The sequence below is a fragment of the Cyprinus carpio genome, chromosome A3, assembly GCF_018340385.1.
Source record: "Cyprinus carpio isolate SPL01 chromosome A3, ASM1834038v1, whole genome shotgun sequence".
Taxonomy (NCBI): Eukaryota; Metazoa; Chordata; class Actinopteri; order Cypriniformes; family Cyprinidae; genus Cyprinus; species Cyprinus carpio.
The window spans coordinates 32367294-32491198 of NC_056574.1; the positions used below are offsets into that span (position 1 = coordinate 32367294).

At 38.3% G+C, this 123905-nt stretch overlaps 5 protein-coding genes across 14 annotated transcripts; 4 read left to right on the top strand and 1 right to left on the bottom strand.

The window, feature by feature from the left end:
• Positions 1-71: 71 nt before the first annotated feature.
• LOC109065565 (UNC93-like protein MFSD11) lies at positions 72-6691 on the bottom strand. The gene is made up of 14 exons (XM_019082529.2): positions 6434-6691; positions 6035-6167; positions 5866-5921; positions 4474-4581; positions 4274-4353; positions 4090-4186; positions 3935-3993; positions 3515-3671; positions 3357-3397; positions 3179-3244; positions 2118-2243; positions 1860-2034; positions 1609-1744; positions 72-1314 (listed from the first exon to the last, which is right to left on the bottom strand). The coding sequence occupies exons 2-14, from the start codon at positions 6128-6130 to the stop codon at positions 1153-1155; spliced, it is 1359 nt and encodes a 452-aa protein (XP_018938074.1). The 5' UTR covers positions 6131-6167; positions 6434-6691; the 3' UTR covers positions 72-1152.
• Positions 6692-14916: 8225 nt separating this feature from the next.
• Positions 14917-22386, top strand: LOC109065568 (bifunctional arginine demethylase and lysyl-hydroxylase JMJD6). Its single transcript, XM_019082533.2, has 6 exons — positions 14917-15744; positions 18502-18890; positions 19140-19426; positions 19609-19744; positions 20115-20253; positions 20497-22386. The coding sequence occupies exons 1-6, from the start codon at positions 15616-15618 to the stop codon at positions 20626-20628; spliced, it is 1212 nt and encodes a 403-aa protein (XP_018938078.2). The 5' UTR covers positions 14917-15615; the 3' UTR covers positions 20629-22386.
• Positions 22387-23734: 1348 nt separating this feature from the next.
• Positions 23735-44968, top strand: LOC109064098 (magnetosome-associated protein MamJ-like). 5 transcript variants are annotated; one of them, XM_042730561.1, is made up of 7 exons: positions 23735-24190; positions 25986-26135; positions 37693-37833; positions 37954-38269; positions 39792-39909; positions 41908-41976; positions 44035-44968. In XM_042730561.1, the coding sequence occupies exons 1-6, from the start codon at positions 23903-23905 to the stop codon at positions 41939-41941; spliced, it is 1047 nt and encodes a 348-aa protein (XP_042586495.1). In that variant the 5' UTR covers positions 23735-23902; the 3' UTR covers positions 41942-41976; positions 44035-44968. The 5 variants fall into 5 exon arrangements, with proteins under 5 accessions (XP_042586495.1, XP_042586477.1, XP_042586487.1 ...); XM_042730543.1 differs by having other exon boundaries at positions 23736-24190; positions 37906-38269; XM_042730553.1 differs by having other exon boundaries at positions 23736-24190; positions 37930-38269.
• A 1688-nt stretch (positions 44969-46656) lies between these two features.
• LOC109064097 lies at positions 46657-51314 on the top strand. 2 transcript variants are annotated; one of them, XM_019081108.2, is made up of 4 exons: positions 46657-46793; positions 46909-46947; positions 50436-50711; positions 50788-51314. In XM_019081108.2, exons 1-4 carry the CDS (start codon positions 46775-46777, stop codon positions 51231-51233), a joined length of 780 nt encoding a protein of 259 aa, XP_018936653.1. In that variant the 5' UTR covers positions 46657-46774; the 3' UTR covers positions 51234-51314. The 2 variants fall into 2 exon arrangements, with proteins under 2 accessions (XP_018936653.1, XP_042586502.1); XM_042730568.1 differs by having other exon boundaries at positions 46660-46793; positions 50367-50711.
• Positions 51315-57397: 6083 nt separating this feature from the next.
• Positions 57398-113399, top strand: LOC109103391 (caskin-2-like). 5 transcript variants are annotated; one of them, XM_042730588.1, is made up of 22 exons: positions 57398-57697; positions 60505-60973; positions 77846-77897; positions 84073-84170; positions 84350-84495; positions 85596-85691; positions 97694-97824; positions 99833-99941; positions 100112-100220; positions 101606-101724; positions 103410-103527; positions 103802-103987; positions 105329-105406; positions 105845-105978; positions 106611-106674; positions 106879-106973; positions 107188-107298; positions 107403-107504; positions 107588-107726; positions 110813-112456; positions 112614-112863; positions 113016-113399. In XM_042730588.1, the coding sequence occupies exons 2-22, from the start codon at positions 60880-60882 to the stop codon at positions 113110-113112; spliced, it is 3972 nt and encodes a 1323-aa protein (XP_042586522.1). In that variant the 5' UTR covers positions 57398-57697; positions 60505-60879; the 3' UTR covers positions 113113-113399. The 5 variants fall into 5 exon arrangements, with proteins under 5 accessions (XP_042586522.1, XP_042586527.1, XP_042586544.1 ...); XM_042730593.1 differs by having other exon boundaries at positions 107591-107726; XM_042730597.1 differs by having other exon boundaries at positions 57399-57697; positions 101630-101724; positions 113016-113398.
• The last annotated feature ends 10506 nt before the right edge of the window (positions 113400-123905 follow it).

Consider the following 123905-nt stretch of genomic DNA (forward strand, 5'->3'; position numbering starts at 1 on the left):
ATTGTCTCAGAACAAAACACTTGTTACTGTAAAACAATTGTATCATAGCTGACAAGACAGACAGACAAGGGTCAAAGGCTCAAAAAGGACTTTAATCCCATATATACACATTTATAAAAGAAAACAGAATATCCAGGTGCCATTACTATTTTTACAGTACGATACATTCAAGTATATGACCAGAAATTCATATCACATTGTCCCTCAACATCCTGTAGATTGCACTGAACCAAATGAAGCTGAACCGTTTAAGCCGTAATAACGTACATGTAGCTCCCACTCCCATGCAAATGAGCTCGTAACATGTGTATTGTGAATGTATTAGGAGTCTTTGTCAATGCATTATTATTTTCAGTGACATGCTACCTTAAGCCCAGCTTGATATTATTATAGTTGCTTGCAACTGTGAAAAATGATTCCCAAATTATGCCTCCTCTCTTTATCATTGATTATATCAGCGATTGGTTTCATTGTAATATGTGCTCACTTCACACAAATAAACAAAAAAAATACAGCAAATTTCTACAAAGAGTGCTTCAATCTTTGGCAAATTTGTTTTTTTTTTTAAAAAATGAAAGGCAACTGGCAAAAATAATTAAAATAAACAAGACATCCTAATTTAACTACAGACTGTGCATTGAGTGTTTCACATTGATACTGATTTTGTAGCTGTGAAAGATTCAAATTGTCTTTAACCATATTTCTCATCTACAGTCTCACAGCGTAGTGTACCTTTAATAAATGATGTTGCATTGCTCAGTGATTTACTGCATTTGCATTTAAAGGATTAGTTCACCTTAACAAACAGTCTTCAATTAAATAACCTCAAGAAAATAAGCATTGTTGGAAAGATACTGAGACCATAGTTACAGGTTTCTGGAATTGCACAGTATAATGCTATGTGAAAAGTAAAAAATGTGAACAAACCTTTTATTGCATTATAGCACTCGATCCTTGATCCCATCGGAGGAGTAAACGTATCGTAAGTGCATGTGAAGAAAAGAGTCTATACAGCCGATTCACTTGAAAAGGAGAATGGATACATGGACTAGATGGACTCAAGGGCTACACCAAAGAGGAAAATGACTTCTGAAGATGGTTTGTAGATCGGCACACTGATGCTGATGGCTGGAGATGAGACGGTAGTTTCTATCAGATACTGTCATAATCAGAGTCCCGTCGACTGCTGATAACGCCCCACTCCACCACAAAGAAAGTAATGGTGCCCAGGAAGCCCATCAGCACCATGATGAGCAGCTGCCAGTGGAGGAGAAGATAGTTGCTGTAGAAGAAGGCCACCGCAGCTGTTATGGACTGCAGAGAAAGGAGGAATAATTGTAATGTCTGAATTCATTCTGATTTAAAAAAAAAAAAAATACTGTTAAAAACCTAATTAAGACAAATGGAAATGGGGGAAAAAACGAAAGTACCATGCAAAAAAATGTTTAACCTCATAATGCAAAAAGAATTATAAAAATAGACTTGTTTTTTATTATATATTTGGGTGAAATATGACCCAGCCATGTTTCCATAGGATTTTTATATCAAGCAATTTAATGACTTCTGATGCTGACAATTAAAACACTTTAACAAAAGGAAGTTTCAAACCTGTACAAATTTAAAGACAGCAAATGCTGAGGCACTGTCGTCCCGGAACAAGAAGCCCACAATGCTGATGAGCTGAGTGTTGAAACAACTATCACCCAGACCCAGCAGGAAACTGCATATCAGCGCCACAGTCACACTGAAAGAACAAGCCAGAAAAGGGTTCATAAACAGCTAGAGCATCTTTATGTCTGACACTAATCTCAATGCTCATCCTTGTTGGAAAGTCCGGAACTTAAACTGTTGTCTCTTACCTGGGTTGGATAAAAGCTTGCATTTGTGTGCCTTCCTCTGGGGCCACGGGAGCATCACTGGCTATGTTGAGGAAGATGAGGTAAAATGCCACAATATGGGTAACCAGCCCCAAAAACACCACCGGGTTTCTGCCGAAACGATTACACTTATCCAGGATCCCAAATACTCCTCCTCCTAGTTAAGCAGAGAGAACAGTTTATTACATTTGCCATGTTCACAGAGAACTTAAGCACGACGGTTGTAATGCACTGACTTACCAAGTATTTCACCAACACCAATCAAAATTCCAGAGAGGCCGATAAGACCCTTGGCGTCATGTCCAAATTGAGTCATGGCCCCTAAACATGTCCCATACACCCCACTGTAAAAGGTGAGCTCGAGACCTGGACAGACATGCAACAACATTGTCTCACCATTACAGTTCAGACTGATTATAATGTTCATGTTCATAATATGTTCATGTCACTATAATAATATATATTACAATATAGATTTTTCATCCATGTAGTAATGTCTATGTTTGGATAATCCAGTGAATTACGTTGCTTTGCAAAAGATACTTTTTTATTATTATTATTATTTATCTGGAACTTGATGGACACAAACCAAAAGAAAAGACACTTAACAATTCTTGTAAAAAAAACAAAACAAAAATGCTTAAAAAAATGACTTTAAAATCTATATTACATTTATATAGCATAATATTATTATTAGTAATAGTAGTAGTATTTTAAATACATTATTAGCATCTAAAAGAACAGATCCCCAGCCCTAAAAGGGGTCCCCCAGGGTTCTGTTTTGGGCCCTCTTCTTTTCATAATCTGCTACCACAGAAATTCTATACTATATTATTATTAGTGTTATTATTATTATAATAAATACAATACAATCAAAAAGAACAAATCCCACTGCTACTAAAGGGGTCCCCCAGGGTTCTGTTTTGGGCCCTCTTCTTTTCATAATCTGCTACCACACAAATTCTATACTATATTATTATTATTGTTATTATTATTATTATAATAAATACATTATTAGTATCTAAAAGAACAAATCCCACTGCTACTAAAGGGGTCCCCCAGGGTTCTGTTTTGGGCCCTCTTCTTTTCATAATCTGCTACCACACAAATTCTATACTATATTATTATTATTGTTATTATTATTATTATAATAAATACATTATTAGTATCTAAAAGAACAAATCCCACTGCTACTAAAGGGGTCCCCCAGGGTTCTGTTTTGGGCCCTCTTCTTTTTAAGAAGTGAGTTTTTAAGTGTGAAGTGCTACTACACAGATTTTCCTTTGAGGGACTGAACTTACCAGAGTACGCAAAGGGTATGCTCAGTAAAAGCATCTCTTTGGTCACAGCTAGCTGTATGGATCTCTCTGTTAAAATGAGGTAAGAGATCTTAGTAAATGAACCAAGAAGTTAATAATATGCTTTAAAACCCAATTTTAAATCTTTGAATATATTTTTATATATTTTGGTGCCACTTACTGAATGCCTCAAATGCCTGAGAGCACAGACTCTGGGATGGACTTAAAGAGTAACAAGAATAGGAAACAAGGCAAAGGAAAAAAGACACAATAAAATATGATTAAACCAGTCCAGAAAAATGTCTTGACTTGCAGAAGTGTGTAAAAATATGCACTTACACCACAGAGACACTATCAGAGATGTCTGCTGGTAGCAGTGACTCAGAGGCATCAGTAGGTGCAGGTTCTGGATCTGGCCGCTGGATCAGGAAAAAAAGGAAGTTGCCCACCAGGCTGATGACCGTTAGTGTGATGAAAACCGTCTGGCGGTCCTTATCTGACACCAAGAAACAACATTTTTTTCCAGCTTTATTTGACTTGAGACCCAAGTTATAATTCTGTCTAACCATTCAGAAATTATTTTGTATTGATGCTTCTTTTACAGAATCTTTATGTTGATGCAAACAATTAATTTATGTCAACCAATAATTACTGTTACAATAAAAAAATCTATTTTCACACACATTATGACTTTCCTACAGTTGTGGGGGGATTTTCACCAAAGTGGCCACCAAAGTTTATTATATAAAATATACTCACCAGTTATGTGACTCTTGCCACGCCAGGCAACAAATATGTAGAGATTACCAAAGAATAAGCTGTGAATAAAAGAGAATCAATGAAACATCATTCCTCATGTTCTCTTTTTTTCTTCTACACATACTTGCCATACAATGACAACAAGCACGACGAACCTAAACTGCATCAATGCCCAAAATATTCCACTGTTTCTTCCAATGGTGGAATCTTTGGAGTTAATAGTGAGCAGATTCCCTTGAGCCGTCCAGAGCACTGCAAGACACAAAGTTAGCAGACAGGTTTTAAGAATGTGTGGCTTCATAATATGATTTCATAACTGAGCCGATAATGATATCCTACCTGCAGCGGCGATTCCGAGCAACACAGATAAAGTGTAGAATGACGAGGTGTACGGATGAATGAAAACAGCAATATAACCACTAAAAGAGAGCACAGATTAAGTCTTTTTAATAGAAACTTTATCATAAATACTAAGAAAATTATTCATTTGTTACTAAAATTATACTACTATTACTAAATTAAGTCCTTTAGGCACTTACCTATAAACAAGGCCACTAAAAAACAAAGACAACTGAGGTCCGATGACAGCTATCACTGAGGGCGCTATAAGGTTAGAGGCAGAGAATACGGCGTAGATAATCGCCATGCTACAAGAGAAGTATGAGACGCATGTGTTAAGGGTGGTATTTGAATTAATAATGATCACCAAAGTGTAAACAACATAACTATTTCATTTTGTTTTAAAGTAAATGAAATAGGTTATTACTTTTTTTTAATTTACAGAATGGGAAGCAAGGGGCAATTGTAACCATTTTTCACATAAACAAATACAAATCTAACTGTCGTACTTTGGTATAAAATAAACATGTCAACAGTAATAATTTCACTCAAATATGTACATTGAGAAATACTAGATCAAAGAGTTTCATCTAATCCAAGAAGAGAGAAGGTTGCAATCTGCTCTCTTACAATGGTTAGAGGCAACTTACATTAAATAACATTAAATAATAATAATAATCATATTAACCCAATACATCTTACATACATATACACCTCAAAAGAACCTAATATATCTAATCTAATCTAGTCTATCTAATAATATATTGTTCATTAAACTATTTAAATATTTAAAATTATTTCATAACCATTGTTACTATTGCCCTAACATCATAGTCACGATAATTTCCTTATAATATCTCTTTTTCCACCAATATTTCACTTCCATCACTAAATAAATAGATAAAATGGTAAAATGATAACATTTCTCATGGAAAGCAAGCTCTATAGAGTCCGTGCTGAATAAGTGTCACATGCTGACCGCTTACACTTCTGTTTCAAAGTTCTGCTTTTTTTATTTATTTTTTTTAAAGGCAGTGCATCTTTGTTACATAACCACGGTCAATGTGATTACTGAGGTCAAAGAGAGATTCATTAGATTACAGCACAACATCAGATGACCCCATCTTTAAATCAGCCATCATAAATCTCATTCAAAAAGAGTATAAAACATGTCACATGACTTGAGCAGAAATAGAGCACGGCTGTGGGATTCTGAAAGTAAAAACCCCATTCATCATTTTTATGTGTATGTGGATATTTTACAACACACTTCTATTACAATTTTTGTATCATTTTTAATGAATGCACTTTTTACTGCCAATTTTTTGTGTCATTTGCAATGCTTATGCAATTAACTATGCATAACAGACATCAAGTACACACTTTTATATCCTTTTCAAATCAGCATTTCTAATGTGATAGTACTTCATACGGGAGCTGACTGGCTTTTTATTTAAGTTTTTTAATACCCACTGAAAAAAAGCGAATGAGAAAGTCATTTCCGGCACCGATGCCACTGGAGAAAGTGTGTGGCCACCTCTATAAAGAATGTGGCTCTGATGACAGAAGAGAGAAATGAAGAAAACGAGTACCTTGTGTAGCCACTTCCATGAAACTCTGTACTGTTGAAACTCTTTATCACGGTTTGCTGAAAAAGTGAAAATGATGGTTTGAATACACTCTTATAAGCCTAGCCAAAGCTGATGTGATAACATTCATCAGATCATGCATTTCTAGTGTGTGAAAAAGCTTAAAACCTACCTCAATATTCCCACAGGTGCCAAAGGCAGTAAACATAACCATGAACCCCAAGCCCAGGATAATGATGTTCAGCAGGGTCTTTCCTTCTGGACTCATGTTGGCGTACAGTCTTTAGCTCGATGACAACCTGAGACTAGTGAACACACAGAAGCACCTCAGTCACGTGACACCTGACACAACTGCTTCATAACCTGACGATGCTATTTTATATTTCATATGATGCATATGATCACACAGCTCTGAAGGATGTTCGTTTATACCGAAAGAGTTATTGTACTGCGTGCGTGATGGGAATAAATCATCGGTTTCATTAAATAGATAATAATCAGTAAATGATTACTCATATCATTTAGACTGAATGCAGCCCACTGCAGTGTTACTTGTGCTCGGTGAACTTACCGATATCTTGGGCGCGCTGATGTGAACAGCTAATTCATAACGGGAACACCTGTTTCGATATGGGCGAAAAAAACATTTTGTAAAGCCGGTTAACGTAAAGATATATTCGTTTGCGACTTCTCGGGAAACGCTGTCTGTTTCTGAAATCAAAAATGTCGGTCATGTGACACCCATCAGCTGACGGTGACGTCATAACCATCCTCCACTCACTGAATTGTGGGTAGTGTTGTTTTTCCGCAAGTCAGCGCTTGAGGCGCTGGGATAATTAGCTGTTGATAGATATTCGTTAAAATATTTATTAAAAACACATAGTTAGTAGTTTTTATTAACTGTTTAAGTTTGATATAATTTAGAGTTGTATCTACAGTCGTGGCCAAAAGTTTTGAGAATTAAATAAATATTGGATATTGGAAAAGTAGCTGCTTAAGTTTTTATAATAGCAATTTGCATATACTCCAGAATGTTATGAAGAGTGATCAGATGAATTGCATAGTCCTTCTTTGCCATGAAAATTAATTTAATCCCAAAAAAAACCTTTCCACTGCATTTCATTGCTGTCATTAAAGGACCTGCTGAGATCATTTCAGTAATCATCTTGTTAACTCAGGTGAGAATGTTGACGAGCACAAGGCTGGAGATCATTATGTCAGGCTGATTGGGTTAGAATGGCAGACTTGACATGTTTAAAAGGAGGGTGATGCTTGAAATCATTGTTCTTCCATTGTTAACCATGGTGACCTGCAAAGAAACGCGTGCAGCCATCATTGCGTTGCATAAAAATGGCTTCACAGGCAAGGATATTGTGGCTACTAAGATTGCACCTAAATCAACAATTTATAGGTTCATCAAGAACTTCAAGGAAAGAGGTTCAATTCTTGTAAAGAAGGCTTCAGGGCGTCCAAGAAAGTCCAGCAAGCGCCAGGATCGTCTCCTAAAGAGGATTCAGCTGCGGGATCGGAGTGCCACCAGTGCAGAGCTTGCTCAGGAATGGCAGCAGGCAGGTGTGAGCGCATCTGCACGCACAGTGAGGCAAAGACTTTTGGAAGATGGCCTGGTGTCAAGAAGGGCAGCAAAGAAGCCACTTCTCTCCAAAAAAAACATCAGGGACAGATTGATCTTCTGCAGAAAGTATAGTGAATGGACTGCTGAGGACTGGGGCAAAGTCATATTCTCCGATGAAGCCCCTTTCCGATTGTTTGGGGCATCTGGAAAAAGGCTTGTCCGGAGAAAAGGTGAGCGCTACCATCAGTCCTGTGTCATGCCAACAGTAAAGCATCCTGACACCATTCATGTGTGGGGTTGCTCACTAACTAACAATTCTGCCCAACAACACAGCCATGAATAAAGTACCAAAACACAACCTCCAACAGCAACTTCTTCCAACAACCCAACAACAGTTTGGTGAAGAACAATGCATTTTCCAGCCTTAAAAGCCTTTGAAACGTATGCAGTGCTTGTAATTATATTTCAGTACATCACAGAAACAACTGAAACAAAGCTCTAAAAGGAGTTTAGCAGCAAACTTTTTTAAAACTAATATTTATGTAATTCTCAAAACTTTTGGCCACGACTGCGTTCACATGTGATACTAAAAACAGGAACGTCTTTCTTTTGTGTTTTGGAAAAGTACTAAAAACAGAAAACTACAACATTTTCAAAACAAAAAAGTTCACATTATAATAAAGATTCTATAATCGGATAATTATAATTAATTTTTTTGTGGTAATAAAAATAGACCTAAGCCAACATTAGCCTTTAAAATGACAAAAAACACAAAAAACAAATAAAATAGCAAATAAATAATAAAAATAAAAAATAAAAAACAAAAAACAATTAATCTATTGGTATCAACTATCAACATTTTGTCAAATTAATGTATTGTAAACAATAGAGCTAATGTACATTACGCATTATAACACATGCCTGCAGAGGGAGCCAACGGACTGGCGATTGTTTTTACACTTTACAGCACACTTTAATCCTTGTTTAATATTGACTATATTAACAATATTTAATTCAAATGTCCACTAAATCTTTAATAATAGGCCTAAAAACAGAAACATTTTTCTTTTGTGTTTTTGAAACGTTTCGCTTACAGTCGACAACATTGTCAAAATGGTCCAGTTCACACTGATCTGTGAAAATGGCTAAAATGCAGTGATATTCATGTCAACTGGTTGAAGGTCCAAATTGCAGTTTCAAAGCAACTCTACACAATCCCAGCCAAGAAACAAGGGTCTTATCTAACAAAACAATCAGTCATTTTCTAGTTCATGACTTCACGCATTACTTAGTCACATTGGAAAGGTTACGCATGATGTCAGCGGAAATACCAAACAAGTTTTTACAAAGCGAACGTGCAAAGAAAGTCAAATGCCCTTTACAAAAAAGGTAAAACAGCGATGTCAGACGATTTTAAAGTTGGAGGAGAAATTGAGTTTTTCGCCTTGCCCTACCTTTTTGAACCAGAGTACACAGACGAAGACACCAAACGCAGAGCTAGTGCAAGACGAGTATTTGTGGTTACAATTTATATAAATCAAAAACCTAAATTTATTTTCGACTGAAGAAAGACATGGGGGTGAGTAAATTATCAGGAAATTTTAAATCAGGAGTGAACTAATCCTTTAAAGGAGCTGTATGTAGGATTGACACTGAGTGGTTGAACTAGGTATTGCAGTCCAAATTAAAAATATTGGAGAGGGTTCTTTTCACCTGGCGCCGCCTCCTCAGACTTGACTCACACACAGGTTGCCAGATTGATGACACCAACAAGAACGAGCATCTCCAATATTTATTCTGCTTTTATTATACCATTGTTGATCATAAAGTGTTTTGGATGGATGTCCAGGATGGGCAGAAAGGTCTATTTCCCGCTCTGACCCCTTTCGTTTGCCAGCTTCCATGACTGAAATGAAATATACTGTGTTTCCCGCCAACTGGCAACCCGGGGTGCCGAGATACAATTGGGTAAACTGGTAGTGGGTGGGTTTCACAAACCAAAACAAACACGGACATTCTGGCCCAGAACACACATTTTCAAAATAGAATAACTGACTGTAGCACTGTTTTTCAGATAAACAAGTATGTTAACTTAGCATGTTTCTTAAATATTTGCAAACATATTATGGTATTTTTATTCTTTATTAGAATCAAAATCTTACATACAGCACCTTTAAAGCTGAAAATGTGAATAAACATAATAATTGCGTTATGGTATGAGTAATTTTAGTATGAAATTACCCTACTATGTATTTTATTTAAAGCTGCATTTTTTTTTTACTATGTATTTGAGGTCAATACACTATATATATAATAATAAAAAAAAAAAAAAAAAAATATATATATATATATATATATATAAAATGAATGTAAATTTCTATATATTTTATCTTATATTTTATAAAAACATGAAAGTTCAACATTATGTAACACTAGTGAAAAACAAAAGTAGTAAAAACAAATGATAAAACATTGTAAGACCAATATGATAATTCTGATTGGAGGAGACACACATGAAGCCATTGTAAAAATGACCATCATGATCATGTGCGCGGACGTCATACTGCCCAGCCATAGACGATACTGTCCCAAATCTCAGGAAATTGGCTTGCATAGTCATTTTAATGTGATGCTGTTAATATATCACATGCATCACCAATTTTTTTATTTTCTTAATGGTTAACTGTCTTTATCACCTTGATCCAACAGAGACTGTGTGCTTTGTGTAATCGTTCCCTTCTTTCCCCATCTTTCATTTCCATGTTTTCATATGTCTCACCACATGTCTGACCACAGTTTTGTGTTCTCAGGTCTGTCTCATCGTGGGTCTTCTTTATTATTCTGCTTTACTTTGAAATAATACTGTATATTACAGTCCTAATGGTAAACCATTTTATTTTGGCCTTTGGTGTGTGATAACCATATAAATATATACCCCATTTTTTATAAATTTGGATTCTAACCCAATGTCTTGAGTATATTTTGTGCTGCTGAGTTTTGCTGGTTATCTGTTAAGATCCTGTGTTGCAGTGCTGAGTGCTTGGCTGTTTCCGGTTTTCTCCAGATTGCAGCTGTGGCCGAAGTCAAGCAGCATCTGCAAATACATTTTTGCTGGCATAAACGCTGTCATCTGACAAAGATCTTTTATTTTGTTCCGCAGTTTGGAAAATTGGAGTATCTTAAACTATACGATGAACTTTGTTCTCTCCTTTGATTTTTTAATCTTCAATAAATGAATTATTAAACCCTTTCAATCTAGCATTTTGAGGTGGAGGAGGAAAATGTAGGGAAGAACTTTATGTCATGATGTTATGTACTAGATAGAGTTGGAAAGAGTTAGAAAAAGATTTTCATATAATATACAAGTTTATAAAATTCAAACACGTTATAACACTTGTCTTGTTATAATCATCATCTGTACGAGATGGTTTTTGTTTGCATCAAACGTTTCTAATGGAACATGTCTGCACTTGAGATCCCACTTGTGTAATAAGGCATCTATGGATCAGTCTGCACTGCAAGAAAAGAAATGGAAAGAGTGCACTGGTCTTTAAAAGGCATCTTGGGTTGTGAACAGTTATGAATGGAGAACCCTTTTAATATTACCCTTACCAGTTCCAAACTCTAGGTATTTTACAAGATTGCTTCAGGGTTTCTGCAGGCCTTAAAAAGTATTAATTTGTCTTTCCACAAATTAAAGCCTTACAAAGGTCTTAAATCGGAGCAGAAAGTAAAATTCGTACAGTCATGGCATGGGATTAAATGTTGCTTGCACTGTAAAAAATGTATATCTTCCTCAGTATTTCTGTCTTGTTTTCCAATACAATTACCTAAACATCCTTCAAACAAGATACATTTACTTACTACAAAATGAAGACTGGGAAACTAAAAATGAAATGAAGCAAGTTTATGCTTTTAAGCAAGAACACATCCGTCAATTGGGTACAAATAAAAACGTGTTTTCCCTTTGAATTAAGTTGCTTTTCTGAGCCCATTGGCAGATTTTTGTTCCTGTTTTAATCCTAAACTCATTTAATTTTTTATTTTATTTTTTTCAGAGAAAACAAGATTTATGTCATATTGCTTATCAAGTGAATGTATATTGATTACATTGAAATTTGAGACATTTGCACTGGAAAACAAGACAAAAATACTGATGAAGAACATCATTTTTTTTTTCTTTTACCAGTAAAAGTTATTTTCATATTCCAGTCGTTAGGAGGAGTGATATTCTTCAGACTGATTGATTGTTTAATTGACTGATTAAAAATAAAATTAAAAAGTAATTTTTTAAAAAAAAATAAAAATAAAAAAAGTCTTATTTACCTTCAGAAAATGTGCAGAAACCCTGTTTCCCACAGTTATGGAAAAAACAGATTAAAATATTTGGAAATCACAAATTAAATTTAAGTAATGGAACGTAATCAAATTTTAAGGTTATGAGAATTTATATACAGGTCCCTCTCAAAAAATTATCATATTGTGATAAAAGTTCATTATTTTCCATAATGTAATGATAAAAATTAAACTTTCATATATTTTAGATTCATTGCACACCAACTGAAATATTTCAGGTCTTTTATTGTTTTAATACCGATGATTTTGGCATGCAGCTCATGAAAACCCAAAATTCCTATCTCAAAAAATTAGCATATCATGAAAAGGTTCACTCTAAACGAGCTATTAACCTAATCATCTGAATCAACTAATTAACTCTAAACACCTGCAAAAGATTCCTGAGGCTTTTAAAAAACTCCCAGCCTGGTTCATTACTCAAAACCGCAATCATGGGTAAGACTGCCGACCTGACTGCTGTCCAGAAGGCCATCATTGACACCCTCAAGCGAGAGGGTAAGACACAGAAAGAAATTTCTGAACGAATTGGCTGTTCCCAGAGTGCTGTATCAAGGCACCTCAGTGGGAAGTCTGTGGGAAGGAAAAAGTGTGGCAAAAAACACTGAACAACAAGAAGAGGTGACCGGACCCTGAGGAAGATTGTGGAGAAGGACCGATTCCAGACCTTGGGGGACCTGCGGAAGCAGTGGACTGAGTCTGGAGTAGAAACATCCAGAGCCACCGTGCACAGGCGTGTGCTTTTGAACCAGAAACAGCGGCAGAAGCGCCTGACCTGGGCTACAGAGAAGCAGCACTGGACTGTTGCTCAGTGGTCCAAAGTACTTTTTTCGGATGAAAGCAAATTTTGCATGACATTCAGAAATCAAGGTGCCAGAGTCTGGAGGAAGACTGGGGAGAAGGAAATGCCAAAATGCCTGAAGTCCAGTGTCAAGTACCCACAGTCAGTGATGGTATGGGGTGCCATGTCAGCTGCTGGTGTTGGTCCACTGTGTTTTATCAAGGGCAGGGTCAATGCAGCTAGCCATCAGGAGATTTTGGAGCACTTCATGCTTCCATCTGCTGAAAAGCTTTATGGAGATGAAGATTTCGTTTTTCAGCACGACCTGGCACCTGCTCACAGTGCCAAAACCACTGGTAAATGGTTTACTGACCATGGTATTACTGTGCTCAATTGGCCTGCCAACTCTCCTGACCTGAACCCCATAGAGAATCTGTGGGATATTGTGAAGAGAAAGTTGAGAGACGCAAGACCCAACACTCTGGATGAGCTTAAGGCCGCTATCGAAGCATCCTGGGCCTCCATAACACCTCAGCAGTGCCACAGGCTGATTGCCTCCATGCCACGCCGCATTGAAGCAGTCATTTCTGCAAAAGGATTCCCGACCAAGTATTGAGTGCATAACTGAACATAATTATTTGAAGGTTGACTTTTTTGTATTAAAAACACTTTTCTTTTATTGGTCGGATGAAATATTCTAATTTTTTGAGATAGGAATATTTTGGGTTTTCATGAGCTGTATGCCAAAATCAGTATTAAAACAATAAAAAACCTGAAATATTTCAGTTGGTGTGCAATGAATCTAAAATATATGAAAGTTTAATTTTTATCATTACATTATGGAAAATAATGACCTTTTATCACAATATGCTAATTTTTTGAGAAGGACCTGTGTGTATATATATATATATATACCTTACATTAATATTTCAGAAGCTACAAACTGCTCTTGTGAGTGTAAGCTCTATCAAATTATCAAACTAGATTTTACGATCCTTATTCAAGAATCACAACCGTATGGAAAAGTCTTGGAGAACTGATTGGTCAGAAAGTGTGGGAATTCCAGTGTTTGTGGAAGTTAAGTGATAGTCAGTAATGCATGTTTGTTAGATCACCTTCTCTCCTGGTAGCTAGTCCAGAATTGAGCATGACAGTTCCTCTTCATAATGAAGGAGACTGTCACAAGCACATCTTCAAAATCTGTCCAAAGCAATGTTTAGAAACCAGTGTGAGATAGAGAAGATAAGATGTGAAAAAAAAAACCCACTCATCTTCAGGTTCATAGAATACATCCGATCCCAGAATAATATCCACAGGTGGCAGTGAGAAGAGCTCTGGTGATACCCGTCCCCAGGTGAGTCCGATCGCAGGTTGGTTGGGGAGGTTACTGATGTCACAGGAGCGTCTGCAGTTCCTCAGGCAGAGGGGAAGTTCAGCACTGTCTGACAAAATCACATGAACTCCACACTTGGCAGCCACCAACACCAGGCAAACTCAGCCCAGAAACTAAAACTAAACTCTTTCTTCTTGAACTTGACCCTTTCCTCATTTACGGTCATGAATGCGCACGGGAAGTTTCGACACACAGATGTGTTTTGGAAAGGCTGTACAAATTGTGGTGACTATGATGTTAAGGTTCGTTCACATTTGAAAGCCGAAAGGGAAAGTTCCTAAACAGCTACCACTGATCAAATTAAGCCCCACTGGTTTCCATGCAATTTGCCAAAAATCTATACTTTAAAAAGAGTCAGGAAAAAAAAAAAAAAAAAAAAAAAAACAGAAAACTTTAACTGTAGCTTGTCGAAAACTAAAATATTAATGAAATTTATGAGATTTTATTTTAAAATTTAAAACTCGAAATTGAAAACTCGTCTTCTGAATAAATGTTTCTGGTTGTTTTTTATTATTTTTTATAGCCACTACAAGTAGATATAACAAAAAAAACTGTTTTGATTGTGTATCTGTGCAGCTAACTTTGAACTTTATTTTGACTCCTAACAAAAATTAGTTAGTGTATTGTTTGGCGATTACTGAAGTCACAATAAAACTTAAGTAGTGACAAATTCTTCTCCGTACATCCGAATGTAATGCATTATGAAAAACAAAAAATGTAGGGCGGGTACTTGGTTCAGTGCATCAGTCGATGATTGGACGTTGAGATGTGGGTGTGGCACTCGATGTGAGCTTGCAGTCAATTGTAAGAAAGGGGCGGGGTTTAAGAAGACTAAATGATTGGAGGAGTCCTGCATACCTTGCCAGAGAGAACACCTTTTAGGTCCAGTTATGAAATTTGAAGTAAACATTATAATAGGGGTCTACAGACCTGGTCGTGGAGGGCCGATGTCCTGCAGGGTTCAGCTCTAACCCTAATTAAACACACCAGCTAATCAAGGTGTTACCAGGCATACTAGAAGCTTCCAGACAGGTGTGTTGAGGCAAGCTGGACCTAAACTCTGCAGGACACCAGCCCAGACAACCCTGCATTACAAAGTAAAATAAATAGCATGTAACACAGAAGGATGTAATAGTTGTTATATTAGAGAATGTGTCAGGGTTGGCTCTCTTCAAAGTCATGAACGTGAGCTTGAGTTGTAAAGAGTTTAGGTGAGGTGAAGGCAGTCCCCTCCTGGAGGGCATCGTTTAGGCGGTCTCTTTCTCTGGTGACGCTCTATTGATTCTCAAGTTTGCTGGACAGCCGACAGCCAATCCGCTTCCAAACTGACAGTACGCTGTGAAACAGCCAGCCAATCAGATTCTTAGAATCTCCCGGACGGGGCGGGATGTGCGCTATACGCACTAGCAGTTAGATTGCGCCATAAGGCATGAGAGAAGCTTGCTGCCAGCAGCCAGGTTATCTAACTTTAGTTTCATTATCGAGCCCTTCAGTATACCAACCGCCTCTCTCTCTGAAATAAATATACCTTCATTTCTTTCTAGCGTACACCGCTGTCGGCAGCAACAGAACCGCACACACATCTAGCCTCCTCAGTCTCTCGTTACATCGCAGTTAGCAGTAGCACGCGAGCTGCAAGCGTCCAGCTGAAGAATGAACCATAAGAGTAAGAAACGGATCAAAGAGGCGAAGCGGAGCGCCAGACCCGAGCTGAAGGACTCGAGCGACTGGACCAAACACAACTACTGCGAGAGCTTTGATCTGTCGCACCGCACAGTGAAGGTAACGATGTTCACGGCGCGTAACGCGTAGCACAGGCGTCACCGGCGGCGGACACCGGGCGAGCTGGACGCCACACGTTAGCAGCAGCTGTGCCAGGTGTTGTGTCAGGTGTGCTAGGTGTTGAGGGGACGCTCTGCTCGTGTGGCGGGCGCCAGCGGCTACGTTCACCCGCGCACGTACGCACTTCCTCCTCCTCGTGAAAAAACACCAGCTCTCCTCGAGCTCGCGCCTCGTTGCTAGAGCAGTCGAATACTAATGAATACTAAGTCTATCTTACAATTATTTAAAATAAGACAAAATGAGCTGAGCTTATACTGTCATGGGCTACCACATATATCCAAGGTTTCCAAGTTTAAAAGTGTGATTTTTTTTTTTTTCAATAAATTAATATAATTTTAAAATGCCGGGGTCTTTTTTTTTGTAAATAAAGAAATGAGAATATATTTTTTCTAGTTAAACTGAGCTTTAAAATCTCTTACTGAGTGCAAATTGGTAGAGAGAGAGAGACTGAGAGTGGGAACCTTGAAGAACTTTTGCATCTTTAGACTTCTGGAATCCTGAAATGAGGTTATTTTAATCATAATTATAATTTTTAGTTAAATATTATTATCCGTTATTAACCATAGACACTTGTAGTTTCTGTAAATTGGTCATTCTACAGAAACGTCAATTTTTCTGTCCCTAGCCTTTACAGAAATATTACAATTGAAAAACACATTAGGGTTACAATTTTTTTTTGATATTTTAAAATAAAACAATGTGTTATTTGAACAATTAGACCTTCTTGCACCATCAATGTGGCAATATTTGTTTTTAATCATTTATAAAAAATTCCAAGCACCACAAAACTGCTCGTCCCCACAGCCATGTACACAAAAAAACTTCATTATACAACAAAAAAAAACAGGGTTTTCTACCATTTAAAATACAATAATGTATTCATAACTATCAAATATATGATATAAATAGCGTAATAAAATGAAATGCTGAATAAATATTATAACATATATAATGAAAACAGTACAAAAAACATTACCATTCAAAAGTGTTACCGTTTGAAATAAAAAAATCACACTGATGACATCACTTGACTTCCTCCTTCCTATTTCCTGAAGATCTATGAAGAAAGGCCCATGTTAATCCACTGTGTCTTTTCAGTTATCAGAAATGTTCTCATTCATCTCATGATTTCATACGAAGTTTTTAGTTGGTCACTGGTGTGACCTATTTATTGTTAGGGAATTGTAAAAATAACTATAATACAAATGGATAAACTACTTAATTTAGTGGGTATACTATGATTGACAACATGTGGTTTGATACCTTACAACAGATATTTTGTAAAATGAATTTTTCATGTAAATTGTCACAGGTGTTACCTTCCTTATGTGTAACCCCAGTGAAGATCAGTATATCAGGTCTTATGTGTGTCACTGGGTTTACTGAACTGTTTTTTCTTTCACATTAAATAAAACATAATCTCCTTATTTCTTGCATTTTCATTATTTTTCTGGAACTCTGACTACGTGCTGAAAAAAGAATTTCATAATATCTTTTAATATTGATAAAGAAGGTAACACCAGTGACAAAAAATGGTGCATGTGGTCTTGACATAATTGCAAAAAAACAGCTAAAAAGAAAAATAATTAAGCTGTCATTTACATGTATTCATAAAGTCAAAAGGTAATCTAATAACGTGGTCTAAGTTTAAATGTTAGAAAAATAAATACATTTTAAGACATTTAGCCATACCGAAAGTGGACGTTTCTGTAGAATGACCCAACGTTTGTAAACAAGACCAGTGTGCTTTAATTGAAGCTCGTATCCGTCTGAATCATTGCGCATGAGGTTCCTGTGAGTGCTTGCTTGTGAAGAGCTCCACTGCAGGAAAATCTTCTTGAAATGGCTAAAAATAATCTGAGAAGTGTGACCAGAGCTATCTTAGAGAGCCTGTCTACGGCGAACAGCGCACTGTTGCTCTCTTAGTGTCAAGGGATCCTTCGCTTTATTTAGTTTTTATTAAATTCCTAAACCAAAAGGGATGTATGTGTTCCTGTGGCTCAGTGGTAGAGCATTGCGTTAGCAGCGCAAAAGGTTGTGGGTTCGATTCCCAGGGAACTCATGTTAGTTAAAAAATGTTAGCCTGAATGCACTGTAAGTCGCTTTGGATAAAAGCGTCTGTTAAATGCATTAATGTAAAAGGATGTAGATCTGTCTTGGAGACCTGGGGATTTATTGTACTGTCTTTTCATTTTGGCTCAGAGACCCAAAAGAGAGACTTCACGCAGACTTGGTTGTTCATGTGACTGTCTAACTCTAAAATGGACAAAAACACCATAAATTAAGTACCGCTTATGAATTATGTTCTCAAGTCATACAATAGCTTTGAGAAGATGACCAAATAGTAATAAATAGCATGATGATATTGTTGTTGGGGTTTCAATGTCAAGCCTGGCAGTTGACTTTTTATCATCATCAGTGTTGACTTTTTTTGGTGCTTGTGATCATCTCCTGATGTTTTTGGCTTGATCTACTGTTAAAAAAACAAAACCAGGCTTTTCTTTTAATCTGAAGGTTAAATTCAGTCACATTCAGGAACATGCCGGTTCCTTTTCCTGCTAACCATCATCATCCTGACCTTCAGCTTCAGTTTAAAGTGCTTTGAGGTTAACGTATGACTTTCTTTAAAGCTGCTGTGAAATGCCTATTGTAAAAAGCTCCAGCAAAATTAAAAACCAGTTGCCTGTCTTTGTCCAGGACAATGTGGAGCGAGTGGACGCCGGGCGTCTCAGTCCAGAGGAGTTCATTCAGCGTTTTGAGAAGCCCTATAAGCCCGTTGTTCTGCTGAACTGCCAGGACACGTGGCCTGCTCGGGAAAAATGGACCTTGGAGCGCCTCAAGCGCAAGTACCGCAACCAGAAGTTCAAATGCGGCGAGGACAACGATGGCTACTCTGTCAAGATGAAAATGAAGTACTACGTGGAGTATTTGGAGTCAACCCATGACGACAGCCCCCTCTACATCTTTGATAGCAGTTTCGGTGAACACGCGAAGCGGGGCAAGCTTCTGGAGGACTACCAGGTGCCCGTTTTCTTTAGGGACGACCTCTTTCAGTTTGCGGGGGAGAAGCGCCGCCCTCCGTACAGGTAACCAGATGTTTTAGAAACGGAGCTATAAAAGAATGAACATGATACATTTATAGTATGATATAATTAGTTGTAACTTGTGTTGAAAAATGGAAAAAAATATCATTTTATTTGTTGCCATCACATTTGTTGAATCTTAATTTGTAGTTTTATAATGATTTATATTAATATATGTGTTATAATGATTTTGTGATCATTATGTTTGTAGGAGAGTTTAGTCCATTCAGGCTGTTTGTCGTGTTGATGTAGGTGGTTTGTGATGGGTCCTGCCCGCTCTGGGACAGGCATCCACATTGACCCGCTCGGCACGAGCGCGTGGAACGCTCTGGTGCAGGGCCACAAACGCTGGTGCCTGTTCCCCACCCACACGCCCCGTGAGCTCATCAAGGTGACCCGAGAGGACGGGGGTAACCAGCAGGACGAGGCCATCACCTGGTTCGGCGTCATCTATCCCCGCACACAGCAGCCCACCTGGCCAGCCGAATTCAGACCGCTGGAGATCCTTCAGCATCCCGGAGAGACCGTGTTTGTGCCCGGTCAGTCACTGAGCTTCTACGTAGTTTACCAAGAGCTCCTACTAGGGAGCAGGGCCTTTTGTCATTTAGGTGTTTGTTTGTTTCAATGTTTTATTGTCGTTTTAGTCATGTTCCATCATTGTGTGCTGACATGGATTATCAGTTGAATTGGGGTTGAAACCCATGTTTTGTGTTTTCTGTAGGTGGATGGTGGCATGTTGTTCTCAATCTGGACACGACTATTGCTGTGACCCAGAATTTTGCAAGCACCGCCAACTTCCCCATTGTGTGGCACAAGACTGTGCGAGGTCGCCCCAAACTCTCCAGAAAGTGGTACCGGTAAGACCCTGCTCTGTCTGATGATTTTACGCTGTTTTTTAACACTTAAGTTACTTTTTTTTTTTATTAAAGATGTTTATGTTTTTTTCTGCTTTCCAAATGGGCCTTGTTCATTTGCTCAACAACAGTCCATTTTAAGACTAATAAAAGTTTAAGTCGCCCAACCAGCTACAATGCGAGTAGATCATGATAATAAAGATAAGCTGATTTGGTGGAATCAATATATACATGCATATTTGTGTCAGTGAAAATGAGACATGAAAAAAAAAGAGGGAAAAACTATAGTATTGCGCGTCATGTTCATCAAGCTTTGAAAATATCTTCAAATGTAGTACAAAATTAGTATTTCGATTATTTAAATGTGTCTCAGGATCCTGAAACAGGAGAGGCCTGATATTGCTGCTCTGGCAGATAAAGTCGATCTGCAGGAATCTACGGGCATCGCCTCGGACAGCTCCAGTGACTCGTCCTCCTCTTCCTCCTCCAGCTCCTCCGACTCTGATTCAGAGGTACATCTTGTTCGTCCAGAACCCCAAACACAAGCTCCGGACATGAGCTGCTCGGATTGATGGTGTGATACACCTGCTCACTGACTGACGAATTCTACATGTAAATAGGCCTAGGCAATAAAGCTAAAAAAATCATCTCTATTTTATTTATTTTTGTACAAACATTGCACTCCAAATCAGAGGAACCAAAAAAAACAGAGATGTTTAGGTTCTTTGTAACCGCATTTGTCCTCTTTCCTGAAGGCTGACTCGGGCTCTGAGGGCGACGCCATGACCCATCGCAGAAAGAAGAGGAAAACCTGTGGCATGATGGGGAACGGTGACATCACAAGCCAGGACGACTGCGTGAGCAAAGAGCGCAGTTCGTCTCGGTGACATCGCGCTCGACGACCGAGGGGCTGTGGCCATAACCGTCTCCCAGACCATGAGACGTCGCACTCTCTCTGTCTGTCACCCTCAGGAGACTCCTGTCCATCAGACAAGAGATTGCCACTGTGTCACGTCTGGGCACATGATAAGAAACTCAGCCCCAGTGCAATTTTAGAGAAAAACATGAACAAATATCCAAATGTGTGCTTGCCGGAGGAGCGTTGCATGAATGAGTTTGTGGGAAGAGAAGGGAAATCCCTGCTTCCTGTGTTGCCTTTGCTGATGTCAGGCTCTGGACAGGAAGCTTGACGTCTCCTCCTGTCCCAGTGCCAACGTTATTAATCTGCTTTTGAGTCAGAACAGATGCCGTTTTCATGTTTCACACAGAGGTTATGCACAGATATACGTGTGAAATGTTTGTCATACGGTTTGACCTCTTGAGTAAAGTTGCCTTTAGCTCTTTGATCCTAGAAAACAGAGCATTTAATTACTGATTCTACATTATTCTTGACCTGCACTTAAACAAGCCTTTCTTGTCTCTCAGTTAGCAGAAAATTACTTAAAACTGTGTGATTTGTGGTCTTTTTTTCCTCACAAAATCATTAAGTTGCAGTATTTTAGATAGGAATTTTGATTTAGAATGTCTCTAAATGACTAAACTTTCAATTAGAAGCCCTGTACGAAGTCCTACACATGACACACGCACGAATAACCAATTCCTTCTGATACCTTATTAATTAGTTCCCTCATTTTAGTGAATCTTGGCTATGTTGTACTAATTCGTAACCTCGTTATAGTACAACGTATGCCATAGTTTACTAAAATGAGGGACCTAAATAAGTTGTAGGAGAGCGAGTTCTTAATTCATGGCCATGATAAATTAATTTTGTCCACATGGCATGTGCTGGGCTCCATATTACCTAAATAACATTGTAGTTCAGCCAAAAGTTTGAACGCACCCTTCCTCAGCTTGAACAACTGTGAATGCACAAAATGTCCGGAACGTTTAAACTGATTAATCACTTGCCCAGAGAATTCAGTTAGCTCAGTCGACTGAAATACGAAGTGTTTTTCTTTATAACCCTTTCTAGATAAGTGAAACACTAGGAGGCGCTACTGTTTATTTATTATACAATGCACAATGAGCCATGCAAAAGAGGGGGTAAAGCTTGCAGTCATAGTTCATGAAGATCCACGTTTCCTGTTCAGAATGGGAAAAGTGACTAGCCTATAATGTCTTAAAATGGTTTTGTATGTTTTGAATTATTTTTTTAACGGAAGGAAAAAGCTTAACTCCAAAAATGGTAATCTGTCATGACGTAAATGTTTCAGGGCTGTAATAATACACATGTTGTGATGGGTGTTTAATGATCCAAGTGAGCGTTGTTGAGGTGTTAGTGTCGTGCTGTTTTCGTTTACGACCGTAACCTCCTATAACGAGTCAAGGAGAAAGATGTGGTTAAAAGTGCCTATTTTTTACCTGATGTTGCTCGTTCAAGTTGCTTTGAGTGCTCATATTTCACATTGTCATATCATTTCTCAGAGCTGTGGTTTTGAATTGCAAATGCTAATGTTTTAATGAATGGCCTGTACTCTTAGATGAAGCTTCCCATTCCCGTTGCTCCAGATCTTCAGTGCTTTCTCTAGGGTTTGTTCTTACTTAAGCTCCTCATGTTGCATATTCAGCACTGGCTCGGTCATGTGACACCTTGCTCAGATCAAAACAAAATGAATAATTGTTTAATAAAGGTTTCTATGTATTTATCATGGTATCTCTGTGTCTTTGTCAAACATTTGCATGTTGTCCACTGGGCATATTTAACTGTTCAGAGTGTGACGTTACATTCAAACCACCATGACTGATAGTTATTGCCCATTGCACGCCATAATTCCTCTTTAAACGTCATTGTGGTTATTTATGACAAGATCAATTTAAAAGGGGTGATGCATGAAATACCAGTGAAATGTCACTTATTCCAAATCGTTTGTAGAGGTAGAATATTTTTCAATACAATAGGATTGAAGATTCATCTCTAAATTAACATGCATTTGTGGTAACTTCCATTAAACTCAACTTATATTAAATGATGCAGCTTATACAATGATATTTTATACTATTTCATGCGTAATTTTAAAACTCGTATAACCAAACTTCATTAAAAGAGAGCAGTGGCATTCATTGCAGAATAACATTCTTGTTTGTAAGAAAATATAGAGTTGTTCATGCATCAGAAGGTCAGTGTAAAGTTGAGGTTTAAATGCAGTTGCTAATCTAAATGTCAGCACCGGTATCTATTAAAAATCTAACCATACTGCATAAAAAACAAGGGTTATGTACCGCATAGTCAGATAAAATTCTATATATTTCTAAAAGATGCAGTGGTGTAAGTTTAGTAGTGACTTATTGTGAATTTCATCATGTTTGGAAAAAATGACCATCTTTTGCGCCTGTTTGGTCAGTGCTCCTTTAATAAGGTGGGCTGTTCTGAAGGGAGTGACTGCTTGAGAGTCTTGGTTGTGTCTCAAATCCTAATAACCTGCCTAAATAGCATTTATGGGTAATAACAAAAACCAGCATTTGTAGAATCCTTAGTAGTTGCGTTTGGAACGTAAATTTGATGCCTGTTTTTTTTATTATTTGTTGAAAAGACATCAAATTGACAAAAATTGACGTAAAAAACAAACAAACAAAAAAACAGGGTCAAATATGCAAATCAAACTGACGTCAAAAACTTGACATGTCTTTGGATGTAAATTGAACGTCAAACATATATATAGGCTATACATTAAACCAATTTCAGTGTGAGGTTGACTTCCTATTTTCACCCAATTACCACTGGAAGAAATTTAAAATGATGTTAAGCATATCAAGTCTAGTTGATGTCCAGGTGCCCTCTGGGTTATTATTCATACACTTGAGCTATTCATTATTTAGATGTCTTGTTTATTAAACAACAGAAATTTGTTGAAATGTTACAAATACATAGACTATTATTTAATTTATTCGTTATTTTTTATTAATTATTATCATTATATATATGGTTCGTCTTTTGGAACTTAGAGGAGCGTCATAGTGCGCCCGTGAAGTGCTGTCTTTGTAGGCAGCCTGCTAGGTTTTAACACACAGCCGTATCGGACAGCGTCTCTGGCACGTGGGCTTTATGAGCTCTCTAACGGGACGAGCTGAGGCGCTCACTAATCCGCGTCTTACAACATCGACAACCACCAGCCCTTCAAACTTAAATTTCCATCCAAACCCCAACGACAACAGCAGGCAGTCATGACCATAGACGCGCCAGTTATTCTGTCCGCACTTTTCTTTACGATTATTGCCATCATAGTTGCATCGGCGTTCCTGGCGAAGAAACCTGCGCAAAAGAAAGACCAGAAACAGAAACAGCACGAGGAGAGACCGGAGCGGGCTGCTGAATATCACCAGCCCAGAGTAGAGCAACCAGCTCCTGCTCCTGCTCCTGCACAGAAGGAGGTGATTATTGAAAAGAAAAGAGAAGAAGCCGTTCCTGTCGTAGAAGCTGAAGTCACCCCGGTGCAACAAACACCTGGACAGGTAAGATGCGCGCTGGCTGTTCACACACACCTTGCGTTTCTGCTACGCTTTAAGTTTATGTGCACATCGCGAGTGGAGTACTAAGAGTTGCATGCATGCATGCATATCTATCTATCTATCTATCTATCTATCTATCTATCTATCTATCTATCTATCTATCTATCTATCTATCTATCTATCTATCTATCTATCTCATGTCTCTAAGCACAGTTTATCTCTTTGTAGTTGTCATTGATGATGACTGTAATGCAATGTGTTTTTCCCCCATTTGTATTAACAACAACACACTTCTAGTCGGTTGTATGCTGTGTTGGGGAAAGTTACTTTTAAAAGTAATGCATTACAGTGTGGCGTTAATCCCTAAATAAGGAACTATTTGTGATAGTTACTTTTTATGGAAAGTAATGAGTTACGTTACTTTTTCTCATCTGGGCTGGGCTTGCTTGATTGTTTTTAATGTTAAAAAAAAAAAAATCTATTTTTGGCACATGTAAAAGTCTTTTCACAGCAAAAGTGAAATGAATTAGCCATTCTGGCTGTAAACTCTCTAGAATAGAGTTCAGGAACAGCGCTGATTGATAAAGTTAAAGTAATCTCTTTACTTTAACATTGATTTAATGTAGAAAAACTGTTGCTTCAGTGAAGAAGATCCAAACATGACATTTTGCTTGTGTAATGTGAATCCTTGTTTGGAACAAAAGCAACTGAAGATCTTTTTAAAACACTAAGGAGACTTGCGTCTTGGCCCGGGGTACAGAATGTGTCTTTGCTCAGCCTCATCACACTGGCAGACATGATAGAGTTGAGCAGGGTTTTTGGCCTTTCATGTGAGCACACGTTTGGTCTCGTCTCAGAATGTGCTCACCACAGCAGAACTCAGAGATCTGGACATGGCACACTCCAGGGCCCTTCTATATGTGGCTTCAAACATATATCCACTATATTTAAAAGTGTATATTGTATGACATGTTGCTGTTGAGAGCTCAAGGAGTCTTGAGCACAGGTGTGTGTGACACTCGTTCACTTCAGTGAATACACTCGTGGAACTGACATTTACAAGAACGGAGGTGCTAGAAATGAGCCTCAGAGCTCTTAATAAACTGATTGTGATGTTTCTCACACATCATCACATTCTTACTTTAATACAATAACCAATTTTACAAGAATATCACTTCCTGGTTAAAGTCCATATTCTGGCTTTATTTTGGAAAACAAACGTTTACATACTCCACAGCTATTGTATTCCAGCAATAGCCTGACTTTTCACTACTTTTCTGTATCTAAAATCACACGCAATTATTTTGATTGGCGATTCGTATATCTAAATGAATGTTTGTTTATGGATATTGTGAAGGCAGTGTTTATTTGACCCAAAATTCTGGCATATGCCACATTTTTTAAAAATCTTAATATTATCTGGTTGTGGCCAGTTTATACATTTAGATAACATAACCAGAATATGACCAAAATCTGATTAATATTGGAATATTCTGGTTTTGATTTTGGTTTGGTTTCGTTACTTTTTGGAACCAGTCATTTTCTTTTATAATAATAATAATAATAATAATAATAATAATAATAATTATTATTATTATTATTATTATTATTATTATTATTATTATTATTTATTCTTATTTTTTGAACTTGGAACTTGTTATATTTCTCAATTCTCAAGTCGTGATTTTTCAAACTCCGATAACACATTAATATAAAGTTAGGTTTTCATATGCAACCACACTGAATACATCGTGTATCCTTGCTTTTTTTCTGAGCTTCATTCTCTTTGCTCAAAGAGGCAGAGGTGAAGGCTGAAGAGGAGATAGCTGTTGAGCCGAAAAAGGAAGAGCCTGCTGCAGTCGCGCCTGTAATTGAGGAAGTTGGTGTTGTAGAGGAACAGCCCGCAGTTGAACCTGAGGCCATCCCTGTGCAAGACACACCTGTCCAGGTAAGATGAGTGATATGATGTACTTGTTCACAGTGTGTAGATGTGTACTACAGCTAGACAGAACAGCTATCAGTTATTTTATTCATTTAGTGTTTATTGCATGACTTTAGTGGCATGATGGTGTTTTGTCTTTGTGAGAAACACATGAGAAACATTTTTCTGCCTCTCCTACAGCCAGACTAAATAACCATGAGAGTGTCAAAATTAAAGGCAGAGCCAGGCCTAATTTTGTCTAGTCTCACACTGCCAGACCTCAGACTAACTGCATGAAATCTGGTCCGCATTGCAGCTCATTCTGGCTGAGAATCACCCACCAAAGACAACAAGGGACCGTTTGTTTACAAGCGAACAATCACAATTCTTTTTTTACATTTAGGGGCAGAATAGTAGACCAGCATGGGGGAAAAAAATAATAATTCAAACAATGTTAACTCAGTCACAGTGAATGGTTGTTACACTTCCATTGCAGTTGGTGTATTTATCAGTGAATGTCTTCCATGCAAAAGCTTTGGATATATTTGTGATATATTACTCATTTATTGAGGCTATAATGCGTATTTACATTATCTGGTTCCCAGCTCCTGCTGAGTTTTATTTTCTGCTCTAATCAAACACACCGGGCCATACATTTTGAATTTTGAATGAACCCCAAGAGCTTGGCGGACACCCAATTTGCATACTTTTACTGTACATTATAAGTATATACTTGATGTAAAATATGTACTTTGAAAGGGAGTACCTTTGACACTAATCTTTAAAATACTATATATTATGCACATATAGGATATGAGCCCTTGATAATTAGCTGGTTCAGGTGTGTTTGGTTAGAGTTGAAACTGAGCTCTGCAGAAAGGACGTACTCCAGGGACAAGATTGAGACTTATGTGTTGATTGGTTTCCAGGGAAGAAATAAACTCTTTAACTGTGTTTGTTACCCATGGGGCAGTTCTCCAAATAGATGTGTGACATTGGAAGAGAGATGGATCATCTCCAGCAGAACTTGCCCTGCCTCTTGCCTAGATGTTGTAGTGTTTCAACACGAAATACAAATGGATTTCACTCAGAAATGAAAAATCAAAATAAAAATTTTCCACTAATAAAAAACCCCAACATCTAACAAAAACAATAAAACTTAAAGGGATACTCCACCCCAAAATGAAAATTTTGTCATTAATCACTTACCCCAATGTCGTTCCAAACCTGTAAAAGCTCCGTTCGTCTTCAGAACACAATTTTAGATATTTTGGATGAAAACCGGGAGGCCTGTGACTGTCCAATAGACTGCCAAATAAATAACAGTGTCAAGGTCCAGAAAAGGTATGAAAGTCATCGTCAGAATAGTTCATCTGCCATCAGACGTGCAATCTGGGCTATATGAATGATGATACAGAAGAGCATACACAGCATACGGAATTATTGAATAAAGTTGTTATTTTTGTTTTTTTCGCTTACAAAACGTGTTCCCGTCGCTTCATATAACCCAGATTGCACGTCTGATGGCAGATGGAGTATTCTGACCACGACTTTCATACCTTTTCTGGATCTTGACACTGTTATTTACTTGGCAGTCTATGGGACAGTCACAGGCCTCCCGGTTTTCATCCAAAATATCTAAAATTGTGTTCTGAAGACGAACGGAGCTTTTACGGGTTTGGAACGACATGGAAGTAAGTGATTAATGACAAAATTTTCATTTTGGGTTGGAGTATCCCTTTAAGTGCATTGAATGTGCACTTGTAGTGTATTTCATATCTTAAAAGTATATGTACTTGCAGACAATATTAATGAAATAAGACCCATAAATATACCTAAATTAACATAAAGAGAGAAAATCTGATGACTGTTTTTTTTAACACACTTAAGTACAATTTTAAAAAGTGACAATATGTTTTAAATTACATGTTTAAATTTAATTAAATGCAATTTAATGTATAATGCATTTTCATTTCATTCCCATAATAAGTACTATTTTAAAGGCACCATATTTTATACAATATATATGCAGTATATAATCAATTTCAGATAAACATAAATTTCAGAACATAAAACAGCATGTAAAAACACATCAAACTGTGTTTGGTAACTTTTATTGTCGGCCAGACAGTGTCTTCCTGTCTAAATAGTCAATAACCTGGAAACTGTACTTGGACTTTGTTGATAGTCAAACATCTGTTCTACTTTGTTTCTCATTTAATTGTTTCTCTTGTTTTACTTGGACATTTGTTGCATTTGGAAATAAAATGGGTTGAGAATGCCGTTCCAAGTTGACTATAAACCGTAACCTCTGAGGTCCCCCATGATCTTTGGCTCTGTGACATTTAGACATGCTGACGTGGCACGACTCCTTCTGTAGCACTTTCAGACCTCACTCTCTCCCTAAAGACATGAGTTAATATCTAGAAACAAGGGCTTGAATTTCACCATGCTTTGCACTGAGCCTCATGGATTGACTGCAGGTTTACTGGTCCTTCATGACATATTTTTGCATGACATGCCTCATAATCAGATTTTTGTTCTACTGTTGGATAGAAAACCATTGCCACAGTGTGTCCAAGCCTCATTTTGAAGCATCTGGACCAGTTAAAGGAATTAAAAACAGGGTTCCCATGGGTCCTTAAAGTCCTTGAAAGTTTGTGAATCTGAAAACAAATTTCAAGGTCTTGGAAAGTTTTTGAAAATAAACACACATTGACACAGGTCCTTGAAAGTGCTTGAATTTATTTTGTGCAAGAAGTTTACTGGAAAAAATTCCATATTATTTCCTCTGGTCCGCTAATGTGTTATTTCGCCAACACTTCGTGGCCTATGCGTACTAGCTTGCTTGATTTACATTAGTTCCACGCATTTACGCATTACGTTAAGTGTTTCCCACGTGAGGTATTTGTGTTGCTGGTTGGCCATGACGTTAGAGTGACCATATTTCCTTTCTTTCCCAGACATGTCCTCTTTTTGGATCTAAAAAAATGCCTATGATAAAACTGTGCTAGATGTTAAGTTTTGTGAAGGAGGGCCATTGGTAAGAAGCTTTTTAGCTGTGTTTATGATCAATATGCATAACAGTAACTGTAAAATATGTATTTTAGGTATGGAAATGACACATTTTCAGTTTTGATAATTGGGATATGGTCATTGCACTACTTTAACCACCAACCAACCAACCACACCCCAGCCCCCGCCCCGCCTGCACCCGCTGTCCTCTTTTTGGAAAACTAAAATATGGTCACCCTACATGACATTCGTGCACGCACAAAACTACTATGATGGTACCTCAACGTTTCACAGACACACCGTGAAATTAATGTCGGATTGCTTTGCTTGTTAAGATAATGTAAACCCATGAGGTAAGAAAAAATTAAAAGCATATTCATACATTTTAAAACTTCTGGTTACATGAGCCTAAGCTCTTTCCAATAAAATCCATGCAAAAGTTAATATCAGATCATTTTAGAATGCACTATTGGATGTACCGAATATTCTTCAGTTTTATGCAAAACATAAATCCAACAAATAGAATATCAGATCTCTGTTATGGCCAAAAATAAATGCAAAAAAAAAAGCTTTTTTGCATAGTTGTGTTTGAGACATGAAAACTGTAACAATGTATCTTACAAGATAACATGATGTAACCTCGCTCTCACTTGAAATCTGTCCCAACATCAAGTCCTTGAATTTGAGGGTATTGGACCTGGAAAGGTGTGGGAACCCTGTAAAAAGAAATCATTTGTCCAAATGACAATCACTTCAAATATAACAGAACAGTATCCAAAGTGAAGCGGATGACCTAAATCACACTTGCTTCAGGGGCTGATTCATTGTGTCAATTTTAGCTTTATCTTTCTTCTCAGTTCCTGTTCGGTCTCTTTCTCCCACAATTCCTTCTCTCAGCTCCTCAAGTTTCCTGTGTTCGGAGTGTTTTACCTTCCTTACATGGCAATGTGTATTCAGAGAGAAAGCCTCAAAGAGGAAAGCTGTACCAATTTGCTCTGAGGGGCCGCCAACAAGAATTCAACACCGGAAGTAGTCTGCAAAAAAATGTCCTCCAACGCAAAGCTTGTTTCTGTTATTTCGGCTGGAACATAACATGTGAATGAGTGGCTGAACTGCAAAGATGTCAGTGTTGAATATGCGGACCATGAGCTTCTGAAACGGGCCGAGCACTCAAGAACATTCCTCAGCACTTTGGTTCTGTCTCCACGCCAGTCAGTCTCTTAACAGCAGTCTGCTGTGGAATCTGTCCGTTTGCCTGCTGATTGGTCAGCCTTTTTTCTGACTTTGCTGGTTTGGAATTCTGGCCTGTTGCTGTTAACTTTCTTTTTCAGTGATCTGTGCAAACACCAGCTTGATTGATTTCCTAGGCGTGAGTTTAACTGATATTGGTATCCCACGACTGTCAACAGTTGTATTGGGATGTTAATGTTTTTCTGTCCACGAATGAAATATGCAGCCAAGTTTCCACATAGCCTTCCAATTGAGAGGAAACCAAATCTAAATGTTCAATTCCAATACAAAATTCTGTCCCAAATAAGCTGCCTACTTAGACTGCATTGTAAGGCATCATATTTGTGTTTCTATTGTGTTCTGGAAGATAATAATGCTGGTAAGGACGTTATGGATTATGATGTAATCCCATGATGCATTACGATGCGCTCAGCTGAAGGAAAAAAAAGGAATCCAAGTAGAAATAGTGATTGAAAATATTATTTTATTTCATTGTAATTCCAAAGAGTATAGTTAAGTGATGGGACATACAACTTTTGGAAACTCTGAATCAACTGCTTTGCATAACTATTCACTGTTTTGAGCACCCGGCATATTAGTTAGAATGACACACCAAGACGATGTGTCGGCCAGCTGTCGATCAATGTTGGGCCATCGTTGACCATTTGTTAGCATTAGACGGACCTCGTTGACAGCTTTTTGGCTGATTAACCCTGCTGAAAAAAACAGCATATGCTGGTTAGGTATGTTTTGATGCTGGTTTATGCTGGTCCTTTGCCAGCACATGATCAGCATAAACCAGCAAAAGGACCAGAATAATCCAGCAAAAGGACCAGAATAATCCAGCAAAAGGACCAGAATAAACCAGCAAAAGGACCATCATAAACCAGCAAAAGGACCAGCATAAACCAGCAAAAGGACCATCGTAAACCAGCAAAAGGACCAGCATAAACCAGCAAAAGGACCATCATAAACCAGCAAAAGGACCAGCATAAACCAGCAAAAGGACCAGCATAAACCAGCAAAAGGACCAGCATAAACCAACAAACGGACCAGCATAAACCAGCATCCCAGCGTCAAAACATACCTAACCAGCATATGCTGGTTTTTTCAACAGGGAAGCCATGTTGAACCGGCAAAAGAAAGCCCATCGGTGAGAGAACACTCAGATTGGCTGTTTATCTTAGCAAACCAAAGAAAAACGAAAGTGACAAAAGCAAGCAAACTACAAAGTCAAGAGGGCATATACAGCAGACTGTTGAATTTTACAGTTTTAAATCTCACACAGACACAATGTATGTGTTTTGTTGGCCGTAGACTTTGTGGTGTGTTCGAGTGCAACTTTTTGGCCCAGATGCAGGCAATGTGAGGCGACAACACAGTCGGCTTTCATAGCCGCTAGTTCTCTGATGTTGGTTTCGTGTCACAGTCTTTCAAAGGCAGTAGTCAGTAAAGTCCTTTGGTTCTTCGACATACACAAATGTACACATACATTACATTTGTGTTTACAAAGAGAACAAAGACATTTTGATCTGTAACTTCTGGAGAAAAATAGAGCAGACACTAAGATGAAGCTCACTAGCGCGTTTGTTGACCACCAATGTTCGCTTACACCTCAAATGGACTTTACTTCAAAAGGCTAATCGTACAACTGTGCGCATACGCTAGCGCACACACATTTAAAAAAAAAAATAATAAAAAATATATATTTAATATATAATATATATATACTTGGGCCTTAAGGAAGCTCACTAGGTTTTGGAACACATCTAACAATCCCTGTCTTGCCCTTTCAGTCACAAGTGGGGATGTCTCTTAACTAAACAATGACGCAGTATAGTATGCTAGTTATGCTAGTAGGCTGTCTATACATGATGACTATGGCCTTATGAGACAATGGCCTTTTTGTGAGAATTCAAAGCAGAGATAAGGGATTTCTGGAGATTTCATTCAGTGCAAATGCTTTCCATGAATGAAACAATGAGAGCTTATTCCAGTCGAGATGCTTTGGCCCACTGCCTCAAATAAGATGTTAAACCATTCAAAATGATTAAAGTGGATCTTTATTATTTTCTTGCTGGAAATATGGAAATTAGGACGTGAAGAACATGTAAATAAGGTCTTTACACAAATAACTGACATTTGAGGGAGAAAAGATTATTGATTTTTTTTTAAAGAATATCCTCGGAATCTTGCACATCAAATCAAATAAGGTATCTTTTATATTGCTGTGTCAGTCTGGACTATTAGTTTTAATGTTTTTGACAGTTTATTATATACAAGTCACTCTAGGGACAAGTAAAATCCTCTGCAAATCCTCCCAGGATCTGTTTGTCTTAGGTGATCTGCAAACTTGGCATCACATGTTTTTACCCTGACTTCCGTATGTGGTGACACCAAATATAGATTTGCCATCATCCACTGAGAGGATCTGAGATGACAGCTAAGCCTGAGATGGCATTGTATATCCTCACAGGTTGTTCACGCTTTCTAAGAGCATCAGGGGCTAATGGACTGTTGGCAGTCATCACCGCGAGGAGGAATCCGTCTCAAGCTGCCCTAATTCCCTCAGCGCCTTTGAGTTTATGTCTTGAGACGGAGTGCTGCTGGACATTGACTTTTTTTGGAATAAAAAAACACTGAGATGTTGATATAATATTGTAAAATGAATACTTTAAGCTCTAAATATGTTGTAAAACAGCACACTTGTGACCTCACGTCAATTAGAATTCTGTACTAAGAATTTTTGCTGTGAACTAATAAATTACAACAAAAATAAAAATGTCCTCCATTTGTAAAAGAAAAAAAAATGCAAAAGTTAAAAATTGTGCGTTACAGTATACACTATATGAACAAAAGTATTGGGACACACTTCTTAATTACTGAATTCAGGTGTTTCAGGTGTGTCAGCTGTAAGTGGTATTATTGCAAAGTGGAAGCGTTTCAGGCAGCAGCAACATGATGCATAAAAGTCTTTGCAGATTCCATAACTGAAGAGTTCCAAACATCCACTGGCATTAACATCAGCACAAAAACTGTACGGTGGGAGCTTTATTAAATGGGTTTCTGTAGCCGTGCAGATGCATGTAAGCCTCATATCACAAGTACAATGCCAAGCGTCAGATGGAGTGGTGTAAAGCACTGGACTCTGGAGCAGTGGAAACCTATGACAAATCACACCTCTATGTTTGGCAGTCCGATGGGTGAATCTGGTTCGGTGGATGCCAGGAGAACATTACCTGTCTGACTGCATTGTGCCAGTGGAGTAGGGATAATGGTATGGGGCTTTTTTCATGATTAAGGCTAGGCCCTTTACTTCCAGTGAAAGAAAAACCTTAATACTTCAGCATACAGTACCTAGACATTTTGAACAATTCTATGTTCTATGTTCTTCCAACTTTGTGAGAACAGTTTGAGGGAGGCCATTTTCTATTCCAGCATGACTGTGACTCAGTGCACAAAGCAAGGCCCATAAAGACATGGTTGGATGAGTTTGGTGTGGAAGAACTCGACTGGAGCCCTGACCTCAACTCTATCAAACACATTTCAGATGAACTGTAACGTAGATTGTGAACCAGGCGTTCTGTTCCAACATCAGTGTCTGACCTCACAAATGCTCTTCTGGATGAATGGGCAAAAATTCCCACAGAAATTGTTGAATCTGAAGTCTGAGTTAAACTTGTTTTCTGTGGTAAACAACAGCATGTCTTTAATGCTGACGCTAGAGCTTAACTTGAACCTGGAATGTTCCTTTTAATGTGCCAAGTTTCTACATTGCTTGTCAACCATAAACAGTGTACTGTTAGTCTAATGAACAATTTAATATGGAGTAAGACTTTTTTTATTGGTATTATTATTAATATTATTAAGTGTGTCTTGCCATGGTGCCTAAAAACCTTTAGCTTTTTGGGGGAAAACTAATAATTTAATGGTTTATTATTTTAGTGTCTCACCATTTGAAAGCAACTAAAAATCTGAGTTTAAGTTTCACTGATGAAGTTTAATTATTGGCCTTTTTGCATTTGATTCTGCTGTACTTGGCTCATTTCTCAACTCTGGAATCCGGTAGCAGATTCTATTTCAGCAGTTTTGTCAGTGGGATTTGAGGGTTACTTCTCACTCATCAGAAATAAATTGGTGCGGTTGTGTGAGATGGAATGCACCATCTGCTGGTGGTCAGCGGATGCCAACATTCTTGAAGCGATAAAGTTTGGTTTCAGAGGGTTGCTATTCTGGTAGCAGCTGTCTTGTCATGTTTAGCCATGCATTGTTTTATTCCACAAATGCACAAAAACAATCTCTAGAGGGACCCGAGCCATTTCTACAGACATACGGACCCGAGCCATATCTATCAGAGTCTTAGAAACTGCATAGCAGTGTTCTTGTAACCACTCAGAAAACTTGTGGTTTTCTGTTAGTATCACTGTCATTGTTATTGTCATTCTCTTACACACACTTGTTGTTGACATTCTGTGTCACCCAATCTAATAATGGCACAAATCTACAGTTAATCCTAAATTTAACCTCTCTGGATAACCGTAATCTGTGCAGACTCCAATTCAATCCAGTCTCCACTTTGCTCTTGTATGGTGTAAGTTGGAGCTGCAGTACAATTGAGACCAGGTCACAGAGTATGATAGTATTAGGCATTAGTATTGGTTGCAAATTAAAATCTAAAAAAAAAAAAACTATTCTTCCTACCCCCCCCCCAAAAAAAAATGCTGAGGCTGCAGTCACTTGGTGGTTGGAAGGCTTGCACACCTGTTTCTCACAGGCTTCTGGGAGTGTATGTAAGTGATTGAGTTAAGTGCTTTCATGGCCGGCAGAAGCAGTGAAGTGGGTTTGGACGAGGGTTAGTCAGAAGAAGTAGGAGCTTTGTCCCCTTGTCATGGACGTGTGTGTGTGTTAAGGCATGAAAGGAAGGACGACAGACTGCAGATGACAGCTGTCATGCAGACACTCTATACCAGCCAAATGTGGAATGAAGCTCTGTAGAATGTGCTGTTAACTACTGAGATAAATATTTAAATTTAGTGGCTCCCAAGTTGAAATGTGTTCTGTATACAATGTTTGAGTACTATTTTGAGTTTGGCTTCTTTGCCTATATGGCGCATTTGTGGGGGTGGTTGGGGGTTCGTTTGAGTTTTGTTTGGTGTGGTTGTTTTGGGGGCTTGGTTGGTTTTAATCTTTTTTTTTTTTTTTTTAGTTTTATGTTTGGTTTTGTTCGGGTTTTGTTCTCGGCCTTGGTTTGTTTTGGCGTTTTGTTTTGTTTTGTTGTATGTTATGTCCTGGGTTTTGTTTTGGGTTGTTGGTTTTGTTCTGGGCTTTGTTCTAGGTTTTGTTTTGTTAGTTGTCATATTTTTTAAAAATGTATTTCTAATGTCCCACATGATAAACATAAGTTTTTCTACATAAAGAAATCTAAGCATTACCTTGTCAGGAAAAAACAATACTTAATTTGACTGCAATAAAGTAATAAATAAACATTGGATTAATTCAAGATTATTTTTTTTTCGCCAAGCCACCTCAAATATCCCTATTAACCTGAATTAATATTACTTGTCTGCTTGATCCTATTCCATCTCATTTCCTTCAAGCCATTTCTCCTGTAGTTGTACCTGCACTCACTCACATCATTAACATATCCCTTCACACTGGTGTTTTCCCCTCAGCATTTAGACAGTCTCGTTTTACCCCTCTACTTAAGAAACCCACGCTTAACTCATATCTTTTAGAGAACTACAGATTGGTTTCCCATCTTCATTTCATTGCAAAAACACTTGAACGAGTTGTGTTCAACCAAGTCTCTGCCTTTCTCACACAGAACAACCTCCTCAACAGCAACCGATCTGGCTTCAGAAGTGGACATTCTACTGAGACTGCCTTGCTCTCAGTTGTTAAAGCCCTAAGATCGGCAAGAGCGGATTCCAAATCTTCAATACTTATCTTGCTGGATCTGTCTGCTGCTTTTGACACGGTTAACCACCAGAAGGGCATCTCAGGAACCGCACTCCAGTAGTTTGAGTCTTATGTCTCAGATAGGTCCTCAAGGTATCTTGGAGAGGTGAGCTGTCCAAGTCATAACATCTAACTACTGGGGTGCCTCAGGGTTCAATTCTTGGACCACTTCTCTTCTCTGTCTACAAGGCATCATTAGGTTCTGTCATTCAGAAACATGGCTTTTCATATCACTGCTATGCTGATGACACTCAACTCTACCTTTCATTCCATCCTGATGATCCGACGATAGCTGCTTGCATCTCAGCTTGTCTAACAGACATTTCTTGTTGGATGAAGGACCATCCCCTTCAACTCAACCTTGCCAAGTCAGAACTGCTTGAGGTTCCATCAAAACCCATCGTTTCATCACAATTTCACCATCCAATTAGGAACCAAAATTTCTTCAAAAACAGCTAGAAACCTTGGAGTTATGATTGATGATCAGCTGAATTTCTCAGACCACATTGCTAAAACTGTCTGGTCCTGCAGATTTGCTTCATTCAACATCAAGAAGATCAAACCCTTTCTTTCGTAACATGCTGCACAACTCCTTGTTCAAGCTCTTGTTCTGTCCAGGCTGGACTATTGCAATGCTCTCTTGGCAGGTCTTCCAGCCAGTTCTATCAAACCAATACAATTAATCCAGAATGCAAAAGCAAGATTAATTTTAATGAGCCGAAAAGAATGCATGTCACACCTCTGTTTATCAATTACGCTGGCTACCAAGTGCTGCTCGCATAAAATTCAAGGCATTGATGTTTGCCTACAAAACCACCACTGGCTCTGCACCCCTTTACCTAAATTCATTACTTCAGAGTTATGTGCCCTCTAGAAGCTTGCATTCTGCATGTGACGACGTATTATTGTGCAATCCCTAAGAGGCACAAAATCACTTTCACAGACTTTTTCATTAACTGTTCCCTACTGGTGGAATGACCTGCCCAACTCAATCTGAGTCCTTATCCATCTTAAAGAATCAGCTAAAAAGCTCTGGCATGCTCTATTCTAATGTAAAAAAAAAACCACTAGCTTCTTTAATCTTTTTGTATTCTATTTTCTTTTTATTTATTATGAAATTTAAAAACAACAACAAAAAACTTTGCTACGTGCACTGCGTTAATCTAACTGAGACTGGTTATAGCACTTGCATATCATTGCTCTCTTGATTATTTTGATTGCTTCCACTGTCCTCATTTGTAAGTCACTTTGGATAAAAGCGTCTGCTAAATGACTAAATGTAAATTTGAACTTATCACACCTTATATTTACACTATTATCAGCTGCATCTAAATGAGCTAAAATGACTGTTATTCTTTCCCTCTATCTCTGATCTCTACAGGCAACCCCAGAGCCTGAGCCCGAGCCTGTACCTGAAGAAGTCATACCATCAGCACCTGTAGAAGAGCCCAATCCTGTGCAGGAGCCAGTGCCTGAGCAAGTACCCAACTCGTCACCAGAACCAGTGGCTGAACCAGTGAAGGAGTCTGTCTCAGAACCAGTGAAGGAGTCTGTCTCAGAACCAGTGAAGGAGTCTGTCTCAGAACCAGTGAAGGAGTCTGTCTCAGAACCAGTGAAGGAGTCTGTCTCAGAACCAGTGAAGGAGTCTGTCTCAGAACCAGTGAAGGAGTCTGTCCCAGAACCAGTGAAGGAGTCTGTCCCAGAACCAGTGAAGGAGTCTGTCCCAGAACCAGTGCCTGAACTAGTCCCAGAGGTGCCCATCCATGAACCAGCATCTGAACCCACCCCAGAACCAGCATCTGAACCCACCCCAGAACCACTTTCTGTACCAACCCCTGAAACAGAGCCTGCACCCATCGCAGAGCAACTATCCGCACCAGCCCCCGAAGCAGTGCCTGTGCCCATCCCCGAGACCTCACCAGTAGCTGAATCCCTTCCAGAAGTCCTACAGAATACTGGTATGGATGCATCAGCGCTACACAGTGTGTAGTTTTTGTACACTTTTTGGGTACAATCCTGCCATTGCAGGTACAAGTGACCCTGTGAAGAATGCTGGGTAACACTTTGTTTTACAGTGTCCTTGTTACACATGTTAAATGTACTTATTATAGTAGTAAAAGTAAATTACTAAACCAGTAATTAGTAATAGTAAACCAAGCTCTAATCCTAAAACTACATGACAGCAAGTGTGTGCTGCTAATGTATATTGCTTAGCACATTATGCTTAATTACAGCAAGGACACTTTAGATTTCTGGAGAGTAAATCATTTATATTTTCACTTCTCTCTTATGCATTTAGGTAGTTTCTCCAGATCCTGGCTTCTTTCTCCAGTCTTTCTTGTCTTATCTGCCTGTGGCTTTCTGAGCGAGTGTTTTGAGAGCAGGGCTGTGAGTGTCGCGGAGATAAAGACTCATAGGTCGACCCACTCAAACACACTGGAGCTTTGTGCTCTGCGGTTGTAAACTGATGCCAGTGTGTAACTGGGTCCCGGTCACACACTTCCTTTGTTCTCCCAGCAGTACATTGGGCTCCAAGTTACAGATTTTTCTGCGTTTACATGCAGACATCAGTCGTTGTGCTCAGATATAACCCTTGTTTGCAAAAGACCAGTGTTTCTTGGGCAAAAACTTTACTGAATTACAACATCAACGGAGCTAGTTTCAGCAGCACATACCGCAGATGTGAGGTGTGTGAAACAGGCTTCAGCCGCCAACCGCATGTGCAGAGCAGCTTTTATCCTCAAATGAATATAAAGACTTCCTAGCTGCCCGTGCCAATGACTTGACAGGCCTGCAAGTGGATTAGACCTAGTAGGATGATAATCTGGGTTAGGAACAGGGCACAGTGTCACAGAAGATTTTCTGCCCTTCCTTTCTTGTTGTCTGATCCATCACAACAATACAGACACTTGCATACTGATCGAACACCTGCTTATTTGTATCCAGATCAAGTGTGGTCCTAGACAGGAGACCGTTTTTAGTTTTTCCAGGCTGTTCAGAGGCGAGTTTATTTAAACTTTTAGCAGTTAGCCTCTGCTGATAGATGATATAACTACACCATTATGGGGACAAAAGCCCTATTCTGACATTAACTTATTTCTGCTAATCTCTACATTTTTAATGCAACCTCTTATTTATACAAGTTAAACACACAAATCTGCTTAGTTTATATATATATATATATATATATATATATATATATATATATATATATATATATATATATATATATATATATATATATATATATATATATATATATATATATATATGTATGTGTGTTACTTATACTTAATGTGTATATATATGTATGTGTGTGTATATATATGTATGTGTGTGTATATATATGTATGTGCGTGTATATATATGTATATATATATATATATATATATATATATATATATATATATATATATATATATATATATGTATATATATAGGTAGGTAGGTAAATGTTAAATCCGATATCGTCTCTTTCAGATGTTGCAGCTGCTTTAGTAACAGATGAGGTCGAGCCCTCTGCAGCCCTCCCAGATAATAAGAGGACCACCAAGTTTGAGAAGAGAATGACCGAGGAGGAGATGGACGAGGAACAAAGGTCAGTATTTTGCTTTCTCCTTCAGTCCATCCACTGAAGCAACAGCTTCTCCTAATAACACAACAGTGACATCAACATTTCACTATTTTGCATTTCATATATATCTAAAATCAAATGTAATAAATAACCAAATGAGGTGTGTTTTAGAGCTTTTTATGGTTAGATTATATTTCTAATGGTGAATTGTTGAGTTACATGAAAGCCTGTGCTGTATGTTGTAGTTTGGGGCATGTCCAGTCGATCTGTTGTGAGGAAGGTTTTTGTTGTTGCTCCTTGTATTTCTGGGTCATTTGTAGCGGTGTAGCACTGTGGGTGTTTGGATAAGGAGGGTGAGATGTTCAGGGGCACTCGCGGGGGCTCAAGGTTTGTCTGGAGGTTCAGGCACACTCTGCCTCAGGGTGGGTGTGGTTTGTTTGCTTGATAAAACATAGATTGAGCGGTGGGGGATCTGAAATAAAAATAACACTTAGGCTACACTTTATTTTGATAGTCCAATTTAGACATTCGACTTACTATGGGGGTGTTAACATGACACCATTTTCAACTAAGACATGAAAAACTTGTGTTTTGGCCATTCATTTACATGGAAACAGCATTTTAAGAGTTTAAAATTGTGAATTTTTGAAAAGTTTTAGAGCGCACGTTTTTGAAAGTTGCATTATCATCTCCTTGTAAACTTGTACATGTGTGTTGTGTGTTTAGTCTGTATGTGCACAGGCACATAGTGTTTCTTTACAAAGCGACATCGCCATCTATTGGTCTGGCATGCATAAAACAATGCAGTTTTTTTTTGTTGTTTTTTTTGTGTGAACGGTGATCAGTTTGACAACATTACACAAAACTTTTTGAAAACACAAAGGAAAATCTTTTTGGTTTTTAGTACATCGCTGTTGTGTAAACGTATTTTATACATAATTTTGCAACTACACTGCCATTCAAAAGTTTAGGATCAGTAAGATTTATGTTTTTTATTTTAATCTATTTTGCTCACAAAGATGCATGTATTTGATCAAAAATACAGAAAAAAAACTGGAATAATGATTAAACAAATATTAAATATTATTTCATAACTGGTTAATGTTATTACAATTTAAAATAAGTGTTTTCTACTTTGAAATGTAATTTATTCCTGTGATGCAAAGCTGAATTTTCCGCATCATTACTCCAGTCTTCAGTGTCACATGATCTTTCAGAAATCATTCTGATATGCTGATTTATTATCAATATTGGAAACTGTTGTGCTGCTTAATATTTGTTTTGGAACTTTTTCAGGATTCTTTGATGAATAAAAAGTTAAGAAAGAACAGCATTTATTTTAAATAGAAACATTTTCTAAGAATGAGTCTTTTACTATAAATCTTTTCAATTTAATATATATGTTAAGCAGCAAAAACTGTTTCCAACATTTAATAATAATTTAGCATATTAGAATGATTTCTGAAAGATCATGTGACACTGAAGACTGGAGTTATGATGCTGAAAATACAGCTTTGATATCACATGAATAAATTACATTCTAAAATACATTACAATAGAAAATAGCTATTTTAAATTGCAATAGTATTTCACAACATTTCTGTTTTTACTGCATTTTTGATTAAATTAATGCAACCTTGATAAACATAAAACTCTTCTTTCAAAGATATTAAAACAAACTTACTGACCCGGTGTTGTACATTTCCTGCATATTTGTCATTCCCTTGTGGAGTGTTGTAATGAGTTTACATGTGCAACAAATAATTATATATATATATATATATATAAAGTGGAATTTAAGGGCACCATAGGTGGATTCTCAACAAGAACCAAGCCACTGTCTGCTTTATCACAACTGTGCATGTAAATTCAGTCAGTGATTTGAGATGATTTCTACAGTTCCCACTGGCAGAAGTCACTGTGTGTGTGTGTAGCTGTAGATTATCAGGATGACTCAGAGTCAGAAGCCTACAGTAATGGTCTGTACATAATGTCCTCTGCTCCTGCCCTTTATCTTTGCAGGATAGAGTTCACAAATGACTTTACAGCTCTTTAAACAACACCAGGCAGTATGCCTGTGTCAGGCCACTGGTAAGGTATCATTTACTTCAGTTTGACCCCTGACACCCCCCACAGTCTCACCCTTCGGCCTCCCCCATCACCACCATGTGCTGACACACCGAGTGTACATGAATATCTTCCCTTCCCTCACTTTCCTTATTCAGTGACCGTTCATGCCCTCACATGTTCAGTCACAGTAACAGTTCACCCAGAAATAAAATACTGTCCTGTGCTAGCCATGTCGTCTCAAACCTGTTTGAATTCATTTGTTTGTTTGTAGATTCACTGTTTATGTTTCAAGTCTTAATTTGTTTGTTTGCGTGCTTGTTAGTAAAATCAATATTTATTTATTTGTAAAGTCACAATTTAGAAATGTTTTCATTCATTCCTTTCTTTCATTCATTCATTGTTTATGTAAAGTCACTATGTATTTTATTTATAACGTGACTGTTTATTTAGTTGAAAAGTCACAATGTAGTTATTTATTTATAAAAACAGAATGTATTTAGTTGAAAAGTCACAGTTTATTTATTTATATATTTATTAAGTCAGAATGTATTTGTTTGAAAAGCCACAATTGTATTTATTTGTTTGTAAAGTCACTTTTTATATATTTTATTTATTTGTAAAGTCGCAAACCATTAATTAATTGTATTTTTGGAGCTTGGAGCTGTATAAATGACTATCCACATGTATTATGTGGAAAAGAGAAGTTCAGACAAATATAAATCACTGAACAGATGAAGGTATATATGTATTATTATTATTTATATATATATATATGAGTAGAGTATTATTAATAGCTAGTCAGAAGACTTTAGATGGAGAATGATGCTACTTTCAATGTTAAGCAAAATAATAATAAAAGCAAACAAAATATAGCTTTTATTGTATATAACTATATGAAAGGAGTGTGTTAATAAAGCCCTGCACACTTAAAAGTGCCTGAATGTCATTATTGCATTATTAGTGCAAGTATTGTGACATGTTATGGTTGTGAAACATTAGTGGACCATGTTGAGAAAAGTGAAGTTAGTGAAAGGAAAGCTCCTGTGGCATTTGAGTGTATGTTTTGGTATTTGATGCAAGATGCAGTGTCTTTCAGACACATGTAGATGTGGCTCAGGTGTCCAAAAAATTGTTGCACTTTTTCTTTTCTTTTTTTTTTGTTTGGTTTGTTACTGAAGTGAAATCCTACTGAAGTAGCATTAAATGTCATTAGGAGGATAAATCCTGTCTTGTTTTCTGACTGGAGACTTCCTGACTGCGTGTCTTGCTCACCAGTGGATCCTCTGCAGTGAATGGGTGCCGTCAGAATGAGAGTCTAAACAGCTGATAAAAACATCACAATAATCCACAAGTAAACCTCCAGTGAAAAAGTTGTCTTGTCTGAATGAGGAGAGAAATATGCACAAATCGAGTAGCATTTACAAGCAAAAACATGGACTCATATTTTGGCCAGAACTGATGGTTTAAAGGTAAAAACTTCTTAATAATATATTCGTTTCTTACAAACATGCAGCTTTTCGCTTCATATGACATTAACTGACGGACTGGAGCCGTGTGGGTTACTTGTGGATTATTGTGATGTTTATATCAGCTGTCCGGACTCTCATTCTGACGGCACCCATTCACTGCAGAGGATTTATTTGTGAGCAAATGATGTAATGCTACATTTCTCCAAATTTTTTTTTTTTTTTTACTTGGTTTCTGTAGATTTAAATTCTGATACATATCTTTAAAGGCTGTTTTCTTAGTTTTTCTCTCCTGCACTGATCCAGAAATCTCCACTTAAGTAGCACTTAAACCAGACTTTACAGTTTTAGTCCTGTCTATATTCTGAAAAACAGTTGTCTTATGTAGTGTGAATAATTTTATTATATATTATTTACCTGTAGTGTCTTGCCTTAAAAACAGAGTTGCTAATCGTTTCGGTGTACGGTCCATGTTTCTCTGGTGTTGTGCTAGTGGGAACTGATGCGTATGTGTTTGTATGTGGATGGACTGTGTGTTCCTGGAGAACGAGGACTTCATGTGAATTGTTTGAGGCTCTGGCTGATAATGAATATTCTTGTTTTTATTTTCCAGAGATGCTGAGTAAGCAGAAGTCGACGCATGTGGGGGGAAAATGTGCTCCCTCCAATGAACCTTGAGGACCTTCAGGGACGGAAAATTACCATTGTGCTTTTAGTCTTTTTTCCCCCTTTGTCTTCTGTCTGTGAATAACTTCTTAACGCAAAATGCCAAAGAACATAAGATTATTTTATTTTATATATATATATATATGAATATATTCTATAACATGGCTATTAAAACAGTAAGTACATATTTAATCCACTCTGAGCTAGATTTAATTATCACTGTGATGTTACAGTTTACATTAAGTTTGTGTTTTGGAAACTCTCTTGTAAAGGAAAGGAGGGATAATGGTGAACCAGTGATTCTGATTTCTTTTATTTGATTTGTGATTATTTTTTTTATATGACATGAAATAATCTTGTGCCTTTGAGCATAATGTGTTCTTTAGTCAGCCAATCAGCATTCAGGCTCATTTTCTGTCTATCCTGCTCTTCTGAAATACCATCGCGCCCCCTTGTGGTCACACATGTACATGATGAAATTTAGACACCATGTGGATTTTGTTGTTGTTTTTGGATGTTATGTAAAAAAATAAATAAAATAGGTGGTTCTCATCAAACATTTTATGAGTGACATTTCATGCCAGAATCAGAAGAGAATGGAAAATTCTACTATTTGCATAAAGAAAAATAAAGCTTATTTTTAGAACTTTTATGATTTTTTTTTTTTTTTTTTTTTTGGCATTCTGAAAAAATCTATATTTTACTGATATATGATAAATGTTATTATTGGTAATACGACAAATGCCACCATGTGTGAATGCTTTTTTTCTGCATTATTTTAAAGAGAATATCATTTAGATTTTTCAGTGAAATGTGACTCGTGAGGTTTCGTGAGATTCACCCTAATGGCTTTTGTGATATCAATAAAGAGCCAAATTTGATGAATGTCTGTTGTGGCATTATTTCCTATGATGCACAGTACTTACCATAAAGATACGGCAAACAGAAATAGAATTTTAAAAGGAATTTCCTTCAATTAAAGGCATAGTTCAACCAACAACTAACATTATTTTGATAATTTACTCACCCTCGTGTGAGTGTCTTTCGTGTATTGAAGACAAAAGAAGATATTTTGAAGAATATTGGCACCTAAACTGTTGCTGGTAGCCACTGGTTTCCATAGTATTTTTTTATTTCATACTATGGAAGTCAATGGCTACCAGCAACTCTTCGGTTACTGATATTCTTCAAAATATCTTTTGTTTAAAGAAAGTTATACAGATTTGGAACAAATCGATAAAGTGGATGATGACAAAATGTTCATTAACTATCCCTTTAAGACCTTTTTGAACTGAACTGAAGTCTTTGTAAATGGTGAAGCCTCCAAACAGCTGAGTGTGTGCGCTTTTCTTTTTTTTTCTGTATGCCGCTGTGTTTGTGTTGTAGGGTACAGCAGGAGCAGCTGTCTGCCATCTCCAAACTGCTCCGAGAACAGATGACGGAGGGGGACGTGGACGAACCGCTCAAACTTGACTCGCTCTAGTCTGACCACACTCTCAGTTTCATACAGGACAGAACCCGGGCTATTCACACTACGCTGTTCACCTCTGTAGCACTGTTTACAATACTGCACTGTATCTACGTGTATGCTTGGAGTCACAGACACTCCTGCTCTTTAGAAAAGTAACTGAAGGATGCTTGTAATTTGAAAAGAGGTTCTCGTTCAACCCTAAAATGTAACTGTGTGAAAAGCCCAGCTTGGTCTCCACATGATTCTTTTGGAGTTTATATTAATAAATGCTTCATAACTAATCCCAATGCAGATTGCATATTCATCATATTTTGCTGTTGCATTTTCTTTGTAGATTGTTAACTCTTCTTGTTTGTTTCTGTTTACTCAAAGAACAAATACATTCAAAAAGAATTTGTATTTGCTGTAACATTTCTCTCAGATTTTGAAACTGTTTTGTTGTATTGTACTCATAAACACTCGATACCACAAACATAACCAAACTTTTTTCACGAATCGAGAGAGAGAGTGTGTGTGTCTGGCTTTGATCGAAACAGACCTGGTTCAAGGTGAGATGTGAAATAGTTGGGACATTTCCGGTGGCGATTAATGTCAGCCTTTTGTTGTGAAATTGCTCAGAAACGACGTGTTAAACTGTGAAAAAAGGGAGTGGGGGAAAACTGGAGGCTAAATGCAACCGATGTATTTTTTTTTTTTTATGTGTTTGTTAAAAAGAAGAGAAAACAAGTTTCACATTCAAACGAGGCAGTGAAAACTAAAAACTTTAAACTTTAAAAGTTATAGTGGTTCCACAATGTTATGCACAAAAAATCCAAGACGCCTATTTGAACAAAGAAATGGAGAGTGTGTGTTTTTGAGGTGATGTATTGTTTCACACACGTGCACTCAGACAGCTACAGTTTAAAGACGCCGAACAAACAAGCATGCTTGAGTCTCGAGATGCATGTCATATTAAAACAGCAACAGTATTTTCTCGACAGAATATAAATAGAGCGTGACGATAAAGTTAGGTTGATTAATTTCAAATAGCCTAATGATTTTGATGTAAAAGAGGTCTTCGTGTGTTTGTTCGGAACACGCCCACCTCTCGCGACACTATGATCCGCCCAAACAGTTGTCGGGTGATTTAAAGATTTGTTGCGGGAACACTGGACTCATTGTTACCGTCCCCTCACCACTGTCTCGCGCGCCGCTGCCTGAAACCACCTGCGCTCAAATGGCTCTCAATCTTAACGGTATGTAACCTATCTTTTGTTCATGCATAAGTGTGGCTTACATCGGTCTGCGAACAGAGATCGCAAGAACTGTTCTTTTGTGCTAAACGAGCGCTTTTCTGTTTTCTGTTTGCAGTCGACGAGGCTCGAAGCGGCGAAGATAACACAACACCTGGTAAGTTATGCACACATCTTCCTCATGGCTTTTATGAAAAGTAGGCACAGCTCTCTTACTGTACGCGATTTATTTATTTATTTATTTTTGCTTTTTCCCCCCACGTGCTTTTAAGTTGGAAAGTATGCGCACGCTAAAAAGTAATATAAGTGATAAAAAAATATATATATTTCAAAACGTATACAAGGTTTTTAAACATTTCTGCTTCAAACTGTAGTCCTGTTTATTGTGTTTATATACGTGCACACGGTTTAACAGATTATTGTGCTGATACTAACTATAGACATTAGTGACCCTGGACCACAAAACCAGTCACAAGAGTCACTTTTTCGAAATTGAGATTTATACATCATCTGAAAGCTGAATAACTAAGCTTTCCATCGATGCATGGTTTGTTAGGATTGGACAATTTGGCCGAGATACAACTATCTGAAAATAAAAAAATTAAAATTCCAATTATTGTCCAAATTAAGTAGCAACGCATATTACTGTTGAAAATACACTTTTGATATATTTATTGTAGGAAATTTACAAATTATCTTCATGAAACATGATGTTTACTTAATATCCTAATGATTTTTGGCATAAAAGAAAAATTGATAATTTTGACCTATACAATGTATTGTTGGCTGTTGCTTCAAATATACCAGCAGCTTATTTGACTGGTTTTGTGCTCCAGGGTCACATTTACTGAGTATATCTCTTTTATCTATCTATATAGAGAATATTTTTGTGTTAATGTTGTTAGACTTTCCGTCCTGTGCAGGGGCAGCCCAGACAGTAACCACAAAAGTTTACGTTGAATTAAATGCCAGAGAAACTTTGTGTAACCAAAATACCAACATCAATCTAGAATAAAGAACTTTATGAATATTGCAGGACTTTTAGTTATCAGGTCTAAAATACATAAAGACTCTCATTTTGAAATGTCTATGCTTTACTCTTTCTGGCTGGTCATTGAAACGGATAAAATATAAATTTTAACAACAATCTACAACATTTTCAGTGATTGTGGACTGCTCTGAAACGGCAAGCCTGTAGAATGCACAACAGCACTGTGTCTTGACTTGTGCAGCACTCATATATATATTTTTTTTAACGAAATCAGTGCCTTTTGAAGTTTAATAATAACATAGTAATAATAACATTTGATAGTTAAAGGAACCCAAAGCGATGTCTGACCGACCAGTCCCCCTTTCAGCTGATCTACTCAAATGTTCTCATTACATATTACAGTGATCCTGTTGTGAAACAGTGGTTTTGTGGAAAGGATATATGTAAACTGAAATGAAAACTTGAGATCTGGGTTTGAAAAAATGACTAGCTGTGTGGATTTTTGTACAAAGAGTTGAAAAAAAGTGCCAAAGCGAATAAAATACGTAAGAGTCTTCAATACTGTAACGGATACAATAACAATACAATACAATAACGGATTTGAGTTTGAGAGCTAATGCACTGCAGAGTTTAGCTCCAGCCCTGATCAAACTCACCTACCTGTGATTTCCTAATGATCCTGAAGACATTGATTAGCACGCTCGGGTGTGTTTGATCAGGGTTCGAGCTGAAGTCTGCAGGGAAGTGGATCTCGTGGGCCAGATTTGAGCACCCCTGCTCTTAAACATGGATGAGCATTAGTCAGACGGGGGTTCCCTCTGACACCAGACACACACAGCACTGTTTTACAACACACAGGACGCAGGAGATTTCATGCTGTGCTAGAAAACGAGATGGGGGTGTCTGGGTGGGGGAATCGGTGTGATGGCTCTTTGAACTCTACGACCCTTCATTCATGGTGGAATTTGGTTCACCTGGAGGGGGGACTTTTAAAACAAAGATCTGTGAAAAGTCAAATGATAAGCAAATTTCTCTCATAATAAAGGGTTTTGTTTATTAAAAACAACTCCGTTTATGTTGTTTTATCAGGGCGTGTAGAAGAAGATGCATTTTAGTATGGAAAAAGTTTATTCATAAGAATATGGTAATGACTGGCTGAAGTTAAAACTTCAGAAAGTTACAAAAAAATGGAGGTTCAGGTTGCATTTTGAATAATGATCATGATTTAGGTAAGAACAGTTCATCAGTTAGTACCGCACAACAACGTTTTCAAAACTATTAGCTTTTACACACATCTGCGAAACCAGCCAGAAATGCTGTTTTACATATGCTAGGCCAGTAGATGGCGCTGTCACCTTGTTAGTAAACAGTACCTGTAAGGAAGTGATGATTATATTGTATATGATGCATCTCTGCTGTTGGTTGTAATATTGTTGAAGTAAATCCAAACTTTGCTGAAGAAGCGTTAGCAAACTCTTGAGCAGCAACAACAGTACCATATACTCCGCCATTGTTGTGTATGTTTGTTCGCTCTTGCTTTTAAAATCAACACGTACTGCTCATGTCTACACACCTAACATGTGATACACAAGTGCATGATGTTACCGTTTTCAAAGATTCCCGTATTGGGTGTTTACACTGAAACGATAACTGCCATTTTGAAAACCTTGCACTTTGAAACCCGTTTTCAAAAATATGCGTTTTCAGTCCACAAAATGCCGTTGTCGTGTAAACGAAGTCAAAATACATAAAAAGTTTCCTGTTTTTGGCCGAAAACATTGTCGTGTAAACATCGCCCAAAAGATGGGTTACAAGACTGGACTATAGTAGCCTTAAATTTAGAACGTACTGATCGCTGTTGAAAATGGAAAAAAAATAATATATTTTTTTAAATAGTTACAACAGAATGTCAAATTAAGAACAATTTTAATTCAGACTTTTGGTGAGACGCCTTATCTATGTGTGCTCCAGCACATTCATCAATTCTTGCGACGCATGCCTTGAAGCACCTAAATTGTTGGCAGATTTAAAGGATATGTTTGCCAACTTAAAACCAGGTTTGTATAGTTACAGTGTTGGCAGTATGTGTGCAGGAACTCTTTCTCCAGGTTTCCTCCACCCAGGTTATCAGCAAAATGATCTGCTAACTGACGTAAAACACATCACTCTGCATCATGCCGCTGACTTTAACAGCTCCAGGGCTTTTGTTGAAACGACAGAACGTTTTTGTATTCCTGCTTTCGGTCAGTCAGATCGGCAGAGGCGTGGCACCAAAATTAAAGTGACATTTTTGGCAAAACAGAAAACCAAAGCCCATTTTCTGTTTTCTCTTCTCGTATATCAGATTTCAAACTTTTTTTTTTTTTTTTTTTTTTTTTTGCATTTCTACTGCATACATTATAAGCCTGTAGCAAATTAGCTCAAAAGGCAAATATTAATAATTAACTTGTTTTAAAACATTTCTTTGGGTCCAAACGGACCCAGAATGTGAAAATCGTATAAATATTTTGAATGCATTATACGGGTTAACACTGTTTTTAGTAGGCTACACAATATGCTAAAAAAGAGTTTTTTTCTGTTTTCAGTTGACGATGCTCGTTGTCTTTCAAATGGTGACGAGAATACAACTCAAAGTCAGCTTGTTACACCATCAGGTGTCCCGTCGTCGTGTGCACCTGATAAATCAGCGGCTCCGGATAACCTCAAACCGGTGGTATCAGTACCTTTGAGTGGCAGTAACAGTGGGTCTGAACCGGTGACGCCGGGGGATTCACTCCAGGCTATAACAACCCAGAGTCTTGAGCCCAAGTCCAGTGGATGCAACACGTCTGCCTTGAGATGTGGGGAAAAGCGGGAGAGGGAATCAGACGACCCCTCTGAAGTTCCTGTGAAACGCCGCTTGAGACCATCAGAGGATAACGGGAAAGAATGTATGTGATGATCATCTGTAACGATTGTGAATTTAAATTGTCGCATGCTAATGCAAACGAATCTTCTGTTTCACAGGTTCACCAGATTACGACCAGAGATGTGCGGAGCTATGGATCGATGGTGAAATGGCTGCTTGTGAGGCTTATGAATTATCAAAGTCCAGCAGCGACACCCAGCGCCGACATGTTGTTCCACAACACGACAATAACAGTTCTGTCAGTCGGCCTCCCACACAGAAGGACTTTGCACGTGCTGTTCGAGCCGAAGTGGCAGCCTGTTTTCAACCCCTCACAAAGTTGATTAGTTTGAGTATTGAGTGGAGCAGAACTGATTTCGCTGAGGTGATAAGTAGACTTCGTGCACTGCAGAGGGATACCACAGAGTTGGGAAGTGAAATCCGTAATATGCGAGCAGATAAAAGACAGGCGTTAGATGAAATCTCTCTTATGGAAGAAAGAATGAGCGTCATTCAAAGGTGTGTGTTAGAGACGCACCAAATTATGAATACTACTAGAAAATGATGGGTCTGTTTATCATAGCATACTGATTTTGGTTCAACCCTATTTCTGCTAAACTTTTCTTCTTTTATAATATAAAAAACTATTAACTATAAATAATTTTTTTTTTTTTTTTTATGATGTGCATGCTTGTTTATTACATAACTTTTGTGTGTTATTTTAATTTTTTTTTTTTTAATAAATTGTTTCAAAATGGCCCTAAAAGATGTCACAGTGATTTCAATGACATCCAACCAGATGTGTATGTGTGTATGTATCTATATATAAGGCTTATTTTATATGTAACTACAGATAAGTATTGAAACAATTTAAATCTAGAAAAAAAATTGTATTTTACCTAATATTTGTCTCTGCAGTGTATTGTTTTATTTTATGCACTGATCAGCCAAAGCATTAATAATGCGAACAGGTGAAGTGAATAACATTGATTTTGTTTTTTAAATGGCACCTGTCAAGGGGCAGTATATATTAGACAGCAAGTGAACAGTCAAATCTTGAATTTCATATGATGAAAGTTGAAAAAATGGGCAAACAAAAAAGATATGAGTGACTACGACAAGTGCCACATAGTGACGGCAAGACAACTGGTTCAGAGCATCTCCAAAACAAGAATCATGTGAGGTGTCCCGATATGCAGTGGTTGGTATCTACCAAAAGTGATGCAAGGAAGCAGCGTCAAGGTCATGGGCGGCCAAGGCACACTGATGCATGTAGTATACAAGCTCATAAGTGTATAGTACAGTGCTGTGCAAAATTCTTGTAAGATTCCTTCACCAAGGTAAGGAAGGCAAATATATGTTTTGTGATTAGTTCACCCAAAATAAAAGATTAGACAGATTTAGCGCATTAAATATGTTAAGCTCAGATGGTCACACATGTGAGCTATTATGTTTATTAACGTATGTAGTCAGGGACAGAGTACAAGGATAAGTGTCTAACATAATTCTATATTTTAAGCCAAGCAGAATCATGAATATTTCTATTCTGGTGTCACCACTGCCCTGTGATGCGGGAGAAGAACCAAATCAAAGTCTGTTCAAGTCCATTCCTGACGAAATATCAACTCGAACATTTTAATGAACAGCATTTTTTGTTAACGGTTCGTCATCTTAGAAGTAATAATTAGACGAAAAGATCTGCTTTAATCGCCATTGATCACAGTACACTTAGACAATTGTTTTATATTACACGTTAATTAGGCTAATTTTATCCTATCATGTTTTTTTTTTATAAAAAAAAAAAAAAAAAAAAATTAATAATGATAATATACAACATAAAACTTTATAATAAAACATAAACAACAACACATACAACTGCTTCAAATAAAAGTGTTTATTTGGTACACCCAATTGCAACAGCGTTTTAACACTTAATTAATTAGACGTGCTTAATTTAGAACGCTTTTTATCACTTAATCTGTCAGAGGGACTACTGAACAGACATTTAGCAGTTTATCTATTGAAAATCAAAACAAAGCTCTATAAACACCACGCACTGGTCGCGCATGCAACTTGAATTGTTTTTTGCACTAATTGGTTTGTCCAAAAAAAGACAACACTGTCCCAGGCCACTGTGGCCGTGTACCACTTCATTTGTTATACCCTTCTCTCTTTCTCACTGCTGATGTCATATATGAATGACGTCATGTTTTTTCATATTGTATGGAAGTCACTGTACAGCATCAAATCTATTAATTAATAGCTGCAATAGTCATACAAGTATATAGCCTCTTAAACATATACATTTTGATTATATTTATTATATAGGCCTACATAGCGTGTGTTTTGTATATGTGTTTTAGCTTTTGTGTCTTGGGATAACACACTTGTTACAGTTTTGTTGCATATTGATAACACAGTAAGACTAAGCCAAAAAAAAAAAAAAATGGCAGATTGGTCTTTACTTTGCTAACACAACTTTAACTTTTTTGCAGTTATTTAATCCTTTGTATGATTCAAATCTCATGTTAATGAATGCACTGTTTTGCTGAGACCAAGCTATTTTTTGGACACTGTGTTTAATCTGTCTTTAGTGTAAAATGTAGGAAAGGCTTTCAATTGAATTGCATTTTTATGCTTCACCACTAGAGGGCACATGTCTTTTACACACATATCCATATAAATTTGTACCTAATTGCTCTCAGACATGACGTGTACCCTTGTACTCATCTCATCATTAAAGTTTTGTGGATATAACTCTCAGAGCCCTTACTCTCTAACCGGAGTCACCAGTTTTCAAGGACTATCTGAACATTTCAGAGGCACCGCTTTATATACAGTAGCCTATATAAATATTTATGATTTGCATGCAGTTTTGGTTCTGTGCATCCTTTGCACAAAAATAAATAGTCTCATTCACATTCATCTTTGTGACTGTCAATTCTTTAAAACACAGATGTGACTTGTCAGAACATTTGATCTTTACACTAAAAAATTGCTAGGAATTTACATGATTAAAGATTATTATTTAACAAAATGTAATTTTCCTATTCGTTTGGGCTCTTTGACCTTGCATATTCATATTAAAATTTCTGATCTAGTCATGTGAGAAGTGTGACAAATGAAAACATTTGTCAAAATGATGACAAGCTAGCTAGAATATGAAATAAGCTAATTGCCTGACTTTAATATAATATAACTATTCTTAGCATGAACATGAAGATTTTATTTTACCATTATTTAAGCATGAAGATTAATCAATAACTTATTTCATATTCATAAATGTTTGTGGATGGATCTTTCATAATAGTGAGGCAACGTCTTTGACATCAAAACTCGACATACAAAACACACTCAACAAATAAAAACAACACAACATAAACCAACATTACAAAATAAACAACACTTACTGCTAAAAGTGAACCAAAAACAAGTTCAATAGCGCAAATAAAACTAACATTAAAAAAAAAAAAAAAAATTGTTCATGATGCTTTGCATGCTGGGTGCCTTCATATATGCACTGGTAAAAAGACTGCATAATGAAGCTGCCAAGTTTCTGCATCATTACTCCAGTCTTCAGTGTCACATGATCCTTCAGAAATCAGTCTAATATGCTGATTTGCAGCTCAAGAAACAATTCTTATTATTATCAATGTTTGGGGTAAGATTAAAAAAAAAAAAAAAAAAAGAATAAATAATAATTTTATTCAGCAAGGACACATTAGTTTATTAAATGTGATAGCATAAAAGACTTTTATAATATTACTAAAAAAAAATATTTTCCAATAAATACTGTTCACTGAACTTTCTATTCATCCAAGAATCCTAAAAAAAAAAAAAAAAAAAAAAAAAAAAAACATGTTTCTACAAAAACATTAAGCAGCACTGATAATAAAAAATAACCATTATTAAAAAATGAGCACCACTAATAACTGATAATAACTGAACAGCAAATCAGAATATTCGAATGATTTCTGAAGGATCATGTGACACTGAAGACTGGAGTAATGATGCTGAAAATACAGCATTGATCACAGGAATACATACCTTAAATTATTTTAAATTATTAAATTAATTTTATGATTTAAATGTTAAATTAATTTAATAATTAATTAAATTAATCTAAAATATATTCAAATAGACATCAGTTATTTTAAATTGTAATAATATTTTATAAAATTGCCATTTTTTTACTGTGTTTTTGATGAGATGAATGCAGGCTCGTTGAGCACAGAGACTTCTTTCAAAAGCATTAAAACATCTTAACTCACCATGTATTTCCATAGGATAGAAAACAGATGCTTGGACTGTTTACTAGGATCCCCGTTTGATTTGACAAACAAAAAGAGAAAATATTACAGGGTTAGAATGACTCTAGGCTAAGTAATGATAAAGTTTTGAGGGGAACTATTCCCAAATATGTCACAATGATCAGCTTGAAAAACTTGATGGCACTTTCTTATGTTTTCAGAATATCCTTTGCTTTGTGCAGTGAATCTTACTCTATTAAATCCTTAAAAAGTAAACTGTTCTTTGCTTCAAGGTGCTGGTTTCACCCTATGTTTTAGCTTGTGATCACTGTGATACTGACATTAACTGCTTTATTTAAACATGCCCCAGGTGTGCAACATCTGTTAGTGGTATACCTGGAAGATGATAGCACCCCCGATCCTTTGATCACCGCTCACCCTTATCTTTGTGGAAGCAGGTGAAGGGATGCAGAACCACAAGCCTTATTCTCCAGTTTTCACCAGGTTCTCCACAGCACAGTCTCATTCAGGCACTTGTCAGCGCCACATTCACCATCCTGTTCCAGGTGACTTCATTTGAGAGGAGACAGGAAACACTTTGATCTGTGGCTGAAACAAGAGACTTCTAGATTAGTGTTTGTGTGCGCATGCAAGTTTAAGCATATAAATGAGCCCATGGATGGTTGAACAGTCAGTTCCATGTTAGCAGTATTCTCAGTACATTGTACAAAAACTCCGAGTTCCTTTAGTTTTAAACATACAACAAGTGAATGCATGTTGTTGGCGATGAAGAGCAATAGACCCAAAGGAAAGACAAATCACAAATGAGATCACTTATTTCTCCTAAATAGCAATATGATTAAATGAGGAAAAAATGTAGACTTTTGCTCAAGTCTTCTGCTTTTCAGATTTTTCTCTTGAGAGACCCCTCAGTAATTTCACATTTCCTTTAGAGTCTAAAAAGAATATTAACAATGTCTCAAACTATTCTTGCATTTGCCAGGATACTAAAGTCTGAAATCAACTTGAAGATCTCAATAGCTATATTTCCATCAAAAAGTTGCTAATTTAAATGATGTGCAAAATTATAATATTACATAAAACATTTGTGAATAAAGCACTGTTTCCATCCCATGCTCAAGAGAATAAAATCATCACTTCCAGGGAAACTGGGAGAAAGTGTCAATAGTAAAAATGAAGTCACATGATTTTTTGATGAGTATCAAGGAATTTATTCAGTAGCTTATGTGCATGTTTTCTTAAAATTTTATCAGATTCAATTGTGTATACATTTTTTTATGAACATTATTTGAAGTTATGCTCATCTTGGCATTTGCATCCAGTGTTTAATATGCAGTATCCCAAAATTCACAAAAAATAGGCGGATGTAAACATATGTAAGCTGATGTGAACTTAAACATTATTCATCAAATTCTCCCAAATTCAAATGTTCTGATGCTCTCCACATTCATTTTATTGTTCTCTACAAAAAAGTAAAAAATGTAAAAAAAAAAAAAAAAAAAAAAAAGAACCTAAAAATGGGAACATTTAAATTAACACCTAAATTAATATTATTTAATATTACATCAACCTAAATACATTCATTTATACAAACAAGATATATATATTTTTTATGGGTTAAATCAGGTAGAATAACTCTTTAATGTAAAAATTGCAGCACTTTATGCCACTATTAATGTATCACGTCAATGTTTGCCTTATTTGTGTCTCATGTATTTATTACATATATTGGTTGGTTAAATGATCTCATTGTTGTAATAACTGTATATATATATTTATATATAGCCTATATATATTCTTTGATAAACTTTGTCCATTTATCACATTATAATATTACATAAAACATTTGCGAATAAAGCACTGTTTCCATCCCATGCTCGAGAGAATAAATCATCACTTCCAGGTTTATTCTTTGATAAACTTTGTCCATTTATCATATTATATCACTTACAAACACACACACACACACACACACACACACACACACACACACACACACACACACACACACACACACACACACATTGTATTATTTTGTACTGTTTTTTATTTGTTTTTATTTGCTGTTGTTTGTTGCGCTTTGGTGTGTTATATAGCCTATATATATATATATATATATATATATATATATATATATATATATATATACTTATTAATATGGATTAATATCTTGCTAATTTATGCTATAGACACATATTGTGCCATTTTTTTATATAATTAATATAATGTAATTTACCAAATTCACTATTATTATCAAACACTCTTTTCATAATCTAATAATAATAATAAGAATCATTATTATTAATTTAAATCATTATATTCTGTGCTTCACCAGAAGCCTATATCAGATGAGTCGAGGCTGAAGGATCTGTCTGGCGCAGAGCAGCGGATGGGTCCCAGAGGGCGGCAGAGCGGCGCGGGCGGCAGAGCGGCTCTGCTCCCTCCCCCTGCGAGGACCGCCCCGCGCCGCTCTGCCGCTCCGCTCACTACTGGAGCTCTCAAAACACGCTCATGCAAATCAAGCCGACGCTCAGTTTGGAGTTTATCGACACGGACTGCCGAGAGAATACCTTCTTAACGACTCGAGCGCGAGTAGAAGCGGTCAAGAGAGTTCAGACTTACAGCGAAGAGTGTTTATAGAGCAAGAGCTGACTGAAGGGACTGCGCGCGCTGCTGGTGAAGTGACTGCACTGGATGCGACTGAGCGAGTGACCGCTCCAGCCTACATCGAAAACTAATACTTCTCTCTACTTTAATGGTAAGTGTGTTCATCATAACTAATGTTTTATTGGTGCTAATGTTTTGTAAGGATCTCTGTCTGAAGATTGAATTAAATCTGCCAAATGTATCAACTATAGAAACTGAACAGTCTAAAGTGTGCTCATGGATGTGTTTTAACTTCAACCGGCAGCAGCTATTATTTGGTTTATATGGTGTGCATAAATATGATTTATCATTGTTTGTTTATTTTGGCACCCATGTGACGTCTGTGCTCAGACACCTACTGTATGGACTGAAGGGGTTGTGTAGTAAACATCCAGACTTCTAACCTAAAGAATCTAGTTGTAAACCTCCCAAGAGTTGATAAATCACCAATGCGTCCTTGGTCAACCTCAGGTTACTCCGGGACTGAACCTGTAGGTGTTCAGAGATGTCTGTTCAGCTCAAGGTCTATAATACTCGCAGAAAGCCGTCTATTGGCATCTCCATCCGTCTCAGTGGAAGTTACACACTGTCAAACACAGCCCCAGAAGTATGCAACCCTCACCCCATGGAACTTTTGATTTTAACAACGTGTTATTAAATGTTGAAATGAACTAAGATTAATAAATGAGTTGTCCAGCAACAGCCGATTAGTGAGGGGGACTAGTTTTTAACCTTGGTGCTTTAATTAGCATGCTGATAGCATTCTTTCGATTTAGGCGAAAGATTTCGACTTTAATTTGATTTCTTTTAAAGCAGTACAACTACAGCCGTACACAGTGATGTAAACGTCCTCTAAGAACCGCATCTTATAGCGATCAGGTTAATCGTAAACCAGCCTAATTATCACGCTTCATAAAACTGATAATGGGCTCAAGTCATATCAGAAAGATGGTATTTACCAGTTAAATGCACATGAATGCCACCACAAAGTTGTAATGATGAAAATATTGAGAAAATATCACACACAATGGATGCAGCTTCTGTATTTGTTGAAATGTAATGTTTGTTTTTTTTCATTTACAAATTGCATGTACAAAATACAATTGTACAATCACACTAGAAATAATGGTTCAGTTCCCGAAATTGAGTAAAAACATAAAGCAAAAACACACCTAATGTGCATTTTGTTTATCAGTCATATTGTAGAAGTAGAGTTAAAAAAGTAGACTTATTTCTGTAGAGTTGCTATATTGTCATCTTCCTTCGACCGAAGTGATCTGAACAGTACCAATGTCTTGATGTTGTAATTACCACTTCCCAACTCATAAATACAAACTTCCCAGAAGTACTTGAGACAACCATGATTAGCGACTCGTGGTTCTGGCAACCCAATGTTTATTTTTTTGCATCCCTAAAATCAAAATGATGGTTTGTACACATGAGGGCCAGTTCCTGGGCTTGTCTAACTGTTATTCCAGTTTGTGAGATATTTTCATCAGTCAAAGCAGTTCAATCCACCTTCACATTCACCTGTCCTGTTCCTCCTCTTTTCTTTTTTGAACGGTGGCTTTCCCCACAGTAAGGAGCATCTGTAAACAAGCTCATAAAGTTCAATCAAAACATTATAAACCCATCATAACAGCACTCCACCCTGGCTCAGAAACTCACACATTGGTTTGGCAACAAAGCAGCAGCGCGTAAAGACTATGTTTGAGATGGTATGCCATCAAGGTTTTTTTAGCTAATGTTTCTTTTGGCTTGTTTAAATGTTATTTGAGACTTAGAATACTAGAGTCGGCAGTTTTTTAAATAGTGATGTTAAGGCAATTACTTCTACTACAGCTGCTCATATTTGGGGTTAGGCATGTACAGTAAACGCAGATACGAATGCTTGGCCAACACATTTTATATGAGCAGTTGCATACTTATAGGCAACATTTTACTGACAAATGTGTTTTTCTTTGTCATAGTTACCACCTGTTTTTGAGCAAATCTCGTCACCTTTTGTCAGATGTCTGTCACACGCAATGATTAAAGATGGAAGTGGGGTGAGAGAGTAATTTTTTCGGGGAGTTGTACTATTGTACCACATTTACATACTGAACTAACATTGCTTTGGGCTGAACATTTAACTTATCTTATATTTTAAGAGACTTATTGACCTTGACACACTGTCATACATGAACAGTGTTTTTGTCCATGCAGTAAACGTCAGTGGGGTCCAGACAGTGTTATTTTGAACCCCACTGACAAAACTGTTCAAAATACACAATACAAAATAATGGGTTCGGTAATATATTTTATTGTTTTTAAAAGAAATCTCTTCTGCTTGCCAAGGCTGGATCTATTTACAGTAAAAACAGTAATATTATTACAACTTAAAATAACAGTTTCCCACTTTAGCATTCTTTAATTTATAATTTATTACAGTGATGCAAAGCTGAATTTTCAGCATCATTACTCCAGTCTTCAGACATGGTCCTTCAGAAAATGTTCTAATATGCTGATTTACTGCTCAGTAAACGTTTTTTTTTTTTTTTTTTTAATTGATATTAAAATAATTGTGCTACTATTTTAATTTGGAAAACTGTGATACATTTTAGGATTCTTTGATGAATATAAAGATGAATATAACATTTATTTGAAATAGATTTTCTTATAATACTGTTCCTCAGAAGAAAGTCATACAGGTTTGAAATGACATGCGGGTGACTAAATAATAACAGAATTTACTGTTTTGTGTTAACTATCCCGTTAAGCATGAAGCATCTTTAACCTTTCCTTGAGAGGGAATTGTTCAAGTTTAAAAGGTGAAAAGAGTCTTTATTTGATCTCGAAGGCTTGCTGTCGGAGCGTCATAGTAGGCTTCTGTTCTAAGCATTACTCTCTCCCACTTGCTGATTTGCACTCCTTTTTCAGGTTTTGGTCTGGTTGTGCCACTCCAGTCTTCTCAGCTTTCTAAACCACATCAGCAGGGCCTCTGCATTCCCAGAAACTGAGCTCCACGCGACCAAAACCGACTATGTTACCTTGAAAAGGCTCTGGAAACTGAGAACGGAAAACCGGAAGGCAATTTGTAAGGCGAAATAGACCTTCCGTGATTGTTGGAGAAGCACTGATATCTGGTTGCTCGTGGTTCCCTCAGACGTCTGGCTGTCACCTTCCCCGACTGTTGCACTACCGAAAGAGAGGATTCTGGGATAGGTTCATGCCGTGGTTGTGCGGCTGTATGGAGGTGTAAGGGAGGAGCAGGACTCTTGTGGGACGCTGGTGGAGTTCTGGCTGGTGGAGATCATGGGAAAAGAGCAGGATCTTCTGCAAGCGGTCAAGAATGGAGATCTAGCTACTACACAGAAACTGCTGGCCAAGGTCAAAGCCAGCAAAAGCAGTGAGTAACAGTACATTTCCTCCCTGTCCTATCACTGCATTTGACAAAATGTGTATCCATGAAGATCTTTGCATTTTAAGACCCTCATTGACGATTGTTCTACCACCAGGGTGCTAAAAGATGAGCTGTGAACAGTTAGTTCTGCTAATGATCCTGTTATTATAATATTAATATACCCATGACTAGGGCTGGGCGATGTCCCTAAAAAATTCTCTATGTGCATGTATTGCTCTGAAATAGTCTTCAGTGGTGCTCATGACTGTACAGTTTGTGCAGTTTTTTTTTCTTCCACATTTTCTTCATGAATTGTGAGGGATACTCTGCAAGATGGATTTAAAGGAATAGTTCACACATAACTCTGAAATTTGTCATAATTTATTGACCCTCAGGTCATTCCAAACCTGTAAGGCTTTTTTTCTTCTATAGAACACAAAGGAAGATATTTAGCAGAATGTTCATGCTGCTTTTTACAAACTGTAAAAGTAAATGGTGATCAGGAGCAGTAAAGGTCCTTAAATTACCAAAAAAACATATAAAAGTAATCAATATTGCTTGTACACTATATTCATTGTCCTCTTGAGCCATACAGTAACTTCAAGTGAGGAACAGACTGAAATATTTAGGCTACAATCTGCTGAAATTCTCCTGTTTTGTTCCATGGAAGAAATAAGGTCATGCAGGTTTGGAATAATGGTAAGTCAATAAAGCCATAATTTTAAAGTTGGGTTAACTATCCATTTAAACATGGGCAGGCATGTTAATTGATGGTTGAAAGCATGATCAAATTAGCCACGGTATTTAATTAACAAACATGCAACGGGTGGCAAACTTTGTAAAAAAGCGCCACCGATTTCCACAGAATTCAGAGTTGACATATTCATGACAAATAAGTCATTAGGAACAGTGATTGAACACATTTGCCCTTATTTACTGACACATGGCCCATTTACTCTCCATCTCACTGGTTGATGATAAGAGCTTATTTCAGGGAGTCAAAGTTCAGGACCCACTTGTCTGCTCAACGGTGATCAGTGATGACTTGTTTTTGCTTGGAGAGCCCCATTCATGCCTGTTTTCTCAGTCCCAGCATTAGTCTTTGCTGGAAGTGTATTGTTTCTCCTGGTTTGTGATGTCTGTAAGAGCAGCGGGATTGGCCTTTGGAACACCTTGCCAACTGGGTCCTGATAACATCAACAGACTCTGTGTTTGCGTTGTACTTTTATCTCTTTATGGCCGTACACTGAGAGTTCAACTCCAGCACGAAGACCCCATGTTCTCTGTGATGTGGTCCAGTGGGAGTCTGTAAAGGGGAAGACAGATGCTCCACCCCAATAAGACCTCCCAAACGGCCAGGCGTCAGAAGAGAAATGGGGTCTTTTCTATGCCGCAGTCTGTTGTGATAACATATAAAGACAGCTGTAAAAGCAATATGCCACTAAAAGCTGAATATTGCAGTGTTTTTACTGTGGTAAAGATGTGCCGTTAGGCATATTGTTATATGGTCACCTGGTCACCAGGACTTCTCGCTTTACGATAGACTGCTGGGTTTGTGTTTGGACTTAAGCTTCAGGGTTTGATTTCCAAGGCCGGCGAGAGGTCACTTTGATAACCCAGCACCACCTCAGCTATTCTTTACCAAAGTGTGTGTAAACACGCACAGATAACACAGCCAAGAGAGGACGAGGTCGCGAGTCGATCTTGTGTATAACCTCCTCTTTTGTCTGGTCCATTGTGTGAGTGGCACGCAGGCTGAGTAATTGCGCCATAATGTCATCTTTAGTGCGCTAAGGGTCATAAATGCTCTCATACAGTCATTAACACGTGGCGGGCTTTTGTGGCCCTCATCCTTCACGCTGTAGAAGACCTGGCCAGCTGACTAGCCTACCCAGCATGCCTCAGCCCCACGTCCCTGCTGCTTTGTCTCAGTCCCTGAGGGGCTGCGCCACAGCCTTTCAGATTAACCACGATCCTTTGTTCACACTCGCAGCTTTACTAATTCATCACCTTGTGCTTGGTACACATGCTCATCAAGGTTGTGCAATAAACAACACCCTCTATTGCATCCAAGCATCCGTTGCTCTGCTCCCCTTGACATCTGCCAGCACAGGTTTGCTTTCATCCCAGACTCTCATTAATCACGATGAAGAAGACCCAGATGGTGGTCAAACAGATTAAATGTGGAAGAGAGACCCCACATGGACACTTCTTATCATATTAAATGATAAGATCTCTATTTAAGATCTATTTAAGATCTCTGTGTTTATATTTTAAGGATGTGGAAAGTTCTCATGGTGAGTCAGGAGCACGTCCGATATACGCCTACTGCTGACTTGAATTGTGCTGGATGGATTTTTGCTCCCTGAACTTTTTTTCTTTCCACTGTCTCAATAACAGATGGAGGTTTGAGGTTGGGTGGGATTGTACAGTAATTTGTTTGTGTGTGTAATAATGCTCCCTGTTAAATCTGTGGTGTAATCCTCTGTTATTTCAGATTTTATCCCAGACGTTTGATCCTTTAAGTTATGTTGTTTTTAGTGCTGGGATGTTTGTTGGCATACATGTTATTCAAGGGAACTAGACACAATGTGATGAAGCGACAATAAAAGCCATGTAAACAGTTTTTGTCACAGCCTGTGACTGACAGGCGTGTTTTGTTTTTTGATTTCTGTTTTTGCTGCTTCTACTGAGTGTCTCCACCCAGCGTGAAATTTCATCCAAAATCCAGTTGTACATGCAGAGTTTCCTCTGTCAGTGTAGAAAGCTGTGTCACGTCCGGTTTGGCCACAATGCACACTACTGTTCAAAAGTTTGGGGTCAGTAAGATTTTTTTTTTTTTAAGAAATTAGAAGTTTTATTGCAATAAATTGCTAAAAAAGTGACATTAAAGTGACATCAGAAATGTTTGTTGAGCAGCAAATCAGCAAATTAGACTGATTTCTGAAGGATCATGTGACACTAAAGTCCGCATTAATGATGCTGAAAATTCAGTTTTGATCACAGGAATAAATTATATTTTAATATATACTCAAATAGAAAATATTTATTGTAAAATGTAATATTATTTAAACAATATTCCTGTTTTTACACTAAAAATGCAGGATTGTTTCATGAAAATTTTAATGTCAAAATTTAACCTAACAGTTGGGTTAGTCCAATAAATGCAGTTTTAATCAAATAAATGCAGCTTTGGTGAGCATAAGACACTTATTTCAAAAACATTAAAAAAATCTTATTGACCCCAAACTTTTGAACTGTAGTGTACATTAGATGGAGACTCTACACACTGTACAGGCTCAACAATATGCATAACAATAATCAACAATTTTGTATCAGCAGAAGTATCATTTACAGTCGTTATAGTTTGAGAGTCATGTTTCTTAAACTTCTATGGTTTCGTGCTCTTGGCACCCAGTTATTCGCCACACAAAGCACATTGTAGTCAACACAAAGCATGTTTATCCTCGTTGCAGGGAATGAACTGAGATGAAGTGCCATTGTGATGTATTTAATTCACTGGATTATCCAAAAATAGGCATAACCTCGTTTTTATTTAATGTAATAAAATAGCCAATTGTCTTTTTTATTCCCTTATAGTTTTTATTACAAAATAAGATTTGGCATTCCACCCACTGCTAACCTCCAGCACCTTGGTGCATCCAGGGTGCAGAAGTTCGTCTAGTTCCCCATCAGCTGTTTCTTTTGTTTAATACTCATTTCAATGAATGTGGTTTTGATTCTTCCCCCCAGATGGGGCGCATGTTTGTATGGGTCTCAAGCAGCCGGTGGTGGTTTCTCAGTTTGTAATGACGGCACTCAGAGTCACAGATGAATCCATTTGATCCTGTAAAGGAGCCACTGTAGTGGTCTTTCATTCATTAGTTAGTGGTTTAACTGCATGTTTATGGGATGCTTCTTAATATGAAGCATCCCCCACCACGACTAATGGCAGCAGGGGAAACGAATGAGATTTTCTCATTTTGGTAGGGGGGGCACATATTGAAGAGGACGTGTTAAAACCTCTTTTGACAGACTGTGAAATTCTGTCTCTGTACAGCAGTTGTCTGTCGAGTCTGCCACTAGCCTGCTAAATCTTTAATTGGCTCGCTAAAGAGAAACATCTTGAGAGCATGTCAGGTGCTGTTCAGAAGATGAGAAATATTCCTATATGAGGCGCCTATTATCACCTGAATTATCAATCTGTGATAATTTGAACCAAAGAGCCATTTAGATCCATGTTAAAAATTAAAACATCTGTCATTACCATTCCAAAATTAAAGATTTTTTGAATGTTTTTGGAAGAAAAAAAAAGAGTAAAAACAGTAATATTGTTAAATATTAAAATTTAAAGAACTGTTTTCTATTAAAATATAGTTTTTAATAATTAACTTGTTCTTGTGATCAAAGCTGAATTTTCAGCATTACTCCAGTGTCACAGTGTCCTTCAGAAACCATTCTAATTTGCTGATTTGCTGCACAAGGAAGATTTCTGATTATTATTAATGTTGAAAACGATTGCTTAACAGTTTTTATGGAAACCATGATGATGCATTTTTTTTCAGGATTCTTGAAAAGAAAGCTCAAGGGAACATCATTTATTTGAAAAGATAATCTTTTGAAACATTTTAAATGCCTTTATCAGTTTAATGTCTTTGCTCAATGAAAGCTGATGTCTTAAAAAAAAGTTTTGAACAGTACTGTGTAATATCTGATAAAAGATCATGAAAGATTTATTGACAAAACCACTTTCAAAAATGTCTTTTTTTCCTGAGAATTTCAGAAAAAAGAAGTGACCCTGTTGTGACCTCTACATTAAATGTGTCAATGTCCTGAAATAATACTAAATAACATTCTGAAAATAGTACATCAGCATTCAAACTGAAGAGTTGAATGGCTGAAATCGTCCTGTTTGTGTGTGACCCATGCACTGTTTATTTTCTGTGGGGGTCTTATCTCCTTATCCTGCATTGGTTGTGTCCGTCAGACACACAGATGCAGTTTTTGGCATGTCACAGATACGTTCTGAGATTACTGTAATTGTTTTCTGCCTGTGATTGAGTATCAAACGTTATCTTCCTGACACAGATGATTTGTACTCGGAAGAGAACTACAGTCTTGCCTGAGGCCAGAATAACTCTGAATAAACCAGAGAACACTGTGTGCCTCAAGCTCCGCTTTGCTGCAGTTTAGCTTACATGCACAAACAGCTTGCAGTAAGCCTGGTTTTTTGGCTGTGTTTAGGAATGGAAAGTTACTATAAGTGCACACAGCTCTCAGTAAGACCCCAGCAGAGCTTCATAACACTGCAGTCAATTAATGCCTAAGCCCTGCCGCATAGGAGCATGGCTGTGCGTGACTACGCCACGTTTCTTTTCTACACAGGAATGCAGGAGCAGAATCTGGTAGTACATGTGGAAAAAGGGTCAGTGTTACCTCAGAACACTGTATGCAGCTGCCTTGAGCTGGAGCTGGAGCTTAATAGTATTCCACAGATATTTTTCTAGCATTCTTCCTTTTCTGAGCGTGCCAACTATTGTCCAGGCTGTGACATAGCACTCTGAACTTTGAATGAGAGGGAAAAAATGCACAAGAATAGGAGAGATGATGTCAGCTTGAGGGAATGTATGCCTCACATCGCTCTCTGTGTCCTCTGATGGAGTTTGAATGAATGCATTTAATAGGTACCGCAAGACGTTCTGTGCTGCGACAGACGTGGAGCTGCAGAGGATGGCGCAGTGAACCTTGCAACATCATACTAGTGTACTGCACTGTGCAGTATGTTCTAGTAGAGACAATGATGCGATAATGGCATTATCTTGATTGGTGGAGCAACAACAACACGCAGCATTACTAATTGAGCTATATTTTTTGTTATTCTGAAATATGTTTCGGTCCTCGAATTTGATTGGTTGAGAGTTCCAAGAGTTTTGATGTAGCAGTCCAGCAGCATTGAGACTTATCACACCATTTGATGGCAACAATTGACCTTTATGACCTTTATAACACCTTCTGTTCTTTATGAGTGAGTCATTGAATCATTTACTCAACCGATTCATTCAGTGTTTAAGCCATTCCTCTTGTGATATTGCTTAATTAATGTGACAGTAGCTGTTTAAAAAACTTTTCCCACTGAGAAGTGTTGTTGCGTGACATAATGTTACATAACTCTTTTGGTAAAATTGTATTTATAGCTTTACGCGTTAGTGAACTGAAATAATAAACTCAATTACTTGAAAGTATCAGGAAGCATTGAGAAATGATTCATTGTTTTTTAATTAATCAACTTTAATTTGACATTGTTTTTCTAGTGATATATAAAATCTCATTCTAATATTTATCATAACTTTATAAAATATGAAATTTGGTTAAATGCTGCTAATTTCTGAGACATTTATATAAATTCTAGTGATGTTTAGTATAAAATAATATTTTCAAATGCTATTTAATTCTTCTCTTTCTTATATATTTTAATTCAACAAAAAAGTGTGTACACCCCTTCGAACAAGCAGCTGATTTCCAAAAGGAGTTTTTTTTTTTTACTTCAAAAACCACTCTAGCGTAAGCTGACCTCAAAGCTAATAGATGTGGACTAAAAGCCACAAAACACTAATTTTGTTTTTATGGGCTCTTTAAAGTGTCTTAACAGGAGGCATGGAAATGCTCCAGCTCTTTTCAAATGGTGATGAACAGACGTGAGCCAAAGCACAGATACGGCAGGAGAACCGCTCTAGGCAGCACTGCTGCTGTTAATCTGTCACCTTATCTCCTGCAGAGCCTGCGTATCTCAGACGGATACAGTCAATCACATGTGAGCAGCACATGATCTCAGTGGAATAGAGTGGGAGTGGATTCTGGGTAAACCAATGAAAGTTTGGGATAGGAGGAAAAGGGCCTTTCTGAACAAAGCGTGGGGTGTGAATTTCCTTTTCATCCTGAGAACAAAATGAGTAGCTGGTTCCTGTGTGTGTGGTGTTGAATAACAGTTTATGCTGCTGTAAGCATTCTAAAAAAAGTAGTACAACAATAGTTTTAACCCCAAAATCAAAAGAAAGAGAGAAAGAAAAAAATCCTTATGTTACTATAATACTTAAAAAATAATAAAAATGAATAAATTAAATGAATTACAACATATATTATGGTGTGCTGTGGTACAGTATAAATATACAGATGTACAGTATAAATATCTTTATAATACTTTGAATAGGAGTTAATAGAAACAAGAAATTCAGCTTCGCTGTGCTTATTTGTCATGAAAATATCACAAAACAATTTTTTTTTTAAACTGAATATAATTGTGGGCGAAATATGACAGAAATCATGATATATCTCGAAATTAAAATGCATTTGACAGTTGCATGCTACTAATTTTACACACAGTGAAGCTTATGTAATAGTAACCAAAACCGGAGCTGGTAACTTTAAGTTTGCAGATTTGAAATTATGATGAGCTATCATCATTACACCCTTGTTGAAGACACTTAAAGGGACACTCCACCCCAAAATGAAAATTTTGTCATTAATCTCTTACCTCCATGTGGTTCCAAACCTGTAAAAGCTTTGTTTGTCTTTGGAACACAATTTAAGATATTTTGGATGAAAACCTGGAGGCCTGTGACTGTCCCATGGACTGCCAAATAAATAACAGTGTCAAGGTCCATAAAAGATACGCTGTTTGATTTGAAAGAAAACAGTGCATCCTTGTGGCGTGGATGATACAGAAGAGCATACGCAGCATACGGTGATATGGAGAGACACAGAGGAGACTGTTGACAAAGGAATTGTTGAATAAAGTTGTTATTTTTGTTTCTTCGCTTACAAAAAGTGTTCCCGTCGCTTCATATAACCCAGATTGCATGTCTGATGGCAGATGGAGTATTCTGACCACGACTTTCATTCCTTTCCTGGACCTTGACATTGTTACTTACTTGGCAGTCTATGGGACAGTCACAGGCCTCCCGGTTTTCATCCAAAATATCTTAAATTGTGTTCCGAAGATGAACGGAGCTTTTACAGGTTTGGAACGACATGGGGGTAAGTGATTAATGAAAAAAAATTTCATTTTGGGGTCGAGTATCCCTTTAAGTGCAGGTTACTCCTGGAGGACTAAACCAGTAATATCTAAACTGTTAGTCAAGTTGGATAAAAGTGTAAGCTTAATGTCTACTGGCAATGCATGCTAAACCATCTCCACATTATCATGCACCACATTGTCAGCAGTTCTTTGTCTCTTCCTACATCATAATCATCATCAGTGTGGTCACCTGTGCTGAAATGACACATTGAATGTTCTGCTGAATCAACAAACCGTTAATGCTGGATTGAGAGAAGTCACACCAAAACAGGCCTGCCGTGGTTTTACTGCTGCTCAGCACTCAAACTTTGACTTTTTGCCTTGTCCATGTGTATCACACACACCCACATTCAGAGCACTGATCATTTGCATGTTACACAGCCTCTGCTATAATCTTGCTTTGCATTTAACCTTATTTTGGCTATGCTCTTTGAAAATGTGCTTATTTGTCATGAAAATGTCACAATACAAAAAAAATATCAAAAAGATCAAAACGACATGGTTTCAAAACTTAAAGCAGTGGCTATAAGTAAAGACTGCCTCAAAACTGTGTTATTAACGACTTTATTTTGGCAATAATTCGAGGGATTGCACTGTATGTCTCCTGAAATACCACAATTCTTGACAACATGATCTGTGAAGTTCCAGCTAATTGAAGATACATTATTTCACATCAATGCTTAATAGTCAGAAATGGATCCTGGATCAGTTGCACACAAATGCAATAAATGTTGCAGATTCAAGATCAATTACTGAACCTGGAGTGTTGTTTTCAGCTTATTCTCACATGCCACCGATGCAGTTTTCCTGATGTGCTGGCTGTAACGGGACAACCCATGGCTGAAACAGATGTTTCCCTCTTGTTGAATAATCTCCCCTTCTCCTGTTGCTGTTCTTGAGACATAATAGGAAGCGGCAGGAGGAAATTACCGCTTGTTTTAATCCTAGCTGAAATGCATTCCCCTTGTGGACACTGGCACAACCTTGCACCAGTGATCTGGATGGTGGTTTGTGCCATTACAAATATTAATGAAAACAAAGTTCAGCCCTTCTAAAAAATTTTATTCAACATTCTTATCCAAAGTGTTGGTTTGGAAAAGCAACTGTAACACTTTCACATAATTTAGAATGACAGGCTCTTATTTTCCTCTGTCTTGACAGGCTGCACTTCACAGCTGTGGTTTGTTGTATTACTAGCTTCATAGCCTGTTTGCACTTTACTCATCAAAGTGTAGTTTTTGAGCTCTTGCACTCATATAATTAAAGCAACCTTTTGTCATGAAGCAGTTGAGAAGTGTTTTTCTCATTTGGCACAGCAAGAAAATTTCCTTGACTCAGTGATATTTTTTCATCAAATGTCATGGGTCTACTCTTCCGAAACATGTAGAAACACCTCATCAGCAGCCCTAGAAAAAATTTTTTTCCCATATTTTCCATGCTGATGTTTGGGGAGAATCTGCCTAATGGATTTAACTATGGTACACTGTGTTAAATGAACTGACAGCGGTTTAAGTCATTCATCTTTTTAAATGAGAATTGGCCATTTTTGGAATGAATGAAATGTGTATAACTTTATGAATGTCAGGCATTTGAGTTCTTTGAAAATCTGCTTTCAGCATGTATGTATTCTCAGACGACCTATCCATCAGGGAATTTATGGTTGTTTAACCAGGAAAAAAAAGTGTTTGGCTCTCTTGTGAGTCTCAGGGCCTCATCTCTGCTCTCCCAGCGGCGGCCCCACAGCTGCCAGACCCCGTCATTTGGCACGAAGATGAAAGCGTATCTCGTGCTCCTCTCTGTCCTCTGTGACAAAGCCTGACCGCAGCACAGTCACAGACTTGTCCATTAACTGCACCGCTTGGCCTGTGACGGCACGACTTCGCTGACACAACAGACACCCTGAGACTCGTAGGTGGGAAATCTGTCATACGCACAGTTAGCACACCAGCAGACTTCCATTACTGATTTATTAGCACAGGATTGACTTCCTCCGTCTCCAGAGATTATCCGACTTTAAAGGGAAACCAGGATTGGTTTCTTCAGGACATAAAAACATGGAATGTGTTTGGTTTGGATATGCATAGGCTTCCAGAGGCCTCAGATCCAGTCCTTGGCATCGACAGGCAGCCACAATCTCTCCATAGAATGGCAGCGCTTTTTGAAATGTTTTGTGACTTGCTGCCATTACAAAAAATGCAGCCTTCGTGTTTAAAGTTGAAGGCGTGGCCGAATGTGAATTCTGTTACTTTCCTCTCTGCATTCAGGACTAGATCTCACGGATGGCTTTTGGTGAAATTGGATGCTGCAGCTGTGCAACACAATCTAACACAGAACGGTCTGAGCTTGAAAACAAATTGAATCATTGTAAATTACGTTGGCATTTGCAATAAAGGGGTTTGTAATAACATGAGAGGCTTCACTGAGAAGGTAATGATTGTGCCGGACTTTTCCCTTTTTCAGTTTCAGAGAATGATCAGACGTTGAACTTTTACATTGTGTTGAAAAAGGCCAACGGTCATTTGATTTGTTTGTTTTAGCATTGGCTCGCCAGCATGGAATGAGTTTAAACACTCTTCCACAAAAGCCATTGGAAGTTGTTGTTTCCTAAGCTTGGGGCTTTGGTGTTAAATCGCGCTCAACCTTTCACCTTTGAGCACTGAGATCATCTCTAACTTAAATGTACTTTTAGGGTTTGTGTTATTTTTGTACTGTGGATTATTTTCTCATCCCTTTTTTTTTTTTTGAGAAGTCACTGCCTCCCTTGCCTCCTTAGTGGAAACTCCCCTTAAACTAACCAATCGTAAGTAGTGGCCCTTAGCGTGAACTTTCTGTCCCTGTTTAAGTAAGAACTTTAGCCTTTTTTCAGAGGACTCTGATGCGTGTGCTCTGTGGTGTGTTTGAGTTGGCTGCACGTGTGACCACATGCTCCTCTGGGCCCATCTGCAACGATTATTTATTTACACACTGTGATTCTTAACCTCGAGCAGGCAAGGGCATCCCAAACCTCAGCAGCAGGGCAGGATGAACTCTGTACATATCCTGCCCCTCTCTTCAAACTCAATGCTAATCGATCTTCCGTATCTCCGTCAATCATAGGTTGAGCACTCTTGACTCTTCCCAGACATCACTGCTGACATTCCCAAGGTTCCAGATTCAAGTAAAATGAGCCTTTGCCTCATAAAATCAAACGTTATAGTTGGCAAATTACAGAATAGTGCGAAATAGTTGGTGGTTTAGGGGTAATGTCATCTAGGGGTGCCCAAAACACTAGGCTTAGGGTTTTGTTAGTGCTATAGGAAACACTGGAACTAACTAACAAACAGTTCCTTTTCAGATCTGACAAAAGTGTTTTCCTGACTGTCACCATTGGCGACTGGGTTTTAAATTATGGTCACATATATTAGTTTTTTTTGTCGCAGTTGTAGTCATTTTAGTTGCAGTCTGGAGGTTTGATTATAGCATGCAATGTTCATGACCTACAATACTGGAAAGACAGATATTACACAGATAAAGACTGGCTTTATCTCTCATGGAGAACCTGACGTCCCTGTTATCAGGGCTTCATCAGGGGTCTTGAGAACAGGCTGACGTGAGTCTCTGCATTCCAGTGTGGAGAGGTTTAAGGATGTGAAAGGTCTGCCATCCCTCCTAAACAACAAGCACTGTGAGCTGGGCCAGTTGTTCACCTTTATCTCTGTTCACAAGCATTGTTGCCTGTTTTGCTTCAGTAATCATCTCATGGGAACTGCTGGGGTAAGTGTGTATTGAATGTTCTGCTAAAACATTTTGAAGCATATAAAATGGAGTGTAGAGACATCCATGAGCACTGTAAGTGATGAGACGAACAAAACATTGAACCAATTTATTGAGATGGATGGTGATGGACATTAAAACGGAGGTGTTTTACAGAATCAGATCTAACTTCCCTAGACTGTTTTTTGCTGTTGAGTTTTAAACCAGAAATGTCACAGTGGCAATTTTGTGTCATGACACAGGGAACATCCATAAAACAATCCAAGACCTAGATGTTAAGTGCCACAGCACATGTATTAAAACTAGGAGCAAAAGCGTTTTTTGAGTGACCTTACCAGGAGATCTTCTCACCCTCTGTATGGAGACTTGGAAGTGTTTTACTGGGAAGGACCGAATGGACACAATAGTCTAAGTGATTTTACTTTTTGGAACAATGGTCTAGGGAAGGAAGTGCAATAAGGGGCCTATCCTAAGTCCTTGAAAGCCTGGCTGCTTTCGATGGGGCCTGTGTCAACAGACCCCCCACCTAATCTCGCCAAGGGTCACACTTGCTTTTGCACCCTTCGTCCCCTCTCGAACAATTCCTCCGCCTTTGCAGAATCCCAACCCCCTTCGCCTCTGGTTTGGGATGGCACAAACCGGAAAAGTGGCTCACAAAGGGAAGTGAATACTTCCATGCAGAAAACAACGTGTAAACAAAGAAGACCACCAAAGACATGGTAGGTGAACTCAGATGGGTTTGTCTTTGCCTGCTGGAGCAGAAGTGTGCTGTGCCACCCTGTCTCTCGCTGTGGAAACTATGTGCGCATTACAAATCCATGTCAAGAGCCGGAATGATGAGCAAAATGATGAAGATGGGTTGGAATTTGGTGTCATTATGTAATTTAAGACTGGATAAGAGAAAGAGTTTGAAAGGGATGGTGCGTTTGCCCTGATCAGAGTCTAAGATTCCTGTCTGTAGATGTGGAAAAGAGCCCAGGTGTTCAGTTAAGTGCCAGAGGAAGTCTTGATGACAGGACGTGAATGTTACCTAAAGCACAGTCTAGGACTCTTTAGAGAAAGCCTAATTCCTGCTTCCCATGATCTCATGCTTCCTATGACATAATCCAACAAGTGCTAAGGAAACAGCCAACAGATGTGCACCCAAACACCACGTTTATGTTCTTGTTGAGCATATTATTTACATGGCTGCAAGAATTTGCCTACTTGTAGCTACAATAACACAGTCCACACACTTTTGCCCAAGTAGTGTACTTGTTTTTTGCAATTTAGTTATCTTGGTGGGGCATCTCCTCGCACCATTGTATTAGCATAGCAGGGCTCTGAAACAGCCTAGTCAGCCAGTCAGTTTCTCAGCTCTGATATGGTACAAAAATCCAGAGTGGTAGCTGTCGCCAGCTTCATTTACACAGCCGATAAGAGGACCAGGGGAAGTGTGATTCTCTTTCTCCAAACACGTAATCTCCCCGTACTGCAGGCGTTCTGTTGTCAGGTCAAGAGGACTGGAATGGAACTGTGGACTTCCTGGAATCTGCCACTTCTGACTTTCTGCTGAAATTCTTCAGGCCTCAAACTTTTGATATGGCCACAGATGCTAGGTAGTCCACCCCTGCTTTCTTTTTGTTTAATCAAGAAGTTTCTTGAGTAGTCATTACCGAAGAGGAAGGTCGTCAGCCATTGAGCCATTGTTTCAGTGGTCACGACTGCTCAGGGTGATTTGGTGTGCAGGAAGGAGCCGATGTATAGAAATCAAACATCAGACATTCAGCTCAAGGATCAAAGCCGCACTAGTTGACAGTTTGTAGGATACAGTTGCTGTGAATGCAAGCACAGCTTCCTGAATAGGGAACTATAGGATTCTTCAAAATCTTCTCCAAAACAGGACCATTACCAAATTACCAAATAGTACAAGGGGTTCCAGTCCTGCTCCTGGAGGGCCAATGTCCTGCAGAGTTAATTTCCAACATTTCCAAACACACCTGCCTCTCGTTTAACTGGGGCTAGAGTGGCCCTCCAAAAGCAGGATTTGGGCGCCTCTGAGATTGGCTCTTGAAAGGTGGGATGGCCTTTCCAGCTGCCATGATGTTTTGTTGAGATTTTGGACATACCTTAAATTACAAAAAGTTGTTGGCACCAGTAGCTTTGTGGGCAGTGCATCAACATGTAGAGCTGTTGTGCTTTGTGTGTCCCGAGTTCGAATCCCCCCATGTTGCACAACTTTGACAAAAATTTATATTTATGATTTGTAAACTAGCAATCTATACCTCACTTTGCAGCGATACTGCCATGCTTAGATGCCAATTTCATCATCAATAATGGTTTATTTCAGTGAGTTCCAATAAGAGAACACATGTACCCAAACCAAGACCACTTTTTAAAGTGTACTCTAACTAAACAAACCAAATTGATGTTTTGTTCTCAAACAGACCTGTCGGTTACCAACTTTAACCACTTAGTTATTAGCGCAACTCATCAGTAACAAGGCTCTCATTTATAATCCTGTCTGTAAGTTTCTTATTGTATACAGCAAAGCTCAGCCTTACGTGTCTTATATGTAGGGACCATATCAATTTTGGCTTGAATACCTGTGCAGATTAAATAGAATTTTTGAAATGTCATATTTTAATATGGCAGTGCTCATTGCTCGTTTCAGATGGAGCACAATCTATCTGTGTGACTCCACTACCAGAGCTAGAGTAAAATCATGAGCCTTGCATTTTCTTTGGCTTCAGCTTGGCTCCATTGCATTGTCAGTTATAGTAGTGAAAGGCGTTGGCTGCTCTTTTGAAGTTGAACATATAATTGTGTATTTTTGATATAAGCAGTGGTTGCCTAAATTTAGTGTTTTCTTTCTTTCTTTCTTTCTTTTTTTTTTAAAGACTCAAGTTTACAAGCTTCATTCCACAGAAACTAAAGTCGGCTTTACAGTTCAACTAAATCCTTGATTGTGCAGAGTTGAACAAAACGGCCAAATGCCTTCTTGTGGTGGAAAACCCATTCTGCTTTATGCTTGCCAGTTTTAGCATAAAAAAAATAAGTAGTTATTTTAAGGCTTACCAGCGTGGTAACCAAAGAGGAGGTGCTTTTTCTTGCTCATAAACTGCATTAAAAATAACTTGAATAAATGTTTTGCAGATGAACGTTTTTAGTATGACCAGCGTAATCAGGTTCATAAACAAATGACTCCTTTTAGCAGGTTATTTTTAAGTAAATTAGTCAGATACAAATCAGCTCTCTCAAAAGTACTATAACAGTCGTTAATGGATTTTTAAGTGGAATCACAATCTCAACCTAAATCATTAAATTCCTTAGGTTTTCCATCCATAAGGAAGAGCCCTTGCTTTACTTCAAAGCCTCTCATTATGTGTGGAAGGTAACTAGGTTCCACTGAGACCATGTCAATGAACTGCTCCTGTGCATTAAGGTTATAGAGCTTCACTTCAAAGGTTTTTTTTGTGGTTTGGTCACTCATGGCTGTGACAGCTTCATAATAAGGACGACCGATGGATCGTCACTCTGACTCCACATCATGGGTGTATCCAGTGTCTGCATTCTAGGTCCCATTCTACCCCAGTGCCCTCACTGTCTTGAACTTTGACCTTTTCGAACTGGGAATACAAACACTGATTCACTTTTAGACGGACACTGTGGGTTTCTGTGACGTTCCTGTGGTCTGGTTAAATTGTTCTGCCATTACTGGGGAAGGATCTGGAAATACAAAATGAAAGCTTTAAAACAATCCATTTAGATTGAAAAACATGATATAATCATTTAGCTTGGAAAATAATTCAGCCCACATTTCCAAGTGTTAAGGCTGTGTGGCATAGCTAAAAAAATTGTCATATATTTGTTTTGTTTTGTATTTGTATTCTCCATATATTTCCATATATTATTTGAACAAACCAGCCATGGTAGCCAAGTAGGTTTTTGACACAAACCTTAGGGACAAAAAAAATTGAGTTTATTTTTTGGTCCAAAAAATGTTTTTCAGATGTTTTTTGGGGATAAATAGCAAAAAATACCAATATTTACAGACTTGCATAATTTTATGAAAGCATTTACATGCATAAGAAACATGCCACACTGAGACGTCTTCATTTTGAGGGATGAAGCAAACAGTTCTTTGTATCAGGCTACTGAAATATTGGCTAATGGTCTTGAGACACCGTCCATGTGTTGCAGTGACAGAACTGTCTCCCTTAAGGGCCACAATTGCTGAAGATCAAAGACTCCAAGATCACTATTGAGTTGTGTATTATTTTCCATCCTCCTGCCAGTTTTAACATCCTCTGAGCTGGCTAGTGAGGTCAGGCAGAGGTCAGAGGTTAATGAAGTGCCCTTTGTTGTTCACAAGAAGAGACGGCGTTACTTAGTCCTGTATCTCCTAGTAAGCTAACAGGAATCTCCAGAAGTCCCCAGACCTTCCCAGACTCCCTCTGGGGCTCTCAAGAGAAAGACCAATGTAAACTGCCTAGCGACTCAAACCTAAAAGTTTAAGTGTGTAGTTCTTCATTTCTGCAGTGCTGGTGGCATTTTCTATAGCAACCACCCAACACATTAGCAACTAGCTAGCAAGGACTACATACACTTCAGACCCCTCTCTTCAAACTGTCCAGCTCTTTAGTTACAAGTTGTTGTGCTAATATGCAAGTGTTTCTGTACGTGAGACCTGATGGTTCATACAGGTTGATGAGGGTTTATTTGAGAGCACTGTGACCTCACAGGGTTATACAGACAGACACATTCCAAACAGTCCAGTGAATGAACAAACAGCCCTCTCATTTGCTTCATGTGACACATCAGCCATGAGCTTTCAGTAAAAGAGAAAAACAGCTGGAGAAAGGACTTCAAACTCAATCGACTGAGGGTGACAGCCATTAATAAAAGGTCTTTATTACGTTGCATACGGCACGCTTGTTTCTAGTCATCAGTATCAGTTTGCTATAAGATCTAAACCACTATGGCACACTCTGTATATATATATATATCAGCCATAGTCTCTTGATTGTCTTCATGTGAAGCTGACGCTAGTGTTCTGTGTTCTTTCTTAGAGTTACTGGGCTCCACCAAGAGGCTGAACATCAACTATCAGGATCCAGACGGGTGAGTCATTGTACCTTTGTGTGTGAATCTCATAACAAACCAGGTCAATAACATAATTATCAGGTCAAAACACAGACATTCTTAAGTGTGCAGCCAGTCAGCACTTTCCCTTTAGGTCAGATTTGAAAAGCTGCCAGAGAACTTGTAAGGCCGGCAACTCTATAAGTTTAGGTGCTACAGACATTAACTAGGTTCATTGTTTAATAACAGTTAGGTAGGTAATATTTTTTTTGTACTGGCAGTATTATTAGTAGATCATAGTTTAAGGACCAGAGGATGAGAGGCTCATCAAATAATCATCAAATAATGTGAAAGTTGCAAAGGTAGTCTGATTGTTGAATCACACAGACATGAGCTCTTAGCCTTAAAATCAGTGTATGTAAGACTGAATTCTTTCAGCCAGATGCTTTACCTGTGTCTCATCTTAAACGGACCACTATCATTGCTCACACAGTCTATTAAAATGTGCTCTGTCAACAGTGTCTTTGAGATAAGATGGGCCTCTCACAGGGCTGTAAAATGGTACATTGACTTCATATATTAAAGTCGAGACTCGGGTGACATTTAGGTGCTTGTTTTTGGGTGGCCCACCACCTATGTGTCGTAAAGAAGAGAAAGGGGGTGGGCCAGTCAAGAGGTCAGAGATGGCCATTTGCAGATAAGGACCGTAACAAATTAGATGGGAGTGTTTACAAAGCACCGAACAGCCATTATTGAGGCCGGATGGGGAAGGCAAGAGAAAAACAGGGAATGATGGACGGAGATTTATGGGAGTGCTGATCCGTGCTTTCATATATGGCTGGTGTGAACAAATCTGCCACTATATGACATTAAATCACTTTAAATAGATTACAAAAAAATATCCAAGATAAACTCTAGGTTTAGATTGGCTGACGTCTCAGGTCTTTAAAGCGGTCGACTCTTAGTTTGAACAAAATGCATCAGTCACGTAGTTTTATTTTGTTTTGCTAAGTTGCCATGGTATCTACTGACCCGGGTTTTGTTATATAACTTCTCTGTTTAATGGAAACTTACTGACAGAAGAGGAAAACAGGAAAAGGGGCGAAAGGATGTAGTTGAGCTCAGCTCAGTCAGAGTGAATGTAGCACAATTATGCAAAAACCTGTATCACTTATTAATGGGAATAAAGTACATAGACTCACCCGTGTGTAGGCAAAGGCTGTCTGGGATCTGAAATATGCAACATATTCAGGTCATATTACAGTACTCTCCAAAATCAAATGAAAAAATATTATGTAAAAAATTGTATACATAAAAATGTATTTATACAAGGACATCTCATTACAATTAAGAACCTTTCTCAAACAATTTTCAAGACAATTTTTAAAAAAAAAATGTTATTTTTAAAGAATTTTATTAAATAATATTTTTGTTTATGCTGATTAAAAACATTTTGGAATTTCAATATTTTTAGAATAATGTAGCAAAATGTGCATTAATTAGAATCTAATGAGAACAACAATTGAAAATAATAGAAATAAATAAATAAATAAATAAATATAAATATATATATATATATATATATATATATATATATATATATATATATATATATATATATATATATATATATATATATACACACATTTCTAAAAAAACTACATTAAAATGATATTTTTTATTGATTATTTATTATTTTTTGAACATGGTTTCATCGGATACACCGCAACACTGTTAGGAAAGCCTTGTTTCTGCATGCCACCTGATGATGACCTCAGCATGAATCATAAGCTTGTACTTTTGATTGTGAAAGATTTTAATACTTTTGCATGCCCAGGTCTGTTCGTAAAGGAGAAAAATCAAATGTGGGGTTTGGGGTTCAGCAAATAATATTGGTGTAGCATTGAAGGTTTTGCTTGTCTGTGAGACAAATTAGTATTTGAGCTGCCTTTGACTTTCTGGGGAACTGTTGGGATTTGTATGGGGGGCGTTTCCATGGCAAACGTCCTGGAATGTTCGTGAATGAAAGGCAAGGCCGGTGTGAGAGGGACTCTTTGGAGCCCTGTCCTTTGTGCACCGAGGGCAGCGCTGCCAGGATGCATCAAATCCATCCTGACATCCCGAGAAATGAAGGCGAGAGTGGACAGGGCTTGTAACATAAGACCCTCGCTGAGTTCTGGGAACTTTTCTGAATTGTGTGCTTGTGGGTAAATCAACAACTGCTCAGTATCACTGTGGCCTGTCTGACCCGCTCTTGATATTCCCTGGGGTGCAAAACTGTATTTTTGTCTGGTATGATGGCCAAACGCAGCCAACTCATGTACGTAACTGAAGAGCATGATAATATTCAAATTAATTGAACAAGGGATTTCATTGTATCTGTGAACATGTCTGTTTACAGTAATTAAGGCTCAATGACATTTAATTGTTGCTGTACATGTTTACAGTATTTAGAAACCGCTTTAGGGAATACCTGTACTAACTTATTCCCTAAAATGTTTATTTTAGGCTAGGCTTAACAATAAGGATGGCCCAAGGCCAGATTGCGGTACTCACACTTGTCTTGTCGGACCAGTGCTGCGTTGTCACAAAATATTTTGTTTGCTTTTTATGGCATTATGTCAGTTTTTTTTTTTTTTTTTTATGAAAACTTGAACACTTAATTTTACTGTTTAAATGTATTTATATTTTAATATATTTTTACTTTTAACACATCTATATAAGCAGTTTAATTTAGGTTTAATTATGTTTGAGTTTAAAGCCATGCTATAACGTTTGAGGAATGGGCTGAAATATAAATCATTATTTGCTGAAATTCTTAGCATCTGACCTAGCTCTCCATGGCACATTCAAGAGAGAAGCAGCAATACACATTTTTGGTGGTTTTGCATTATTTTTGCAGTTTGAAACATTTGGTCCCCATTCATCAAATTCTCCATATGAGCTCTAAACAACATGAGGCTGTGTTTAAGGAAGGATGACAGAATGTATCTTGCGTGTATGCTGCTTGATTATGGCAAAAATAATAATCACAATTATTTTGGTCAATGTTTTAAGTAGAATTATTTAACACTATTATAAATGGGAGATATGACCAACATCTTATATGAGTCATTTTTTCTTCATCTTCACGAAAGCAATATATTTTGCTGGAAAAAAGTTCACTCCATATTTAATATTTAATATACTGACAACACATCTAATTTCTTGCTCAAATGGTTTATGTTCACTTAAGACATAACCGATTGTATTTATGTGAATACTTGCCAGTACAGGCATTTTAAATTGTGTGTGTGTGTGTGTAAATGAAGGATCGAAAACTAAAACCAATTCATCGCACAACCCTAGTATGTGCCCCCAAATCATCAGTGTCCAGCATTTGGATATGATTGAGGTAGTGTGAGTTTGATCGCACTTTCCTGGTAAAGTGGGGTCCTCTCCAGGTTCAGTGTAGGGATAAAGAGACGAGCTGTCTTTACAACAATCCATCTCTCCTCACAGCTCCCAGTTTCTTTTAGTTTTTTCCTAGAAAGCTGATGGTAGTGTGTGTAGAGGTGTTGAAGAGAAGAGTACCGTCTCCTTCGCAAGAGAGAGAGAGCTCTTTCACAACACTGGTTTCTTTCAGCATCTACACCCCCTCGCAGGGCTTGAGGTCTGGCCATCAGCAGGTCAGGTACAGCTACAAAGAAAGACCGCAGAGAGGAGTGATTGTACCACATACCCAAGAGCCCCACACCTCAAAACCAGACCCACATGGAATATGCAGACCTTTCATGCACTGTTATTGGGATGACATCCATGTACCTCTGTAGAATGCGTAAAAGTGCGTTATCAAATAAATGCTTGTTATTCAATGACCCCCATGATGGGGGATTCAATTCTGCGGAAAAATTAGTTGTGTGGGCACAGGTCCTGTGCGGGCCTGCCTCATAACACACAGATATAGGGACTATACTGACTCTTTTCCCCTCCTCAAACACAAATGTCCCAGTTGTGAGGGAGATGAGTTAACAAAGTGATGTTATGCCTATTGCTTTGTGCTATGGAGCCTCCGGCAGTCTCCATTTCTTGCCTTAACCTGCCCTCTTGTTGTAGTGCCATGGAATGTTCTCCGACTCTGGAGATTTTTTTTGAGTATAATTATTTGACTTTAATAGAATCTTTTTACTGGCAAACTACCAAGACCATTGGAATTTATTTCTGGAACTTTTGTGCAAAGTCCTAATACAAGGATTGTCTCTTTGGACCGAGGGCATTACAGTGATCGAATCGGCCAACTTCTGATTTGTAGTCCTGAGATTTATCCACTATGCCACATTCATTCCCAGGCCTTCACAGCTGTCATGCCATTTCTCATGAGTGTCAAGAACGTCCAGTGTGAAGACACTTACGTGTCAAGATGATTTACATCAGAGCGCTTCTGCTAAGCATGGCAAACTTTGTGTCCTGTGTGATTCTACACAATGTGAAAGTTTGACACCAGCTTGAGATTCCGAGTGTTGGAAGACCTTGCAGTTCCAGCTCTTCAAATGCATGGTCGGCAAAATGTCAGTCAGCTCTGAGAATATAGTCTGAGGTCATGGGTTGAGGAACGAACAGCTCTTTTGGCTTACCTCATATGGATTGAGTAAAAGCATCTGACCTTTTCATGTGATAAAATGCTGAGCCAAAATACCTGCACTACAAAATAGACCACAAAAGATGTTCCACCATGATTCTTGTTAAGATGAGTCAGGCCCATTGTGGGTTCAAATCCAGGAACATGCAGAGCTTCCAGACTGACACTGCAGACATCTAGAAATTTCCCAAAGAAATCTTCCAAAATCTTGTGAGCTGCCAATATACAGTAGGCGGCTATTTAAGGCGTCGTAGCTACTCAGGACAAAATGTGTGTTCTCAGAGATTGGTAGCATGATTTCTCTGCCTTTTAAGATGCCTTCTTTTGACCGATTTCTAAAGCAGCATTGCATTTATTCTTCACAAAGATGGCAATCCCAGAATGCACTGCAAGGAACATCTATCCCCAATGGCAAACGAACCAAACTCTGCTGTAACTTGAGACTTCTGGAGTGTTCCAAAATGGTCCTTTACGAGGTTCTGGTAGAATGCTGAAAGCCTGGCTGAAAATAATAAATAAAACAAGTTTAATATCCTCCGACTGGATGGAATCATAATCTGAAGCTTAAAAAAAATCAGTCTGTGGCTATCATACACTACACAGTTTTCTATGAATTCTGTCAACCCTTACTGCCCAATATCTGCAGACTGGCTCTGATTTTTGCCAAATAGCATTGATTTATCAAGCTGCAAATCAGGCCAAAAGTCGTGTAGTGTAGGTAGGGTTGCAAAAAAATTCCAGAAATTTACCAAAAATGTTCTGCTCTAAGTGTCGGTAACTGATAGCAAGGCAGCTCACAAGGTTTACCTAGTTTACCCCTCATTCATAAGAGAAAAGATTTGTTTTCTTAGTTTTACTGGATGCTTTCATGCACCCTGATCAAATGGTCATTGCTTAAGTAATGGCTGCCAAAAAGCACCACGGTGCAACTTGGCTGGTTCTTTATGGGGCCACTTGTGCCTCAAGTGACGGCTTCCTCTTCTTAAGTGATATGTTTGGAAGGAGATTTACATCTCGGACGTCTAAAGAATTTGATGGGGGTGTTCGAAAACAGGCCTGTTACTCACCTGTGAGAGGTCTTGCTTTGATTTCAGCATGTTCTAACGAAATACATCCACCCCAGACAAGAAGCATTTTCATTTGTCATACTTCTGTAAACATCAGATCATACGAGGGTGTCTGTGCCCAGAGGACACTGTTTTTTTGTTGCCTGAGCTTGTACTGAAAATAATATTTCTCCCCCTATCGCCCTCTGTTTCTTTTTTATTCGCCTCATGAAACCTTGTAAATTTCAGACTTTAGTCTCTAATTGTGCCACAGCTTGAGCAACACGAGGCACTTTTACAAGCCTTTGGTTTGTTGGCGATCTCACATGTACTGGGATTTTTATTTTTCCATTCCCTTTATGACCACACATGGTTTCAAGTGGGGAATGATGAAAGTGTAACTATGTGCTCTTGCATCAAATTAAGCTGATAAAAGTTATTGAGTGGCTTCTTTATTTGACTGTAGCCTGCGTCTTTCCCAAAAGTACTGTTCTTTAGTTGTCAAAAGTTGCTCATTCTCTTTAAGTTTTTCTGTTTTTCTCCCACTCAGGTTTTCAGTGTTGCATCATGCAGCTCTCACAGGCACTACAGAGTTGCTATCTCTGCTGTTGGAAGCTCAGGCTGTTGTGGACATCAAGGATAGCAATGGTACGAACTGCCTCCTCATTACCTTCAGCTCTGTTTTGAGTAAAACTATCAACTGGTTGTGATTTACTTGCAAATTAATCCAGGACCTGATAGAAGACCTCAGTCTTTTAAATTTTGTTCAGTCTTGTACAGCGCTTGCATAACTGTGTCAGAGATTTAATTAATGTTTTGCTCTGCAGGCATGCGGCCGCTGCATTACGCAGCATGGCAGGGTAAAGCTGACTCAGTGCTCATGCTGCTGAGATCAGGGGCTGCCGTTAACAACGCGTCTCATGACGGGCAGATTCCACTGCACCTGGCTGCTCAGTACGGACACTATGAGGTGGTGCGTATCCATTACATCTGTAGTTCCCAATTGTGTTCCTGGAGCCTCCCCAGGGTTGTGGCCAGAAGGAATTCAGCAAAAACCAGAAGCTGACAATAAATTTAATTTTTTACCTATTAGATTGTGTTTTATTAATGTCTACACCTACCCCAACCCTAAACCTACCCCTTACACTAATGCAAAAATAGTAATTATTGTTGTACAGTGTGAGAAAAATGACACTTTATTGATGTGTGCATGCCCAGTAGTTTCTGCTGTATGCCATCTAGCCTTAACCCCTCCCCAGCACTGCACTTTTGGCATGTTTCCTTAATCAAACACACCTGATTCAACTCATCAGCTAATTGTAAAGACTCCAAGACCTGAAATGGGTGTGTCAGACAAAGGGGACATGCAAAATGTGAACCAGTGCATTAGACCACACCCAGATCTATGGAAGATCGTTTCCGCCACTGAATTAAAAAAAAAAGGTTATTACGACTTAAGATAAATACTCACAATTCTAACTTTTTTTCTCAGAATTGCGTGATATAAACACAATTGCGTGTTATAAAGTCAGAATTGCGAGACATAAACTCTATATAAATTCTATATAAAAAAGTCCGAATTGTGAGTTTATATCTGGAAGTTCTGACTTTATTTCTCTGAATTGCGACTTTATGTATCACAATCGCGAGTTTATATCACACAATTAGGAGAAAAAAAGTCAGAATTGTGAGATAAAAAGTCGCAATTACCTTTATTTTTTATTCAGTGGCGGAAATGGACATCCATACAGATGCTTCAAAACAGATTGCTGTGAACAAACATGTCACACATGCTTCTGAACAAAGAGCAGAGCAGTTTAGCTTTACATCACCTGTGTGAATCATCTGAGATAATCTCATCGAAATGCAAAGAAATATGATATATGCATTGCAACATTAACAAGTGACCCCAGGTGGCTTTTTGTGTGTTTATTTTAGATGGATCAGAGATAATCTATTTATCTAGATCTAGATAATCAAATTATTTTCGGTCTCATGTCACATTGACAAACAAGTTGGTATAAAAACATCATTCTTCAATTCTTTCTTTCTCTCTCTCTCTCTGTTTATCAGTCTGAGATGTTGTTGCAGCACCAGTCGAACCCGTGCATTCTCAATAAGGCCAAGAAGACTCCTCTGGATCTGGCCTGCGAGTTTGGCCGAGTGAAGGTCAGTGAGCTCATCTCTATAGGGACTTATCAGAGTTTCAGTACTAGTGTGTTTGTGCTCATTCTTCATGTGAGATGTCATTCGTTACATCACTGTCACTATAGTTACAGTGATTTCATAAATTACATCTGATGTGTGGGTAATCTCACAAAATCTGACAAGAACATGTCCAAAGACCAAAATCCGAAGATAGATAATAAGAAATTCTGAGTTGAAATATTTGAACGAAAAAGCATCCGTGAAGACAGCAGTTGTGAGCAAGCGGCAAGTTCAAACTAGACGGACATTTAAGGGAAACGGTGTGGTCAAACCAATTATTACACAACATTTCACCACATTAATAATTAAGGCAATAAAAGATTTAAGACGAAAAAGTTTTAAAATCTTACCAGTTTGTTAGTTATCTTATAATCCATTACAGCGTATAAAACAATCGTAGCAAAATGGCAGCAGCTGCGTTTGTATGAAACGAGAGCAAGTCTGCGATACCAGGATGACATAATTAAACAATTGTACAGCATTTTGAATCGAGTTTAAATATTTTATTAGCTAAACAAACACAAAGCTTCCACCAAGAAAAAAATTGTTCAAGCAAGAGTACAGCGCCGACTGCTGTTACCCGGATGAGCCTGTGTTATCAGCTTTTACAGACTGTTATCAAGGGATAACATACCTTTGGAATATCACGACTGACCAATCAGAATCAAGAATTCCACCGAGCCATGTAATAATCACAAATAATCACATATCAGTACTGAGAAAATCCTCCAGATAAAGATTTAAAAACATGATGAATAAAACATTGAATGGACATTAAAAATGGTTAGAAGTCAGTTATAGTTTCTTGAATTTAATATAATTGAAGATCTATCACTAGATGATGAGAGTGAACTGTCTGTGAAATTGTCAAATTGATGATATTGTTAATTGTTTAGTAATTAATTTTACTAAACTTATTTGTTAAATTTGCTACACTTATACTTCAGAATTTAAAAAAATATAAAATAATATCTTAAACATGTTATCAAACTCCCAGTATAATTTAACATGTATAGTTTAAATAATTGAATTATAATTAAAAAATATAGCTGCAAGCAGCGATGGCGGGCTCAAGCCATCAGCGCAAACGCCACCCCGGTGGCATCAGGTAAACTGTGCCCAGCGGGCACATGCATTTACAGTAATCCTCTGGCACTCAGGTTTTAAGGGATACGGCAATTAACGGGTTAATCCGAAGCATCAAGACTTTGAAATCACATACACAGAACAATATTCATTAAGAAAGTGAAATTAAATGATTAATAAACTATTTATTCGAACCCTTGCTATTTTCTATTCTAATAAGAGTCTTGGCTGTGGAACACCTGTAATAGAGTTGGCTAGCTGGATGCAAATAAAGTCATGCCTTTTATTTGTTCCCCTGTTTCCTATTTCACATTCCTGTCACTGAAGCGTTGTGGCCAAAGACACAGAAGGTAACTGAAACAATGTGGTTTAAGTCCAGGTGATCATAAGGGGTCCAAGCACAATGGTTTGTGTAGATGATGCAGTTAAACAATGGACGTGTCTCTTTTCAAGTAAATTATTATACGCACAGCATGAAAATAGATAACAAATATAGTATCCCTTCTTCACTTTTTCAGTAATGCGTGATAACTTGAGAAATATGATTGTCAATACTATTAAAATAAGATAAAAACGTAATGGTATTTCGGAGATGATAGTTTTTGCATAATTACTATATTGGGCTTTATTAAAGTTTATGAAAACAGAATGAATGTATATGCATTTTTGATTTATTTACATAAATGAAACATTTTCAAGTCTTTGAACAGATCTTGAAGTATTTGCTGTCCTGTGGCGCCATCAAGTGGACAACATTAGCATTGTGCCCTTCATTTTTGAACAACATTATGAAAGGGGGCAATATTTTTTGATTGATTATAAATATTTAATGATTAGTTTACTGATAATATACCCACATTAAAATCGAATTTACTGATTCTGTATCTTATTTCATGCTTAATCATGAGTTTAATTTTCAACTTACATTTTTAAGCAGTGTTGAATGATTACTATGTGAGTTGCTAAATTTGTTTTGTTTTTACAATTATAATACATAAACTATATAATGATGAAAAATACAACAGTTATTGTTTTCATAATATTTACTATTGACAATCGTTATTCTGTATTGTAAAGAAGAAGGTTTTTATGACAACAAAAATGGTCATTACTAAAAATTAAACACTAATTTAATTCATAGTTTTTATTTTTCTATAGGTTAAGCACCTTTTCGTAAATATGGCTGTTTCCCAATTTTATTTTATTTTTGTTTGTTTGTTTGTTTTTTTTTGTTTTTTTTTAGGATTTACATTTAAAAAAATGAGCCTACTTCAAACATTTTAAGCAGCTTGAACAAAACCTGTTAATATTTATTATAGACCACTGTAACTGTCTATTATCAAAAAAAAAAAAAAAAAAATTATTATGAAAATAAAATATGTACACCAGTTAAACTGGACGATAAAGAAATTGCTAACAATAGTTTAATAGAGCATGTTTTAGGTTTATAGGTGTTTAGATGCAGAAATTTAATTTAATTAAATATAGATTAATTCTTGTTAGAGCAAAAAATAATAATAATAATAATAATAATAATAATAAATACATGAATACATACAAAAAAAGCAGCCAAGACGAATGATTTTCTGTTTTTATAGATTAAAATTAAAGACAGAAAGCAGCTGGTAAATGCAGTCACTTTAATATTCAAATCCAGTATCATAATACACTTCAGATTTATTTCTCAACTGTTTATGTTCACGTGACTGTTTTCGTTTATATTCGCCAAGCTATTATGTATTTTGAAATAACCTCGTTCTTGATTTGTTCGTTCTTGCCAGAATCAGCGTCCTCTGGAGCTCGAGAGATCGATGTTATTCTGCCCTTAGACAGTCTCGCGCTGTCAAATAGTCTTTAAATTTTCACAATCAAACAGCTCACAAATACCCGAATTTAGCTCTTGTTGTGTTCTAATGGGTGGATTGTGTGCATTCGCCGTAATATTTTATTTTAAAAAGCTCTTAAAACTATAAAAATGCTTTTATTGTGAGCTCGTGAGACTGCACGCGCTGATGCAGCGGCGATTTCTCTCTGGTCTTTCTCACTGTTCTGGCCAGACATCAATTATTAATGAGATCTGAGCCGGTAATAATAACATATGTTGGTTCAGCTTGTCAGTGTGTATTAAATGTGTATTTATTTGTCCGTTCTCGCCAAAAAAACCATCACCGTGTTCTGGAGCGCAGAGCAATCGATGTGATGTTCAGCCCTTAGACAAAGAAAATCTCACAAGCACTCATAAACACTCATTTTCATCTATATAATATGTTCTTCTAATTGTTTTTTGTTGATTCGCCGCTGTGTTTTAATGTAAAAGGCTGTAGTTTCTTTATGTACACTTTTTTTTTCCCTTCAAGTGTTCAGACGTCTCGCGCTGTCAGACAGGCTGCAGCAAATATTTCATTTTAACATGTTAACAGCTCACCAACATCTGACTAGCTCTTGGTGTGTTCTAATTGGCGGATTGTGTGCAATCGCAGTAATATTTTATTTTTAAAAGGTCTTAAACAAGAATAAACTCGTTTGTTGCGAGCTCGTTGAGACAGCACGCGCTGTTCGGAGCGGTGACATATCTCTCGTCTATCTCACTGTTCTCTGTCGGCTGACATCAATTATTAATAAGCCCTGACCCGCTAATAATAAGATATGTTGGTTTAGCTTGTCAGTGTGAATTAAATTGATTTATTTAGTTTGAATTTCTAACCGATTTAAAAGTGAAACTAAGCGAGACTCCTCCCTCTCAGTCCCGGGAATTGCTCCTGTAGAGGCGCATTTTCTCTCAGACAATGAAAGTCTCAGCACACATACACTCCTCACACAGAGCCAAAAATCCATATTCAAATCAAAATAGCCGACTTCCTGTTGGTCGTAGCTAATGACTGTAAATTAGAAAGTTGTCCGTCTTAATAAGAACAATATATGCACCGAGTTTGGTGTCTGTAGCTAAAACTAAGCCCCCCACTTTTGACAAAAGGTGGCGCTATAGAGTGCCTCCTCCACGCCCTTTTATGACCTTTTGCCAGTGTCTAGCTATCATTAATACTGATATGTATTCTGAGTTTCATGAAATTCTAAGCATGTTATCTGCCTCAAAATCAGAATATATTATACAGAAAAAATATCCCAGTTTGATATGTTGCCATGGCAACACTATATTAGATATCAATATCCCCTCAACAGTTTTACATGGGCCGTGTTTTGTCATTATTCTGATGAAGTTTGAAGCAAATTGAGTAAAAATAAGATGCTGAATTCAAAGCATTTTGAAAATGACACACTTCCTGCTGCCAGTTGGTGGCGCTATAATTTTGACTCCTAATAGTCACATATATGCGATCGGCATCATACAACGAACAAATTGATGAAGTTTAATTAAAATCAGGAAATGTATGTGGATGTTATTAGACACTTCCTTTTTCTCATTTCTCGCCATAATTTCAACGCCTCGCCACAAGCAAACCCATTCGAGATATCAAAAATCCCCTGGCAATTTTGCATCCCCAATGTCTTGAGATCATGTTGACCAAGTTTGGTGGCAATCGGGTAAAAAACCTATGACAAGTATATCAAATTCCAGAGCATGCACTTTTTACATAGCTCTAAATAGCTGACTTCCTGTTGGGCGGAGCCTATGACATGCAATACAAAAGTTGTTCGGAACAATGAGATCTATATGTGTACTGAGTTTCATATGAATACGTGCAAGTATGTTTGAACTATACATCAACATTTCTGACTGTGTTCCAGGGGGCGCCGTAGAGCCCCTGTGCCACGCCCGGGTCTCAGCCTCTGCAGCCTCCTAATGGCCACAGATTCTAAGGTGTGTGCAAATTTTCAAGAGTTTTTGAGCATGTTAAGGGCCCCAAAAGCCCCCACAACTTTGACGAAAAATAAGAATACTAAACCCTAAATAGCCAACTTCCTGTTGGGCGGAGCCTATGACATGCAGTACGAAAGTTGTTCGGCTTGATGAGATCTATATGTGTACCGAGTTTCATACGTCTACGTGCAAGTATGTATGATACATGGCCCTCCATATTCCAGGGGGCGCTGTAGAGCCCCTGTGCCACGCCCGTGTTTCAGTCTCTGCCCGGCCCTAATGGCCGCAGGTTCCAATGTGTGTGCCAATTTTCAAGAGTTTTCGAGTATGTTAAGGGCCCCAAAAGCCCCCGAGACGTTGGAAAAAAAAAAAAAAAAATAATAAAATCCAAAAGAAAATAAATATAGCTGCAAGCAGCAATTACGGGGCCAAGCACTCCAGAGGCAAATTGAGGAGCTAAGCATGGCATAGAGCATCAGACCAATTTCGGAAATTAGTAATTGAAGCCATTTTAGGATGATTGTAATTGAAATGGTGAAAAAATCATAAATACAAGCACTAGTATTATGATTAAATGGCTTATCACTTTTGACCAACAGGTGGCGCTGTAATCAAATCATTTTGATGTTTTCTGTGTGAGGTGACAATGCCACACACAAAGTTTGGTGTCAGTATTCCAAAGCATTGCAGAGATACAGGCTGAAGTGTCATTTTGGCATCATGCCTGAAATTCGTCGCTGTGGTATGCGAAAATGGTTTTGTCTATCGATACAAAATCCATAACATTTTGTCAGCACAGTCTGAAGATCATCTGATTCAATTTTGGTGAAAATCGGACCAATGGTTGATGAGGAGTTCGAAAAAGTAGGTTTTCAACATAAATCAAAATGGCGGACAGGAAGTTCAGGGTACTCTGGCATATTTGGTATCTATGTTGTCGGCAGAAGCCAAGGAATATTTTGAGACCAGTTTCATTGCAATAGGCTAATGCAATAAAAAGCTATTAGCATTTTTATAAATGTAATTATTAATGGTTAATGAATGATTTATTACTCTTGACCAATAGGTGGCGCTGTTACCAAATTTATGTGGCATGGTCAGTCTGAGGTGACAATGGCACATACAAAGTTTGGTACAAATATGTCAAAGCTTTGCCGAGATACAGCCTTAGATGTATTTTGGCATCTTAATAACAAATTTGTTGATGCGCTAAACAAAAACCGTTTCGTATATCAACACAAAATCCATAACTTTTTGTCAGCTTGGTCTGAAGATGATCCGAACCAAATTTGGTGAAAATCGGACTAACGGTCTAGGAGGAGTTCGAAAAAGTAGGTTTTCAACTTTAATCAAAATGGCGGACAGGAAGTATGGCCAATTTTGGAATAATTGGTATCGATGTTCTCGGCATGACCCAAAGAATATAGAAACATGACTTTTATTGCAATAGTCTAATTTTTTCAAAAGTTATTAGCATTTTTAAGATATTTCATTATAACTTTTGACCACAAGGTGGCGCTGCCACGAAACTTTTTGAGTAGCTTTAGGGCATGGAACCAAACATTTTTGTAATTATTTTCGTAGCGATACGATAATGCGTTCAAAAAATACAGCATTGTGAAGCATAATTCAAAATGGCCGACACCTAAAATGACCGCCACCGACACGGGAAAATTGGATATCATTCGACTCGACATGACCCACCGAATCTAATGAGACCAGTTTTGTGATTTTTGGCCAAAACATCCAGAAGTTATAAGCAAAAATATGCATTTTTCATATCTCCTGACCACTAGGTGGCGCTGCGTCGAAACACTACAGGTAGTCTCAGGTCATGCTTGTTATTACATACACCAAGTTTGGTCTCAATACGCCAAACCGTTGCGGAGTTATAGCCTCACAAGCATTTTTGCGTGCTTTTCGTAGAATTTGTTCGCGTGGTATTCGAGAACGGTTGGACAAATCAACTTGAATTCCATAACTTTTTGCCAGCATGGTCTGAAGATGATCTGAGCCAATTTTCATGAAAATCAGACTAACCGTCTAGGACGAGTTCGAAAAAGTAGGTTTTTCGAACAATTGAAAATAGCGAAAAAACTAAACCTTGCGATTTTTGAATTTTGGGGTTCATTCGACTCGAACTGAGCCAAGGATTCAGAGGAAAAAATAATTTTAATTTTGTGGCTTACGGTTCAAAAGTTATTAGCATAAAAATTTTGAAACTTTGGACAAGTGGTGGCGCTAGAGAGTTGGAGTTATAGACTTCAAATTTGCTATAGTTAATGTTGGGACTGTCCTCTATCAGGGTGCCAAATTATACAACTTTCCCGCAATCGGTTCTATGGGCTGCCATAGACTTGCGGCGGAAGCGGAAGAATAATAATAATAAATATAGCTGCAAGCAGCAATTACGGGGCCAAGCACTCCAGCGGCAAATTGAGGAGCTAAGCATGGCATGGAGCATCACACCAAATGCAACAATGAGCAATTACAGCAATTTTAGGATGATTGTAATTGAAATGGTGGAAAAATCATAAATATAAGCACTAGTATTATGATTAAATGGCTGATCACTTCTGACCAACAGGTGGCGCTGTAATCAAATCATTTTGGTGTTTTCTGTGTGAGGTGAGAATGGCACACACAAAGTTTGGTGTCAGTATGCCAAAGCATTGCAGAGATACAGGCTGAAGTGTCATTTTGGCATCATGCCTGAAATTCGTCGCTGTAGTATGCGAAAACAGTTTTGTCTATCGATACAAAATCCATAACATTTTGTCAGCACAGTCTGAAGATCATCTGATTCAATTTTGGTAAAATTCAGACCAACGGTTGATGAGGAGTTCGAAAAAGTAGGTTTTCAACATAAATCAAAATGGCGGACAGGAAGTTCAGCGTACTCTGGCATATTTGGTATCTATGTTGTCGGCATAAGCCAAGGACTATTTTGATACCAGTTTCATTGCAATAGGCTAATGCAATAAAAAGTTATTAGCATTTTTATATATGTAATTATTAATGGTTAATGAATGGTTTATTACTCTTGACCAATAAGTGGCGCTGTTACCAAATTGATGTGGCATGGTCAATGTGAGGTGACAATGGCACCTACAAAGTTTGGTGCAAAAATGTCAAAGCTTTGCCGAGATACAGCCTCAGATGTGTTTTGGCATCTTACGAACAAATTCGTTGATGCGCTAAACGAAAACCGTTTCGTATATCAACACGAATTCCATAACTTTTCGTCAGCACACTCTGAAGATGATCCGAACCAAATTTGGTGAAAATCGGACTAACGGTCTAGGAGGAGTTCGAAAAAGTAGGTTTTCAACTTTAATCAAAATGGCGGACAGGAAGTATGGCCAATTTTGGCATAATTGGTATCGATGTTCTCGGCATGACCCAAAGAATATAACGACATGACTTTCATTGCAATAGTCTAATTTATTCAAAAGTTATTAGCATATATTATATATTTCATTATAACTTTTGACCACAAGGTGGCGCAGCCACCAAACTTTTTGAGTAGCTTCAGGGCATGGAGCCAAACATTTTTGTAATTACTTTTGTAGCGATATGATAATGCGTTCAAAAAATACAGCATTTTGAAACATAATTCAAAATGGCCGACACCTAAAATGGCCGACACGGGAAAATTGGATATCATTCGACTTGACATGACCCACCGAATCTTATGAGACCAATTTTGTGATTTTTGGCCAAACCATTCAGAAGTTATAAGCAAAAATATGCATTTTTTTATATCTCCTGACCACTAGGTGGCGCTGCGTCGAAACACTGCAGGAATTCTCAGGTCATGCTTGTTATAACACACACCAACTTTGGTCTCAATACGCCAAACCGTTGCGGAGTTATAGCCTCACAAGCATTTTTGCGTGCTTTTCGTATAATTTTTTCGCGTGGTAGTCGAGAACAGTTGGACGAATCAACTTGAATTCCATAACTTTTTGTCGGCATCATCAGAACATGAACTAAGCCAATTTTCGTGAAAATCGGACTAACCGTCTAGGACGAGTTCGAAAAAGTAGGTTTTTCGAACAATTGAAAATAGCAAAAAAACTAAACCTTGCGATTTTTGAATTTCGGGGTTCATTCGACTTGGCCTGAGCCAAGGATTCAGAGGAAAAAAGAAGAATTTTCATTTTGTGGATTACGGTTCAAAAGTTATTAACATAAAAATATTGAAACTTTGGACAAGTGGTGGCGCTAGAGAGTAGGAGATAGAGACTTCAAATTTGCTACAGTTAATGCTGGGACTGTCCTCTATCAGTGTGCCAAATTATACAACTTTCCCGCAATCGGTTCTATGGGCTGCCATAGACTTGCGGCGGAAGAAGAAGAAGAAGAAGAAAAAGAAGAAGAAGAAGAAGAAGAAGAATAACGCCAACGGATACAATAGGTGCCTAAGCACCTTCGGTGCTTGGCCCCTAATAATAATAATAATAATAATAATAAGAATCCTAACGGATACAATAGGTGCCTAAACACCTTCGGTGCTTGGCCCCTAATAATAATAATAATAATAATAATAATAATAATAATAATAAGAAATAATCCTAAGGAAAACAATAGGGCTCTCGCCCTCCAGGCTTGAGCCCTAATTATATATATATTTTCCTTTGCTCTAATGAGAATATGTGGGTGTAAATTATACTTAGTTATCATGAAAATAATATTACAATGCAAAAAAAGAAAATAAAAAAGTGATGATTTTGTATGCTACATGCTGTATGCTACAAAATTCTCATGTCTCTCTCTTCTGTCCTGACTGTGATTTGTTTTGCCGTCTGTCTTTGTGTGTCATTCATTTACCGGGTGAATAAAAGCTCAGATTTCAGTAGCTGCTTTGTTTTATGTGTTCTCGCGCACACATGCCCAGTGGTGTGTGATTTCACTTCTGCTGTGTATTTAGGTCTTTTCGAGGTGTTACTTTAATGGCAGTGTGTGTATGTGTGGTATTTAATCAGCTGCTGTATTAAGGTATCAGGGTGTGGCTGAAGCAACTGCATAATGTCTTTCTTTCTCGTCCTATGTGTGTGCTGACGTGCAAGAAATCCACTCAGTACTGTCTGCTCAGGGTGTGCCTTTAAAATGCTCACCAGCGAGGCTGTCTTCAGCATGATTTACGATTGCTTTCAATAAACGGTCAATAAAGAGTCATCATATATATAATGTTTGTAAAATGGCACAGTTTTTTAAATAACTGAAAGTACACTCTTAAGATCAGTCTGTCAAGCATTATAATATGATAATCAAGTATTATTTAATTATATAACTTTAGAAATTATACTTAAAACTTGATAATTATGTTTGAATGCATATTAGTCATTTTAACTAAATATTTTAACTGGACTGGTGGTGGTGCGTTTTTGGTCATTCAGTGTTTCTGTAAAAAAATTGGGAAAAAAAATAACAAAAATACTGATAAGATAATAATGATACTAATTCTACTAATACGAACAATATGTAACACACTAAGGATTAATGAGCTACTGGATTCATGAATATTAATCAGGTTGTGTGCGTTCGCTCGAACTGATTTGCTGAAATCAGTACAGGGATGATAATAGGTGAGCGCCAGCCAATGAAATTGCTGTTTGTGCATTAGTTCCGCCCCCTACCGGAAAACCCGGCAGTTCTTAAAAGCTGAAGAATTCCAACGGAACGCTGTTATTTTGACAGGAAAATACAACAAAGAATATCGTTTACATGTAGTGCCTCAATTCTCTCTCTCTCTCTCTCTCTCTCTCTCTCTCTCTGTGTGTGTGAGACAAAGCGATGGCGAGTCGTGCGCCTTCACACTATAGTTTACGGTACGTCAAAAGAGGGTAGAGGGTTGTGTGTGCAGGCCATTTGACTGATTTTCATTCATCTCAGTCATTTAATTTGCCTCCTCGATTTAAAGTGACCCTATTATGCCATTTCCAATATTGCCTTTCATGCAGTGTGTAATGTAGCTGTATTTGAATATAAACGATCAGCAAAGTTGTAAAGTATTTCAAATCCCACTTTCGTGATGGCTACATGTCACTGGGCAACACATTTGCGTAATGCGCGCCTATGTTCTACGTTGGCCAGCCGCGAACAATTTGACCCGCCCACAAACACGTCATTCTACTGACGCTTCTCAAGTCTCGGGGAATTCAACACAGGATTCAGAAAAACCCTTGCTGTTGAAAGATGGATCAGTATCACAAACTCACAACCTGTAAGTATGATAAATAATAGATGTTTATATTTTCTATCAAGCGTTCAAAGTACAGAACTATTGAAATAGGCGTATCGTTTCCGACTAGGCCATCTGACCAATCAGAGCAGAGCAGGCTCACGGAAAGGAGGGGTTTAGAGAGAATGAATCTTTTTGACCTTGCATACATGTAATCCTATTGTAGAAGACTCCCGATACAATATTAGGAACCATACAAATGACATAATAGGGGCACCTTAAAAAAAAGACATTCTATCCACCATTAGAAACAGTGGCAAACAGCACAACCTTGGCTCACCTCACAACGTTTGGCTGCTGCAAAACATTTTTCCTTTTTGCATAAAGTTGATCTTTTTGCTGCCTTCACTGTTCACTTCGCTTCACGCCGTACTGTCCCACAATTCCCAGTACAAGTCTGACGCTCACCTTCCAAACTGTAGAAAATGAATTGAAACGGCTACACAGCTTTACTGACTCTACTCCAGTGGAAACACACCATGTGGCCCAGATGTTTTTGTTTTTGGGTGTTAATGGTCGCTGGGACACATTAGTATGACCTCATCCTCACCTGTGAGGCCTCTGAGAGCCAGCACTCACCTTCCCAAGAGCCCTCTGTGTGTGTGTGTGTTTTCATAACTTTCTCGTCTTCCTGCCTTTTCCTTTTCAGTCTCAACACTTTCATTCAATAATCTTGCTCTCAGTTCAGTTATAATTTATAATATTTTTTTCTTTTCGTTTTCAATAACTGAAAAACAGTTTTTTCATAGTTTTAGTAAATAATAACAACACTGGAGCAAAATATGCCAACGATCTCTTTCTCTTTTGTAGGTGGCGCAGCTGTTGTTGAGCAGTAATATGGTTGCATCTCTGTTAGAGGGAGATCGGAAAGACGGGTCAGACTCAAACTGTAACACTCCTCTGCACCTCGCTGCACGCAACGGACACAAGGACGTCATCCGGTGAGCTCTTGAAAACCTCTTGTGTGTGTAGCACATCTGCAGGCCTCAGTCTCAGCTGTGTCAGGCTGTCCTGTCTCTCCGGAGAGATGCGTGTGCCTCGGCTCTGCTCTGTATTTACACTTCATTTGATTCTCCAGCTAAGGTGTTTTCCACAGATGTTAGTATAATAATGTAATAAATGAGACCAACATTCAAAACTGATATGCACACCTGTAAGCACCGAGTTGCAGCATTGCTTGTTAGCAACTCATACCATCCCCGGTGTATTTGACTGTTTCTTCAGATGAACGCAAAGAACAATAATCCACCTCTGTGAGTCCACATAATAAAAAGTGAATGAGTGGCCAAATGTTTAACTCCTTAAAAGAGTTAAACACATGTTCATCATGATAATCCATTCAGCTTCAGTGGATGAATCAAGCCAGTCTCAAACAATGTCAAGCAATGTGTTTTTCTAATACTTCACAGAGCATTGTGAAGCTTGTATGAGTAATGACAGTCATCTTCTGTATCACTTTGTGTGTGAATTTCACAATGCGTGTGTGTGATGCTATACATGATGCTTCTCAACATACTTGCATAACACTTCACAACACTCTTAGTCAGGGGTAGACAAGTTTTGGTCCTAGAGAGTCGCTGTCCTGTAGAGTTTAGCTCCAACCCTACATAAAAAGAGTTTATTGAGCCTTTTCTTTAGTAGAAAAGGCCAGATGCATTGGTTAATATTTCATAAAAAGCTAGTCAGGTGACACCTTACCAGAGCTGTAATACTCTCTGAACCATTCCTTTAAATATGAAGTACTTTGACTATAGTTGAGTAGGTTTTTGTGTTTTGAAAAAATGGGGGTAAGAGGCAAAAAATCTACCTGTGTCGACTGGTTTATGCTTACGCCATTTATGACCTTACTCCGATAAAAGAAAACATGTTACCACGTTCAAATAACCACATGCGTTGTCAGCTTATTAAGCATAATCGGCATAAGAACGTGCATGTAAAGTGTTCTCTCTGACTCACGTTCCTCCGCTAGATCGTCCCGAGGGAGAGGAGTGTCCCAGTCCCTCTAAAGATGTGTGATCTGTCTGGTGATGAGTGCATATCTGAGTGGATTAAATACTGCTGCGACTCATCACTCTCATTTTCGAAGACACACGGCGCTTCCTGTATCAGATCAAACTCCTTATTATAATATCGTTGTGCTCTTATCAAAGAGATTTACCATTCTGACAAAGACTCTGTGAGAGTGAATCACAGGAAACGGGGGTGAAATCACATTTCACACAGTTGGTACAGTTGTGTCATTATGAAAAAAATCATTTGTATAGAAGCCAATTTCTGCCACATAAGAAAGAACATCTTTGGTAAATCATAACAATGAGATAAAGTCATAATGATGACATTAAAAGTCAAACTTTTGTGTTGTCAAGATGACTTTTTATGTTATATTTCTGACTTTTTGTCATAAATCATGCTTTGGTAGGTAATTTTTATGAGGCAGAATTAGGCTTCCATAGACATTCTCAATTTGTATGGTAAAATATTTTATAAATTTAAATTAAATATAAATTTTATATAATACCATGGCAGTATTTATTATATTGCATTTTAGATAGGCTAATTTAAATATTGTATCAAAGTAAAGATAGTGTAGATAATTTTCACATTTGTGCAGTGTGATTCATTTTTAGTTTGCACAGGAATGACAAGCCTCTGTGTGTGTGTGTGTGTGTGTGTGTGTTTTACTACGGCTGTCACACTAACAGATCCCATCCTAATGCCTGGCATTTCCAGTGCAGCACTGAAATTCCATCCAGCATTCCAACAAATGAGCGTCTCTGTGTGTGTGTGTGTGTGTGTGCGTAAATTCCACAAGTCTGTGTGTATTGCAGGCCCTTCAGTATGTAAATATAACACAGAATGCTAAAGAGGATGTCATCTCCTCTCCGTGGAGTAGTAGAAGGCTACTGACGCCAGTCCATTCATTGAGTTTCCATCTCTCTCGGTCTTCAGGCTTCTTCTGAAAGCAGGTATTGACATCAACAGAACCACTAAAGCTGGCACAGCGCTCCATGAGGCCGCCCTCTATGGGAAGACAGAGGTAGTGCGGCTACTCCTGGATGTAAGTTCATTTGTTTTTTGGAGAAGACTCTACTTCTGGGGTCGCCAACCTTTTTGACAATAAAGTGGCTTTTTAATAATATGTTTATATCATTTTTCCACACTGACTGTGCTTCTGCTAATGAACAGACAGCATTTATCCGTCCTAATGTTTGTTTCATATGACGGCAGAATGGGATTGATGTCAGTATCCGTAACACTTACAATCAAACAGCCCTGGACATCGTCAACCAGTTCACCGCATGCCACGCCAGCAAAGACATTAAGCAGCTCTTACGAGGTGAGATGCAATCTGACATGTTTTTAAGAATGTACTGACTGAATTTTATCTCCTTAAGCTGTTTTGTGAACTGAAGTGTGTGTATTTGTGTCTAACAGTGTGTATGTGGGGTGTGTTTGTGTTCATACTGCATATACACATGGTGAAGTTTGTGTGTGTGTTTGGGAATGACCCTTCTTTGTTTTGTAAGTGGTTATGGGAGACATTTAAGCTAAGTCATTAAGCAGCTGTTTAAACTAAGGATTATATAACCTGCTGCTTTCTCTGGCTACTTCTGAGTGCATGAAAGAGACAAAAGACATCTCCTGTGTGTGTTTGTGTGCAGATGCATACCACGAATCGGTGGGGCCCTCCCATGAAACATAAGACAGGGCCCCACCCACAAGTGCTGATGTCATATGTGAACATTGGTATCAGGATGAAACTGTAACAGTGACAATAATGTTATTTTGGGCAATTTAGCCTTCCGTTTAGTACTCTTTACTAATTCTCTTTATAAATGTGGCCTTTAAGAATGCACCCATTTTAACGGTGTCATGTGAGATTTCTGCAGGTGTGCTTCTTAAAATTTAAACTGTGGTTCACACAAAGTCCACCAGGCGATGCATGGGCTTGCTTGGTTTATGTTATATGAACTTGTGGAATTAACTTCACTGAACTTCCACAAAAAAGAATGTACTCTCTGCAGTCTAGAGTCAAACAGACTTGGTCCACATTAAAGCTGAGTTTTTGTAAACTCTGTACAGTATATATGTCAGTGTGACACATGTCCCTGATATTAATGAGTTGGAATGTGCAACCTTTGACATGATCTTCATGCATTCTGTAACATCTGCAGTATTTATTGCCATTTTGTATGGGTGGTTATAAATAAATATTTGAAGTGAATTATGATATGAGACACGCATTCTGTTTGTGTCGTCTTTGAACTCAGGCAGTAATCAGACAGCTCTTATCATAATGAGCACAGACAGGCCCGTCTACTTTAACCAGCACCACTCTGTGTGTATGTGGGCCACCACGCTTCCCTAAACCTCTGACAGACTCGGAGAGTTAATTATTGATTCAGTGAGCCTGCTGTGTGTCCGTGTGTCAGCACATTCCTTCCACTGGAATAAAATCACAGAAATGACATGCTGGAGAGTTTCAGATGGCGGGACCTCACTAAACTGTTTTTATTAACATTAAGCTATTCATTTTTTTGCATTGGCATGTTTATAATAATTTTCTCAAACAAATTCTCATAATTAAAAATATAATGGGGAAAAGTACTTAAAAAATAATTAAGAAAATCATGCACTATTCATTACAGTTATAGTTATATAATTGAATATAATTTTGTGTCTACATTTAAAAAAAAAAATTTTTTTGTTTTGATTCAACAGATATCTGTGTGTGTGTGCTTTCAGAAGCTACAGGAGTTCTTCAGGTCAGAGCTCTGAAAGACTTCTGGAATCTTCACGACCCCACGGCCCTCACCATACGTGCCGGTGACATCATCACGGTACGACCGCTTACATGACTTCATTAAACCTCTTCAAAGTCAATGTGTTTGTGTTTCTCTTAAAGGGGTCATATGATGTTGCTAAAAATAACATTATTTTGTGTATTTGGTGTAATGAAATGTGTTTATGCGGTTTAAGGTTTAAAAAACACATTATTTTCCACATACTGGACATTATTGTTTCTCCTTTATGCCTCACCTTTCGGAAACGCGGCGATTTTTACAAAGTTCATCGTTCTGAAAAGTGAGGTGTACACTGATTGGCCAGCTATCCAGTGCATTGTGATTGGCCGAATTCCTCAAAAGTGTGACGGAAATAATATGCCCCTTACCATATTGTGATGCCATGCCCTGGCGCGATGAGACAAAACCAATAAAACCCATTACCAACGAGGCATTTGTTGCATCCAGTGGGGACATAATTACTGATTATAATGACTTATACTGTGTTGCGTATCAGACCGCATAAACATAAAAACATGTCTGTAATTTGTGATCGGAGAAATGACAAACAACAAGCTCTACTCTACACTGCTTAAAACTCGTGTTTGTATCATCAGTGGCAAATTCTTTAAATATGAAAACGTACTTACAGACTGTGAGTCAGAAGCGCCAGACTGTCCCTGCAAAGTTGGAATTGCCCCACTTTATAGAAACAGACACTGGCATTGTAGGCTACTCTCCGAGGAAACAGTCCTCGTCATCCGTAAAATGCACTGCACACATCTGAATATTTGGGTTGAACTGTTCTTGAACAGTGTTGTAAATACAACTTAATCACTGATTTCTAGTCGTGTTCTCTTTTGGAAGGCCAAACAAAGTAGTTTCGCTTTCACAACAAAACACACAGCGGCTCCACAACATGGTGCCCACGGCAACAGTGAAAATAAAAGTTACGCCTCCTTTCTTTGCGTGAACATTTGGGTGGCGTAATGCAAATCTTCCCACATCGTAATTTAGATGTGGGGGGTGTTAGAACGAGCCGTTTTAGGTGGGCGTGGCAGAGTCTTAACTTTTATAAAAAGTATCTCTTTGGATTTGAGACTTTAGTCTTTGCAACGTCACAGATCTACTTTATGCACCAAGAGCTTCTTACACTCCAAATAGAAAGAAGACATTTAAATTGCATCATATGACCCCTTTAAATACCAAACCCCTGTGTACCTACCCAGTCTATTTAACTAATGTTTCAGAAGCAGTTTCACTTGAACCTAGGCCAGATTTTTCTCTCTTTCTCCTTCCACGAGTTCTTTGTGTTCATCGCCTTGTAGGGCGCTAAAGATACACTCACAAGTGTTTATTTGTGAACTCAAACCAAAATACATTTTCACACAGCACTGTTTCAAAGGAAATTGTGGGCAGAGTATAAGTACAGTTTAAGGGTCGTTTTCTGGTGGGTTTAGAGATGTATTTCATGAGCTGAATGTTCTCGCTGCTGTTTTGTTGTTGGGCCTGAAGCTATTATATGCTTTATGCGTGTTTGCTTAGGGTGGGCGGCTGGGGTTATGTTATCTCACTTTCAAAAGCTTTCAGATCATGCATTGTCTCTGAATTCCCGACCTCCTCCTCTGTTTTGACTGGTTGTCAAGGACGTGAAAAACTGCTTTATTAAAAATCCAGCGGGTTTGGTTTGCAGCAGTTTGGGTGAGATCACTGTGACGTCAATGCTGTGTTGTGATTGGCAGGTGATAGAGCAGCATGTGGATGGACGCTGGAAGGGCCACATTCATGACACCCAGAGGGGAACAGACCGAATTGGCTACTTCCCCCCCTCCATAGTTGAGGTCATCAACCGACGCTCAGGTACAATAATAACCTGAACTTTAGCAGGTTGACCAAATTTTTGAAGCTTCACTGGACGTGGTCTTTATATGTTTTCGTTTGATGGATCTTATTACAGCTATTTACCCTGCCAATAACATTGTTTTCTTTACTGAATCAGTAACATGCTGACAGATGTAACCTAGAAGTGTCTATTTCTTCCATCCCGCTGCTTCCCATGTAACAAATGTTCATCTCTAACCTCCATCCGCTTCCATTAACCCTCTGCTCCTGTCATATGTGTGTTGTCCTGTAGGGGGCACCCTGTCACGACACGCCTCTCTGCCCACCCATAGGCAGCAGCTGCCCTCCAGGTCCGCCCTCAGTCCCAGCTTCAATCTGAGCGGGGGCAGGACCTCTCAAACTGACGACTCCTACACTCTGTACACCACTAACCCACAACAGGTCCTCCCACACACCAACGGTCTGAGCACCAACCCAGGTATATACACTCGTCCCCCCTCTAAGGGTGCTTTCTCACCCATTTCTACCTGGTATTAAGATGTTTTCAGTGGTCCAATCACAAATGAGACTTGTACTGTTTGTGCTTGGAATTAAAATGCGTTTTAGATGCATCTCCTGTGAACTCATCTGTTTAGATTGTCTAGAGACACTCTCCTATTTTGTCACACTCTACATCACTTTTGCAGATATGCTGAATGCATTTTATGAATACAATTGACTGAATAATCTTATGTTACAAGCAATTGGGAAAGGAAGCAAATGGAAAGGATAAAGAAGCAGCTGCGATTTAGGCTGCGGTCTGTTCATTTTGGTATATTGCAGCAGAGTTTGAATCGATGTTTTTCTTACAACATATCACAATGTTAGATCAGTAGGCCATTCAAATGCATTCAACCATATGAGCTTCTACACTACAAAAGCAATCAGTTTAAATGCTTTTCTGACTACTTCTGGAAATGGCTGAATGTAGATAAGCTCAAAAATTTTAGACCCCATTTACACCTGAATTTAACATTGTCCAGTTGTGATTGGATCGATGAAAAACTCTTAATACCATGTGCTAACAAGGCCTAAAGCTACTGATGTGAGTTTGACATCAGAGATCAGTTGGTCTGAAATCACTTTTCTAAACTTTCTAGTGCACCAGTGAATGGGTACACGTGTGTCCTCGCTACATATGGTCTAGTTCATTTCACAATGGGTATGAATGCAATAGATATGCTCATAATGTACTGTAAATAAAAACTACTGTAGGCTTACCATTGTGAAACAGGATAAGACAAGAACCCGGTTTTGAACCGCTGAATTGCTATTTTATGCCATTTGTTAATTCTAAATCAAAATAATCTTTCGCAGAGCAGCTTTAAATACTTCCATATCAATAGATTCCTAAAAACAGTTCCATGGCTTTTAATAGAGGTAGGCAGTTTGACCAAAATCTTATATCAAGACAAATCTGTAATGATTTAGATCACAATTTTTTTTTTATTTTGCTTATACATTATACTCATAAAATGGTTTATATATTAACTAACCATGTGGTATTGCGTTTTTTAAATAAGTACATTTTATTGATGTAAACCAAAAGATTCATCATTATATCATTAGTCATTGGCAGTTGGGGCAAATGGTTGATTATGGACCCTGGGTGGGCTCATGGTTCTTCTGTACGACAGATACAATAGAAACATTGTCTTTGCATTTAAACACCATGCAGAGGCACACACTCATCTGAAGCCCCTGATTTGGGATGCACACACCCTTATTTCCCGCCCACAAGACTGAGGCCAGTGGCCCAAAAAGTGTTTGTGTCCGCTAGGTGGGCCTCCCAGCAGTCTGTCCCAGCACATGACCCCCAGCTTGGAGGACGTGTGGGTTTTGCGGAACTCCTGCGCTGGTAAGAACCGCTGCACTCCCCTCCTCTGAAACGCTCTTCCCCTGCGCCCCCTACTGGCTGTCACCCCCTCCCTGCTGCAGACAGACCCTCTGATTGGCTGGCCTGTCGGGACGCCACACAGACCCAGTTGGTGTGTCCGTCTCCAGTTGTTAGATTACTGTGAACCCTCTCACTCCAGTAGCAGAACGTACTGTAGGTTGTGTGCTGTCATCTGTAAACCCCATCACCACATGCCTGTGGCTTTGCCCTGCTACCCCCACCCCATCCTGCCTGCTGCTTAAGTAGAAATCCAGCCCCTTGGCACAGTGAGTACAGTGTCCTCACAGCTGTGGGGTGGCACACTGGCATGGCAGTGCAGACGGCTGCTGTGATGGCATAATCGCGGTCACATTATGATTGCGGTCACTCTCTGGACTAATGCCTCTGTCTCTCATGCAGCTGGGGACAGGAACAGTGTGGGCAGCACTGGCAGTGTTGGCAGCACACGCAGTGCAGGCAGTGGCCAGAGCACAGAAAGCAACAGCGCCCCCAACGGACTGCAGCAACACACCACCATCCCCGACACCAGCAAGGTAACCATTCACTCAGAGAGTGCTCTGATCAGTCACAGGCACGATGCTTTGAAAGAAACACGACTTTCAGAGTTCCCATTTAGAAATACCAGTGAAAAATGAGATTTCCAGATCAGTCTCTGTAGTAAATAAACATTTTCTAATTATGATGTTATTAATTATTTGAATCTTTGTGAAATATTGAGTTATGGTCTTGTCACAGGTGCTTTTAGAGGTAGAGAGTAATCATGAAATGTCTTAATTTGGATAAAGAGAAATTCAATTGAAATTAAATATTTGTTTAGAACATTATGGTGATCCTCTTGAAGTTCTAATGCTGCTATTTTAGCAGGTAAAATGTTTTGTTCCATGTATAAAGAATTTGTACATTTAAATAATGTTTGAATTGATTCCAAGGATGCATGCCTGATATGTAGAAGAAAAGTTGGCACATCACAGCTCCAAAAAAACATTGTTTGTTAAATTCCCACTTTGCAATGTTTAGAAGTCTACAAATCTTCATCAGACCTGGACCAGTGATGCCTGTCTTTTTAATTGAACGATTTTAGCTTCAGACATACATTTGTTGTTCCAATGGTAACTGGAGTTTTATTGCTATGGTTCCTTCTGACATTTCATCTTATTTTACACAGGCAACACCCTCGGTTGTGGATTTCCTACAGCCAGATGTTAACAAACACCCAGACACACCCACAGGTAATGTGTGCATCTGTATACAGCTTACAGTGATAGTATTTGGACATATAAAATTTATGAACATTACTGCATTAGATAAAATATCAAACCAAGTTCCTCTGATAGGACACCTGTGTGAGCTTGAGGATAACTGACTTCAACTTAAAAAATGGCAAAACACCAGCTGATTGAAAGACACTCATGCATATACATGTTGTTTTGAAGGAGTTCCTCGCAGACCTGTGCTGCCCACACAGAGGGCAGTGGAGCAGGGTTTCTCTCAACAGTTTGTGCGTCCTCAACAGCTGCTGGAGGGCAAGGTCAGAAAACACTATTTCACTTAAGACTAAGATAAACCTGATAATATTTTGATATGGCATATTAATTTTGTATTGTAAAAATATAAATCTGTTTTGCACACAGCAGGATGCAAAGTAAATTCAGATTTTGCCATAAAATACCTTAAAATGTCTATTAAAATAACCTGCATTCTGTTTGCTACCTGTCATGTCTCATGTCTTTTTCCATTGTCAGGATGCTGAGGCCATCTATCAGTGGCTGAGTGAGTTTCAATTGGAGCAGTACACTGTAAATTTCCTTAATGCTGGTTATGATGTACCTACCATCAGCAGAATGACCCCAGAGGTACGTTCAGAGAACGTTCAATGTTTGGTTTGAAGAGAAGTGCCTCTCATTCTTGTTGCTCCAGGTAGAGTTGATGTAGATTAAGTATTTTGCCATTTTTTCAGGATCTCACGGCTATTGGGGTGACTAAACCAGGTCACCGTAAGAAAATATCTATGGAGATTGGCAACCTCAGCATTCCAGAATGGCTCCCAGAGTACATACCAGTAAGTCAATATACGTGATAGTATGAATACATGTATCCATGGTGTTATCTTCAGTTCACTCACAGTTAAAACTTGTCTCTTAGCAGGATCTTGGGGAGTGGCTGAGCGCCATAGGTATGCCTCAGTATCATAAGAAACTCTCTGAGAATGGCTATGACTCGATAAACATTGTCCGAGATCTCACATGGGAAGACTTACAGGAGATTGGCATCATCAAACTAGGTGAGTTTAAACTAAACATAGTTGTAGTTTATATATAGGGTTACCAAAGCCAAAGAAGAGCTAGAAATAGCTGGAAATGTAAAAACTGTTTTTATTTTAACGGATTCCAGCTAGTAAGAGCTGGTAAACCTCCCTCCCCTGATCTCAAGAGGCACACTAGAGGCTGAACTCTTTAGGATTCTTCTTAACGTGTCTGACTCCCTTGCCGGAAATGCCAGCTTGAATCCTGCTTGGAGCAGGGCAAGTAGAACCAGAGGGGTTACATTACTTGAAAATTTTGGTTGGATAAATATTGGTCTTGTGCTTTCACACAAAAGCAAGCCAAACTAAAGCAAGCGTGATCTGTAAGAAAATTATTCTTTTGAATTGGTTCTTTTAAATGAATAGGTTGAACTTGTTCACACTGGTTCGGATGATTCATTATAAGAACAGAATTTGAATGATTGTTTAAAAACCCTTATCCAGTGGTCATTAACAATAGACAAAGCCACGAAAATTTGATGATACATGGGTCAAAAAGTGCGGAAACCCTGTATACACTTCACCCTCCATCCTTATACAAAATGAAGCATATGGATGGTAATTTAGCTGATGTTATGACCATCTGTTCAAAGCAAATGGACTTTGTGGGTTTAGTAAAAGTAGATCACCCTGCATAATCTCATATAACACTAGGGCTGAAATTATTAGTTGACAATAAAAAAAATTGTCAACAAATATTGTTTTTCTCATTTGACCTAATGTAAGGGCCTGCAATAACGTGGTTTGACCAGTTTGCCATTGTAGCACAAGACTGTAATTCAGCTCCCCCAGAAGCAATTTAAGAGAAGACGACACACGGCGCTTTGGAGTGCAAACGCAGTTGAACCAGAGGCTGCTGAGAGTGGCTTTTAGATGAATATGTAAACATGTGCTGTTGATATGTTTTAACCAGCTCTGCAAATCGGCACTCCAGTAAAGTCTTGTCACATTTACTTATATAACACTTTATACTGTATGATAGATTTAAAGCAAGCAGCTTTAGTATTTAACATGGAAAAAAAGTGTCAGTATCACTTTCAGTTAGAGTTACAACTTGATTTTCTGCTATAAAGCAGCTCTCAGTGTGGAGCTAGCTAATGATAGAATCTTTTTATTAGTGAATGCAATAACAACAATAATAATAATACTACCAGTGTGGAGTAGAGCATTGCGTTAACAGCGCAAAAGGTTGTGGGTTCAATTCCCAGGGAACACACATCCTGGAAAAAAAAAAAAAAAAAGTGTAGCCTTAATGCACTGTAAGTCGCTTTGGATAAAAGCATCTGCTAAATGCATAAATGTAAATGTTCCCACAAACTTTGTTTTCCCAAAACTGCGGCATTTCGCTTGGGGGAAATATATGTATATAATGTAAATATAAAACAATAGACCGGCTTATTGAAAGTGCAAATTTATTTTCTGCCAGCAGGAGGCACTTTTGGAGCGGCAAAAATAGTGGTTTTCCTGGTAACGGCTGTAAACAAAGCAGCGCTGTGCTCATGAACGCTACTTTATAAGGCATTATAGGAAAGATTAAATGAAAATGACATCTAAAAGATACATTTATATAAAATACCCGTGCCACGTTTTGATTTTGAAACATGCAGCATTCATGTTTATTCAACAAAGTCAAAACTTTTTGGAAAATCTCTTTGTGGCGGTCAGTGTTGATTTGTGGCGGGCCACCACAAATAAATAAATCAATGTATGGGAAACCCTGAATACATTAAAGTGATAGCTTTAATCTGTGTAAACTGAACTATAAGGTGTTTTAAGAGAGTTAGTCTTGTGAATAAAATAATTTATCCAAAAATAGTCTTATCACTTACCTTTATTTTGTTAGATTAGATTCATCGATTATCAAAAAAATAAAATAAATAAATGCAGCCCTATATAAAACCATGTCCCAACCAGTCATATATTGTGGGTAAATCAATGTCATGGTTCACTGCTGAATTTAGCTTCGATTTCACAAATCAAATCAACTTTGATATTGTGGTGTCATTTCAATGGCACCCACCCACATTTAAATCTGATTTGTCTTAAATCCTTTTCCAAAGGACTGTATATTCAGCATCAAATATGGCCTGAGACAAACGTTGGGGGGGGGGGGGGGTGGTGATGTCAAATTTTTACTTTGTTTATTGAGTTTTTCTTTTTCACCCAACGAACATAAGGATACTGATAAACGCAGGGCACAAGATTCTGGCTTTCCCCGTCTTCTTTGAAGCTCATATGAAATAACAAGAGAGAAAATACTGTCAAGTTCAGCAGTATGATGAATAAATATTACTGTTAACACTTTACAATAAGATGTCATTTGTTAACATTAATGTATTAACTAACGAATGAACAATGAACAATACATTTATTACACAATTTATTAATCTTTGTTAATGTTAATAAAAATAGTCATTCATTGTTCATGTTAGTTCACAGTGCATTAATGTTTACAAACACAACTTGTGATTTAATAATGCATTAGTAAATACTGAAATGGACATGAACTAAGAATAATAAATGCTGTGGAAATATTGTTCATTATTATTTATATATGTTAACTAATGAACCTTACTGAAGAATGACCACAGAGAGGCATTTAGTGCATGTCACTGCAACCAAGTTAACATTTCACAAGTTTAATGTAGCAATGTGGTTGCTCAAGTTTTTTAAGGTTTCCCATTCTATGACTAGTAAAATAATGGCAACTTACTCTGCCGAACACGGCTGTCCTCGGAATAGCTGCCAGCGCTGTGTCTTCTTGTATGACAGGTGTCAGCATTAAGGCACAATACTGCCACCTGGGAGCTCAACCAGGTACTGGCGCTGGAGTATTTACATGTGGTGTTATCATAAGAGAACTGTTCAATTTAAATATTGTGGTTAAAGCTTATACCAGTATATCTTTATACACTAAATTAACACAATATTGATAATTGTTGCTTTAAATATCACGGTTATCGTCAATACCAACGTATACTTTGAAGTATATCCTGTTGTGTTAAATTCATGTGTGACATGTACAGTAAGTGTTAAGTCAGTGAATGTATGTTTGTCTCTGACAGGCCATCAGAAGAAAATGATGCTTGCAGTGAAGAAGTTGTGTGATATTCATAAGGCTCTTCTGCAGGTGCAATCAGGGCAGGGCACACTGCGGCGCAAAACCCCCGCAGCCCTGGACCTGGTCACTATCGAGCCGCCTCCTGAGAGCGGCGACCTCCCCTCACCCCTCACACCCAAGATGATGACTTTCCAGGACAGTGAGCTGAGTACTGAGCTACAGAGCGCCATGTCCTCCCACTATAGTGGCTGTCAGGAAGGGCTGGCCATCAAGAATGCAGTAGGAATGTCTTCCAGTCAGGAGAGCATTGACACACGGTCTCGAGGCTCCGGGCGCTCTCAGGAGCCCCCCAGCACCCCGTCCTCCACTTCCACTGCGACCCCTTATAGCCGCTCCAGAGAGAGTTTAACGAGCCCAGACAGCAGTCCTGCTAAAGAGCGCAACATTCCAGAAGGCCGTGACCAGGTCCCACGTCCTCAGCTACCACAGCAGCTGCCATTCAGTGCATCTGCAGGCTTTAAATACCCCACGGTGCCTGCCAAACCGAAACTGAACTCTGTTCCTTCTCCACAAGGCTTTTCTGCTCACAAAACCCTTAATTATCCACGTTCACAATATAACAGTGCCACGCTTGACCGTCACTCTCCTAATGTGACTAAGAAGCGCACTCAGAGTCTGTCCCGGTATGCTTTGTCAGATGGTGAACCAGATGAAGATGATGATGATGAAGCAGCTCAGCTAGCCAGTATGCCTTCGTATGCCACACTGAGCCGCAAGGCTACCCGTGGCCAGCTGGCACGTCTTCAGTCTGCCTCCGAGCAGTCCGTCAGCCGAAGCCACTCTTTTGCCATTAGGACTCGACGTAAAGGGCCTCCTCCACCACCACCCAAACGCCTTAGCTCCGTCAGCGGCAGCAGCACTAGTGTTGAAACTGTCTCTGACACTCCGGCGTCACCTTCTGGAGGAGCTGAGAACGGCAGATCCGGGACTGTAAAGAGTATTGCAGCTGCATTAGAAACAGTCCTACCTGTGCCTACGGTGGAGCTCCTTCCGGAAACCACTACAGCTGTTTCCAGTACCAACGAAGGGTCCAGACGCAGACCTCTGAGTCAGAGTGAATCCAGCCCAGTATCCTCCAAAGCAGATACTGATAGAGCGACAAAGTCTGACTCGGAAGAGGAGGATGCAACAAAGGATTCAGGCCTGGAGAGCTCATCCTCGCCTCAGAACAGCTCTAGTGAGTGCATCCCTTTTGCAGAGGAAGGCAACCTCACTATCAAACAGAGGCCCAAAGTTGGCGGGCCTCTCAAGTCAGAGACGACTTCGGAGTTGCCAGAGAAAGACAAACCAGCCAAAACCCCTGAAGTTCCAGAGTTCAACCTTAAAGAATCAGACACGGTGAAGAGACGACAAAAGCCAAAAGAGAAAGAGCAGCCAAACCTAGCGTCAGACAGCAGTGCAGACGGCACATCAATTTCAGAGACTCAGGGCACGGTGAAGCTCCGCATCAGTGAAACCGATATGAGTCTGCCATGTGTGGAGCTTCCAGCCAAACCAGTGAAAGCACCTCCACCTCTTGCTCCCAAACCTCCCAGTCCCCTAAATCCAACACGGCACGCCTCTAAACCAGATCCTGCTCCTATAACAGGTACAGCCTACAGATACTAATAAAGCTTGTAAGCTTTGGTATAATTTGTTAGATTGTGCTTATTACATATAAGCTATGCGCAGCAACATTTTGCTAGTAAGTTTATGCAGAGGAGTGTAACTTTTACATTTATTCAAGATTCTTGTTCTGTCTGCAGCTGTCAGCTCTAGCGGGACACTGGGTGTTGTACAGAGTGTCGCCTTTACAGCACCTCATTCTCCAGTCCTATACTCCCCTTCGCCAGAGAACACGGTTCAGAGTGCGATATCAGGAAGACTCCAGGCTCTGATGGAAGGGGATCAAGGGTCAACACTGAAACATCAGAGGCTGGAGAAGACCAGCTCATCCCTGGAGGAAGCACTGAAGGCTGTAGAGAGAAAACTAACTCTGGAGAACAACAGCGTGGGGTGAGAGACACTCTCCACCAGATTTCACACTTACAGGAATAAATCTACAAAAAATATTTTAATTAGGGGATTATCGGAATTTTTCCTTTAAATGTCATGTTTTTAAATGTTTTTAAAATCACTCCTAATTAAACCCATTGTGTCTCTTTTAGCGTTTCTCACGCAACAAAGTCTGCAGGGAACATCCTGGACGACATCGGGAACATGTTTGATGACCTGGCTGATCAACTAGATGCTATGCTGGATTAAAAATTCTCATGGATGGAGCTTTTTATTTTTTTATGACACAGAAAACAGAGGGTGGAGATCTACAAATAGCAGCATGGTTTCTTATTATTCAGATGGAGAGCAGAGATGAACTCTTTAACACAAAAGTGGGAACCTCCACTGATCTTGATTTATATGGACCACACAGACATTTATGGACCAGTCTTCTGACTACTGTCAGTCTAGTTGTCATCTATATTTGTTTGCTTATTGTTATTCCAGAGTCTAATCAACCAGCATATTATATATATATACACACACATATATATATATATATATATATATATATATATATATAAAATTTTTTTTTTTTAGTCCTGTCATTGTTTTTTTGGGCTGAACTGTGACCCCAATATACTTTACATGATGGACCCAGATAAAAGAAATGCACTTAGGAGAATCATTCCTAAAGCAATATACATATCTAAACACTATACTGATTCAAAACATTTTCTAGAAAGACTAATAGGATAGTTCACCCAAAAAGTGACAATTGTGTCATTATTTACTCACTTTGCCTTGCTGTGAGACTTTTGACAAAATAACACATGATGACAATTTTAATTTTTTTAGTGAACTGTTCCTTCAACATAACTACTTTTCAAAGCATTTAAGCTCTAAAAAAGTAGCTTGTGACTAATCCATTTCAGCAGGTAAACAGCCTTTGGGAGGTTTGGTGTTAGTACCCTTTTTTTTTTTCTTAATGACTTTTCAAATTTGCAGGTTAAGATACATGATTTATTTTTGTATGAAAGTGTGGTTTTAAAGGGAACATGATGAAAAAAGTAACACTGCCTTAAGTAACTAGAGCAGCATCAGTGGACAGCATGCAATTCAGGTTTAAGTTACCACAAACTATTTTTGAAGTCTTTAAATTTATATTAGTCTAAATAGTATTTAAACTTTATCAAAATATGTATATTGTACACTAAAGGTATATTTGATCGGGAAGCAAACCTGTTTGTTGTACCAAAGTATATGTATATTTTTATTCAAATGTTGGATAATGTTAACACTATCAGACTTGTCTTGCAGCTGAACTAATGAAATTTAACCCAGTGGCATTTCCCCTTTGCACATAATTTGATATGGTGTATCTGATGTGGAATATTTCCACGCTGTTCTTGTGTGCCATACGTTTAAATAGATGTTTCATTCAGGTTCTGTCTCCCAATTTACTGAGATGTAATTAATGGCATTTGTGTAACTGAAGGCCGTTTAAACATTTAACCAGTTTTAGAACTGCAGTTGAGGCCCACTCACTCACTGTAAATAGTGATGTTCTTAATAAGGTAATATAACACACTGATATGATTGTTTAGTATCAAGCCCCTTTATGTTCTAATTTCTTAACATCTTCTATTAAATGAATTTAGCCATTTTTTCTTTATTACTGAGCCATGTCACGGTCATTTCAGCACTTACATTGCAAAACAGAAACCTCTTGTATCTAATTTGTCCAGACTAGGGTTGTACCAGACATTACTAAGTTCTCAAATTGGAATGTAAAGTCCACAAGTGTATATTTGTAATTATTTACTTAATTTTGTTGCACAATTTGTTCTTATGTCAGAACATAGCTAGTAGGTTGTAAGCTCTTCGAAAAGTAATCCATAGTTGCATAATATAATGTTAACCTTCAGTGATCCAACAGTAACCTTTAAATAATGTGCAACAGTCAGGTTCTGGAAGTAAAAACTCTGTTAACTTTTGAAAGATAACTTATAAACCCTTAAAGACAGACCTACTGTGAGCTATGAGGTTGTTAATCTATGCTGTATACTTGTTTTGAAGCCATCAACCAACATTAATTCATGAATTCCTTATATGTAGAACCTATTGCTTCAGTCATAACTAATGGGCCAAGTTCATCACCTTCCAAACTGCACAAGGGGATATAACAAGGGGAACCGCTATCTCCTTTCACTTTTGCTTCAGCCCTAGAGATGCATGCCTGTCATATTCGCTTTAGCCCAAATATACTGTACATCTGATAACTTGTCAAGGTACCCATCTCAAATGTTCTTATTATGCAAATGATGGGTTACTTTTCATCCTGAGGCTCGGTTATTAAATCTAATAAATGTGTCGGGCCCTTTTCAGGCTATGAGATAAATTAATGAATTAATGCCCCTGTCCCAGCAAGTATGCAAAGAGTTCCTAGACTCCACTCCTTTCGAAATACTTTCAGAAAGTAAACAGTCACCAACAAGTGGGAAACATCTCAGTAAAACCAGAATAGAAGGAGGATACTGCCTTCCTCAGTTTAAGCTGTAGCCTATTATTTAGTAGCTCACTCAAAAAAAAAAAAAAAAAATATTCTGGAGGAGTTGTTTCATGTCATGATATTCAAGATATGCCTGTCTGGCTTCAGACTGAACATTCTTTGTGTAAGCATACTTTACTTTCATCAATTCTCCATAGCCTGGTTAAAAAAATAAAGTATTATATAATTATAACCCAGTGATTCATAACTCTTTGAGAACATAGAGGCTGGTAAGGAATATAACTAACGCCCCAACACTGCATATAGATAGTCCAATTAGTTGGAACAATGCTTTTTAAACAGGTTTACAATAAAAAAAAAATTAAAACTGGAAGGAGATTGGTTTAGTCAGGGAGAAAGATTTATGTATTAATGATCAATTGGCATCCTTCCTACAGCTTCAACAAGCTTAATGTTGTTGTTTTTTTTCCCGTTATTTACAAATAAGACATTTTTTGAGAACACATATTTTACATTTTGAGCAGCAACTCCAGCATACAGCCTTGGATAGGTTGACAGGTAACACCACTGATTAAACAGTCCTGGGAAGAGGAATCATGCATTGACAATATTCAGAGTAGGTCAGTAAATGCTTGACTGGGTCTGATACAATTTAAAGTAGCTCACAGGCTTAATTTTCCCCAAAAGGAGTTTGTCTAAATTTTCTCCAGAGATGTCACTCTTATGTCCTAAGTGTTCAGCTGCAGAGGGGACACCTAACCATCATCCTCACACGTCACCTGCTAAACACCTTTAGGTTATATACTGTAACAGAGTTATAAAGGCAGATCCTATCATGGCATTGTTTGATGTGCACTGTAAGCCCTAACAGTTCTATTAACTTATAAACAACTTCAATATAGTACTTAAAACTTGGCATTTAGTTAACAGCAATAAACTTTTGTGTAAAGAGGCTTTAATTTAATTGGAATATAATTATTTGAGTAAACATTGGCTGTTAAATAATGATTTATGAGTATCCAGTCATACGTAGTGTCTGATGTCATCAGTGTAGTTGCAGGCTTTCAAAAAAATCAGCAGGCATGAGAGATTCGTGTGCAAAACGGATATTCAATGGAGTGGAAGTGCAGATTGTGTTCCGCATCCTTAGAAACCCGGGCAAAATTATTTAGGCACTATCGATTACAGCACAGTCATTATTCCAGAATTAGCCCTCTGCCATGTCTCTATGACAATTGTATTTGTACTTCTCCGTCATTTAATGCACTGAAAACTCATTTGTCACAATGTCATAGAGATGCAAGCAGATCAGATAGAAGTAGACACCCATGTACATGTGTTGCTGCCGGAAGGAACGATGGGGACATACGTAAGCGAAATAGTCTTTAATAAATCCACAATACTGTATAAATCCACACCAGGAAGGAAGAATGACACAAGAACACAACTTGTAGACCCAACTGAAGAGGAATACACAGACAGTAACTTAAATACATGACATAAGGTAATTAGGAGGAATGCAGGGGCACTGAATGACTAATTAAACTAAACGAGGACAGAAACATGACCAAACAAGGGGAAATAGGAACAGAAACATGACTAAACAGGTTCATGATCCTGACAATATGTGCAACTTTAAGCACACCTTTCCTGAGGCAACACTGTTTAGACATTTGAGAAGCCATTTAAGAAAACATGAGATGGTAGTATGCCCGTTTAAAAACTGTAACTACTGCACAAATGTATATTCATCCTTTAACGCACACAAAAGCAGAGTCCATGGAGGTAGTTCGAATTTTGATGACAATATGATGTCTTTAGAGAGTGATAGGACTCTAGTAACATCCTGTGCTGACTCATGTGAGACTACAGATGACATTGACCATGCTGAGGTTGACAGTCACTGTGATACAGATGCTTTGAGAGCCCAGTTGCACCATAATTTAGCATCATTCATTTTAAAGATGCAGACTGTTCTCCATGTAGCTGACATGGCAACTCGGGAAATTGTAGAGCATTTGACAAGTATTTTCCTATTCCCAGCCGCTCATCAAGAAAACCATACGAGAGGTCTTAAAGAGTCATGCCATTGTTACTGAAACATCTCTAGATGAGATCGTCTGTGCTGTTATGGACAGTAACATTTTTGTTAGAGCAACAGCTAAAGGTGAGGCATTATCTACGACTAAGAAACTGAAAACTTTACAAATAAATAAATAAATACCCTGTAGCAAGGCCTATACATGCATGCATTATGAGCTAGAACCAGGACACGCCACAGTGCACATTTCTATTCTTGAGATGACATCCTGATATTCTTGAAAAAATGAAAGAAACAAAAACAGCACATAAAGGTCTGTACATGAGTCATAGAGATGGGTCATATTTCAAAGATAATGAACTACCGTCCTCAGAAGACCTGACACTACCTTCTTTTGTACACGGATGATCTTGAAATAGCCAATCCATTTGGCACATCAAGGAAAATACATAAGCTGTGTGCAGTTTACTGGGTATTTGGTGATATTCCTAGAAAGTATAGGTCTAACCTGCATGCGATTCAGCTAGCTGCATTGTGTAAACTTTCAGACATTCAGAGATTTGGCTATGAAAGAACACTTGGTCCTCTGTTAGGAGAACTTTGTACTCTTGAAAAATACGATGTATTCATTAAATCCATTGGCAAGGTAGTTAGGGGGTACTGTCATGCGCATAGCTTCTGACAGTCTTGCAGCCCTTGTATTGGCAGGCTTCATGAAGTCTTTCAGAGCAAAATATTTTTGCAGATTCTGTATAGCTACCATCGATCAAATTCAGTCTCATGAAGTTGGTGGTGGGGAGTTACATCTGAGGACAAAAGCCAGCCATGACTGTGACTTGGGGAGAATCAGGACGAGTTTGGGGTTCAAGGAGACTGTGTACTTAACCAGAGGTTAGAGTATTTTCATACCATCACTGGTTTCCCACCTGATGTCCTTCATGATCTTTTTAAAGGAATTGTGCCTGTAGAGCTAGCCCTGTGTATTTGGGGAGATGATTTGTTCCAAACATTTCACTTTTGAGTATTTAAACAAAAGAACTGTATAATTTCCATACCAGCACACATAAGGTTGTCAAACCCCACCCTATCCCAAAGACATTTGCTGGAAAAAACACAATTGGTGGCAACTGTCATGAAAATGCTACATAGCTTAGACTGCTGCCTTTGATTATTGGTGATAGAATTCCTGAAGGAGATGGGGCATGGATCGTACTTATGGACTTGAAAGTGGTAGTTGAGTTGATGCTGTCCCCAAAATTTACAGAGGAAGCAATCTTGTATTTACAGACAAAGATTCAAGACCATAGACAAATTTTAAGGGAAGTTTTTCTCATTACTATTTACACAAACATATCCTTTGTTTGATTAGTTTCTTGTACTGACTGCAGAGAACAATTGTCAAAATATGTCTACAATAATTATTACTTTTGATTTGTTAATCCAGGAGGAACATGATGTAAACATGATTAAGGTACAGCTAGAGCTGCAAAAAGAGACACTGGGTGCCAAGGAGCAAAAAAGCTGAAAAGGGACACTTTGTCCTGTCGTGCACTTCCTGTGTACCTACGCGAGGATGATATGGAGTTCTTCAAGACCCTTTTAATATCAAATAATACAAATGTATGAACAAACCTGAATGAGTGCACATTTATGGGTTATTAGTGGTTGTAATCATTTGTTCCTTTTGATGAATGGAAACCACCTATGAAGGGGACAAATTCACAGCGCTGTTAGGATTTCTAAGGATAGAAGTCATCCATGAACTGTTGCAGCCTCATGATACTGTAGCTTTAACAGAATTTAAATGTTAAGTGAATTTTACATTTGAAAAGATTTATGTCACAGCCAGTATTGATAGGAAAAGAGATTACTACCACCTACGTACCTTAATTACCTAACCTTCAATATACTGTACATAGTCATGTGAGTGATGCAGAAAAACAGAAGGGAGCAACGATGAGCATACAGTATGTAAATGTCTTATAAATCGCATTCATTTTCTCCTACACAGTTTATAACATATATAACATTTTATATTTATATGTTAAGACATTATAATTCTACAGTGTCACTTTGTCTGTTCCGCTTTTATTTTGAAAAGCGCCGTTTTTCTTCGGATGTTTTTTTTTTTTGTGACGCTAGACTTCCGCTACTCTCTCTTCACAATGTGGTGTTCACGTATCGTCGGAAGAACGAGCTCCGAACTGTGAGGGTGTGTCGAGCTAGAGAGCATGGTAGCTGATGGCAGAAACTCTTTGATTAGCGCCCTTGGAGAAGTGGAATGAGTTTTCACGGTGTTCATGGTGCTCGTTGAGAGGAAGAAATAAATTGACACCCGTTTGAAACTCTCTGCGTATTGATCAATATATCCGAGGGGCCGCTACAGTGAAAACTCATCGCTGCACCAGCCCTGCCATCCCTGGTGAGAAGCTGATGCCATCACATCTGAAGTCCAACCACCAACCTAATACCGTCCAGTTTACTTCACTTGCATCCAACTCCTGCACACAGGCAAGACTTAAAATGGACAGCATGCTTAAGGTACAGCTAGAGCTGCAAAAAGAGACACTGGGTGCCAAGGAGCAAAAAAGCTGAAAAGGGACAATCTTTTACACACGCTTGCAGCATAACTGAAGTGACTCAAATAATAATATGGTATTATAAGGTCAAAATATCTTGCAAGCTAATTCTCAGTTCCTAACGCTTCTAAAACTGGTGACTATTTCAAGAAACTATGCGCTTGGGTCATGTCTGTTTATGAAAAGGTTAAAAGGGTTATTTTGTTGTTACTGTTTTAAGCTAAAAATCCTTTTAGATGTCCATAATCTGTTAATGCGTGGCATAAATATTACTCTGTGGTAAAGGATAACTACAGCTTATAAATGTAAATTCAGGCGTTGGACAATCGAAGGCTACACTCGACTTAAAGCAGCAGCACAAACAAACAAGATGTCACTTAAAGACAACCCATGCAGGTCCAGCTCACGTGAAAGAAAGCTAACAGAGAAAGGCCAAGAAATGCATGACCAAGACACCAGAAAACGTGAGAAAGCATTTAACAAGACCTATGACGCTTGGAAGCTGGTAGCAAGGGAGACTAGGACAAAATTAAAAACCCTCTGTTCATCAGAAGACCTTATTGAATTACAGCAAGACATTCAAGCAAAGCATGATGGCGTGTGCCAGCAGTATGAACCTCTACTTCGTAACAGTAACACCACACCAGAGATTGTAAAGAAAATGGATGCCTGTGTTACGCTAACAAAAGACATTCGTGACCTTATTAGTAACCATCTAGAGACTATTAATCAAGATTATAATGATCAACTTGAGAAGGAAAGGGTAAGAGAAACATTAAACAAAGATGAATATGGGTCTGTCTTTGGCCACACTAAAACTGAAACGGTAAGCTCAGCGGAGTCACCGGAGAGATTGAGCAACCACTCCAGCTCAACCAGTACCCACAGCAGTAGAGTAGATGCACAAGCAGAGCTTGCGGCTAAGCTGGAACAATCAAAAGCCATGAAAGAAATCCAAGCACAGCAAGCACATCTACACAAGTTAGAAGGTGAATGGAAACTTAAAGAGGCAAAAATGTTAGTAGAAATGAAACAAAAAGAGTTGGAAATGCAACAACAGTTGGAACAAGAGAGAACCAAATTGCAGCAGTTACAAGCAGCAAAAGACGTTGCCATAGCAGCAGCTCGTGTGAGAGCATATGACAATTTTGAAGGGTTTGAGAACCATGATGAGGAGATTAATGACCAAACTAACTCTGCTTGCTACAGAAAGCAAAATGAACCTCGATTAAATCCTGATGCTGCATCATTCCATCCACACCAAGCTGCTCCTGAGGTGACAATGACCCAGGAGTCTGTCAGTCTAGCCCAGGTAATCGCCAGCTCATTAAGCATGAACCGCTTGCCGGTCCCTGAACCAACCATGTTCCGTGGTGACCCTTTACAGTTTACAGATTGGAGGATGACATTCATAGCTCTTATTGATAGAAACCCCCTCCCACCAAGTGAGAAGATGTTTTTATCTAAAAAAATTATCTTGCTGGAGAGGCGCGCAAAGCGGTAGAAGGTTTCTTTTATCGAGATTCAGAAAGTGCATACAATGGAGCATGGAAAGTCTTACAAGACAGATATGGGAACCCGTTCATCATACAAAAGGCTTTCAGAGATAAGCTCATGAGATGGCCAAAGATCAACACAAACGATCCACTAGCACTACAAGAGTTCGCTGACTTCCTCCAAGGCTGCACTGAGGCGATGCCCCACGTCAAAGGACTAGCTATCCTTAACGATTGTGAGGAAAACCACAAGTTGCTCAAAAAATTACCAGAATGGATTGTGCGCAAGTGGAGTCGAATTGTTGTAGAGGAACTTGACACATCCGGAAGCTATCCAGATCTTGCATGCTTCACAAACTTCCTGAGCAAAGAGGCACGGATAGCCTGTAACCCTATTGCTTCTCCATTGTTGATGAACCTTAGGGCCACAAATAAAAGATCACCAAAGAGAGCCAAAGCTCTCAACACAAATACACAAACAAAGAGTTTCACTCAGGAGAAACAAGAAACAAACGGCAGTAAACCAAAATCACCTTGCTTCATCTGTAAAAGTGAAGTTCATAACATCACCAAGTGCCCCACCTTCGCAGCAAAGAGTAGTGAAGACAAAAAAGCATTCATCTGTGAAAATCGGCTCTGCTTTGGGTGCTTGAGGAAGGGTCACATGACCAAAGATTGTAAGAGACGACACACATGCAGCATATGCAGCCGTCGTCACCCAACCTGCTTGCACGATGACAGGAAACAAAGACCTGTGGAAGCAACAACGAATAGCTCCACTTCCACAGAAAACCATGCAAGCTTGGAAACGCACAATGTCGTATCCCATGCATCAACACAGCGTGCTTCCGCTACTTCAAGTATCGTCCCAGTCCTTGTGTCTTCAATACAAGAGCCACACAGAGAAGTACTTACATACGCAATACTGGACACACAGAGTGACTCAACATTTGTCTTAGAAGATATACTTTACAAACTTAATGTTGATGCCCAACCAGTAAAATTAAAATTGAGTACTATGACGGCTATTGACACAATCATATCTAGCAAGAACGTCCGTGGTCTACAAGTTCGAGGACTGCACTCTAAGAACCACATCCAATTACAGCAGGCCTACAGCCGTGACTTTATCCCGGTGGACAAGTCTTACGTTCCAACGAAGGAAACAGCCTTACTCTGGCCTCATCTCAGACATTTGGCAGATAAGCTTGCACCCCTTCAAGACTGTGATGTAGGGCTCTTGATTGGATATGACTGTCCAGCAGCACTAACTCCTCTTGAGGTTATCATTGGGGACAAAAATCAACCGTTTGCACAGAGATCAAATCTAGGATGGAGTATCATAGGCTCATCAAATCCTCACCTAGACAGACAAGGAAGTCAGAGCTTTGTGCATCGGCTCACAGTAAAAGAACTGCCAATTCCATCGACGACAGATGTTCTAAAAGCCCTAGAATCAGATTTCACAGAGAGAACTTATGAAGATAAATATGTGTCCCAGAACAATGTTCATTTCATACAGTTCCTCAGTGACAACATCACGCAGAAGAAAGATGGACATTATGAGATGCCCCTCCCTTTCAAGGGCAACAGTCCACCCAACCTACCAAACAACAAGAGGCTAGCCACAGTTCGCCTGCAGTGCCTTAAGAAGAAGTTAAAGACCAACAAACAATATTATGATCAATACAAAACATTCATGGAAGAAACAATTAACAAGGGTGATGCAGAGCCTGCCCCTACAACATTTACAGGAGAGACTGAGTGGTACCTTCCGCATCACGGCATATATCACCCCAGAAAACCAGACAAGCTGAGAGTCATATTCGACTGTTCAGCCAAATTCCATGGTGTTTCTCTAAACGACACTCTACTAACTGGGCCTGATCTTATCAATCCTCTGGTAGGAGTTCTCTGCCGCTTCAGGAAGGATGCTGTAGCGATCATTTGTGATATCGAAAGAATGTTTTATCAGTTCTCTGTCACTCCTGAATCCCGGAATTATCTGAAATTCCTCTGGTGGAAAGATGGAGATTTGGAGAAGGAACCACAGGAATACAGAATGGCGGTTCATCTCTTCGGAGCTGCCTCGTCTCCAGGATGTGCCAACTTTGGCTTGAAACATCTGGCACGGCAACACAAAGCTACCTATCCACTAGCATCAACATTTGTAGAGAAAAATTTTTATGTTGATGACGGGCTAGTCAGTGTTCCATCGGTCGAGGAAGCCAAGAAACTGATCACTGAGTCACAGGAGTTGTGCAAAAGAGGAGGCCTACGCCTCCATAAATTCAACTCTAATGAGGAAGCAGCCCTCGCCTGCTTAGATCCCTCAGAAAGAGCAGCAACCATTGAACCTCTAGGACTGGAACCAACCCTATCAGAGCGTGCACTTGGCATTCAATGGTCGATTAAAACTGACACTTTCAGTT

Coding starts and splice junctions, on each gene's coding strand:
- LOC109065568 (XM_019082533.2), top strand. CDS start 15,616: ATGAACCATAAGAGTAAGAAACGGATCAAAGAGGCGAAGCGGAGCGCC. Junction 18,891..19,139: donor AAGCGCCGCCCTCCGTACAG/GTAACCAGATGT, acceptor GTGTTGATGTAG/GTGGTTTGTGATGGGTCCTG. Junction 19,745..20,114: donor CTCTCCAGAAAGTGGTACCG/GTAAGACCCTGC, acceptor AATGTGTCTCAG/GATCCTGAAACAGGAGAGGC.
- LOC109103391 (XM_042730588.1), top strand. CDS start 60,880: ATGGGAAAAGAGCAGGATCTTCTGCAAGCGGTCAAGAATGGAGATCTA. Junction 103,528..103,801: donor GGTCATCAACCGACGCTCAG/GTACAATAATAA, acceptor GTTGTCCTGTAG/GGGGCACCCTGTCACGACAC. Junction 106,675..106,878: donor ACACCCAGACACACCCACAG/GTAATGTGTGCA, acceptor GTTGTTTTGAAG/GAGTTCCTCGCAGACCTGTG.
- LOC109064097 (XM_042730568.1), top strand. Junction 46,948..50,366: donor CGAAGATAACACAACACCTG/GTAAGTTATGCA, acceptor TTCTGTTTTCAG/TTGACGATGCTCGTTGTCTT. Junction 50,712..50,787: donor AGAGGATAACGGGAAAGAAT/GTATGTGATGAT, acceptor TCTGTTTCACAG/GTTCACCAGATTACGACCAG.
- LOC109064098 (XM_042730536.1), top strand. CDS start 23,903: ATGACCATAGACGCGCCAGTTATTCTGTCCGCACTTTTCTTTACGATT. Junction 24,191..25,985: donor TGCAACAAACACCTGGACAG/GTAAGATGCGCG, acceptor TTGCTCAAAGAG/GCAGAGGTGAAGGCTGAAGA. Junction 39,910..41,907: donor GAGATGGACGAGGAACAAAG/GTCAGTATTTTG, acceptor TTATCTTTGCAG/GATAGAGTTCACAAATGACT.
- LOC109065565 (XM_019082529.2), bottom strand. CDS start 6,130: ATGAGTCCAGAAGGAAAGACCCTGCTGAACATCATTATCCTGGGCTTG. Junction 3,398..3,514: donor TCTGATAGTGTCTCTGTGGT/GTAAGTGCATAT, acceptor TTACTCTTTAAG/TCCATCCCAGAGTCTGTGCT. Junction 2,035..2,117: donor TGGTGTTGGTGAAATACTTG/GTAAGTCAGTGC, acceptor CTGCTTAACTAG/GAGGAGGAGTATTTGGGATC.